Source organism: Canis lupus, chromosome 3, assembly GCF_011100685.1.
Source record: "Canis lupus familiaris isolate Mischka breed German Shepherd chromosome 3, alternate assembly UU_Cfam_GSD_1.0, whole genome shotgun sequence".
In the NCBI taxonomy this organism is placed as follows: domain Eukaryota; kingdom Metazoa; phylum Chordata; class Mammalia; order Carnivora; family Canidae; genus Canis; species Canis lupus.
Window position 1 is genome coordinate 26,897,439 of NC_049224.1, and position 143,694 is coordinate 27,041,132.

A 143,694-nucleotide genomic window follows, 5' to 3' on the forward strand; every position below is an offset into this window, starting at 1 on the left:
CAGGTCCCAGCCAAAAAGAAAAAATTGGTGTCTGTGTCCTACTTCAGTTTACTGTGGTTCAGATCACACATCCTCATTTCAGATTTCATACTTCGGCTGGTGGGCCAGAAATGAATATGCCTTTGCTTCTTCAGAAAATGTAGACAGGTTATGGAAGAGAACCCCACTGCTTTAAAAAATAAAACAAAATTTAAGAATGTGTAATTTTTCTTTCAACTTGTAGGAATGTCATAGGGAAAAATACAAAAAGAAAATATTCAAAGTGATTGATGTCAGTTCAGTAAATGCATACTTTTAACAGTAAATGCATACTTGAAAAAATCTTAAAGCAGTCGCTTCTAAATTTTTTGAGAGTTTCAGGGTCATTAATTTTCTTAATTGGGTATTTTCCTCTTACACATTAAAGAGAGAAACAAAAATGAAGTAGTTTTTAAATATTTTCTTACCATCTTTTCTTACGCATTTAAAATTCTATTTTCGAATCTTAAACATTCTTCTCTAATCACATCTAAGATGTGATTACAAATAAATAAGCTGCATTGTCTTTCTGTGAAGCCTCAGGAAGATCCTTCCACTTTTCCATCCTTCACAGAACAATGTAAACATCTTTCAAGTGAAAGCCTCAATGAATGCCTTTTCTTGATTTTCAAGAAACTAGCTAGTTTCACAGGCAGTTAGTTAGCACTCTGTGGCTCTTTTAAAACCAATCACCTCCTAAGAGGCTAACTTCAAAGGAAGCATCATATGGAGGGGATTTAAGAGAAACCAATAGGAAGAATCTCTTTAAATACGTATTAAAAAGATAATACGACACAAGGTGCTTTTTAAAAATTATTATTTTGTTTTTAAGTAATGTCTACACCCAACATGGGGCTCACATGTCACAAAATTTACAACTTTGAGATCAAGAGTTGTATGCTCCACTGGCTGAGCAGGCCAGAAGCCCCCAGAGTGCTCTTGTGTGAAGAAGTGGGCTCACCTCTTGTTTCTTCCCCTCAGGAGATTAATTAGAATGGATTAACCAGGAAACCTGAAAAGGTTGCCTTGCTCTCTCTTTTGTCTCCCTCTGCCTTCTCCCTCTCCTCCACTTCAAGCCTCTGTTTACTTGAAATCAGGATATGGAAAGTTTTTGGATTGAGTTTTAAAACCAAAGAAGTCAGAATAATTTTCCTTGGTATGCAGAACAGAAATGAACTGTTTTCAGCCATTTTTTTTGAAAGTTCATAATAAAGTTGAATAGTGACTGCAATGTTTGATTTGCCTGGTTTACACACATTTTTATTTCTAAGAGAAGAAAATGGAGACTTAAAAAAATTTCCTCTGCCCTTCAAGGTCCTTTTAGCCGGACTAAGAATCAAATTGACATGAGACAGATTAACAGGAAAAAATCGAATTTAGTTTCTTAAGTACTATGTAGTTTCCTAACCGGGAATCCACAGAGACAGGACATTCCCTACTGGTGGAGTGTGAGGCTCATCCTGAGCTAAGGAGAGGGTGAGGGCCCTGAGGACAGGAAGGGGAGGAAGATTACTAGCCAGAAGGTGAGAGGAGATTTTTGGAAAACAAGGGTTGCCCTGTTATGGAGACTGTTCCTTTGATACAGAGATCTCTGTTAACAGCTCTCTTCCTGGTACAAGCTCTCTTTTCCAATGTAAATTAGGCAGTGGAAGGGGAGGTGAAGAGCTTTTCCTGAGTCTGGAGGGTTTTGATTGCTTTTAACGAAAAAAAAAAAATCTTCAGGCCAAATGGTCCATCTTGGGGCAGTGTCCTTGGCCCCTACACATGGTATGTCAGAGGTGGGTGCAGAAATATGCAAACATATATAATATATATACATGTTAATAATATATAAATTATATATGTTTTCTCTCCACTGATATTAAGTCTAGGCTATTACCCTGAGGATTTAGAAAAATTTAATTTGTTCCCAGAAGGGTTGAGCAACGCTGAAAGATCCATTGAACAATCCTCTACGCTCTTCATTAATTTGGAATTTGGGTTCCTTCTTGGGATGCTAAAGGGAGTATTTCCCTTCGTATTATCTATACTCAAAGGACTCATCAAGCAAATTAATAATGTAAAATGGGTTACTGGGAGAAGCTTTAAAATACTGAGGCAAATACCATTTGGTGAAGAATCATTAGCTTTCCATACTGACAAAATAACTGATGACAAATACAAAAGATTTCTTCAGTTCTCTAAAGCACCTAACCAAAGAATCCTGACCAGACAACATATCTTTAAATTATTTAGTCATTACTTGAATTTGGAAAAACAAGAATATATTTTTTAAAAAATCCTTTCAGGGGCACCTGGGTGGTTCAATCGGTTAAGCGGCTGCTCAGGTCCTGATCTCAGGGTTTTGGGGTCAAGCCCTGCCCAGCGGGAGTCTGTTTCTCCCTCTCCCCCACCCCCTCACGCTCTCTTTATTGCTCTTGTTCACTCTCTCTTTCAAACAAACAAAGTCTTAAAAAAGAAAAGAAAATATGAAGGTAAATAGGCGAAAACTGCTAACCTAATTGAAAGTGGTTGCCTCTGGAGAGGAGGGCTGAAAGATAGGGTGAAGCGAAGGGAGATGCTATTTTTCATTTGATGTTTTGTCATATTTCTGACATTTAAAAAAAACATTGTGCACATGTTAATTTAACAGGGGTCAAGGAGCCTGAAATTTCCAGGAGTGGGGTGAGGGTACCACAGGGCTCTGATTCGTTTTTTGCTTGGGGTACTGAATTTGTAGCTCTTTGTTTCTAAATGAATACTTTGTTATTTATTGTAATTGAAATTAATACAACTTCCACTGCTACTTTGAGGTCCCTAGAGAGTTTATAAGTGAAGATTAGAGAAATTTCTTCTTTTATATTCAAAAACTAACTGAATGTACCACTAGTGTTTTTTTTTGTTTTCTGTTTTTTTTTCAAAGTTGAAAAAGCTTTAGGGAATCAGAACAATGGATTTTATTTGCTTTTAAACCATTATTGAAGTGGACATTAAATGTATAATGAAATTTTGTGGGTGTCTATGACTAGTGTTTTTCTTTAATAATATGCGTATACCACTGTTGTTTTCAGTTCAGGAATGGTGTTTTAAAAACTCAACATTGACTTCTACTTTCTAAAAAAGGAAAGACCCCAAAAAAGCACTTCAAATTCAGGAGGAGTAAAAAGTAAACTATAAACTGGTTATTTATGTCATATATACATATATAATTATATTGCATAAAAGGAGCTAGTTAATTTAGGAAAATTTTTGTGGGGGAAATATTTCACATGGTCCGCCAAGAGCCAGTCTCATTAAGGCAGGGCTATTACTGCTTGTTCCCGAAAAATCCAAATCAAAAGAGATGGACTGTAAATGTATCTACATGTTAGGAACACCATGTACAACTGTCTTCCTTGAAAAGGTCTTCAAAGCGCTTAAAATGAAGGTCCCACTGTTTTCTGTGATGTGTTCTGACATCACCCTTATTCTTGTTACCTGACCACAGATGCAAAGGATGCTACCCACCAGACCTTAAATAGCGACTGCACAACCTCAGAACAAGGAAGGTGGTATGCTCTACACAAGGCCACATTCTTGTGAGTCTCCCAGTAGGGAGATGGGGGAACCAACTTGCATAGATCATTTCTTAATATTCTTTAAACTCCTTCATTAATACCAGCCAGGGCTGCTACTTGGTCAGGACTTAAGAAGGCCAGGCCCTGTTCGGCATGGTCTGTCAGGGTGAGTTTATCTAATCCTTGCAAAGTGAGTCCTGTTTTGCAGATGATGACACTGAGACCAAGAGGCGGTCCAGCCAGCTCTTGGTAGAGTTAAAACTTTCAACTTCCTGGCTCTGGAAGCTCAGGCTTCCACTCTGCTTTTCCATACCTTGGGGCAGTGCTGACAAATCCCTGGGTTATTAATTCTTGCCTTAACTCTCTGGGAGGCTGGCATGGATTTAGTCACCGAACCCTCCCATGCTGGCATCGATTTGGCAAAATGAGCACAGTATTTAGAGTCAGGAGGCCTGATCTTTTTACAGTTGACTCTATCCCCGTGGTCCCCTGGTGAGAATTCTCTGCCTTCTTGAGCCTCAGTTTCTCTAACTGGATAGGAGGCCTGGATCCCAGACAGCTCAGACATATGTAACTGTCACACCTTCCCTTTCCCAGGAGCTGGTTGGCTCTTCCCAGCTGGACAGAAACTCTAGGTGTCCAACTAATCTCCCCAGGTGAGAAATGGGACCAAAGTGACCTCGGCTTTGGATGAGTCACAGGCCATCAAGGAGCAGGGTGCTGCCCTAGTCTGCTGTGTATGCTGTTGCAAAACTTTTTTGTTTTACTATTATTTCCAGATTTCAGTCAACTCTCATTGCACTCCACGGCTCTGAGTAGGGCCTGCGCCATGACTTTTCTTCCTATAAACTCTGGCATTTGAGATACTAGGAGATCCTGAGCAGCTCATAAAACACTCAGGACCAGTTCCCATTCGACTGCCTTCCCCCCTCCAGCTTCTCGTCTGCGCAGCAACACCCTCCGCGGCCAAAGGCTGTGTCTTGGAGGCGAGTTCAGCTTGGGGCAAGCCTGGCATCAAGTGCAAGGGGGTCAGACAGGGGACTGCCTGTCCCAGGGTTGCTTCTGCAGTTTTGCTGCGAAGCTTTGGGCAAGTTGTTGAGCGTGTCTGGGCTTCCGTGGCCTCACTTCTAAAATGGGTACTTTAAAGTTCTAATTTGAAGGGCTTGGCGCTAAGTTCTTACTAACAAACGCCTTGAAGTGGCCGCGAGGAGAGCAGATCTGGGTAGGGAGAACAGGGGGCGCTACCCTCTGCACGTCCTCTAGCGATTGTGGGGCCCCCTTTAAAGTGAGGCCCAGCCGTTTAGCGCCTGCCTTTGGCCCAGGGCGCGATCCTGGAGACCCGGGATCGAATCCCACGTCGGGCTCCCGGTGCATGGAGCCTGCTTCTCCCTCGGCCTATGTCTCTGCCTCTCTCTCTCTCTCTGTGACTATCATAAATAAAAAATAAATAAATAAAGTGAGGTCGGGGTGGAAGGCAGCAAGGCCGCGCCTGGAAGACAGATCAGCTTCCAGGGAAGCGCTGCAAGGGCGCTCGCGAGGCCCCCCGAGGGCAGAGGGAAGCAGGGCGGAACAGCCCGGTGCCCGGGTCCCAGGGAGCCGAGGAGGGAGGTGAGGCGCCCCGTGCAGCTCTAGGCTCCCTGCAGCAGGCATCCAGCCGGTGCATCGGGCCGCGGGCGCCGGGGGCCGCGAGCGGGCGCGGTAGCACGGGAACGCGGGCCCCGCCCTCCGGTAAGTGAGCGCAGCCGCCGCGCCGCCTGACGCCAGCGGAAGGGCGGGCCCCGCGCGAGCCTGCTCGGCCGCCGGCGCCCGGGAGGGGGCGGGGCCTGCGGCGCCGCGGCCGGGCGGGGCGGGGCCTGCGGCGCGAGGGGCGGGGCCTGCGGCTCGAGGGGGCGGGGCTCGAGGGGCGGGGCGGGGCGGGCGGGGCGGGGCGGGGCTTGGCGGCGGTTGTTTGCTCCCAGGCGGCGGTGCCTGGCTTTCCAACCCGGCTGCTCGGCGTGGAGGAGCGGGCTGCTCCAGAAAGGGGAGATCGCGGCTGGAGGTGGCGCGAGGGCCGGAGGGCAGCGGGCCGCGGGCGAGGACGCCGGTGGTCGTCGGCCGCCGCGATGTCAGCGCGGTGCTGCGCGGGCCAGGTGAGCGCGGGGCCGGGCGCCCAGCACCGCCGGCTCCCCCGCGTGCGCACCCCGCATCCTTGGCTCCGAGGGGCCGGGCGTGGGTGCCGCGGCTGCCGCTGCGCCGTCTGCGTGGCTGCCTCGGGCCGGAGCGCGGCGCGCAGCCGTCGGGGGAGCCCGGTGCCCTGGCTGGGAGGGACGGGCGGCTGGAAAGCGCCGAGGAGACCCCGGGGTCCTCGGTCCGGTCCTCGGGGTTCGCCTAGGGCGGGGCAGGCGGGGCTCGGGCTCGGGCTCGGGCTCGGGCTCCCCAGGCTGCCGGGGGGTCTCGCCGGGGCGCTGAGCTCCGTGGTCCACCCGGCTCTGCCTCCCCGACGAGCCCGGAAAAGGACGTGCGTGCGGGCCGCGTCTCCTCTGTCGTGCGGCGGACGACACTCGGGTCCTCTGGCGCAGGCAGCTGCGCTGGGCGTCGTGCAGCCCCGAGTGTCGGCGCTGGGCCTGCGGGAGCGCCTCGAAACCCGGGTCGCGCGCCACGGGGGCGCCGGCGGGCGGGGGAGCCAGCCCCGCTTCCTGCGCTCGCGCTCGGAGCCTTCCGTCCCTCGCCTCGGCTCCGCGGGCGGCGGACGGCGAATACCTTGAACCGCGTCTGTCTCCTTGGGATGGGCGCCTCCTACTGGCCAGTAGCGCATCCGGGCGGAATTACTGGGCTTTAACTCTTTAGTGCTGATTAAGCAGAGTAAGCGACGAAAGGTAAAGCCTTCCCGACGTGGAGCCCCCTCCTCCCTATCCTCCCCACTCTGTACAGCGTCTCTTTTCCCTTTCTCTTTTTGTTTTTGCTTTTTTTTTTTCTTTTTGAAGATTTTATTTATTTGAGAGCGAGCACGGCGGGGTTAGGGGCAGCGAGGGGGAGGGCGTGCAGGCTCCCCGTCGGCGAGCCGTGGGGCTGCACCGGGGCTCTAAGTTCATGACCTGAGCCGACGCGGAGCGCGGACGCTTAAGGCTCTGAGGCACCCAGTGCCCCTCTCTGCACAGCATTTCCGTACATAATTTTAATGGTGTGTTTTTTTTCCCCAGTAACTCTCCCTCGGGAGCAGTCAGGTACTGGGATGTGCCTGGTTTCTAATGCGTTCAGTCTTGCGGCAATCGAGGCCGGTCCCTGCGTGATGCGGGGGGTTAAACTCTGAGAGTCTCTAACCCGCCGATTGTGTTGGCAGATAATCCGCCCCCCTTCCAGCGGCTGTGTGAAGTTCTCCTGGTTTTTGAGGTCTAATACTGTACTTGGCTTGCGTTCACGTTGACCTTTTCATACACGAGGAAATTGAAGTTTTTGTGAGTTTTTTTTTTTTTTTAATTCGCAAGTGGTCTCCATGTCCAACCCGAGGTTCAAACTCACTACCCCGAGACCGAGAGTCGCGTGCTCCACCGACTGAGCCAGCCCCTGAAAATTGAGGTTTTTAACTTGAGGTGTAATGACTTGCATTAAGTCAGGCAAGGAGGGAGAGAGGATGCTTACCACTTTACCAGGGCTTTTGGTACTAAGATGGACTAGAAAGGCTGTTTTCCGAATGTTCCCGATCTCAAAGCTTTGCAGATCTTTCATTGTTGTTTGAGATGCTTTCCAATTTGGTGCAGCACTTCCCATTATTTAGTAATTATAGATATTTAGGGGCATCTGCCCTCCCCTAGTCCCTTGAGGCCTTCTGTGACTCCAAGCAGCTAATTTAGGGCTTTGAAAATGATTACCGGTACTCAAGTGGTCTTGTAAAAGAATTATTGGTATGGTTGATATTTTGGCAGGATTTAATGACTTGTTTCTAAAATCCCCCTCTCAGGACTTTGGAAAGAACCAAATCCTGGCCATTCATCACAGGAAAGTTAACTTCTCCTTTCTCTGGGCTGCTTGAGGGAACACTGTGGTGGGTCTCAATGCAGTGAGGGGGTGATGACACTATGACGTCTTTCGGATGGGGCTACTAAGAAGTGTGTGCTAAAAACAACTCATAGCACCATCAGAAGCTAAGTCTGACAGTCCCTTTATTTAAACAATTTTAAAAAATTGGTAAGTAATTTTTCTATGCAACCAATCCTTTTTGTTTAATTTGAGCACCCATGAACTGTTTTATTCCCAGCATTTCTGAAATCAAATGTGTGGGTCCCCGCCCCCACGCCAACCAATTTCCCCAAGACACTAACTGGATTTACAATTCAATTCGATTATGACGCCACCTGGATTTACTATCCCACAGGTTAAGGGCTTAGTTGGATACAACTGCCTCTCGCCACACACTTCAGATGCCAGTCACTTCAGATGAAGTCTCATGGACTTCCCATACTGAAGGAAAACCAAATCTCTATTTCTGGTGTCACGATATCACAACCCCTACTATGTGCCAGGAGCTAGAGATAGGGCAATGAGCCGGACAGACATCATCTCTTTCCTCAGTGGTCCGTCCAATTGTGCTTGTGTTCACAAGCATGTAAACAGTGAACTAGTACTGTAACAAGACCTGGTAGCAGAGTGGCTTTGGGTGGGTTGCCGCGGAAGCCTGTCTGAGAAGATGCTCCTGGAATCGAGACTGGAAATGATCAGGAAGGAGAGGCATGTCAAGGCATGTCCATGTCAAGGTCTGGGTAAGGAGCCTTGCAGGGTTTTTGAGGAACAGAAGGGGGTCCAGGGTAGCCGGAGTGTCATCAGTGGAGCAGATGAGGCAGAGGCAGGCGGGTCCAGAGGTGGCCAGAGACGGACTGACAGCCACGGGTGGAGTTGGGGCTTTGTGCCTGTTCCAGGGCAAGCTGTGGTTTGCTCCACACTTAGATCACTTTGGGAGCTGTGAAGACTCCACCGTCTCCGGGACTAGCGGAGGTAGGGAGAGCAGTCAGAGCTGTTCATTGAGTGGAATATTTTTTAACTGCCTCCTGTATGTGCAAGCAGGCTGTAGCAGTCAACAAAGATGCCCCCTGATGGAGCTTAACGCTTGGCCATCCGCTGTTGCTGTAGTGTGAGGAGGAGAGCATGTTTTACCTTAATGTAGGCTGTAGTGGTGTTCACAGTGGGAGGTTGTTGGCTTCTGGGGTAATTTTAGAGGTGAATTGGACTTTTGTGTGGATTGGAAGTGGGGTGTGGGAATGAGCGCTATGGCGGATTTGTCCCCAGCAACTGGATTGCTGATGGTGCCATTTACTAGGTGAGATGGGAGGCTTGAAGGGAGGAGGACATTTGGGAAATTAGTTTTCTTTAGGCTTTGTTACATTTGAGATGCCTATTATAAATTACATGCGTATGGAAAGTCACCAGTTGGATGTTTAAATGGGGAGAAACTTAGGGGTACCTGGCTGGCTCAGTTGGTAGGGCATGCGACTTTTGATCTCAGGATTGAGTTCCAACCCCACGTTGAATGTAGAGATTACTTAGAAATAAAATCTGAAGAAAGTTGGGAGAAGTTTTAGGTTGGAGATAGAACTTTTTGGAACTTGAAGGACCATCAGGAGCAGTGTATAACCTAGAAAATAGCTCTGGACTCAGGTCTGGGTTTGAATTGGTAAATCTGGACGAGGGCTGGTGTGAATGTGCACATGTTACCTACCCTCTGTTAACCTCAGTTTTCCTTGACTGTAGAATGGGTGTGATAATACCTCCTGGGATTATTGTAAGGGTTATATGCGATCTAGACACACAGTCTCTAAGTACATAGTTTAGCACAGAGTAAGGAACCCCAAACTCTTAGTTTGTTACTAGCCAATACCCACCTGCACCTGGATAGTTCCCAGGTCATCTTATTTTTGCACCGACTCTGAAACACACTTAGATTTCACTTACGCTGTTGCTAATGGATGCTAATGGAAGGAGAGATTACAGGGGAGAGTGGTCACTCCACACTGTGCCGGGGCAGGTCCCTGAGGACTGGATGATGAGTAGAGCTGCCTTGCTCTCCTGGGAACGTACGACTTATTTAGGGGGGCAGTGTGGGGAAAGCTAGCTACAGAAAATGATAATACATACTGTCAGAAGTGAAATAAGATGTGTAATTGAAAAATCTAGACAGTGCTCACAGGGCAATTTGAGAATAAAGCTCGGCAGGGTTCACTCCAGGCAAGTATAGGCATTAATGATGGTAGTAACGATAGCTGAGGTGTATGTCATGCCCACGATGGGCTGCCTGTTTCTACCTGCATTAGAGCATACATTTTTCCACAACAACCTTAAGGGGTGATTAATGTTCTAATTGGCTTCCTTTTGCAGGGCAGACAACTGAGTACAGAGAAATAAATGAACTTGACTGATACTCCATGGTGGTGGAGCCAGGCCTCGATGCTGGTCCACCTGACTCAGGTTGGGCCTTTTAACTACCAGGCTGCCATTCCTTATTATTCTTATTATGTAGAAGTAATGAATACCTGTTGCTCATTATTGTTGCGTATGATGGGCCTCAGGCAGTTTTGAATACACAGCTGTTTTGATAGATACTGGTAGTTGCCAGTGGTTGTGGGTGGATAAGGTTTAGCCTTTTCCAGACCAAATTCTGCCGCACATGCTGACATTTATTGGCCAGGCGGGTACATAGCAGTCAGGCAGCCTGATCTGGGGCTTCATGATGTTCCGGCTCTTTGCTCTTCTTGGTGCACTGACATGGAGCTTGCGTACTCACCCGAGGCAGAGGCAGCAGTGATCTAGTATGCAGGACCCTCACCCAGGCGGCCAGACCAGCAAGACCACGTGGGTGGATCACAGCCACGGGGCCATTCCTGGGATGCAGATTCACTATCCAGTGGTGGTTGGGCCAGTTCGTTTAAGAGCAAGAGTGCCCCGGCCAAGGTATTTCCAGCCAGTTCATAATAATTACTGTTTCCCCCAATGAAAGCCCGTTTGTAATGTCTGTCCTGTTAACAAAGTCATGACCACCACCCAGAACTAGCTGTGGTCAGAGACATACAGCTAGATGGTTTTTTTTTTTTTTAATATGATAGTCACACAGAGAGAGAGAGAGAGGCAGAGACATAGGCAGAGGGAGAAGCAGGCTCCATGCACCAGGAGCCCAACGTGGGACTCGATCCGAGGTCTCCAGGATCGCGCCCTGGGCCAAAGGCAGACGCTAAACCACTGTGCCACCCAGGGATCCCCACAGCTAGATGTTGAAGCAGTGAAAACATTTTATTTTCTGTAACTACTGACACTAGGGGAAGAGCTGAGCTCTGTTCTCTTTTGCAGGTAGTTTTTTTTTTTTTTTTAATTCTATTTATTTATCCATGAGAGATGCAGAGGGAGAAGCAGGCTCCATGCAGGAAGCCCGATGCGGGACTCGATCCAGGGACTCCAGGATCACACCCTGGGCCTAAGGCCTCCAGTGCTTAACCGCTGAGCTACCCAGGGGTCCCTGCAGGGAGTTTTAAAGGGGGAATGAGGGAGTAGGGAGGAGTGAGTGGGGCCCAGTCGAGTTAGGGAAGGGAAAGTTACGGGAGGTGGTTAGTAGACTTGGGATTAGGCCCCTGTGTCTGCTAGTTGGCAAGTTAGGATTGTCCTTCCACTGACCTGGGGAGACAGGCCCTGTCCTTCCTGATAATTACATTTCCAAGGAATGGCTTTTGGGTCCTTGAGAAAGACGCTCCAGAGTTGTAGGAAATACATACACATCTCAAAGGGACAGGAAGGATTCACAATTGTAAGCTCTCTTTGGTAAGAAAGGAAGGCCAGGGCCTATCTCAGGTGTTGGCTAGGACAGTTAATTTCTTTTGACTGCCCAGAGCTTTTCTAGATGAGAACTGAAGGGCAAAAGGCAGCTGGGCCATCCTCGAGATGCAGCCTTAGGTTGCCAGAAGCCCTGTTAGAGCTTGGTCAGATCTGTCCTGTAGGAGTTTGTGCAGAGTTGCTTTGTGTTGAGATTTCTTGGAGTTTTCACCATTATTTAAGCTGGTTAACAAAATCTGGGTTCATTGGAGTTAGAGGTGACCAAAGTCCATACAGGAGACCTAGAGTGTGGCCTCTGAGGAAGTGTTAGCTGGAATGGGTGTTCCTCATCAGGGCATCTGAAGTCCATGAAGACTTCTACAAAAAGTAAATAAGCTCAAGAAGCATTACCTTGGTAATGATCTTCCCCTTGCTTTGAGAGTTCTCTCCAAACGTGCACTTAGACCTGCCTAACCCCTAGTACTTGGTCATCTGATGGACAGGAATGGTTTCCTGGTTACTGTGTGTATGGGCTTCCTCTCTCCCCCTAGACAGAGCGTGTACTATTACCTCGCTGAACCCCCTATTGAGTACTTTTGGTTACAAAACTCTCTCTCCCTACAGCTCATTGTTTATAGTGATTGGAAATGTTAGGTCCTCATTGTATCACGTGATGCTTCCACCCTTGGAAGGGATCCAGGCGCAAAAGTTCATTTTATCCATGACTGGTGTGGTTTTTTTTTTTTTTTTTTTTTTTTTAACTTATTGGGTGTATTTGTGAAACACAGGGGGGAAAAACATCACACCAGAGAACCATATTTTGATATTTTAAAGTCCAGTCACCCATACTTAGTATATATGATTTTACTTTGTAAAATTCGATTATACTGTAGTGCTGTGGAATTATTGGGTGATCCTCCTCTTTTTGTGGAATTATTGGGTGATCAAGGGAGTGTTTTTTTTTTTTTTTTAAAGTAATCTCTTCTCCCAAAGTGGGGCTCAAATTCACAACCCTGAGGTCAAGAATTGCAGGTTCTACCGACTGAGCCAGCCAGGTGCCCCCTTGGTCAGGGAAGTTGTGTTTTTTGTTTTAAGATTTTTAAAAATTTATTTATTCATGAAAGACACAGAGAGAGGCAGAGGAAGAAGCAGCTCCCTGCAGAGAGCCCCATGTGGGACTCCATCTCTGGGCCAGGATCACACCCTGAGCCGAAGACAGACGCTCAACCACCCAGGCGTCCTGGTCAGGGAAGTTTTTAACAGACACAAATCACTCATTTGTAGCCATTAATATTTTCTGGGTTAACGTTCAGGTGTAAGTATTCTTTTACTTTCAAACATGATGAATTCTCCAGAGGTATTAAATAAAGTTAAACGAGTGGAAGTTAGTTAATAAGCATGTGTGTTAATAGGCTTGTGTTTCTATTTCTAAAAGACCAAAAATAGCAAAGAAAATCTGAATTATGCCCCCTTTTAATGCCGTCATTGACAGTATATTTCAGTCATTTCCAACATTTTCTTTGAGCTTTTTTTTGCCTTTATTTCTACAGATACTACCTCTCTCGATGGTGTTTGAGTCTGTTTCCCTGCTATATGAAGGTGCCCATCTCTGTTTCAGTTACATTAAGTGTGACTCCTGTCTTCTCACTAGGGTCAGCACTTTTATTTTTCTGTTCATTTTTGTAAAATGTAGGCAGAATGAGGTAAAGTGCCACCTGGTTGGCGTCCCACACTGACAAGGTGCTGACTGCCTAAGGTCGAACCGGTAGCTTATATCTTCACTGCTGAGCTCATACAGAAAGAGTGTTCGGAGATGTGCAGTTAGGCAAGCTTAGGTTGTTGGGGAGGGGTTGGGGGGTGGCCTGTTACCTGTCTTAAAGCAGGGAAGAGGGTTGCCCAGGAGCTCAGCAGTTGAGCGTCTGCCTTTGGCCCAGGGCATGATCCTGGGGTCCTGGGATCGAGTCCCATGTCTGGCTCCCTGCATGGGGCCTGCTTCTCCCTCTGCCTCTCTCTCTCTCTCTCTCTCTCTGTGTCTCTCATGAATAAATAAATGTTAAAAAAAAATAAACAGTAAAGAGGGTGAAGGTGGCCATGTTGGTTGGAGAGTTAGGGTGAGGGGTGTTCACTCAGCCTTGTTTTCTTGGGCTGCTTTATAACTGATGTGGGCGAGCTGACAAGTAGCTTTGGGCTATGTGGGATGCCTTGGCTGGGAGAGCCAAGAGGGCCGACCTGTGGGGAGTGGAAGCAGTCTCACTGTCTCCACTAGAGAGACAATCTCTTCCCAGTGCTTGATTCGGCCCGGTTTTCTGTATAAATAACACCTCTAGGTTTCCCACAGCTTATTCAAGATCTGGGACTGAGTCAAGTATGAGACTTGGCAGCTTATCTTCCAGTGTCCCAGGTGTTTTCATGTGAGCTGCAAGGGTAGAGCAGGGAGGATGGCATTGTCCACTTACATTTCAGTTCACCTATGATAATTTGACATCAGAAAGGAGGACTTGGGTGCCTGGTGGCTCTGTCGGTTAAGCATCCAACTTTTTTTTTTTTTTTTTTAAGATTTTATTCATTTATTCATGAGAGACACACACAGAGGCAGAGACACAGGCAGAGGGAGAAGCAGGCTCCCTATGGGGAGCCTGATTGGGACTCGATCCCCTTACCCGGGATCAAGCCTTGAGCCCAAGGCAGATGCTCACCGCTGAGCCACCCAGGTGCCCCTAAGCATCCAACTCTTGATCTCAGCTCAGGTCTTGATCTCAGGGTTGTGAATGTGAATTCCACACTGGGTGTGGAGCCTACCAAAAAAAAGTCATCATGTAAGGTGGCATGTCTGCAGCATTAACCACTGGACACAGTTACATTTTAGCTTTTGAATTGTTCTCAATACCTGTATAGCTATAACAATTGTTAAAAAAATTCAACTAAATTCTCAAGATCTAATTGGCTTTATTAATTGATTCATGAATCCAGCAGCATCCCATCTAGCACGCAGAGGAATGGTTTTTAAAGGTAAGGAGGGGGATCCCTGGGTGGCGCAGTGGTTTGGCGCCTGCCTTTGGCCCAGGGTGCGATCCTGGAGACCCAGGATCGAATCCCACTTCGGGCTCCCGGTGCATGGAGCCTGCTTCTCCCTCTGCCTGTGTCTCTGCCTCTCTCTCTCTCTCTCTCTCTGTGACTATCATAAATAAATTTAAAAAAAAATTAAAGGTAAGGAGGGGTGGGAAAGGAATGGTTTTTAACGGTAGAGAAGGATGGGAAAAAATTACTAGCAAAGAATTCATTGTTTTAGGCAAGGTCACCCTCTTAAGGGGAGGAGGATGGCTGTATCAGTAAATTTCCTAGTGCTGATCAGGATAGTCCCGGGTCAATTGGTTAAAGGTTACATTTTTGGAGGGTTGAAATTGAAGTTAAGTTAGGTATTAGGTCTTTGTTTACTAATTTGGGATCTTCACTTAAGTGACACCATTTGGAGCTTGTGGTTTTCTTTTTAGCACTGCTAATAAGACCTTGTGTTCTGTGTGAGTCAAGCAGCGTTGTCAGTGAAGTTTCATTACATTTTGTGGTTGGGGTTGAGATTGGAGCCTGACAACATTAATCAAGTTACTAATCTGAACCGCTGTGATTATCTTTGATAATCTTTGTTGATCAGGTTTTCCAAGTAGTCGAAAGTGAACCTTTGCAAGATTTCTGAACATAACATGGAAGTCAGCATAGCGTGTATAAGGAAATTCAAATAGTGGATTGATTTGATTACATAAAACATCTGTTTGAATTTTAAAGGAAACAGGATTTTACTTTGGCTTTTCTTCTGTAGTTTGCCTTCTGAGATTAAAATTGAGCTGATGTTTAAGGAAAGCAGCTGTTATGGAAAAAGAGTGGGTTTTTATCACAGAGTAAGTTTTGAAACAACTTGCAGGTTTGAAGTAGGGTTGCAGTTTACAGTGATTTAAACAGCATTTCCCTCCTCATGAAAACTGTCTAGTCAAAACAAAAGTAAGAAAAACACATGCACACAACCCTTAAATCTTTTATGCAGCGATAACTAGGAGAGTTGGAAAATCAGACTTCTGTTTAAGTATCATTTTTATAAACTGGCCAACTACACTTTGAAACAAAGCCCACAAGGTTTTCATAGGATTTATTTTCCAGTTTTTTGTCCTTAAATTATATCTCAGTAATTTCACAGAGGACTGAGTCCCCTAATGCTCTAATCCTTAGTGTGTGGTTCACCAAAAAAAGGGGAAGAATTCAGTCTTTTGTTGTTGACTCCATGCTCATTGAACTCCTCCAGTGGTGTTCTCAGAAACAATGGCAGTATTTTGTAACCATAGTAATGAAAATGTTCTCTGTAATAGGATTCTTTATCAGTATGAATTTTCTTCTGCTTTGGTAGCATTATTCCTGCTAAATAACAAAAGATTTAACCAAGTAAATTTTAAAGACCTAATTGGCTTTACTAATCGATTCATGAATTGGGCAGCATTCCAACTAGTAAGTAGAAGGGAGCTTCAAAGGTCTACAGAAAAGGAAGGGTTTTCTCACCCCCCCCCCTTTTTAATGTTTATTTATTAGAGAGAGAGAGAGAAAACACAGGGGGTAGGAGCAGAGAGAGAGTCTCAAGGAGACTCCACTTTGAGTGTGGAGCCCAATCTCATGTCCCTGAGACCAGGACCTGAGTGGAAACCAAAGTCAGACCCCAACCAAATGCACACCCAGACACCCCAAAAAAGGGTTTTCAGAAGAGGGAGAGGAGGAAAAGGAAATTATTGGCACAGAATCCATTGTTTTAGGCAAGGTTGCCTTCCTAAGGGGAACGGAAGGGAGAGGGGTCTATCATAGTATGGACCAGGAAATTCCATGTTGACTGGCTGAAAGTTCCATTTTCAGGGGTTGAAACTGCAGTTTGGTTAACCTAAGTGACACCATTTTGGGCCTGTGGTTTTCTTTTTAAAATTCCTAGGAATACTGGTGGCGACTTTGCTGTTTGGGGGAAAAAAAAAAAAAAAAAAAAAAAAGCTTACAACCCCCAAAGCAATATGTCAATTGATAAATACTCACTGGGTATCGAGCATATTATTAGTCCAAGGTGATAACTAGGCTTACTTTCATGCTTGGGAGCAACTATTGAATTGATGCTGGATATTCTTAGGATAACATCTCTCCTGGGGCAGAACTTCCACAAAGACCTGAACTGAGGTTTATGTATCTCAGCTTTGGACCTTTTATGCCTGTGAAAGGGGAGGAAACATCAAGTTCATCAGGGGCAACACTTCCCTAGGAGTAAATGAACCAACCCAGAGGTGCACCCGGGGTACTAGGTCCTCAGAAATGGACTCTTGTGGTTTCTGTGCAGCCCTGCGGTCACACAGTTTTTCCTAGGACAGAATTCTTACCATTTTTCAGCTTCTCAGAGGAATTTTAAGACCTCAAAAAGTCCCAGTGCAGAATGATAATGGAAAGACCAACAATGGAGACAGCTCCATTTAAAAGGCAGATATTCCGGGTGGGGGTAAGGGGGACTCCCAGCTGGCTCAGTCTCCTCATGAAGAGCCTCCGACTCTTCATCTCTGGGTTGTAAATTCAAGCCCCGCGTAGGGTGTAGAGATTACTTAAAATCTCTAAAACCAAACACAAAACATTAAAAGGCAGACACATTCCTGTAGCAAACCTAGAAAGAAAATGCAGTGATGGAGGGCACAGCCTTCTAATGGAGAGGGAAGAGTGTGGGGGTTTGGGGTGGGAGAGGTTTTGGCTTTGTCAGATGACACCCTACAGCCTAGAAGTTCGGAAGGGGGAATCCCAAGATTCCTGGGGGGGAGGGGGGAGTTTGACAGCCTTAGTTTGCAGGGAGCAGAAGCTATGGTGCTGTGGGTTAGAGAGTGTTGGGGAGCTAAGGAACTGAAGCCAGAGAGGGGAGGTCGGTGACTAGTAGGAGATGTGGGGTTTCAGCGGTGAAACCAATGTGGTTTGGGGGTAGTGAAAAAACAAAATTCAGCTGAATAAAATTAAAGATCTAATTAGCCTTATTAAACGATTCACAAATACGGGGCACCTGGCTGGCTCAGGTGGCGGAGCATTTGACTCTTGATTTCGGATTGTGGGTCCAAGCCCCACTTTGGATGTAGAGATTATTTAAAAATAAAATTTTGAAAGCCCCCAATTCATGAATCGAGCAGCATCTCATCTAGCAAGTAGAAAGGAGCTTCAAGAAGTTTTAGGAAATGGGAGGTTTTTAAATGGAAGGAGAGTGGGGCAAGGAAGTTATTAGCCAAAAGGCGGGGGGGGGGGGACACACCTGGGTGGCTCAGTGGTTGAGCGTCTGCCTTTGGCTCAGGTTGTGATCCTGGGTCCTAGGATCGAGCCAGCCCTGCGTTGGGCTCCTTGCGGGAAGCCTGCTTCTCCCTCTGCCTGTGTTTCTGCCTCTCTCTCTCTCTCTCTCTCTCATCTCTCATGAATAAATAAATCTTTTTTTTTTTTTTTAAAGATTTTATTTATTCATTCATGGTAGACATAGAGAGAGAGAGAGAGGCAGAGACACAGGCAGAGGGAGAAGCAGGCTCCATGCAGGGAGCCCGATGTGGGACTCGATCCCTGGACTCCAGGATCACGCCCTGGGCCAAAGGCAGGTGCCAAACCGCTGAGCCACCCAGGGATCCCTAAATAAATCTTAAAGAAAAAAAAAAGGGATTGTTTCAGGCAAGGTCACTTTCCCTTAGTGGGAAGAACAAGTCTTTTTTTTTTTTTTTTTCCAAGGAGTCTTAACATATAGGTTTTTTCATCTTCCTTTGCAGGGGGTGGAGAGGGCCCATGTGACACATGACCTCAGTGGTGCTGACTGCAAAGTTCTTGATGGTTAAGACTGTGTTTCTTGAGGGAGATGGAAGGTGAGGAGAACTACATTTCAGGGAGAAAGTAGAGCTGCAATTAAGTTAGGCATTAAGCCCTGGGTTGCTTGCTTGGCCTGGCATCCATGACTCCCTTGTGGGCCTGTGGTTGATTTTAGAGAGGGATCTGAACAGGTTGCCCTTGTGAAGGAGGAGTAGGTTCCAACCTGAACCAACCTGGGGCTGGCCCTTGGTATGCATGGTGAAGAGGCTTGGACACCTTCTGTGTCCAGATTGCAGGATGCTGAAGCTCATTTACTCTACATTCTGTAAGCTGCCGAAATTTAGTCTCGCAGTTGCCTCCGTCCCCTTGATTTTTCTCTTCCTCCTCCTTTAACCCCTTTCCCCCATGTTTTTCTGTTTATATTTGTTTGATCCTTTGGGATTTTATTCTTTGGAAAATCCTGGAGTCTGGCTCTGGAAAGATCAGATTTTGCCGTTGTGGTGATTTTTGAAGTAGATCGTGGAATCAGAGAAACTTTTGCAAGAGACTTCAAAAGGCCTCCCTTTTAATTCTGCATGTGAAGCTTAGCTGTCTTTTTTTAAATGTCCCCTCTCAGTATACATCTGAACCCCTCTGGTGTTGGAGACTCACAGCCATTACCAATTCTTAAATTTTCTGAGCCTTGGTTTCTTTGTTCATCAAATGAAGGAATTTCTGTCTTGCTTCCCTTATATAATTGTTGAAAAAGACCATATGAGAAGACAGCCTTGACTCTGTCCTCTGTAAAGTGGTGATGCAGGGGTGTCATTTATAATGCAAGAAACTAAGACCCCTCGTGGTATTTTAAGCAGAAGGGGATTTAAGGTGGGGAAATTAGTTGTTTAAAAAATAAAACTAGAGGAGCAAGAATCAGGGACCATCCTTTGAACTCTTAGATTTGAGAACATAGTACCATAGCTGTAATCCAGAAGTCTGGAAGCTGAAGCTGTTGTTGTTACCACCATGACTGCTTCTTGACACCCCGAAGCTGATGGCTTTAACACAGGACCTCCAAGTCTAGCTGATGCAACTCCCTGCCCTGTCCCAGGACCTTGCTTGGCAGCAGACATCACAGCAGGAGGGCGGCCCCCATTTTGTTTTCCTTCCAATTATGAGTGTTGCCAGTTGTCAGGTTCCTAAGAGTAAAGGAGTCTGAGTAATGTGGCTTTCCTTTCTAGGTTCTTCAGTACTGGAAGACCCGTAAAAGAAGGTAGGAATGGAGGCTGAGTGAGGCTCTTCATGTGGAGTACATGGCATGAGGAACTAGTATGATAAACTCTAGTCTTGTGAGCACGGTACTTCCCACTCATTGTGGTTTGACCAAAAAGCAAACGGCAACCTTGGAAGTAAGACCAGAGTGTTGAGGGGGCTGACTTAGAGGTGGGAGGGTGGAAATGTGTATTGTATAAACTGGTTTTTCTCCCTCTACTCCCTTCATTGCATGACCATTTCTTTCATACCACCAGAAGGTTGATCCTTCTACTATAGTATAGTTTAATCTTGTCATCCCATGCTTGATTTTTCCAATCCATTGGGGTTAGTGCAGTGGGTTTTCTAAATGCAAATCCTTTGTAGAAATCTGTTACTTAGAATATATAATCTTCATATGACTAACAGTTAATCATGTTGTCTTAATCATTGCTGATACTAGCACTTTGTATTCTTTTTTTAATGACTTCGTCTAGGAGTTTAAACTTGTCAAAGAGGCTTACCTGAGCGGCTCAGTTGGTTAAGCATCCCACTCTTGATTTTGGCTCAGGTCTTGAACTCAGAGTTGTGAGATCCAGTCCTGTGTTAGGCTCTACGCTGGGCATCGAGCCTGCTTGAGGTTCTCTCTCTGTCTCCCTCTCTAAAAAAAAAAAAAAACAAAAACCAACCAAACAAAAAACACCTTGTGAAACAGATAATTTTGTTCATTGTCAGTTGTTTTTTATTTTATTGATTGCTGCTTTTTATCTCTGTCTTAATAGTTACCTTGAGTTTAATCTGCTGTTTCATTGATTTTTTTTCTTTAAAGATTTTATTTATTCATGAGCAACACAGAAAGAGAGAAGAGGGAGAGACACAGGCAGAGGGAGAAGCAGGCTCCATGCAGGGAGCCCGATAGGGAGCTTGATCCTGGGACTCCAGGTTCACACCCTGGGCTGAAGGCAGGCGCTAAACCACGGAGCCACCCAGGCTGTCCCTGATTATTTTTTAAGGTAAAAGCTTAGACCATTATTTTAAAGATCTCATTTTTCATGAAAATAAGTATTTAAAGCCATAATTTACATCCCACATATTTTGATGTTGTATTTTTGTTATTTTGTTTAAAGTATTTTTTAATGAATTTTAATGATACATTTTTTTTAAAGATTTTATTTATTTATTCATGAGACACACACAGAGAGAAGCAGAGACACAGGCAGAGGGAGAAGCAGGCTCCATGCAGGGAACCTGATGTGGGACTTGATCCCGGGACTCCAGGATCATGCCCTGGGCTGAAGGCAGGCGCTAAACCGCTGAGCCACTCAGGGATCCCTGTTTAAAGTATTTTCTAACGTCTCTTATGACTTATTCTTTGGCCTATGAGTTATTTAGAAGTGTGTTATTTTCCAAATATTTGAGGATATTTCAGGGTATTTTTGCTATTGATTTCAAATTTACTCTTGTGTGATCGAAGAACATATTCTGTACATCTTAATTCCTTTTAAAGCTATTGTTTTATGGCCAAGAATATGATATATCTTGGTGACTATTCTATGTGCCCTTGAAAAGAACACATATTCTACAGTTATTGGGTATAGTGTTCAAGTTAATTGCTAGTGTTGGTCAAATCTCCTTTATTTTTTAGTGGCAGCGGTGGTGGTCGTAGTAATCCTCTAATTTTATTAGTCACCAGGAGAAGGGTATTTTCCAATATGATTATGTTTTTGTCTCTCCCATTAGTTTTGTAATTTTTTGGTTTAATACATTTTGAAGCTATATTAGGTGTAAAAAAATTTGGGTTGTTATGTTCCTTTAATGAATTGCTCCTTTATTTTTTAAAAATTTATTTAATTATTTTAGAGAGAGAGTGCACATGTGCATGTGAGGGGAGAGGCAGGGGGAGAGAAAACATCTCAAGCAGACTCCTCACTCATCGAGAAGCTGGACATGGGCTCAATCCCGGGATCCTGAGAGCATGACCTGACCAGAAATCAAGAGTCAGATGCTTAACTGACTGAGCCGCCTAGGGCCCCTGAATGGCTCCTTTAATAAATGATCTCTTGTATCTCTGGTAATGCTCTGTATCTTTAAGTTTTTGTCTGATGGCCATTCCACCCTTCTAACTTACAGTGTGTGTGTGTGTGTGTGTGTGTGTGTGTTTAAAGTAAGCTCTGTGATCAATATGGGGCTTGAATTCATGACCCAGAGATCAAGAGTTGCATGCTCTACTGACTTAAGTCAGCCAAATGTCTCATCAACCCATTTGTATTTTATATTTAAGAGTGTGTCTCTTATAAACTATATGTAGTTGGGACTTACTTTTTGATCAGCCTGACAATCTTTGCCTTTTAATTGGATGTTTAGATCATTTACATTTAATGTAATTATTCATGCTTGATATTAAGGCTAAGTAAGGCCATTTTCATTTCTCCTTCTTTGTTTTTTTTATTTTTTTTTGAGGGGGGAATATTGAATATTTCAAGCATTCTATCCTCTTCTGAATTGCCTTTTTATTTCTTCTAATGTTGTTGTAAGGATTCCAGTATTGTAGCATCTTGAAGAAGGGATATGAGTCAGAATTTCCCCATTAGTGATGGAAACTCTTATAAGTGGGTCAATTTACTAGATGCTTACTGATTATTTATAGCAAATTAATTGAGTAACATTCATGAAATTTTAAAACTATATTTTCTGCTTTATAAAAATAACACAGTTATAGAAAATCTGGGAAATACAGGAAAGTTTAAAGAAGAAAGTGAATAATGTTTATAATCCCAGAGAGAACAACCTTGTTAGTGGTTTATTTTATTTAATATTAAAATACAATAAATTTGACTGTACTTTATGTACTATTTTATATCCTAACTTATCACATGATACTGTGAACATTTTCACATATCCTAGGAATTCTTTTTGCATATTGTAGGAATTCTTAAAAAAAATTGTAATCACTGTATCACATTTAATTGATCATATCAACGTATATTTCATTATTTTCCTTTTATTAGAACATTTAGTCTTTTCTTTCTTTCTAAGGTTTTATCTTTTTAAGTGATCTCTACACCCAGTATGGGGTTTAAATTTAGAACCCCGAGATCAAGAGTCACATGCTGTACAAACTGAGCCAGCCAGTTCCCCCTAGTGTATTATTTAAAAACAACAACAACAAAAGAACCCCAAACTAGTATAAATAATAGTTTTTCTCTATGCTCATTCCTCTTTAGGTTAGATATTGGAACACAATGTGAATATACATTCTTGAAAACCACACTATGCAAAATTGCACAATAAAAATCACAGGTCTTAAGGGAAAAATGAGGTTGGGGCATAGCATTTAAAACTTTGTCAGTGACACACTTAAAAAGAAAAAGGAAACTAGTTAAAGTTGATACTACAATTTTACAAATGTTTAATGGTTAAGAAACACATAAATACTGTGAAAAGTTTGGCACTTGATTTGAAAAACATTGAAATTTGCTTGTGGAAATGGGAAATGGGTATTGGAAGAGTTGCAGCTTGTGAGTAACTGTGAAGTCACAGAAGGAAGGTTCTCTGAAATTGGATGGAAAGGTGTAATACCATGTATGTTTTAGAAGCTCATAAGTGCTGGTTCAGTTAAAGTGTGTGCATTCATGTATTCCTATGCAGCTCAGTAGAGCTGATTTTAGTTGTCGGCCTTCAGTGGGTGTCTCTCACAGACAAAATTACACATCCTGCTATGTTCAGATTGTTCCCTACTGTGCCAGGGGAGAAAAAAGTTTTCTTTGACCGTCCTAGCATCTCTGGTTGACACAGACAGATTAACAGGAGAAAACCATGCATATTTATTTAATATAAATTATATGTGACTTGGGAGCCCTCATAATGAAATGAAGATGTAAAGAAATGATGAAACATATTTGCTTTTTTTTTTCTTTTTAAAGGATTTTATTTATTCATTCATGAGAGACACAAAGACAGAGGTAGAGACACAGGCAGAGGGAGAAGCAGGCTCCATGCAGGGAGCCTGATGTGGGACTTGATCCCGGGACCCCAGGATCATGCCCTGGGCCGATGGCAGACACTCCACCGCTGAGCCACCCAGGCGTCTTGACATACTTGCTTTTATATTAGGTTGAAGAAAGAGGGGCAGTTGTATGGAAAAGTGATTTAACTATATGGGGAGACTTACTAGAAAGATAAGAATTATTTTAATATGGTCTATCTATATAGGATTCTCTCCATCTCAGCTTCTGGTCTTTCTAAGTATGTCATCTTCTTGATACAGGGTGGGCACCTTTCTTTTTTTTTTTTATTTAAAGATTTTCTTTACTTATGAGAGAGAGAGAGAGAGAGAGAGAGGCAGAGACACAGGCAGAGGGAGAATCAGGCTCCATGCAGGGAACCTGACATGGGACTGGATCCCGGGTCTCCAGGATCATGCCCTGGGCCAAAGGCAGCGCTAAACTGCCTGAGCCACCTGGGCTGCCCGGAGGGCACCTTTCCTAAGGGAATTTATCTCTTTTTTTTCAGGAAGAGAAAGGAAGGCCAGAGTGCCCTTCTTGTACCTGTTGTTTCTCAAGTGCCTTTAACTCAAAATGCTCAATATGCCAAAGTGTCATATATTAGGGTGACATGCTCTAAACTCTTTATTTTTAAAAGATTTTATTTATTCATAAGAGACACAGAGAGAGGCAGAGACATAGGTAGAGGGAGAAGCAGGCCCCCTGCAGGTCAAGAAAAAGAGGTCAAGAAAAAGCTATGGAGTTGTTAAGTGAGGTGAAGCATTTGGAAGGATTGGTGTGAGCAAGTGTGGCCTAAGCCTGATGTGGGACTCCATCCCAGGAGCCCGGGATCACGACCCGAGCCAAAGGCAGACACTCAACCACTGAGCCACCTAGGTGTCCCTGAATTCTTTTAATATCAACGCTCAGTTGGTTGAGCGTCGGACTCTTGGTTTCAGCTGAGGTCGTGATCTCAGGGTTGTGGGGTCAAGTCCTGTGTCAGGCTCTGCGCTTAGTGCGGAATCTGCGTCAGATTCTTTCTCTCTCTCCCTGCTCAGTCTCATGCTCTCTGTCTCTCTCTCAAGTAAATAAATCTTTGAAAAAATGATACCAATCCTGTTGGAACAAATTTATGTTTTTCTTTTTTAAAGATATATTTATTTCTTTGAGGAAGAGAAAGAGAAAGCGAAGGAGAGTACAAGAGCAGGCACTGGGAGAAGCAGACTCTGGGCTTGATCCTGGGATGCAGAGATCATGACCTCAGCCGAAGGCAGTTGCTTAACCTACTGAGCCACCCAGGCGCCCCAAGTTAGTGTTTTCAAAGCAAGTATAGCAGAACTGACTATAGGATGAATAGCTCAGAAGCCTTGGATGTTGGAGACCTTCTTCGTTAAGGCTGCCCAACCATTTCACACTCCTGTTAGCTGCGTGAGGGAGGAGCTGGCTCCCCTGCCTCCTTTTGGACCAACTCCCAAAAAGTTGGTGCTGGAGGTGGCTGCGAGGTTCTTCTGCTTCTCCAAGTACTCAGTTTTCTTGTACTATAATAAGCAAAGAACTCCAGAGACTTCCTCTCTTTGAAAGCAGCTCTCCTTAATTTTGGGGAGCTCTGGTTTAGTTCTTCCTGTGGGCCTCCCAAGGCTGAAATGACCTGCCAGCTAGGATCTTGGAGAGGGAGGCATTTTTTTTTAAGATTTTATTTATTTATTCGTGAGAAACACAGAATGTGAGAGGCAGAGACACAGGCAGAGGGAAAAGCAGGCTCCATGCAAAGAGCCTGATGTGGGACTCGATTGCCGGACTCTAGGAACACGCCCTGAGCCAAAGGCAGACGCTCAACTGCTGAGCCACCCAGGTGTCCCGGCAGTTGGTTTTTGTAGTAGTCAGAAGAGACAGGCAGTGTGGAAGGTGGACATGGACTATGACTGCTGGGCCATAAGAGGACCACAGTTGGGTTGATCCTGCTGGTTATGGGAATCCCCAATATTCACTCAAACCATAAACTGCAAATTGGGACATTCTGACAAAGGGGAATTGGGCATTTGGGTATGAGAAATTTCAGTTGGAAGCCAAAATATTTGGAACTTCTAGGACACTCAGTTTTTAAGGATAATGGTCAGGCAGTTTGAAATGAGAACCATCTTGGGAAGTCCTTGATTGGCGGCAAGCCACCTAAAGTCTCACTCTTGGTCGTGGGTTACTATTTTTGGATGGCTTATGGCCTATGAGAATCTGGAAAGTCATAGGTGACCTCTGGAGATAGCAGGATCCCTAAGGGAGCGACATGCCCACCCTCTCTTGTTATTGAAGAGGAGGTAGGCCTCCAGAGCTCAGGGCCTTCCAAGACAAACACCAAATCGGCACGGTTGCTGCCACCTTGCTCCCAGGCCTTTGCCATGCTCAGTGCCCAGTACACAGTTCACACTTAAATGACAAGAGAGGGAATAGGTGGATTTTTTTTTTTTTTTGAGCCATCTGGTGTCTTTGCAGAGCAACAAAGAGCTCATGACTATAGATTTTAAGCATCTTATGGTGGGTGCCCCATATTGGTTTTTTGTACCATGTTTTGCTGTAATAAAACCAGTATACACCTTTGTCCTCTCTTTTCTTAAACCCCCAAACAATTGTTTAACATTTTCCCCCGGAAAGGTTTGCCCTGTGGATTATAGGATTTAACAGCAGTTTTTTTTTTTATTTTTTAGTAATAAATTTATTTTTTATTGGTGTTCAATTTGCCAACATACAGAATAACACCCAGTGCTCATCCCGTCAAGTGCCCCCCCTCAGTGCCCGCCACCCAGGCACCTCCAACCCCCACCCTCCTCCCCTTCCACCACCCCTAGTTTGTTTCCCAGAGTTAGGAGTCTTCCATGTTCTGTCTCCCTTTCTTAACAGCAATTTTTAAGAGTGTGCTTTCCTACCGAGTGATGTCATTTGTGAAAGTTGCAGGTTGGTATTAGGCCATTTAGAGAGAGCTGGTTAACCGATGAGCTGCTCTGTGCAAAATATGATGCCTAGCAGTAGCTTCTGGTTGCAGGCTTTGGAAAGCATGAAGCAGTAAATTATTTCCTTATGATGGGGGGAGGAGAGAGCCATGAGGGTTGTCACGGGATTGCATTTTCTTGGAAGCAAGAGGTCCAGCAGAGCTGAGTCTCTGCTTTCTTTTTACTGTTGTGGTGTGGCAGAAAGAAAGCAGGGCTTGGAGTGCTGGAGAAGAAGGCTAATTAATGCTCATTCCATTTGCCCTCAATATGGAGAGTCTGAGAGTGTTCCCAGATTATTTGGGGGATGCGCCTTCCTCTCTTCCAGTCGGTAATAATTCTTCCATTCCCTCTTCCTAATGTTTGTAAGACTTTGAGAATAAAAAAATTAGTACTGTATATAAAGCCCAGAGCTCCTGATCACAAAATAGATATATAGAATATATATAGATATGTAGAATGATCTATTCTATAAGGCTCTTATTAGAAGAGGTCGAGGAAAAGCTATGGACTTGTTAAGTGAGCTGAAGCACTTAGAAGGATTGGTGTGAGCAAGTGTGGCCTTAAGCAGTGCTGTTGGTGTTCTGGGTGCCATGACTCTTTTCTCTTGGGAACTATTGCGCAGAGCTGGTGTAAAGCATGCTTGATAAACCCCAGATGTTAGTAGCACTCACCAGCCTTTGTGAAAACACTGCCTCCACCTTCATGACCTGTGACCTGCAAAACCCCAGGGAGATGGGATGCTGCCCACAAAAGAACCACACTGAGTGCTTTGGGCTTGAGATTTTTTTTGTTTTCTTTTAAGATTTTGTTTATTCATGAAAGACACACACAGAGAGAGGCAGAGACACAGGCAGAGGGAGAAGCAGGCTCCATGCAGGGAGCCCGACGTGGGACTCAATCCCGGGACTCCAGGATCATGCCCTGGGCCGAAGGCAGGCGCTCAACCGCTGAGCCACCCAGGGATCCCGGGCTTCAGAATTTTTAGTACAGTTTAGAGTTCTTAGAAAACAGACTGAATCCTGCTTCCAGTGTGGCACAGCTATAGAGATGAAAAAGGACACAAGCAAGTGGATGATTCTACAGTACCACCTCGATGTACATGAGATACAATAAAGACTGGACATAATGATGCAGGCTGTGCTTTGGATGTGGTTTACGTTAAATGTTGCTCAGATATATTAAGATATAGTGCTTTAGGTAAACCAGTTAAATGAACTTATGTTTGATAGGAAAAGGAAAAGCATACTTTATAGTGAGAGAATTCATTTAGATCTATTTCTGGTGTGCATTTGAGGCTGTTTTGTTGATAGTCCAGAGGTGGTATAGCTTGATAGGTAAGAGCCAATTCTGATGATGGACAGCTTGAATTTAGATGTAGTCTCTGCCCCTTACCAGTGGTGTACCTTTCCTCTGCCCTTTAATTTACTTACCTGTAATATGGGGTAATCACTAGTAACTTTGTAAGATTTTCTTTTTTATTTTATTTTATTTTATTTTATTTTATTTTATTTTATTTTATTTATTATTTATTTAAGTCACAGACAGAGAGAGAGAGAGGCAGAGACACAGGTAGAGGGAGAAGCAGGCTCCATGCACCGGGAGCCCGATGTAGGGATTCGATCCCGGGTCTCCAGGATCGCGCCCTGGGCCAAAGGCAGGCGCCAAACCGCTGCGCCACCCAGGGATCCCTAAGATTTTCACTTCGAACAGTAGCTGGCTAAAAATCTGAGTTCATAAATGTTCCCTGTTATGGGGTAGGACTGGCACTCTTTGTTGGAATAAGAGTACTGAAATTTTAAGTTGTAAATAAGCTTCTTTTGAGGTTTGATCCATGCTCTTTACATCAGAATAAATAATGTGTGACTCTAATATTTAACTGTATTAAATGGGTTAAAAGAGGTCCATAAAAATATTAAGAGGAAATATTAGTGAACCTTTAAAATGATAATCTTGGAATGGCTATGGTTTTTCTGTTTGTGATGAAAGATACTTAAAAGAAATTGATGAATTTGACTGTAATAAAAATGAGGAACTTGTCCAGAGCAAAATATAAACAAAGTCAGACACGATGGATACACAGTGATTCATAGGATAAAGATCTATTTTCCCTAGTGTACCAAGTTTTTTTCCCCCCTAAAGATTTTGTTTATTCATGAGACACACACACACACACACACACACACACAGAGAGAGAGAGAGAGAGAGAGAGAGAGAGAGAGAGGCAGAGACACAGGCAGAGGGAGAAGCAGGCTGCATGCAGGGAGCCTGATGCAGGACTCGATCCCAGGACTCCAGGATCACACCCTGGGCTGAAGGCAGATGCTCAACCACTGAACCACCCAGTGTCCCCCAAAAGAGGTTTTTTTTTTTTAAGATTTTATTTATTTATTCATGGGAGACACAGAGAGGCAGAGAGAGAGGCAGAGACACAGGCAGAGGGAGAAGCAGGCTCCATGCAGGGAGCCCGATGTGGGACTCAACCCCTGGACTCCAGGATCACGCCCTGGGCCAAAGGCAGGTGCCAAACCTCTGAGCCACCCAGGGATCCCCCCCAAAAGAGTTTTTATAAATCAGTGGAAAAGACACACAATAGAAAAATGGACAAAGGTTAGAGATAGATACTTTGGGGAAAAACACACAATTTGCCAGTAAATATGTGAGAAGATGCTCAGTCTTACTCATAATTTAAAAATACAGTTAAAAACGGAGATTTTTTTTTTTTTCCACTAATCAGATTGGCAGTTAAGAAGTATAATACCCAGGGGCGCCTGGGTGGCTCAGGTGGTTAAGTATCTGCCTTTGGCTCAGGTCAAATCTCAGGCTCCTGGGATTGAGCTCTGTATAGGACTCCCTGCTAAGGGGGAGTCTGCTCCTCCCTCTCCCTCTGCCCCTCCTCCCTGCTCATGCTCTCTCTTTCTCTCTTTCTCTCTCTCAAAAAAAAGGTATAATACCCAGAGTTGACAAGGTGATAGAAAAACCAACCTTTGTGGGTTCATGTTTATTCACTTCTGAAGGAATAAATTCTTCTGTTTTTTGTGTTGGAAGTAGTTATGAAACATCTTAATTCAACATTGGTAGTGAAAACTAACTTAAAAGTTTATTAGTCTTCCATACAATGGAATATTAGGTTGCGACTAAAAATGTGACAAATTTGTGCAGAGAGGGAGAGATGTCCAAGATGTGCTGTTAAATAGGGATTAAAGGAAAGTATGTATATGATGAACCCAATGTATATGGTTTTTACAAGGAATAGGCACATGAGTATGTATGTCAGGGCCTGTAAGTGCGTACAGATTTCTGACAGTTTTTGAGATGTATTGTCTTATATAGAAACTGTCATATCTAGAAGACTATATACTATCATAGAGGATATATATGGAAACTGTCAACAGTGGTTACTGCATTGGAGTAAGAATAGGAGGTTAGGAGGTAGGGGATAATGTAGGGAGCATTTGTTTCTCATTTGACATCTTGCTGTGTTGTTTGAATTTATCATGGACATGTGTTGGTTACTTTAAAAATTTTCAATCTTAGGTTTTAGCAAACCTACATGTGTGAATTTCAACATGTATAATTGCATTTTCTGGCATTATTTTCGTTCTTGACCCTACTGCTGCTCAAGGAGATGGTGGTGGCGGTATGTGTGTTATATATTTAGGATATAGGTTTAGACATAATAGACTTAACCCATTTTTGCATGAAGACAGGAAACTCATGATTAATTTGACTGCACAACTGCTACTGGTATGTGGTATATCTGTATTATTTGTAATTTACGTATGTAAATATCGATTTTTCATAACTGAAGTGTACTGAGGTGAACAGAACTGGGGAAAAAAAAGAATATGCCACCCATATTCTTTTTTGGAGGGTGCCAAGATTATAGTTAAACTGTCAAATCAGTTTTTGTAAGTGTCTCCAGCTGGCTGTGGATTATTAGGAGACATGTGAAAGGGTTGCTTTGGCCTAAGTAAGACAAGAAAATTGTTGGAGAAATGGGAGCTCTGGTACCAAGATTCAACCATTGCCAGTGTGCAGTCTCTTAAGAAAACCAAATGTGGAAAGATCCATGAAACGTTTTATGTAAACTTTACAAAGCTTTTTATAGCTGACCAATAACTTAGACACATGAAGCAATTTCAGCCTCTAAGTGCTAGAAATTTGTCCTTGGGGACACTTGATTCCTGTTCAAATTAACAGGTGTTCAAAAAACCTCGTAATTTTCTTTTCGTTCTTAAAGTGGAGTTGGAGAAATGCCTAAGCTTTTACTTTTGTTGAGGAGGAATAGCCAGCTTTAAAAAAAAAAAAAAAAATCATGATTTGAAGTTTTTCCTTTTTTTTTTTTTACACTTCCCCATTTCTTTAAAAAAGTTTTAATTAAAGAAATTCTTTATAAAAATTAAAAGCGTTTAATGAGATACAGTTCACGTACCATACAGCTTACCCATTTAAACTGTATGATTCAGGGGATCCCTGGATGGCTCAGTGGTTTAGCGCCGCCTCTGGCCCAGGGTGTGATCTTGGGGTCCGAGGATTGAGTCCCACGTCAGGCTCCCTGCATGGAGCCTGCTTCTCCCTCTGCCTGGGTCTCTGCCTCTCTCTCTCTCTCTCTCTCTCTGTGTCTCTCATGAATAAATAAATAAAATCTTAAAAAAAAAAAAGAAAAAAATAAACTGTATGATTCAGTGGTTTTCAGTATATTCCCAGAGTTGTGCAGCCATGACTACTAAGTTTAGGACATTTTGTCGCCTTCCATGGGTGTGAGCAGCCGTTCCCACTTTCTTCCCAAACTGCTTCAGAGCCCTGGCAACTGCTCACTCACTTGCTGGCTCTGGATTTACCTCTTCTCCATGTTTCATATGAATAGAACCACACAGTATGTGGTCTTCTCACGGGCTTCTCTCACTGAGCATGTGTTCAGGGTTCATCCACGTTATAGTGTGTACCAGTATTTCGTTTTTTAAATGGAATATCCTGCATCTTACTCATCTATGTGTTGATGGTTGTTTGGGGTTGGTTCTACATTTTGCCTTTTAATAATGCCTTTATCACCATCTGTGTACAAGTTTTTATGTGCCCATGTTTTCATTTCTCTTCAGTACATCTAGGAGTGGAACTACTGGATCAATCATATGGTAACTGTGTTTAACATTTTGAGGAACTGCCAAATCTTTTTCCAAAGAGCCTGCTACATCTTAACTGTTCCACCAGCACTGTATGAGGGCTCTAGATTTCTTCACATCCTCACTGACTCTCATTTTCTTCCTCCTCCTCCTCCTCCTCTTCTTCTTCTTCTTCTTCTTCTTCTTTTCTTCTTCTTTTCTTCTTCTTTTTTTTTTTTTTTAAGATTTTACTTATTTATTCATGAGAGACACAGAGAGAGAGAGGCTGAGACACAGGCCAAGGGAGAAGCAGGCCCCATGTAGGACCCAGGAATCCCGCCCTGAGCTGAACGTGGATGTTCAACCGTTGAGCCACCCAGGCATCCCCTCACCAACTCTCATTTTTTTTTTTTTTTTAATAGCCATCCTACTGGATGTGAAGTGGCATCTCATTTTGGTTTTGATTTATATTTTCCTTTTTTTTCTTTCTTTATTTATTTATGATAGTCACACACACACACACAGGCAGAGACACAGGCAGAGGGAGAAGCAGGCTCCATGCACCGGGAACCCGACGTGGGATTCGATCCCGGGTCTCCAGGATCGCTCCCTGGGCCAAAGGCAGGCGCCAAACTGCTGTGCCACCCAGGGATCCCTTGATTTATATTTTCCTAATGGCTGATGATGTTGAACATCTTTTCAAGTGCTTATTAACCATTTCTGTATCTTCTCTGGAGACTGTTCAGATCCTTTGTCCATTTCTTAGATTTTATTTATTTGAGAGAGAGAGCAAGAGCAAGCTTAGACGAGCAGGGGGAAGGGCAGAGGGAGAGGGGGAGAGAGGGGAGAGAGGGAGAGAATCTTAAGCAGACTCCCCTCTAAGTGCAGAGCACAACGCAGGACTCTATCTCATGACCCTGAGACCTGAGCCCAAATCAAGAGTCAGTGCTTAACCAGCTGTGCCATCCAGGTGCCCCTATTACTGCATTTCATATATTCTGGATATTACCTCCTTATAAGATAGGTGATTTGCAGATATTTTCTCTTATTCTGTGAGTTATCTTTTCACTTTCTTGATGGTATCGTTTGGAACATAAAAGCTTTTAATCTTGATGTAGTTCACTTGATTTTTTCTTTTGTTGGCTTGTGCTTTTGGTTTTGTAGTTGAGAAATTTTTGCCTAATCCAAGATGATGAAGATTTAGTGCTATGTTTTCTTTTAACAGTTTCATAGTTTTTGCTTATACATTTAGCTCTTTGATCCATTTTGAGTTAATTTTTGTGTATGGCATAAAAAAGGGGTCCAACTTCATTCTTTTGCATTTGGATATCCAGTTCCAACACCATTTTTTGAAAATACCGTTCTTTCTCCATTGAATTATCTTGGCCCACTTGTCAAAAATTAATTGGACCATAAATACTAGGGTGTATTTCTGGGCTCTTGTTCTTAATTTCTAAAAATTGACTGTGTATTGGTTGAATTATTCATTAGAAATATAGACACAATGGGACAGACATTCAGTGAGCTGGAAATTGCAGCTTGATGACTGGTCACTAGTCATTCTTAGGCGGTTGACACATCTCTGTGTGATCATGAGATTAAATATTACAGTGGTTTAATTATAAGTAGCCCAGGGCTGTGGTAGATGTTAGAGGCATGAGAAATGATTTTGTTTGTACGGATCACAAAATATAAATGCTGTAGCAGTGGGAAGTGGAGCCATCCATATACCCTTGGTAGTGGAATTGTCAGGACTAACGTGCACTTACTTGCCATATGGAGTAGTAGCTGGTTCTTTATTTAATATTTTCATTTATCAGGTAATAAGGTAATTGGAAAACGAATTTTGATTCAGTTTTCCAAAGTTATTTTTTTTTAAATGCTATTTCCTTTTTCCTTTTCATCTTTATTTATTTATTTATTTTTAAGTAATCTCTACACCCAATGTGAGATTCAAAGTCATGACTCAGATCAAGAATTGCAGGCTCCACTGACTGAGCCAGCCAGGCATCCCCCCCCTTCCCCGCCCCCCCCTTTTAAATCTTTTCTGTATTGGCTTGGTGGGGTGGTTAATAGGGCTGACTTTTTTTTTTTAGTTGAAGAATGCTGCCTTTGAAGTCACACCTGGGTTTGGCTCTTATCCTTGCCCCTGATGAGTTGTGACCTTGGGTGACTTATTTTCTCGAGCCCAAGTGCATCATTGCTATCGTGAAGAGAATAATAAAAGTAACTGCCTCACGGGTTGGCAGAAATTGCCCAAATGTACTGGAGTCCATCATGGTGCTTGCAGGTAGTGCTGCATAAATGGTTGTGGTTGCCTTTGTTGTTGTACTTTTTTTTTTTTTTTTTTTTAAGATTTACGTATTTGTAGAGAAAGCAAGAGGGACCAAGGGGGGAGGGTCAGAAGGAGAGTAGACAATCCCAAGCAGATTTCCCTGCTGATCACGGAGCATCACGCAGGGCTCGATCCCATGACCCTGAGATCATGACCTAAGCTGAAACCAAGAATTGGATACTTAACCAGCTGTGCCATCCAGGTGCCCCAGTTGTTATAATTTTTTGGATAGTTATAACCCACCACTGGGTTATATATATGTAACTGGGTTAGGTATGTATATACCCCCTCCCATCCTTCCCCTCCCCACCCCCACCCCAACCTCCACCTCCAAGCCCTCTTTGGGAAAATTTGGCAAACAGAAATACAAAGGGGAATAGCTTTTTGGTCAGATGTGAGGTTCAAGTGATGGGACTAAGGGGGTATAAGCTGCAAGTTCCTGGAGCCGATTAAGCTGCCAGGAGGAAGAGAGCCCTTGGGAGTTTCCTTGAGTTTCCCCCAATGGAAGCAAGCTGGCAACCAGATGAAGTCTCCCAGGCATCACCTTTCAGGTGGAGTTTGAGGAAATGAAGTGATAGCTGCTTTGGAGTAACTAGGTTCACATCGTGGTCCCTGTGAGTCTCCAAGCTTCTTCCTTTTTTTTTTTTTTTTTTAAGATTTTATTTATTCATGAGAGACAGAGAGAGAGAGAGAGAGAGAGAGAGAGAGAGAGAGGCAGAGACACAGGCAGAGGGAGAAGCAGGCTCCATGCAAGGAGCCTGATGTGGGACTTGATCCCGGGGCCCCAGGATCACACCCTTGGCCGAAGGCGGCACTAAACCGCTGCGCCACTGGGACTGCCCCAAGCTTCTTCCTTTTGAGGGCACTAAGAATAGTACTGGTCACTAATGCTGTAAGTGCTTTCAGTACCTTTTCCATCCTGATAATCCCATGATGTGGGAACGAACTACTAATATTTTTATCTCATAAATGAGCAACCAAGGCACAGAGTAGGCAGTAACCTCGTATTGAATAGAATGGACATTTAACACAAGCTACTGTAGGACACTGATTTATATGCCAGGCCCGTGCTAATAAACCAGCACTGTACATGGCTGATCTCCTGTAATCCTTACAGATGTTCGTCATCATGACTTTGATAGGGGAACTGTGTTGCTTCCCTGGCTGCGATCCCTATTTACATTAAGGAGCAAGTTTCTGTTACTTGCTTGCTTTCACTCTTTTATAGTGTTGACCTAAATTATGCATGTTTAATGTAAGGGAGTTCAAATTCTTGTTACTCTTAATAATTTTCAATTATTTGATAGCTTTGAAATTGGTCACAAAACCATTTTCTTATATACAGCCTGAAAAGGGATGATTCTAAGATGTTATATAGCAAAAATTTGCTTATATGTATGTAAAGTATTCAGGTGGCAAATATCTATATATGTATGGGATCTATGATCTTGGAAGATGGTATTTTAAGGGTAGAGAATTTTGTGAAGAACTTACCACTAAATGTGCTGTATAATTTTTGTTTTCTGTCTTTTGCTTTTGTATCTTCTTGTAATAATAGTTAACTTTGAAGAATTTGGAATGATTTTTTTATGTATCTTAGAAAGCGTGGGAGGAATTCTAATATTAGCGGTGGGAAAAACGAACCAAGGGACATTTTTGAAATGGATATTTTGTGCAGAATCATAATGAATGAAATGAACAACTTTAAAATTTTTTACTTAATATAATGGTAGACAGAAGGTAGCTAATGGTACAAGGAGATTTGGGTTATGGGTAGGATTTTAGATTTGCTACAGGAACCAAACTTTATTTTATGCTTAGTGTCTACATTAACTGGAGCCCCAAATAATTGCTAAAAACTTCTAAACATTCCCTCTCTCTCTCTGTAGACAGTAATATTATCATGTGTGTATATTACTAGCTCTTGACACTTGCCCCATTTTAGAGATGTTACTGTAGAAGTCTGGGTCAGTTTAGGCTCAAGCTGACTGAGTTCACATCTCAGGACCCCAGGAAAGTTACTTCCCTTTTATCCACCTCATCTTTCTCATGTGTGAAAAAATGGAAGTGATCTCCTTTTTCTCTATGTCTTGTGTTAAATAATGAAAATTCAACCAAGTAAGTTTTGGAGATTTGGCTTTATTCAATTCATGAATCTGGCAGCGTTGTGCACATGGAGCAAGTGGAGGGCAGCTCCAGAGGGCTATAGAAAAGGAAAGGTTTTTAAAGGTGGGCAGGGGAGCAGGAAATTACTAGCAGAGAATCCATTGTTTTAGGCAAGGTCGCCCTCCTAAGGGGAGTGGAAGGGGCCTATCAGTAAGCTTCCTAGTGCTTATTAGGAAATTCCATGTTGACTGGTTAAAGGATACATTTTTTGGGAATTGACACAGTAGTTAGTTTAGGTATTAAGTCTTGGTTTACTGACTTGGGCTGTTAACCTAAGTGAGCCATTTAGGCCTGTGATTTTCTTTTTAACACTTCTTATTTTGTCTTTCCAGCACTTTTTCAGAGTCAGTATAGCTTATGCAATTTTTTTCTGATTATAAAAGTAGTACATTTTCATACCAAAAAATTCAATAACACTTTCTCATTTGTGAAAGAATGGCAAAAATACCAATGAAAAAATGGTATAATGAGTATTTACCTCGCAGAGTTGTGAGAAGGCAATGACTCTATGCCAAGAATTTAGGACCCTGCCTGGCACCTAGAAAATACACAATGTAGTTTTTTGTTACTCAAAAAGTTAAGTGTTACTACCACTGCCAGAACTTAATAGAATGAACAATGCCCTTCAGAAAGACTCTGGGCTGCCCAAGACTGTAGCTGTGTTCTCCCAGCAAGCCTTTGGAATGGTGCTGTCAGTGGGAGTGGGGTGAGGCAGTTGTAGGACCTGTGGCTCCTCGGACTGCCTCGAGCTGGCCCTGTACCTGCTTTACAGGGTCTTGATTTTATGTATCTCTGTGGGGGCAGGTGGAGGAAGCTTCAAAACTGTGTTATCAAAAACAGTTTTGGGAATCCTGATGGTCTTTGCAATCAGAAGGTCAGGTTTCCTCATATATAAAATGGGGATCGCATTACTTATATCGCATGGCTCTTTTGAAGATGAAATGAAAAGAATGTCACAGATACAGAGGAAGTTAAGAAATGGTAGGTGACTATTATTTATAATGAGTACTGGGTAGAAGGATCCTCCTGGTTGCCTAAGACACTCTCATCTTTAATTATCAGTGTTTTGATAGCAGCACAGCATATAATTCTCTGCCTTCTTAAATTGTGCTTCTTAAACTTGCTGCAAAGTTTGGCACTTGGAAGTAGTGCTGGGGTGCTGGGGGTTTGTCCTTCTCGGATTCACACACACACACATACATGAGCACGCTGGTACATCCGATGGCATGGTACGCCTGCACATAGAATAACCCTGCACTCTCAAGGCAGGATTGAAGTATCAAGGTTACCTCAACTGTCTTTTCTAGTGTGAGCAGTCTCCACTCTCTACCCTTATCTGTGCACGGTGCCATGTAAGAAAGATCAAGAATGAGTCCGAAAGTAATGTGACTTATCCAGGCTTTACATTTAATTCCATAATGGGAATAATGCTGTTCTTGCTGTCCATCAGGAGTGGTCGCCAGGATAGAATAGGAAGTTGGTGAAGGCACAATCCAAGTGTTACTGATGGAAATGTGAGAATAGAAGAGTGTGGCCTCATGGGGAGATTACAAGCCTCAGCAAAGGGTTCAGCCCTTGTGAGTGAATGAAGTTAGGGTACAGGCCCCTGGAAGATAGGACTCACACAGTTCTGATCCATGATGGCCCTGCCATTATAATCTTTACAATGGAAAGACAAGCCAGCAGCTGGCTGGCTCAGCTGGTGGAGCACATGATTCTTGATCTCAAGGTTGTGAGTGCATGCCCCACGTCGGGCACAGAGCTTACTTTAAAAAATAAGTAAAAACAAAAACAAAAAACGACCAAATAAATAAATAGTAAATAAAATGGAAAGAGAAAAATTTAAGAAGAAAGTGCCCCCTTTTAGATGGTTTCTCTATTTTAGATGGAAATATTTTTACATTTGACTTTGGTCCATGCCAGATATTTGGCGCTGATAAAAAATAAACAGGCAAAATGAAGCACAGCCTCTCCTGTGAGTGCCCCTGGATGACCTCAGCTAGAAGTGACATCTCCCTCTTGGAGGTGGCACCGTTTCTTTTAGCTCTCTGCCTGCCAGTTGGGTAAGAGTGCTATATCTCCTTGTAGATAGTGAGCTTCCAAAATATTCAACAGATATTTATGGAGCACCTGCTTTGTTGCAGGCACCAGGCTAGGCACTGGAGAGGTAGCTTAGAACAAGATGGGGAGTCTTTGCTTTAATGGAATACAGACGCTAGTGCAAGGGACAGATTTTAAATATATCCTTCCCAAGAGACCTAATTCCAGTGAGATGAGTTTTATGAGGTTAAGACAGTTATAAAAGCAACTTAATCCAGGCAGTAGTATTAAGCAGGTCAGGAAGCAGTTTGGGGGAAACAGTTAGCAGTGGGGCTGCCATATAAGGTTGCACAGTTTGTGTACTGCACAAAGGTAACCAACTGAGAGCGAAGGTAAGAGCTGGGATGCTGTCCCTGTTGGCTTGCTCATGCTGTGCCTTTTTCTTTTTCTTTTTCTTTTCTTTTTTTTTTGCTGTGCCTTTTTCTAATTTGCAGAAAGGCATAGTGTAGACTACCAAGGAACAGTGTTTAGTTCCTCATACCCCTCTCCCCCGCCCCAAAGTATTACACTGATAATTAAACATTATAAAATGGTGGAAAGAAACAGACTTAGAAGGCATCCACCTGAGACAGAAATCCTAGTTCTTTCATTTACTAGGTATGTCTTCATTTGATCAACTTTCTCACCTGTAATAGAGATGGAGAACAACTTAGGGTCATAATGAACATTAAATTCTGTAATGTATGTAAAGAATCGAGTAATGTATATGATGCACATAGTAGTTACTCAATAAATTATGTTTGTACAAACTTGTCAGTTCTGTTATCATTTCTACTGCCTATTTTGGCCTGTTTTATCTATATTTTCCCAATTTCTTCCTTGTCTTCTTTGGGAAGGCTGGATATTGCCTAGAATATCTGTGCACCAAGTCGTCGTCGTCTTCTTTTTTTTGCACCAAGCTTTCTTACTTTCTGGTTGGTGAATGGGAAGTTATATCATCAAAAGTTAAGTCTTCAGGTTTCCATTTATGCCTGACAACTACTTTTTGTTTTGTTTTTCTTGCTTTGAAATGCTTTATTTCAGGACATTTTTGGATGCTTAAGGGTAACCAGGAAAATTTAGTCTGTCAAATGATTTTTATTTATTTATTCATGAGAGACACAGAGAGAGAGACAGAGACATAGGCAGAGGATGAAGCAGGCTCCTCGCAGGGAGTACAATGCGGGACTCGATCCTGGACTAGGGATCACGACCTGAACTGAAGGCAGACGCTCCACTGCTGGGCCGCCTAGGCGTCCCAATGTCAAATGAGTTTTAATTCAATTAGAACATTGACTCTCAAACTTGTTCTTGGAGTGGGATATCCTTTGTAAAGCATGGTGTTCCTTACTGAGTACCATGAGAAAGTTAGCGATATGACCTAGATAAGTTTTGACAGCAGAATGTGATTATTATATATGTCTTATAAAATTCCAATGTGATGGTTCATGAAAAAGCAAATATCACCTTTTGATTCCTGGTTTTCCATTAATATTTGTGATGTCTTCTCTCTGTTTGCCACCTGCCTACATAAGTGGGGGTAGGTGACGTTTCCCTAGGGCTTCCCTTCTCACTGTCACCAACAAGTCCGAGTCCAGAAAGATTTCTCGGCTGCTTGCTACCTCGTTGCCGTCTTCCCGACCCCAGCCTCCTCCATGCTGTCTGATTCTTCTGTCTTCACGAGGGTGGGTGTGCCCACTTCAGAGGCACCATTCACCAGCCGTGCCCAACCCCAACCTGTCCTGCCTTGTGGGGCTCCCTGAACACCAGGGCCTTGGATTGCCCTGGGGAAGGAAGGAGGGGTGAGACTGATCCAGAAATCTTCCAAAGAGCCCTCTCTTTGGTCCGTCATCCACTCTACCCAGCAGACTCGAGAAATTCTAGGTTTGATTGAATAAATAACAGTAATTAAGGTCCATTTCCTGAACTACCCATCCCTGGAGCCTGTTTACCTTGCAGCCCAATAACCGTTCATCTGATGTGTGTGTTAGCTTAGTCCATTTGTTTGATTTTGATGCTGGGATATGGTTCTTCATTGTCTAGGACTGATAGAAGAGCTCTGTCTTTATAGTTTTAAAAAAGCCAGGGAGCACCACTCCCAAGATGAGTAACTTATTTCATTAAGAGAATGTCCCAGGGGAAACCTCTCTTTTAGACTCCTTTCTCCCCACCTCCCTCTTGCTCACAAAACCAGTGCCCTTATGAGTAGAAAATAAAGTAAAGGTTGGGGTCCCCTATGTAAGAATGTTTGCATTTCTGTTGGTCTTTGATAGAAAAAATATGATTCATAGGTTCCTTCAATTGGCCCTGGTTCCTTCTGAAAATGTATTTTAAGAACATCAGGAGGAAGTTTCTCAAGTTGTTGGTTGGCTGCGGGTTGGGGAGGGGGGAGTTGCCTGCGATGACCGTTGCCTGCTAGTTGGTACCATCAAGGCAGCCGTACTTGAATAAGAGCATCCTCATAAATGCTGTCCAGGCCTTGGTGCAGCTGGCTTTGTCAAGAAGACCAGGTTCAGAGGAGTGTGGAGGGTGATGATGATGAGGTCCTCTGGGGGAAGCACACCTGTCCGTTCCTTCCTCTTGAAGCTGCAAGTGGGAGAAGGAGATAAATTTCGAAGAAGAAAGGAGAGCAGAGCTGATACGGCTTCCTAAAGTTTTAACGGCCCGACGGATGGAGAAATGAAGCGTGAGAAAGTTCTTTCAGCCTTGGATACTTGGATCTGAAGGAAAGAGTGCGGCTGTCCCTTCAGCTCCTCAGAAGAGCTGTTAAGCCAGGACCTCTCATGGGGCCACCAGGCTCTCCTCCTGAGGGTGGACTCAGCCAGCCACACTGATCTGTGGGAGGGATGGGAGTTTTCCAGTGAGAAGTGAGGCGTTCAAGCCCATGGGGGCCTTTGCCCTGCTCCCCCTTCCCGCTCGGGCCGAGGGCGACAGCCGTCCAGGTAGGCCCGAGTCTTCCAGACCCCAAGCCCCACACCTCACGTTTCTCTCTCCGGTGTATGTGTTCCTGTATTTCGTGAAAAGAGGTTCAAGAAGTCACCCTGTATGGGGCTATTAGTGAATCCCAAAGAATAGGATCCAGCGAAATCCTGCCTGCTGGCAAACCCAAGGTAGGGGGTATGTGCAAGCTTTTCCTTGCCCAGCGCTGGTGGAGCAAGACTTAGCTGGACTGACCCACGGGGAAGCATCTGGCCCACGCAGATACCTGCGTCACCTGGGTGGTGGCTCCTCTGGGCGGCCTGCGGAGAGAGACTGGCCAGCACCTGGCCTGCACGCGGGTTGTGTGTGGGATTAGGGGTGCTGGGGAGGGCTTGCCTGCTCTGCTTCTCAGACCTGGGGTGGTTGGGGTAGGGAGATACAGCGGGGGACTGCCTGCCGCTGTCCCACAGCATTCAGTTTTGTGACCATTGTGGGCCAGCCTCTCCTTTTTAAAAAAATGACTATTTATTTATTTTTATTTTTAAAGATTTTATTTATTTATTCATGAGAGACACACACACTGAGAGAGAGAGAGGGGGGGGGGTGGGGGGCAGAGACACAGGCAGAAGGAGAAGCAGGCTCCATGCAGGGAGCCCGATGTGGGACTCGATCTCGGGTCTCCAGGCTCACACCCTGGGCTGAAGGCGGTGCTAAACCCTGCTGAGCCACCCGGGCTACCTCCAGCCTTTCATTTTAACGCTGTTGTGATGGAAACCTTTCAAAAATGTACAAGATGCTTAGAACACAGCCCGCTTACTGTGGGCAGTGGTGGCATTTAGATTTATTTATGGAGACTTCATTTAGCTGCTTTGAGTATCTGTTCGTCTTTGGGGCATCTGTTAGTTTTTTGTTTTTTGTGTTTTTTTTTAGATTTTATTTATTCATGAGAGACACACAGAGAGAGGCAGAGACACAGGCAGAGGGAGAAGCAGGCTTCCTGTGGGGAGCCTGGTGTGGGACTCGATCCCGCCACCCCGGGATCATGACCGGAGCCGAAGGCAGCTGCTCAACCACTGAGCCCCCACCGGTGTCCCTGGGTATCTGTTAGTCTGTTACTATAGATACAGAGGTGTGGAACCCAGAGGGTGACTTACCTAGCCTGTCCCTGCTCCAGATTTGCCTAGTTGTGTCACGCCGTGGGTCTTCCTGGTCCACTGATGCTTGTCACTGAAATTGTCCATGAGCCACATCATCTAACATTTTTAAATTAAATTAAATTAATTAATTAATTAATTTATTTATTTATTTAATTTGTGATAGTCACAGAGAGAGAGAGAGGCAGAGACACAGGCAGAGGGAGAAGCAGGCTCCATGCACCGGGAGCCCGACGTGGGATTCGATCCCGGGTCTCCAGGATCACGCCCTGGGCCAAAGGCAGGCGCCAAACCGCTGCGCCACCCAGGGATCCCAATCTAACATTTTTTTTAAAAGATTTTATTTATTCATGAGAGAGAGAGAGAGAGAGAGGCAGAGGCAGAGACATGGGCAGAGGGAGAAGCAGGCTCCATTCAGGGAGCCCGACATGGGACTCGATCTCGAGTCCCCAGGATCACACCCTGGGCCGAAGGCGGCACTAAACCACTGAGCCACCCGGGCTGCCCCTCACCTAACGTTTCTGGGCCACAGATTTCATGGCAGGAGCACGAGATGACTGGCCTCTCCAGGGGCTTCCCAGCTCAGCGCAGGTTGGACTTTCGGGGATGCTGAGTTCGACATGAGCCCCTGGAGTGCAGGCTCCAGGGGGGCAGCAGCTCCTCGCTCAGCTCAGGTCGCCAGCAGGCATTCGGTTAGTTTGTTGTGTGAACCTGGAAGCACTTTGGTCGTATTACGGTGGGATCCGTGTGTCTTCTACGTTGGGGTTGCCCGTAGGCTTTGTCCGACGGGGAGAGAAGCGTGCTGGCCGTCCCCCACCCCCGGGCCGGTGGGCCCACCCGAGCTCTGAGGTGGTCGCCGCAGCAGCGAGCTCTCTGTGTCCTCTGTCCTGGGGCTGGCCTGCTCCGCTTGGCTCTGCGGCCTCCTGCCAGCCCAGGGAAGCTCTCCGCCGCTTGGCGAGGTTTGGGGACCTGCCTGGCAGAGAGCACCCCTTGCAGGGGCTTTGGCAGGCTTTTCCATGGCAGTGTGACGTCCGTGAGACAATTGGGCAAATTCTGGGCTTTAGGTTCCATGAACTGCTTGTTGATAAGTAGAACATGCAGGATTTCTCTCCTGTTATTTTGATGAGAAGGTTTAAAACTTCTAAAAATGAGCACTTTTCTTCCCACCCTACGCCTTTCCATTTCAAACTTCAAGATTTCATTTTCTTCCACCCTGCCCCCCCAACTCTTCTCTCTTAGCCGGGTTTGCCTGTGCAGGTCCTGGAGGCCAGTGCACGTCCTGGAGGCCAGTGCAGGTCCTGGAGGCCAGTGCACGTCCTGGAGGCCTGTGCAGGTCCTGGAGGCCTGTGCAGGTCCTGGAGGCCAGTGGATGTCCTGGAGGCCAGTGCACGTCCTGGAGGCCAGTGCAGGTCCTGGAGGCCAATGCACGTCCTGGAGGCCAGTGCAGGTCCTGGAGGCCAGTGCACGTCCTGGAGGCCAGTGCAGGTCCTGGAGGCCAGTGCAGGTCCTGGTGGCTTCCGCCTCCTTGTGTGTTCCTTAATGGAAACAAAGTACAAAGATAGCCTTTGGCAGGTGGAAAGTGCTTGTGCATACAGGGAGGAGCTTTTCCCCCAGGTTGCCAGAATGCTCTCCTGGGTTTAGATCTCAGGAGTTTTATTTCTAAAAACGTTTTCCGTCAACAGATGGATTTATCAGCCATGTTAAAGTAGGAAATGAAAACATTGCTATGAATGAGGTTTTAATCATTTTGTCCCATTGCCTCCCATCCTTACCTCTTTCCATATGACCTGAAGGACCAAGGACAGTGGGCATCTAGGGAGGCCTGAGAGGACCGGTGATGTGTAGATGATGGGAACAGCTGGCCCCTCCCTCCCTCCCTCCCTTCCCTCCCTTTCTTCCCTTTCTTTCTTCCCTTTCTTTCTTCCCTTTTTTCCTTTCCTTTCCTTTCCTTTCCTTTCCTTTCCTTTCCTTTCCTTTCCTTTCCTTTCCTTTCCTTTCCTTTCCTTTCCTTAGCACCCTGTGCCAGCTTCCGTGTGAAGAACTTTATCTGAATTATTTCATTTAATCCTCATAAGGGCCCTGTGAAGTAGGTGTTTTTATTCCTATTTTAAGAATGAGGACATTAATACCTAAAGAGGTAAAGAATTGGTCCAAGTCCACATCTAGGCAGTGTTCAAGCTTGGGTGTGAGCCCAAGCGGGCTGACCCCCTCGCTCTCTCTCTTACCCCCTCACGCAGGCAACAGAAGGGGGGAGGGACAGGAAGGGTGCTCCTGACATCTAGAGGGTAGAGGCCCAGGATGCTGCTAACCATCCTCCAGTGCACAGGTCAGCACCCCTCCCAGCAGAGACTTCCACACTGAAGGTTCTAGTGCTGAGTTTGACAAACTGCTCTACGCTACCTACCTCCTGGGAATGTTTGTTTCCTGTTGAACGGCCACAGAGTTAACCTTCTAATCTTAAACCTAATGGACTCTCTCCACCGACCTACTAAAATATATCAGGTGGTATTTTTAGTTTTACTTAAAATTTTTTTTAAAAGATTTTAATTTGAGTTAGAGATAGAGAGAGAGAGAACAAGAACACAAGCTGGGAGGGGGGCACAGGGAGAGGGAGAAGCAGGCTGTCCATGAGCAGGGAGCCCAATGCAGGGCTTGATCCCAGGACCCCAGGATCATGACCTGGGTTGAAGGCAGATGCTTAACCAGCTGAGCCACCCAGGCACCCCGATGAGGCCAAGATTGACACTTGCACCTGCCTCTCCATGTGGGTGTACGTATGCACATCTTATAGGACTGCGGGAGCACTGAGGAGGGCCCCACCGCCTGCGAGCTGCAGGAGCTGCAGCAGGCTGTGCCCACGAGTGTGGTATTTTTTAAAAGAGACAGAAGTGGAGGTGCTCGGGTCGTGATCCCTGGGTCCTGGAATGGAGCCCTGCATTGACTGGGCTTCCTGCCCCGTGGGGAGCCTGCTTTTTCCTCTCCCTGTGCCAGCTGCTTCTCCTGCTTGTGCTCTTTCTCTCTGTCAAACAAATAAATAAAATCTTAAAACAAAAAATCTAGAGGTGGAGGCTGGTGTGATGGAATGAGTCAAAGACTCCAACTGCTAAGGATAGAGAACTCAATCGACTTTTTTGTGGGGGGGGAGGGGTATTGCTGAAAGCAACCCTAACCTGGTAAGAAAGAGTCTGAGCAAGGAGAAGAGTTTGGGCCGGGCCCGTGGTAACCGAGCAGCTGGCGCTGGCTGCCTGTGTGTGTCACAGCCCGCCTGTGTCACATTTGGTCCCGAAAAGTCCCTGGGTGCCCAGGGCCACTTACGGAAGGACAGTGACCCCTGACAGTGCTTGGAAGCACCGTTGAGGGCGGAAGCCAGCATATTCTAGTGTGTTGAAACCTGCGTGAGAAACTACCTGTCAGAAACGCCTTCCTGGCAAATGCCCAGAATCTGGTTGCCACGGTTGTGGGAACGGTTGTGAGAACCTTGGAGCTCTAAGGGAGTGTCTGAACTCGAAAGGAAACCTTAAGAATTTTAGATGAAGGAAATACAAGAGCTCATTTCTGGGTTAGGCAAATGCATAGCTTCTTGTTCAGCGCCTTGAACCTTTAAGTAGCTCTTTAATTTTTCCTCATCTTTTCTTTTTCTCTTTCTTTTCTTTTCTTTTCTTTTCTTTTCTTTCTTTTCTTTCTTTCTTTTCTTTCTTTCTTTCTTTTCTTTCTTTTCTCTTTCTTTCTTTCTTTCTTTCTTTCTTTCTTTCTTTTTTCTTTCTTTTCTTTCATTCCTCTTTTGCTTCAAATTCTACCAAGTAGAGGTTTGTTTATACCCCTTGAACACTAAAAAATATTACAAGGGTTAAGGAATTTTCTTTCTCTCTCTCTCTTTTTTTTTTACTGTGGTTAAAAAAAATAGAAATTTACCATCTTAACCAATTTTAAAGATGCAGTCCTATGGGAATTTCCTGTGTTTTTTGTTTTTGTTTTTTAAGATTTTATTTATTCATGAGAGAGACAGAGAGAGGCAGAGACATAGGCAGAGGGAGAAGCAGGCTCCTGGGAGCCCCGATGTGGGACTCGATCGTGGGTCTCCAGGATCATGCCCTGGGCCGAAGGCATATGCTCATGCTGAGCCACCCATGCGTCCCGAATTTTCTGTTTTTATTCCTCCGTTTCAGAGATAGTTCACTCTGGCTGTTTTCTCCCAGTCACATTACTAGAGTAGATTTCTTTTTTTTTTTTTTAATTTTTTTTAAATTTATGATAGTCACACAATGAGAGAGAGAGAGAGGCAGAGACATAGGCAGAGGGAGAAGCAGGCTCCATGCACCAGAAGCCCGACGCGGGATTCGATCCCGGGTCTCCAGGATCACGCCCTGGGCCAAAGGCAGGTGCTAAACCGCTGCGCCACCCAGGGATCCCCAGATTTCATTTTTTAAAAAAAGATTTTATTTATTTATTCATGATAGACATAGAGAGGCAGAGACACAGGCAGAGGGAGAAGCAGGCTCCATGCAGGGAACCTGACGCGGGACTCGACCCTGGGTCTCCAGGATCACACCCCCGGCCAAAGGCAGGCGCTAAACTGCTGAGCCACCCAGGGATCCCACTAGAGTAGATTTCATTTACTCACTGGTTGATTCAATTAACAGATATTTGAATGCTTACCACCTTTGAGATAAAACAGAAATATTGTTTTGTTTTCTTCCAAAATGGAAAGTTGGGGGATCCCTGGGTGGCTCAGCAGTTTCGCGCCTGCCTTTGGCCCAGGGCACGACCCTGGAGTCACAGGATCGAGTCCCATGTCGGGCTTCCGGCATGGAGCCTGCTTCTCCCTCTCCTCTGCCTATGTCTCTGCCTCTCTCTCTCTATGTCTATCATAAATAAATAAATAAAAATAAATTTAAAAAAAAGAAGAAAAACAAAATGGAAAGTTGTTTTCATGTTTTTCTAATTAGAAGCTATGTGCTTATTGCCAAGAGTTTAGAAAATATAAAAGCATAATTATTCCTAACCCTGCAAGTTTATTAATTACCATTGTCAAGTTGCTGTATCCTTCAGATTGTTTTTTATTATTGTTATTGCTGTTCTATGTCTTATTACATTGTTGTTACCTCAAATGCTGTCCTCCTCTATACTGTTGTGTTAACTATTTTCAGCAGTAAAGTTTTCTGTATCATCTGTATAGTCAATGGGGGGGGGGTGCATTGTATTCAATGATGTGAGCGTACCATAATTTTCAGTGGTTAGTACTCTTTCATTGATTATCCAGGTTTCCTTTCTCCTAAACAGCATGTGGATGGTCATTCTTTTTTTTTTTTTTTTAATTTACGATAGTCACAGAGAGAGAGAGAGAGAGGCAGAGACACAGGCAGAGGGAGAAGCAGACTCCATGCACCGGGAGCCCAACGTGGGATTCGATCCCGGGTCTCCAGGATCGTGCCCTGGGCCAAAGGCAGGCGCCAAACCGCTGCGCCACCCAGGGATCCCTGGATGGTCATTCTTGGGCATATCTTTGTCTTCTTGCTTAGGTAGAAAAAGATGTCTTGTTTTTATTGCTACATTACTAGGAATTAACACCGTGCATAGTAGGTTTGTTGTATAATAAATACTAGTTGAATGAATGAATGGCCTGGTAATTTCCATAGCACTAGGAACAGGGCTGTTAATGCGGAATAGGACTTGGTGGTGATGTAGGGTCTTGGCGATTGGGGTGGTTGGGCTACTTGGGACAGGGCTGTGTTTAGAAGAGGTCATCGAGATCGCTGAGGCCAGGCACTGGCTGGGAGAGAGAAAAGGGCGTGGAGAAGGAGATGCCTCCTTCAGATACTTGTTGAGTGCTTACTGTACACCCAAGGTCAGGCAGGAAAATGTGCTTCCTCTCTTGCTGTCTCCTTCGCACGCAGCCCATTTCCCTTTTGCAGGCAACCAAGGTTTTAGGCCGGTGTCGTCTGTCTTGCTCACCCCCTCTAGGCCAGCAGTAAGCAGGGCAGAAGGGCCAAGAGCCAACCAGATTGAAATTCTGGCTCTACCACTCATCAGGCTTCTGACCCTTAAGTTCCCAAATGTCTCTGAGCCTCTGTCTCAGCTCTGTTAACTTTGGGGTGATAAAGTGGCTAATCCTAATAGTTGTGCCTTGCAGAGACTGAGATTAATAAGCGGTAGCTATTGTTAGCTAGTACTGTGGATTAAATAGGCTTTAATAAGTTGCCCTTTATTCTTTTGCATGAGAGAAATCCACCATATGCCCCAATCAGTTTACTAACACGTGTGTAAGTATGTGTTGAGTTTCCCACCACACGATCATTTTGTGCGTTAGGGACTACCTGCCACCTGTATGTGTTGTTTGTGAAATAGGCCTTTATTGAGCAGAGGGAGTTGTGTTCTTGTCCTCCTTGTTTTCAGGCCTCCTCGTCTCCTTGCACAGCTCCCAGTCAAGGACAGCATGAGGCACTGTGATGGTGAGGGTTGCTATTTACCCTCACCTCTGCCTCCTGGTAGTAAAAAAAGGTCTGTACAATCTTGATGGGAGGCCATTTATGAGCTTGGAGCCAGAATGAGCTGCAAAATGTAGGTTGTGAGCTTTAGGGTTTAAATAAATACTGCTTGTCAAAGTAGAATCCATTGTTCATTACCTCTCTGCTGACCCCCAGTAATTCATAAGTAATCCTAAAACCTCAAAGGAGGGGGAAACTAAGTGGGCTGTGACATTCATGCGTAGTATTATATGTCACTGAAAGATGTGGAAGTCTAAATATAGTTAAAGGTTAGAGAACTATTTACTTGGATAAAAAAATTTTGAACCCAGTTTTATGCTTTAACGTTTTGCTTCTATTTCTTTGATAATAGAAACCCTGCAGCATGCCCAGGAACCTGGGTTCTGCTTTTAACAGCTTCAACAACTTCAGTATTTGAGGAGCTTCCCTATTGCTGTCCCTTCTCCCCTCCCTTTATTAAAATAGGGACGATATTGGGACACCTGGGTGGCTCAGTGGTTGAGCATCTGCCTTTGGCTCAGGTCGTGGTCCTGGGATCGAGTCCCACATCGGGCTCCCCGCATGGACAGCCTGCTTCTCCCTCTGCCTATGTCTCTGTGTCTCTCATGAATAAATAAATAAATAAAATCTTAAAAATAGAGGACAATATTATAACTTTTGTAGTTAATAGAAGTCTGTTATGTCTTCCCTCAGTTCTGCTAGGGCTCCTCTGTTTCCAAGTTGGGAAAAACAACTGAATGAAGGGTGGTGTCAGATTTGATAATTTCCTTCCTTCTGCAATTTGGACTTAACTTATACACATTAAAGCCAACTTGGCTATCCAGAACTCTTGAGGAATAAATCTTTTTGAATGAGTGTTTTCTGCATTGCTGAGGGATTTACATGCCCCCAAACTAAAGCGCTGAAAGTAAAAATAGTGGCTGTCTTTGGGATGGTTCTTGTGGCAGAAGTGTCCTTGTTCGCCTTCCTAAGTGGAACGAAGGGAATGTGATGGATAAGTTATCACCATGCCGCGTGTGAGCTGGACCACGAGAGCAGAGGCCAGAAGCAAGTGATGCTCACCTTACTTGTGGAGTGCTTGAACAGGGCTTTGAGTTGCTCCACTTTTTAGTTCTTGCTTCTCTTTATGACTGGTTTTTCTCTTTCTTTGAGGTTAACTCTGTGTGCTTGCCTCTTGCAGTTCATTTTTCAACATCTAAGTATTTATGGATGGTTGGGGACAACCTCTCGTAGGGATGACAAGAATGTAGCACGAGTGGCACTGTGCCTTTGGCAGGTGGTACTCATTTTTTCTGAGGAGACATTCAGCCTTAGGACGCACCTCATATAGCATTCCAGGCCAACACTGCTGATGGATTGTGTGATGTGAGATGAAACCTATTTCCTATTGTCTGTTGTCTCCAAGTCTCCTTCGATTTTCAAGTGAGGAAAACCAAGACCCAGAGAGGAAAAATGACTTAGGCAAAGTCACACAGAGTTAGATCCCAGGTCTTCTGGTTCTTGGGCCAGAGAACTTTCAGCAGTTTTTCCCTCCTAGCAGCTCTGGGCTTAAGCAAGCCCCTTGTAACTGTGATAATAAGACTTGAGGGAGGGAGGGGCAGCTGGGTGGCTCAGTGGTTGAGTGTCTGCCTTTGGATCAGGTCGTGATCCCGGAATCCTGGGATCGAGTCCCACATCAGGCTTCCCCGCAGGGAGCCTGCTTCTCCGTCTGCCTGTGTCTCTGCCTCTCTCTGTGTCTCTCATGAATAAATAAAAATAAAATCTTTAAAAAAAAAAGACTTGAGGAGGGAGAGAGGGACTGTCATAAGCAAGATACATGTTATTTGTGTGTGTGCCAGTTCTATGACATCTATTTGGCTTTCTTCCTGATCCTTTGCTTTCTAATTGATGGTGTTGCCAGCTGGGAATTCCAAGTAATAAAGGAACTGTGCTTTTTAATTTGACAGACGGAAGTTAAAACCAGCCCTAGCTCATGTCCTCACATGCCTAAGGTCAGTCCTTGGAAGAACTATCAATGCCCAAAGCCAGGGTGGGGGAGGGGAGACAGATATTTGTTTATTTGTTGCTGTGTGTGTGTGTGTGTGTGTGTGTGTGTCCTTAGAAGAAAAGCTGAGCAGGCTCAGCTCCCGGTAGCAGCAAGTAGCTGGCTTATCCTTCCATTTTGACTCTGCCTAGCAAGGACAAAGTCCCTTCTATTTTGAAAAGCCCTTGCTATTCATACTGTTCCCTTTTTCTTTTCTTTTCTTTTTTTTTTTTTAAGATTTTATTTTTAAGCAATCTTTACACCCAACATGGGGCTCGAACTCACACCCCAAGATCTAGAGTCGCACTCTCCACCCACTGAATCTGCCACGTGTTCCCATACAATTGCTATTTGAATGAAGTTAGATAAAGGGTATAAAGGGCTCTTTGAAGACTTTTCTCTTTGGCTATGTTTGGGGAGGGAAGGTTCTTCAGAAAGGAAAAAAAAAATCACAGAATTCAATACCACATTTGCATGTGCTCCTGTAATCTTCAAACTTAGTTTTCTTAAGCAATTTTCTTTTCTTTCTTTAATCGTGATAGTGATACGAGAATAGGATAAGAACCCAAGCAGCGGAGTGCAGTGAGAGCTCCACGTCATCTTGCCCTCCCATACCTAGACCCACTCTACAGATGGCGTCAGTGGTCACTTTGGGCACATGCACATTAGTGCCCTCACCCCCCATGGCCCGCCATGGCTATAAAATACCAGGGCATGCCAGCTGTGTTTGCTGGCGCTGTCATAAAAAGGTACCACAGCCAGAGGGGCTTAAACAACAGAGATTTCAGTTCTCACAGTGCTGGAGTCTGGAATTCTGAGGTCAAGGAGTTAGCAGGTTGGTCTCTTTTGAGGCCTCTCTCTTTGGCTTCAGAATGGTGGTCTTCTCCACTATCTTCACACGGTCTTCTTTCTGTGCCTTTGTCCTGACCTCCTCTTCTTACAAGGACACTAGTCAAGTTGGATTAGTGCCCACTCCAATGACCTTCTTTAACTTTAATTACCTCTTTAAGAACCCTATTTCCAATTATGGCCACATTCTGAGGTAGTGGGGGTAAAAAGTTGAACGTATGATTTTTGAGGCATAGGGAAGGGAGAAGAGAGCACAATTCAGTCTACAACACCGACTTACTCTTTTTAACTATACCGTTTTGTCTAGCTAGCCAGTTAGTCATTTTTCCAGTCCCCATGTAGCTGGAGAAAAAGACTGTTTTCATGCTTATAATGAACAACCTTAAACTAAATCTCTGTACCCTTTTGCAAGTATATTAGCAGAATGAATTTATAGAAGAATTGTTGGCATTATCCTCCAAAGAAATTTCTTGGGTCTCTCTTGAGTGTATAATCATCTCTTGTGGAAAAGGAGAGTATGCAGATTCTACAAATTAAAGCTCTTTAAAAAAATTTTTTTTGTTTATTTATTTGAGAGAAAGAGATAGAGCATGAGCGAGGGGCAGGGAAAGGGAGCCAGGAGGCTCTCCACTGAGCAGTGAGCCTGGCACAGGGCTCCATCCCAGGTCCATGGCATCAGGACTTGAGCCAAAGGCAGATGCCAAACCGACTGAGTCACCCAGGTGCCCGCAAATTAAAGCTCCTAATGTGTTTCATAATGTAATGTTGATATGAGAGATTCAGAGTGTATCATATGAAAGAAAGGATCAGTATGAGTGACATGCTCAAATAAACCTGTAAGTGGCAGGGGCTGGGTATGAGTGCATTTTATTCCAAATTAAGCTCTTCCTGAAAGAAGTGGTAAGTCAGTAGGGCTATGAGATTTTCTAGATGATAGCATAACACTGCTTTTAAAAGTGCTATTTTGAATATATACTTGGTATATATGTCAATGTCTAGGTTAAGACAGTGCACTTGTATTGTTGGTTATTGGCATAGTTTGAGTTGACAGGTAACTCTTCGGCTAGTAGAGAATGGCTGTTGGGTTCTAGTATTAGGTGTGGATATATATGCACACACGCCTGTATATATACACACACACAGATACACACACTTATACATGTGCATGTATATTTTTAAAATACCACAGTACGATATAGGGTGAAAGTAAAAAGTAAGGAAAGGTTGAAAAGTTAAATCCATACAATGATACATGACTTTAACGATAAGCTTATTCTGAGAAGCCCTATGATTTTGTTCTCACATTTTCCGTAATCACACTCCTTCTGTTACTATTTGCCTTTAAATAATAACAAATAATAATAAATAACATAATTTATATAAATATATAATAAAAATAAAAAATATAAAATCTGTTTATTTTTCCCCTCTGTGCAGATAGTTTAAATGTTGATTGTGCTATGGGAATGTTCTATCATGGGGAACATTTACTGTTTAAAAATATTTCTTTTCCCAAATAGAATAAATCTTTTATTGGATTTGAGTTTGCAATACAGTAAGACTGGTTATTTAAAGCCATAGAACTAAAAAAATTAGCAGCCAGCAAAGGAGAACGTTGGGCAAGAATTTGGGAGGTGAGGAGGAGGAAGGCAAGGGTCCAGAGAAGAGCTCGCTGTGTGAGTGGAAGGAGAGAGAGAGTGTGTGTGGGGGGATTTGGATCTATGGGTGGAAAGGGGTCAGTCAAGTTGGGGATTGAGATTGTGTGAGTGGGTTATAAAGGAAGGTGACCTCTCAGAGCCACACACACCAGCAGTGGTAGGTTCTCACTTGTGTCATCTGTTAGCCCAGCCCAAACAGACTGGCTTATCTTACAAAGAACCAGTCTAACCTTATGAGGCCAGAAGAGTCTTTTGAGGAAGACAGTTTGAAACCTGAACATAAGATGGAAAGAGTGCATTAGCAAACCTGTGAGGTGATGAAATAGTACACAAAGTGCTCAAACAATGGTGTTACAGGATACGGGACAGAGAACCAGTTCTGAACTCAAGCTCGGCTGCTTTAAAAATCAATACTTGGGAGACAAGTGATGGTCAGAAAGGAAAGGTTGCTTTATTCAGGAAGCTGGCAGCCTGGGACTATGGTGGACTGACGTCCCAAAGATCATCTTCCCTGTCCAGACAAAGCCAGAAGGTTTTATTTATTATTATTATTTTTTAAAGATTTTATTTATTTATTCATGAGAGACACACACAGAGAGAGGCAGAGACACAGAGAGAGAGGCAGAGACACAGGCAGAGGGAGAAGCAGGCTCCATGCAGGGAGCCCAACGTGGGACTCTATCCCCAGTCTCCGGAATCCAGCCCTGGGCTGAAGGCGGCGCTAAACCGCTGAGCCATCCAGGGATCCCCCGCCAAAAGGTTTTAAAGGGGAAGGGTGGGACATTGGGGGCTGGAGGTGGTCTCCCTGCAAGGGAAGGTGGTGCCCAGGTGGATAGTCATGGACATGACCTTGAACAAACTTGGTGGCATCAGCAGCAGCTGTGCTCCAGTGTGGGCAGGACTCCTCTCCTGGGGAAGTCTGGTCCTTCCCTCCTCAAGGCTGGTGGTCTGCAGATCTCAAGGATAGTAGGTTAGTTTATCTATAGGCCAAGGGACTTAGGTCAGCAAGCAAGGAGTGCATAAGCTTGAGACCTATTGGAGTGGTCTTACAATGAGTTTCCCGATGTAAATGAAGGAAGATGTGAAAACGTGGTTGTGATTATAGCCTTGTTGTCTTATACCTATATACTTGTGATATCGATTTAGTTATTTGCAGGTTATGGTGATCTCTTTTGTAAGATTCCCGGTTTGCTTAAGAGAAATCCTTTCTTAACACCAAGTGTGTTAAATTAGGTCACCTGTGAGACGACAGCACAGGCATAAATATTGTTACTACTCCAATTTTGTAAATAAGGAAACTGAGTCGTAAAAGGGTAAATAACTTGATCACGGTATACAGCTAGTAGGGAGCAGAGCCAGGCACCAAACCCACGCAGGCTGACTTTGAGCCCAAACTTTGTTTGTTTACTTATTTATATGTTACCTTTTTTAAATATTTTATTTATTCATGAGAGACAGAGAGAGAGAGAGAGAGAGAGGCAGAGACACAGGCAGGGGAGAAGCAGGCTCCATGCAGGGAGCCCGAGGTGGGACCCCAGGATCATGCCCTGGGCTGAAGGTGGCGTTAAACCGCTGCGCCACCTGGGCTGCCCAACTCTGTTCTTTTTAAAGATTGACTGACTGATTGATTGATTGATTTGAGACAGAGAGAGAGAGAGAGGGTAGAGAGGCAGGGGGAGAGAGAATCTCAAGTGGACACTGAACTAAGTGTGGAGCCTGATCTGGGGCTGGATCTCATGACTGGGAGACCATGACCTGAGTCAAAACCAAGAGGCTTAACCCACTGAGCCACCGAGGCGCCCCTTGAGCCTGAACTTTTAATAACACTGCCCCCATTGCCCTATGCTTTCCTGAAGACTGAGTTGTTTTGGGGGCAGTGAAAATACTCTGTATGATATTATGGTGATGGATATATATCATATATATATTTGTTCAAACCCATTGAATATATGACACCGAGAGCGAACCCTTAGGTAACCTGTAGACTTTGGGTGATGATGATGTGCCATCATCGTCCTTGGTAAAAAAGTACCATTTTTGTGAGTGGTATTGCTAATGGGGAGACTATGCATGTGTGGCAGTAGGGGTATATGGCAAATCTCTTTGTCTTCCTCTCAATTTTATTGTAAACCTAAGTGTGGTCTAAAAAACATAGCCTTTACAAAGACAAAAAATTAGCACAGTCTCACCCTTGAAAACCTAATCCCTATTTTATATAATATTCCCAAATTATGTCTAGTTGCATTGACCAGTGAATCTCAGTCAAAGATGGGGGGAAAAAAGATCTCATTTCCCCAAAGGAAAGGTGCGTGCGTTGCTACTGATACAACAGGATCTCTCAGCTCCTCGGTGCCCAGGCCTGCTCATGAGCCTAAAAGCTTACCCGTAGGGGCACGAAGCTCTGGTACACAATGCCTGGGTAAGAGGCACCTATTTCTTTGGAGCTTCACGTTACACACTCGCATTCCTGCCTGCAAAGGGAGATGCATACCAGCACACCTCACCCTCCCCATCCAGCACGTCCCTAGGTGTTTATACAGTTCATTCTCTGCCTCATGGATTTTTGGCAAGGCCCTTTCTTGGGCCTAGCTTGTTTTCTCACATTCTTCCCACCTCACTTCATCCTTTTTCTGGTTCTTGGCTGCTTCTACTCCCTAGCTGATCTCAGAAAACTTTGATCTCAGAGTAATGATTACAGTCCTGCGGGCGAGCCTTACACAGAAACGGTTGGGCATCTCCCCAGCCACATGCCTGCCTTTTACTGAAGACAATGTCAGAGCAATTCTGGTGAACACTCTGTGCACCCCCGCCACCATTCCTGTGTGTTCTGTGGGCAGGTGGCTCGGAAAACCACAGCCCGGAGCCGTGGGGGGGGGGGGGGCTGCAGAGGTCTGGCGTTCATGGGTCTGTAAACGAGGGGCTCTAACAGGATGTTTGTGCTCCTTCCCTAGCTGGCCTGCTGCTGTGGTTCCGCTGGCTGCTCCCTCTGCTGCGGCTGCTGCCCCAAGATCCGACAGTCCCGGAGCACCCGCTTCATGTATGCGCTCTACTTCATCCTCGTCGTTCTTATCTGCTGCGTCATGATGTCAAAGACCGTGGCTAATGAGATGAAAGAGCGTGTAAGTCTGCCTCTTTCCAGCTCTTCCCATTTCCCACGGTTGATGGGGAGGTGGTGTGGGAAACCTTCAGTTAAGGGGATGGAGCCCAGCTGCCCTGGTGTGGTTTGGGGTATCCTTGTTTTCTCTGAACCTTCCTGAAGCCTCCTTGGTGCTTTGCTGCCAAGCAGGGGGAGCCATTTAAGGTCTGGAACTTTAGTACAGATACAGTCCAGTGCTTTTGGTGTACTGTGTGTTTTGTCATAGCCTTGTTTTTAGCTGTTCCTCCTTGGATGTACAGTCTTGCCTTGTAGACTTCTGGACTTCCCCCTGTTGTGGCTGCCACGGTCTCAAGTAGCAGTTGTTATAAACTCAGTTTGGTGACATGTCATTTGTAGGTTGGGTGTCTCCAAGGGTGAGAGATGGATTTCTAGCCACGTCTTAGGCAGCGCCTACAGAGATGGGCCTGGTTATGTGATGCTGATGAAGACACCTAGGACCTTATCCTGGACTTTCCCCATAGAAGGCCTTTTCATCAGCCAGGTGATGGGGGACATTTGGGGTTTTTTTGAGGGAGCCCCCCAAAAAACATTTCCCCTCCTAGGTTCTAAACAAATTGAACAAAAAAGACTATGGAGTCAGCAGATAGATGCCAGCCGTCCTCTTTACGCTTCATAAAGCTGATGTGAGACAGTGTGGCTTGGATCTGCAGAGAAATGGGCTTCCCACTATCAGACCCCAAAATGAGTTAGACTTTTCCCCTGGGAGACCCCACTCAAGCACCAGTCTCACTGGGCTGGGCCAGACTTCCCCTATAGAGGTAGGCAGTTTACCAGGAAGAGCAGCAGGCATGTTACAGCTCTTGTCCAAGGAAAGAGGGACAGGAAAGTCTAGCTGTCCAAACCCAGTTTTCCTGGGGCCCAGCAAAATGAGGATGGGAAGGAGGCCAGGAGCAGAGCTCTAATGGAGCCCGTCCACAGTGGAGGTGGCATCAGTAGGAACAGTTTCCGAGCAAGTGTCTGTTCTTCCAACCTTACGCTGATTCTACAGACTCTCTTAAGTACACTCTCAAGTGCTTCAAAACAACCAGTTCCTTAAAAGCACTTGATATATTCTTATCTGTTAGGCCCTTTGAAGTCTCCTGTTCGGTAATGCTTTTATAATTGTGGATGTATGGTCTGGAATATAGTGGGGCTACTGTCAAAGCTTTTAAAATTGTGATTCTTGGGCAGTCTGGGTGGCTGTGTGGTTTAATGCTACCTTCAGCTCAGGGCGTAATCCTTGAGACCTGGGATCGAGTCCCACGTCGGGCTCCCTGCATGGAGCCTGCTTCTCCCTCTGCCTGTGCCTCTGCCCCTCTCTCTCTCTCTCTCTCTGTGTGTGTGTCTCTCATGAATAAATTAATAAAATTTAAAATAAAATAAAATAAAATAAAATTGTGATTCTCCTCTGACTGCTTTAAACATTGGCTCTTTCCTCAGTAAGACACTGCTGTGGGAGCTCCGGGGCAATCAAACTTGTGAAAGATGGAGCTTACCATGCAGAAGACAGGGTGCAAAGTCTTCTGAGGTATAAAACAAGGTAGAAATTACTAAGTGCCAAATGAGCGGATGCATGAAGTGCTTTGGAAATTTGGAGGCAGGGAGACCCAGAGCTAAGGCTGCCACACCAGGCTTCACTCCATGGTGGTGGTAATTAGCACCAGTTCTCTTCATTATACCATGGTTTGATCTTGTATGTTTGTAGCAGGAAGTTTGAGAGGAGGAATACTGAGAGGACATTTAATCTCCCATTTAGTATCTTGGTTTTTCAGGTAACCTCATGTTCTCTTTCTAAATGCAGCAAGCATTGGTTTGAGTATCCACCGTGGTTGTGGCCGGACCTCTGAGCATGTATCAGATGTCTCTGGTGCAATTCCAGCCCATAAGAGGTTTTCAGGGTAGGTAGAATTAAGCCTAGATCCAAGAAACAAAACCCAAGACTACAAATATGTAGTGGCTAACCCATCAGAAACATTGTTACTCAAGGGAGGGTTCATTTGGGAGCCCTAGGTAAACCTTTTAGGATATGACTTTAATAGTAGTAATTCCAACATTCAGTTGCCATCCAGATAACCTGCCCCTTGAAACAGTCCTTGACAAGTTCAGCCAGTGTCTGTGATTTCTAAGTCTTCATAGAACATTTAAGAAACAGAAGATGTTGAGTGGTGTCACTAAGGGTCACTTCATGGAAGTGACTTGTGTAATGACGATGACTATTTTAATTGCTAATATTTATTGGGTGAAACCATGTGCCAGGTTTTATTCTGAGCATCTTACCTGAATCCTCTCAGTTCATCACTGCTGCACTCAGCCGAGCAGTAGGTGCTGTCATTATTCCTGCCTTACAGATGAGGAGGCTGAGGCACTGAAGCATTGAAGCACCTTGAGCGGTCTCCAGCTCTAAGTGGTCCAGTTGGGATTTGCACCCAGGCTGACTGTGTTCTTAGTGCCTGGGCTGTGTACTGCGTAGGTCGACAGGAGGTAAAAAAAAACAAGGACCAGGCGCGTGTAGAAGGACAGAGATGAGATATATGTAGGTAAAAAGACTTTGCAGGAATTCTGGTGCTAACGCTAGGCATTTGGCTGTGGTCTGATGGCAAGTTGGAAGCCATGCCATTATCAATTCTTGAGCAAGAGTGTGTCCTTATAGAAACAGGTGTTTAGGGAGGTGAGCCCAGGAGTGGTTTGTGTGTACAGTGTGATTTGAGGTCTGAGCAGGGGGTGGGGGATTGAGCAGGGAGGAGAGAGGGGCAACTCTGACTCCTCACATTGGCTCTTGTAAGTGTTTCTATGCCTGTCTTTTGAATGTACGCATTTAAAAATGGTTTGGCTGGACTTTCTGCATAAAGAATGAGGTCCCTGTGGGCGAAACCAATCCTTTTCCATTTTTAAGGCCTCATAGGGTGCAGGCCAGCTGGTCACAAAGTCATCTTGTTTGCAGCCTATAGAATGGAGGCTGACCTCACCCTCAGGCGATGCTCGAGGGTGGTGTTGAAAGATCCCCTTGTGGGGACACACTCTGGGCTTCTGCTGCAGTCCTCGCCCCCACTTTGTTGGACGGGGAAATGTCTGAGGCTGTGATGGGAAGAGGAGAAAGTGGGTGTGCTGGTAACTGCCCCGATGGGAGCATCTAATTGCCTCCCACCCAGCATTCTCACATTTGTATTCAGAGGACGGGGCTCCGTCCAGTGCCACATGGGTCTTTGGTGCGTGGGTTAAGAACACAAGGGCAGCCCTTTTTTTCAGTTACTTTCAGTTTTTGCCTTGTTTTCAAAACGTGGCCTATGTTTAAATGTGAGCAGGAGGAAACTGCAGGGATCTGCAGAGCCAAACTTCATCCCGCCTCCTTTCTCTAGGGAAACTCCTTATTCCCATGAGAACTTTGGCTCAGAGCAAACTGTGCCAGTGCTGGTGGTGTGGGGTGGGATGCCTGTCTGCTCCTGGAGCACGGTTCCCATCCTGAAATGTAGGAGCCATTTTATGGCAGGTCATTCATGTCATTAAGCTTGTAATTCATGCAGGTGTAGTCTTTTTTTTTTTTTTTTTTTTCTTTTTTAAGATTTATTTATGTACTTGAGAGAGAGAGAGAGAAAAATAAAAAGTCCCCAGGAGAATTCCCTCCACTGCTGAGTGTGATGGGGGCTTGATCTCATGACCCCAAGATCATGACCTGAGCCAAAGTCAAGAGTTGGAGGCTGATGAACCACATAGGCACCCTAAGCAGGTATAGTTTTGATGTGGTTTTGGAATGTTGGTGAGATCTGGAGCCGACGGCCAAGAAAGAATTCTTCAGACCTCTTTGGTGCAAAAAGGCGGTTTTATTAAAGCCCAGGAACAGAAGCCCTGGGTAGGAAGAGCTGCTACAGCAAGATTGTGGAGAGTAGCTGATTACATACTTGGGAAGTGGGGGAGGTAAGGACCAAAGGAGGTGACCAAAAGGACTTTCATATGGTAAAGAAGACTCTCAGGATGCTGGAGGCATGGCTATTGTCAAGGTTATTTTTCCTTCTAGTAAGGCATTTAAAAAAAATTTAAAAATAAAATAAAAATAAAAAACACATTAAAAAAAGACTTTATTTATTCATGAGATAGAGAGGCAGACACACAGGCAGAGGGAGAAGCAGGCTCTATACAGGGAGCCTGATGCGAAACTTGATCCAGGGACCAGGGATCAGACTGGAGCCAAAAGCAGACGCTCAACCACTGAGCCATCCAGGTGTCCCTGGTAAGTCTTTTTTTTTTTTTTTTTTTTTAAAGGATTTTATTTATTTGAGAGAGAATAAGAGAGAGAGAGAGAGAGGGAGCTTGAGTGTACAAACTGGGGGAGGGGCAGAGGGAGAAGCAGGATCAGCAGACTCCTTGCTGAGCAGGGAGCCCAACCTGGGGCTCTGTCCTAGGACCTTGGGATCATGACCTGAGCTGAAGACAGACACCCAACGTACCGAGCCACCCAGGCGCCCTCTGGGAGGCCTTAAGACCGCTGGAGTTTCTGCAGGAATGCTGTATCCCGCCTGCCTCAAGTATTTGTCAATGGGCTGCAGGTTATAAGGAATTTTTATTTATTTACATTCCCTTCTACCTTTGTTTCCCACATCAGTGTAGAAGGCAGGGTGATGTTAGGGCTCCAGGAAATGGAGTCTACCAGCTTCTGAAGGTTAGGCTTTAGGTTAAGAATGCTTTTTGCCTTGTAAATCACTAAGACATTGTAAACTGCTAGAGACTCAGGTCCTGCCAGACTTTGATCTGTATCATTTACCTGTTTGTTTGCCTTCCTCTTAGCTTTAGGGCAGCCGGAGCCCCGGAGCCCAAGGAATGCCACACGTAGCCCACCTGGGGAGGGGCGCGGAGGGGGGGGGGCGGTGTCAGCTTGTGCTTTGTCCTCGACTTACCTTCTGCTCCCTCATCAGTCTTGAGATATCTGATGCCTAGGGGACTAAACATTCATTTCAGAAGATAGGATGGCCAGAAAAACTCCCCAAACCCCAGAGTGAGCTCAGGGTGCCAGGCCACCGTAGGAAGAGCCTAAACTGTCCCTGACCTGAAACGTCTTGGATCCATTTACTTCCCTCCCATCCCACACTGTTCCCGGCTGCTCTGATTCATTGAGGTGGGTGGTAGGTTAGTGGCTGACCTGGCTAAATCTTTGCATTTTATTTTCCTCAGAACCCAGACACATGCTCCACGTCGTGGAAGACTGGTTTTTGTATTGTTACATGTTTTAAATTTAAATTTTGAAGAATTATTTCTTGTATTGAGAGGAGTGGCTATAAAGGTCTTTGTTTTTGACCACAGCCTTTTTTTTTTTTGTTCCTTCATTTGTCTTATTTATTTAATGAATTTTTAATGTTTTAATTAATTTAATTGATTAAAGTAAACTCTATACCCAACACGGGGCTCAAACTCAGGACCCCAAGATCAGGAGTCGCGTGTCTTCCGGCTGAGTCAAACAGGCGTGTCCCTTCATTTGCTCTAGAAGACATTTGTTTCTTCTTACCTGGTCTCTTTGGCAAATATGTTTTACTTTATACAGTATTTTCTCCTCCTGGATTTAGGTCTGTTTTCCTGTGGGTAAGTGAGAATGCAGGAACTGCGGTCCTGGGATTGGCTGTTCTTGTCCTGGATGCAGAGAGCTTGGTGGTTATTTTCAGCCCCTGCTGGTAATGCTGCAGGCAGAGCAGGCTTTAAAGGAATCGTGAACAAGGTCTGTAAGATGTGGACATGAGCAGGACTCGGCTGCAGTGCTTGCAGTGTGTTAAACGCAGTTCTTAAATTCCTTCTCTCCCAGGACTTGCTCAGCCAGCCTAACGTTAGAATCCCGGCCCCAGCGGCAGCCAGTGCCGCACCCAGAGGTTGCAGGGGAAGCCCAGGACGTGTGCATTGTCCTACAGGCTCTTGTTGGGCCACTGGTTTTTATTATTATTAAAGTTTAAACTTGGCGCCTCTAGGAGGGGCGAGCATGCTGTAGCTCCTCATGAGTCCCATCGCAGGATGTTTACCGACACCGTGTCTCACACATTTACCTTTACTTCTTGCCCCCTGAAGAAAGGCATTTGGACTTGCCACTCCTGAAATAGCTTAAACTCTCTGAGTTCACAAATTTCTGACAAAACTATACATTTGAAAATGGACACCAGGCTTCTCTCACCCCACCTGTTACAGTGAGCAATAGGGAGGTTGCTGAGTGGCATGTGCTAGAGTCTGTGCAAATCTATGCATGTAGTCCCAGGATCCAAGAAGCCCTTCTCTACTAGTCTACCCCTTGCTCACTGGAATCAGGCATTTTTATCCAAGTAACTATTTAGAAATTGTCTTGATCGCTTTGCTCCACTCCACTCAGTTTCAGAACTAATGTGGGGTGGAGGTAGGACATTGAACCAGGTCTCGCCTTCTCCAAGTAACATTCATCACCCCACCTCTACCCCCACTTTTATTTATGTATTTTTAAAAGATTTATGAGAGAGAGAGAGAGAGAGGTGGGGAGGGCCAGAGGGAAAGCAAGAGAGAGAGTTTTTAGTAGACTCCCTGCTGAACTCCAGCCAAGTGGTGGTAGTGGTGGTGGTGGTGGGGTCATGTCCTGAGCTGAAATCAAGAGTTGGGACACTCAAGTGACTGAGCCACCCAGGTGCCCCCCCGCTTCACTTTTAAAATTGTAAGTATGTACCGTAATCACAATTTCTACATTTCTTGTGAAGTCCAAAATTCACCAGGGGACAGGAAAGGAGACCAGTATTAAGGCTGCTGACTGTGGATTTCGACCCTTTGAACAAAGGTACAAGATAGGCTTAAAGAATTTTTCTCTATCTATTCAGAAAATCTAGCCTCTCACAACACATTCCCTAGAGGTGTGATATATAAATTTTTGGATATGTATTTCTCAATAATTTTCACTGTTCATTATTGTCTTCATCAGGAGGAGAAAGGAGGAGTTGTGGTAGTGGGAAATTCATGTGTATTACCAGCATCAGTACAAGATTATGTGGACATAGATGAAAGGGAAATAGTTGACTTGTAGCCAGTCTGGTGCCAAGGCCACACCCAAATCTTGTAGTATCCCCAGCACCCGGAACAAAGTGATCATCTCCGCCTTGCCTGAGCCTGAACCGCTGCCTCCTGCCCTTCTCATTCGCTTCCCTTCTCCTTTCTCCTGGGCAGCTCATTCGCTTCCAGCTTTGCTTATTTCCATAGGTCCATCTGCTCGTCAGGGCATGCTTTTCTCTGGACACTGCTCCGTCCGTACCCTGGTGATGCCTTTCCTCTCTTTTTGCTAGATTCGGTGCTGACCACATACTTTCCCCAGACACATCATAAAAGTATTGATTCCACTGTGCATCCCAGTCGGTTCTGATTTACCTCCACCAGGCTCCTTGATGTCACATTCCAGTTGTGTTCTTTGGATTTGAATTGTTCCTGAATGTCCCCAGCTTTACACGTTCCCTTCCCTTTGACTTCTTTCTCCAGATAAGCAAATCCCATGGGTGACTGCTTGCTACATGTATTTTTCCCAGATGATACCCTGTTTCCAAATTCTGGGGTCACTGCAGTGTATAGAGATGAACACAGGACCTACTTTCCTTAGCAACACCTTAAGATTTCAAAAGGCTCTTCGTAAGTACACTGTTCAGTCAGTTTGTTGACATTTAACACTTTGGTGGTTCCTAGTGTTGACAGCTTTGATCCAGCAAGTTTGAGGCTCTGAAGCTTGGTGGATGGGCTACCTTACTTTTGTAGTAATACGAGGAACGGGAAGGCATCAGAGTCTGTGTTATTTGTGGGAAAGCCCTCCCTGTGCTAGTCACAGGGGATTAAAGAAAAGAAGTAAAACAAAGTTTCTAGTTATAGGATCTAGTTAAACAGGTAAGAAATGGGGCAGCCCCGATGGGCGCAACCCTGCAGCCCGGGGTGTGATCCTCCGAGACCCGGGATCGAGTCCCACATCGGGCTCCCTGCAAGGAGCTTGCTTCTGCCTCTCTCTCTCTCTCTCTCTCTCTCTGTCTCTATGAATAAATAAGTAAAATCTTTAAAAAATATAAACAGATACGAAATGGAAAAAAGATGCAGTTTACATTTATGATGTGTTCTGCCCTTTGAGGAGACAGCAAATACCTTATGGTGTGAAGGACTTTGCACTATTTTTTGCCTTATTTCCAAAAGAAATAATGATCTCTTTTAGAGAGTATGATTTAAATAGAAGGTTAGAAGGGTTTTTGGAATTTTTTTTCCCAAAGATTTTATTTTTTAAAGATTTCATTTATTTATTAGTGTGTGTGCATGGGAGAGAGCAAGCCTGGGGGCAGGCAGCGAGGGAGATGCAGAGGGAGACAAGCAGACTCTGTGCTGAGCTCAGAGCCCGATGTGGGGCTAGATCCCACAAACCTGAGATCCAGTTAACCAGTTAAGCCACCCAGGCGCTCTCCAGTATGGTATTGTTCAGTGATCTCTGTGTCCAGTGTGGGGCTCGAACCTACAACTCCAAGATCAAGGTCAAGTGGCCCAAGCCAGCTAGATGCCCGAAAGGTTAGAAGTTTTAATAGTGGGAGTACCTTAAGTCAGAATCCTAACTAAACTTAGCCTCATTTGACAGGTGAGAGGGTGGGGCCCTGGGAAGTGGCTCGCCCAAGGCTGGGACCCCAAGAAGCGCTGAGATTAGAACCCCAGGAGTGCTGGCCTCCTGGCTGCCTGGCCAGTGCCTTTCCTGCCTGCACCACTGGCTTTGGTGTCCCTTGGATATTTAAAGAAGTGTAACAGGGAAGTTCAGCCTTAGCAAACTTATCCTTCCTCCTGAATGCTAATCTTTCTTCTGGAGCCAGTGGTGAAAGGAGAAGTATTCGTTCTGGAAACAGCACCATCTCGGCCTGTAGCAGCTTTCTTAGTTTGTCTTCCCCACCTGCTGCTTCCCTGTGGTAAGGACCAGGAGCTGGGCTTGAGGGATGACTTTTGGTCTGAAGTAGAAAATAGGAACATCCACATATCTAGTCTTTGATGGCTTTGCATATAAAATAGAAACTGCCTTCAAGTTGTGTTTGGTGTAATTATATTTTAAAAGTAAACAAGTGTCAGCAATGAAGAAGATATTCCACCTTGATCCACAACATGGAGTAGTTTGTCCCAGCGCAGAATGGCAGGCCTTCACGCTGAAGCTGGAAAGTCCGGCTCTTGTTTTGATTTTGATGTTTACCAGTTGAATGTTAAGAAAACTGTGTATCTGAAACCTGGTGTCAGGTGTTCTTATGGAGCATTGAAGCTCTGTAGAGCGGAACTCCCCATTCTTAGCTGGCATTTTGCGTTTTTGTGTTAGAACAAGTGTCAGATTAGCAAAAATAAATAAGTAAATAAAATAAAGTAAGTAAATAGATAAATACATAAAATTGCTGACCTGACTAGTTCTTTGATTCTGGAGTATTTGTTGTATCCAGCAGGGCTACATGTTGTATCCGTGTTTTCCAGAAGTTCTCTTTCTAAACTGTTGTGTTTGTATGTGTCCAATGTATCAGTGAGTATGTTTCTGAGGTTAAAGGTGGGTTTGGGCCATCGAATCTTAAGTCCTTTATAGGACTGTGGGGAGTTGGCGGTGAGGTTCCACTTCATAGTGCTCTGGGTCCCCTCCCTTCCAAGTGGGAGTGACTTTGGGGGAATATGTTTTCACACAGTTTTATCTTTAGTCTAAATTCCATCCAGACCTAACACCGTGTGGGAGAAAACAGAGAGTCCCTGCAACCCTCCCGGCCCTCGCTCTTCCCTTTGCTCAGGCCTCCCCCTTCTGCACACAAGTGAATTCCAGGGGAAAATGATGGTGGGAAATAGTTCTGTGCTACAAGCAGCGATTTGAACTAATGGATACCCTGCTGAGAGTCTTTTTTTTGAATCTGAACCAAGGGCAGAGAAGTTTGATCCTTGTCCAGTAATAATGAGCTTGCCGGGAGCCAGAGAACAAGAAACAATAGTTATTGTCTTTGGACGGGAGGATCCATTACCCTAGAAACTTTTGGGGAGCATCAGGTGTTAAAGAGGATCTCTGTTTCAGGATGGATCTGGCTGTGGGAAGGGGAGAGTGATAGATTGTGAGAACTGAAGTTTCTCTAATCCCTTTTTCTGTCATCTTGCAAAAGCATCTCTTCATCCACTGTCTGCCGACAAGACCCTGGAGCTCTCTGCAGATAAATAGAACAGACAAGAGCTTCCAGTTGGAAATGAACAGCTCTGTCATTATAAAAATGGGCCCAAGGGAGCAGACAAATACCACAACACCAAACTCAGGAGTTGGTAGCCTCAAAACGCCGGGAGCAGGAAACATAAATATTGTGAATAGTTGGGTCTCTCGATGCTCTTCAGCATTTAAAGGGGTGATTGTCTGACTTGATTAAACTGTAACTTGAGTTTGTGCTTTAAAAAGTCTTTAATGTCAAATGATTCCTTCCTTCCTCCTGTCTTTCCTTCTTTGTTGTGGGAGAGCCAAGCACTGTGCGAGACACAGGGGACATAAGTGTGAGCAGAACAGTTGTCCTTACAGAACCAGACCCCAGGTGGGGGGAAAGAGAGAGGGGTTTGGTAATCATATGCGGAAGGAGCCCCTTGATGTTAGGCTGCGTGTATGTATGGTCGGGGGCAGGTTTGAAAGCTAAGTACATGCACTCCATTAGTGACTTGGAGACAGTGCTGTCAGCTTAGCCATCATTTCTGTTGACCTTCGGGGTCACGTTAGGGCTGAGGAATGTTTTCCCTGTGTCCTTGTCTGGAGACAGGGTGGCTGAGGTGAGGTAGGAGGATTGAAAGGGAATGGAGTGTGTGGCCCTCTAATACAGTCTTGAGCTTAATCACTAGGGGGTCAGGCATTTTGGGGGTGTGGTTTTTAAATTTCAGTGAGACTGTTTCAACAGTCTTAAAAATAAGTCTCAAATTATCTTTTGAAATGCCAGCTTTCATCAGAGTGGGTTTTATTTTTGGTTGCACAGGGTGTGTTTGCATAACAGATGTGAGGACTTTTTTCTGTTAGAGCTATTGAGGGCTTCTGGCCTGCAGAAAGGAGCACTGTGACTCCCAGGCATGTCCTCCTCCATGTCCTCCACCCTGCAGAGAAATTAAAATGCTTAATTTGCTGCTCTAAAAATGACATATGGGAGATGTACAATTGGATTCATGTAAAGCACAAGTTCCATTTTGGGACAGCAGTGCCTTAGAGGAGGGCAAAGAGCCTCCATGGAAGTGAGAAGGCAGGACAGAGTTCTGGGACACTCAGAAGGCACTGCAAATGGACCTCTCTGCTTCTCCTTTGGCTTTTGGTCTGGAGAGGAAGTCCTCACCATTTGTCATTTGCCTTTGAGATGTTAATTTATATTCAGCAGTTGTACACAATTCCCCAGCTGTCCTTCCTGGTAGTCTAGGCTGGTGAACTTTTCCTGTAGAGAGCCAGCTAGAAAACATTCTCTGGTCTGGGGGCTGGGTGGTGTCTAGCAACTACTCCAGCCCTGCCATTGTAGGGAAAAAGCAACCAAAACAATGTGCCAACAGATGGATGTAGCCGTGTTCCAATAAAACTTTATTTTCATGAATTGAAGCTTGCTGGGTTTGACCCACAGGCTGTGAGTGTTTAATTCTTGTGTTAGATCTCCAGTGGCCCTATACATATCATATGCAGCTAATCTCTCCTCCCCCTGGGGGAGAACTTCAGTGGCTTCAACATTGCATTGAGGGCACCAGAGTCCTTGCTTACGTTGTAGATCATGGGGATGTGTCAACCACATGCTAGGTCGATGAGATAAGAATAGTGTAGCAATAAATTTAGTGTGACACATTTAACACTGTATCTGTCTTATTCTGCATGGCCTTTTGAAATGAATGGTAAATTATTCACAAATAAAAATAATTTGTATTCTTTTTATGTAGCCAAACCCAAGCATCTTGGGGATCAGGAAAAAGTGTGGATGGAGAAAGTGAGTGTGAGGATACTTAGGTTCCCCTGCTGCTAAGGACTCCCCATTCCTTCCCATTCCAAGTCCAATAGATGGTAAAATGGGAAAGATACTGGGCCAGAAACCTAAATGTCTTCCCTGTCCCGGTCCTCAGCACAAGGACTGGGGACTAGGGCCTCCCAGGAACTTGAAGTTATACGTGTGGTAGAGTCTAGTCTTCTGGGGGATATTAGATTCTCATGTCCCACCTGAGGCAAAAATCACAAAGAGTCAAAATTAACCATGAAAATGCTTGGAATATCCACAAAGTAGAGCACACATGGTTCTGTGTATAAAGCATCTCACTGGAACGTTAGCTTCTTGTCAGCTTGGATTTTTTTAAGATCATTTTATTCACTGCTTGTATCTCCATATTCTAGAACAATACTTGGACATAGTGGATGTGAATGAGTGAGTGAATGACTAACTCTGTACCATAATGTATATTTAACCATATAATGTAACGTATAGTATGGAAAAAAGATTTCACATGCAAACTCTAGTTTTACTGGGTTTAAAAAGTTATAGAAGACAGTCATGCACACAGTTGAATTTGTGTATAATACAGCATCACCATATTCCAAGTCTATTCACAAAGCAGATTTGGGACTCACTTAGGCCATAAACATGTCTTCCATCTGGTAAGTGATCTGAATAGAAAGTTTTGCCTATTGAGATGTTTAGTCCTCTTGTTATAGAAACCTCAGCACCTCTGTGTTCACAAATGCTTCTTCACTGGCCTTGTTTCTCTCTGGGCAGTACAGAGTCCTCCATCAGACCCTGTGTTCGGTGGGAGGGGTGGGGGGGATAGTAAGCCAGCTAAAACAAAGTGTAGCCCTCCGTAGTGAGGCTCCCCAGTGTCTCTGGGGCTAGATGTAGATTTTTTTCTTGGACTCAGAGGGTCCCATTCCCACCCTACACCCCTTACAGTGCTTGTGGGCAAAGAACCTCAAGAAAGAGCATTGAGATGCTGACCCTGAGGGGGCCAGTGGAGGATTTCCTGGCTCCGATGCATGTGTTTGGTAGCTCTCCTGACACTTTTCCTTCCTTTCTTCTACTCTCCCTATTACTCCAACCCTGGAATTCTCAAAAATCGTCCTTGGGGAGAGTTTGGCAATATTATTATTAAAATGTAAAACATTCTAACTTTATGATCCAAAATTACCTCCTTGGTATCTGTCCTTGATGTTTTACATGTGTACACAGAGAGATGCACAATAGGGAAAATATCCATTATGCATTATTTATGAAATAATTATGAAAAATCAGAAACAACCTAAATGTCTACCATTTGGGTAGCAGAAGCTAAATTATGGCTGGTACGGACATGAAACAGTCTGCAAGACACAGTGAGTGTAGAGCGGTGCAGCAAAATGTCTAGAAGGGTATGCACGCAGCTGTGACTATGGGAAGCAGTCAAGTTAAAGTTGGGTAATAATGGTCAAGAGGATTGTATTTTCTCTATATCTTATATTTATTTAGTTATTTTGAGAGAGAGAGTGTGCACATGCTTGAGCGTGTGGAGGGTGGGGCAGCAGAAGGAGAAGGAATCTGGAACAGGCTCACGCCCAGCGTGGAGCCCAACGTGGGACTCGATCTCACAATCCTGACACCGTGACCTGAGCTGAAATCAAGATTGGCTGCTTAACTGACTGAGCCACCCAGGCGCCCCTTGTATTTTCTCTATCTTTATGGTAGTTTACATTTTCCTTGGCAACAAGAATATGATTATGTATTGCTGCGTAATCACAAATCTGTAAAATTTAGAAACAATCCTCATACTCCTGCGTTTGCCATTAAGTTTTTTGAAAACATGGGCAAAGGACCCACTAGGTTCACTTCCCTGGCCAGCTCCTCAGCCATCTGCATTCTGGCTTCTGCTTCCACTGGCTTTAGAGAATATTCTGATTCAGCGTCCCAGATGACTGTCGGCTGCCAAACTCAGGGTGACTGACTGCTCAGCCCTCACCACATTGGCACTGTTTGACACTGCTGACCACGCTCTGCTTCTTGAAAGCCTCTCCTTCCAATTCTCTTCAGCTCTGCACCCTTTCAGTTTCTTTCTTGAGTGTTTTCCTTCTTCCCGGCCCCTGAATATGTGTACTCCCCAGGGTTCTGGGCTGTGTCCACCTGCAGCTCCCTCCGCTCCTTCACCCATTCCTCTCCAGGGGAATTTACTTACTGCCTTCGAATGCCTCCTTTGCCATTCCTGCTGGTCTACTAAACCTTTATCTCTAGTCAGCTGTCTTCTGGAGTACCACACCCTTGCTTAGATACCTGCTCACACTTGCCCTTGATACAGGCACCTCCAGTGCAATTTGTTTTTAAGTGAAGTGTTGCCCCACCACTTTGAAACTGCTCTTTTTTCTGATTCCTGTTCCCCGCTGGTCTGCCATTGGATCAGCTATCAAGCTAGAAACCTGGGTTCCTATACCTGTGTTCCTCTGCCTTAATTCATAGGCTTACGCCAAATCACCATGTAGGACCTACCCATTCCATGGCCCCTGTTCCCCAAATGCTATTGTCTCATTGAAGAGTGTTGTAAGTTTTCACTGGGATTAAATTTTTTCTTATTCAAGACTGGTTACTGGTATGGTTTAGTTGGTACATCCCACAATGTAACATCATTGCAAAATGATGTTACACCTAATTCTCTTACAGAGATTGACATTAGTTTGATATTAGTTGATCTTTGTTCCCCTCCCCCCGCTTTTAAAAGAGTTTATTTATTCATGAGAGACACACAGAGAGAGGGAGAAGCAGGCTCCAGGCGGGGAGCCCGATGCGGGACTCGATCCCAGGACTCCAGGATCACGCCCTGGGCCAAAGGCAGACACTCAACCACTGAGCCACCTGGGTGCCCGCTTTGTTCCCGTCCTTTGGAAGATCTGTTCATTCCATCATAATTAGTCCTCTGGAAGTTGTCTTGTTTGGGTTGAAATCTTTGTGTTTACAGTTTGATCACAGTTTTTTTTTTTTTTTTTTTTTTTTGTCTAATCAAATTTGTGTATGTTCGATCCTGATGAAATGCTTGTGGTGAAGGAGCTGTGAGCACTAAGGCTAGTCTCTGTCTCATGCTTCTGATATTTTGCAGAGTTACCCTTTGGGGTCATTGAGTTCCTGATTTCAGAGATGGCAGGATCAGATAAAGCTAGACTGTGTAAGTTTAGTTCCTCTTGTGGCTTTTTAATAATGACAAATGTAGATTTGCCTCTTAAAAATATTTAGAGATTCACACAAAAGAGAAGCGGGTTGTTGGCCCTGACTTTAATTTGCCTCCCTCATCCCCCAAAGGCCCTCAAAGATAACCACCGGTCAAGGAACAAGCCTAGAGGTGGTCCTCCCAGCCTAGAGGTGGTCCTCCCAGCCTAGAGGGGGCCCTCCCAGCCTAGAGGGGGCCCTCCCAGCCTAGAGGGGTCTTCCCAGCCTAGAGGGAGTCTTCCCAGCCTAGAGAGGGTCCCTGGGAGGATGGAAGCTGATTGCAGCATTCCCTGTTTCACAGCGCCTATCCGTTGGTCGGTAGCAGACAACATCACTGGTATGGACCTGGAATTATTCCACAGAGAAAAACAAATACACTCAGAAGTATGAAGGTTAGTGGAATACCAGAAAGAGGAGAGGCAGACAGAAAGAGGCTCTGGTTCTGATATTCATTTTCAAATAAGGGATATTAAATAGAACTTGCAGATCCAGTTCTTCTGGTTCTCATGCTGTTAACTCACGCCAGCCTGCCCAAAGCTTTCATGGCACCTTGGATTCAGGCAGCGTTCTGATATAATGGAAGAATCCTTAGCTTTGCTAATATACCATTTTCTCATCTCTTCCAAACAACACTTTCATACTGGAGGGACCCCACTCTCATCTTTCTCCTCTCCGTTTCTGTAAGAACCCTTCCAAAGTCTGTACTCCCAGGAAAAATTATGTGGATTTTCTTCTAATTTCCATCTCTTTGAGCTTAGTACTTACTTAGTGCTTGTGTTGATGTTTTTGAAAATATCTTCCCTGATTTGGGAGTTCAGGTATCTTTTGAGTGTCTTTCTTTGAAAGACAGATGAATAAATGCTGTGTTTTGGAGCTCAGTTCTTATGTAAATATGCCAGGGATGGAGGCACCTTGTTGGAAGTTACCTTGTGTCTTGCTCTATGAGTCCTTGGCAAAATGAATAGAGCACCTATGGGATTCTAAGATGCTTATTTCCCCGTTTTTAAATCAGAATGCAGGAACCCATAGTCGTTCCTGTAATGTGCAGATTCCCTCCCGCAAAAGTTCTTTTTGTAAAATAGTACCTTAGAATTTAGGGAAATTCACTGTGGGGTTTTGTTTTGTTTTGTTAAGTAGGCTTCATGCTCCTTTCGGTACAGGGCTTGAACTCTGAGATTGCGAATCACATGCCCTATGGACTGAGCCAGCCTGGCACCCCTGGAAGTTTACTTAATGGCTATCACGGATTAGGGACTATGGCAAGCACTTTACAAGGATTGACTGAATTAATTCTTGGGACATTGTGGTAAGGTGGATGGCAATATTATTTTTTGTACAGATCGGGAAATTGAGGCTCAGAGAGAGTGTGGACTTGGCTCAAGCGAGTAGTGCAGTTAGGGTTGGAAGTCCACTGAGTCCTTGTTTATTCTTACTGATAATGTTATGGCTTTGAGTCGGGCTGCCTTGAAGGTTGAAAAGAAACCTCTTGCACGGGTCCCTAAAGAACCAACATAGGCGTACTGTCCTTGGATGCCCAGAACCAGCCTTAAAAGAGGCAACACTCTGAGCAGGCCTGTCGCCTTCACCCCACAGTGTGGAGTCTGTGTAATGTGTGTTTTTTTTTCCTAAAACTGGGATGGAGCTTGGGGCAGCAAATATTTAACCAGAGCAAATTTCCCTTGGTAAATTCTGTTGGTTTTTTCAATATAGAGGCTCTTTGCCTAAAAATACTCACCACTTACTGAGGACTAAATGACTAAGTCACCCACAGAGCATAAGGCAGGTCTTAGTACATGGAACACTGGGGGTTGTTTGGCTACTTCTATTTTGGATGAAATAGTCAATGCCACATACTCATTCGATGAGCCTAAGAACCTCTGGGAGTAAACATGGGAGGGTTTTTTTTCGGGGGGCGGGGGTTGTGATAGAATGGGAGTTTAGGTCCTTCTGGCATTGGCATTCTCCTTGAGATGGAGCTGAATAGGTTGTGGGGAGGGGGTGGGGGGAGAAGAGACTGCTGGTAAAAGATGGGCTGGTGGAGATGAAAGGAGTACTGACATGCATGTATTAAACTGAGGGGAGGGGGATGTCAGGAATTAGTTTGACTGAGTAGATGAGAGAAAGGAAGGAAGAAAAGAGTTCAATGAATATATTTATTTAAATTTATTTATTTATTTATTTATTTATTTATTTATTTATTTATTTATTTATTTATTTATTTATGAGAGGCAGAGACACAGGCAAAGGGCGAAGCAGACTCCCCACCCAGGAGGACCTTAGGACCACCAGGGGTGGAAGGCAGACACTTAACCAATTGAACCACCCAGGGGTCCCGCTTTTACAGGTTTAAAGCAATATTACCTATTTGTTACAATACTAAGTAATATGGATATAGCTTTTGTTTCTTACTAGAGGCTCTGCAACATTCACTTTGTGTAGGATCTCCCATTATGTTGATATTTGAATAATTTATTATTTATTTTTTTAAAGATTTATTTATGTATTAGAGTGCATGGGCAGGCAGGGGGAGGGGCAGAAGGAGAGGGAGACAGGCAGACTCCCTGCTGAGTGGGGAGCCTGAGATCATGACCTAAGCTGAAACCAAGAGTCAGATGCTTAACTAACTGAGCGTCCCAGGCACCTCTATCATTTATTTGTGAAAAAAAATTTTTAATCGAATTTTAATTTTAATTCCAGTTAGTTAAGATACAGCATTACATTAGTTTCAGGAATACAATATAGTGACTCAACAGTTCCAGACATCACCCAGCACTCATTTCATGACAGGTGCACTCTTTAACCCCATCACCTGTTTAACCCAACGTTCACCCCTCTCCCTGCTGGTAGCCATCATTTTGTTCTTATAGTTAAGAGTCTGTTTCTCAGTTGATCTCTCTCCATTTTTCCCCTTTGCTTATTTGTTTTGTTTTTTAAAATTCACATATGGGTGAAGTCCTATGGTATTTGTCTTTCTCTGACTGAGTTATTTCACTTAGCATTACACTCTGTAGCTCCCTCCATGTTCTTGCAAATGGCAGGATTTCTTTCTTTTTTACGGAAAAATAATATTCCATTATATGTATATGTATGTGTATGTATATACCTATGTGTGTGTATACACATATATAGCATATCTATGTTTATATGTATTTACACCACCTCTTCTTTATCCATTCATCTATTGATGGACACTTGGGCTGCCTCCGTAATTTGGCTGTAGTAAACAATGCTGCAATAAACATAGAGGTGCATGTATCCCTTTGAATTAGTGTTTTTGTATTCTTTGGGTAAACACCCAGTAGTGTGATTACTAGATCATAGGGTAGCTCTTATTTTTAACTTTATGAGGAACCTGCATACTGTTTTCCAGAGTGGCTGCTTGAATTCCCACCGTCAGTGTACAAAGGTTCCCCTTTCTCCACGTCCTCACCAACGTGTTGTTTCTTGTGTTGTTGATTTTAGCCATTCTGAGAGGTGTGAGGTGATATCTCATTATAGCTTCCATATGGTCCTATGACCTCCACCCACAGAATTTCTGGCCTCCTTGCCATTGCTTTACATTCTTCATCCATTACGACTATTAAACCAGTGGCCTTTCAACTTACCCTCCTACCTGAAACTGGTCACCTTTCCAGTATGTCCTCTACTTTGTAGCTTAAAATGTTGTTTTCTCACCTATAGGGTGGGGACCAGACTTCATAGCATAAAGTACATCTGGCCCTTCCCAAAGAGACCCTGACTTTTTTTGAGTTTTATCTTGTGCCAGATAATGCTTTTTTTTAAGCATAAGTATGTCTCATGCAATATTTTGTGTATCTCCCAAATATTGTACAGGGTGTTGTTAGAAGGTAGAAGAGGAACAGTAAAGTATCCCCCAAACTAAGAAAGCAATTCTGAGAGTAGAAAATGAAGCAGGTGACTCCATACAATTTACAGTTTTATTCAAGGTACCTTACTGACTGTGGGGATGAGGCAGGAATGGGAGGGCACATCTGGCAGAGGATGATCCACAGCAGCTGCACAGTTATTCTCTGCAGAGTCCAGGCTTTAGTCCAGATTTTACAGAATGAGGGGACACACAGAAGGGCACTGTAGTGAGATCAGAAAGTTTGCATACACCTAATTGACAGCTAACCTTTAATTAGATCTTGTGGCACCACTTGTGCCTCAGGAAGACGAAAAACCATGTTGTATTTAACAGATTCATGGGAGGCCAAAACAAGCCTCCCCACCCCTCCCCCCATCCTAGGCTTGGCAGACATTTATAAAGTATGTATATTAATCTCCAAGGGATCCCAAGACAAATCACCCAGTGAACACAAACTAAATGGAGGGCCAGAGATGGAGTCATTACTGTCAGCACCCCTGCAGACATACTAAACAATTAGTCATTATTAACTCAAAATTTAAATTTAACTACATAGTTTGTAGTTTATCTGGCAGTCCTACATGTCTGCTACTTTGTTTTGTAGCCTGTTAAAAAATACAGTAGTGTCTCTGTGTATTTACATCTTGATGGGATCTAAAAAAATTTGCAATTCTAAAAACTTCCTGACTACAAAATATTTGACATTTCTTTATGAAATCTTTAGTATCTATCTGTTCACAGACAAGGAGCTGTACTAATTGGGTCACAACAACAATGCGTTTTTGCCTGAGGCACTAACTTGAATGTTTCCATGTTGTTTTGGAAAAACATATTTCCGATTCTGGTGTAGTAATGACTGTGGACCTTTTCTGAGTGGTAGGAATCCTCATTCAGGAAAATGAACTCCAGTTAAATTTCGTCTTCTTTTTGCTTATGGAAATCTGAATAGCCTCAGTTACTATTGTTTCTTTAAGATCTTTTCTGGAGATAAAACTAAATTGCCATGCTTCAATTTTACTTCCAGCTTTGTGTCATTTTTTTTCTTTCTACAATGTTTTTTGTCTTGTGAGTAACAGTTACAGTGTAATTTTTCAACTTCTGTTTTGTTCTGAATAATGTTCAACTTTAGTGTTGATAAGAAGCAAGTTTTTTTTTTTTTCTTTTAAGATTATTTATTTATTTATTCATGAGAGACAGAGGCAGAGACACACAGGCAGAGGGAGAAGCAGGCTCCATGCAGGGAGCCTGATGTGGGACTCGATCCTAGGTTTCCAGGATCATGCCCTGGGCAGAAGGCAGGTGCCAAACCGCTGAGCCACCCAGGGATCCCCAGGTTTTTTTTTTTAAACCACTGACTAAATATTATAGGTTTTACATTGAAACCTTCTATTCCAGTTTAACTAGAATAAATGATTGTCAACCTTTATCAGAAGATTAAGACTCTTAAAGAATGCCAGTGAATAAAAAGAAAGCCCAATTAATATCCAATTCACAGAGAAAAATATAGATAGCCATACATTTAATAGAAGATGTGAACCTGACTCATAATGAGGAAGATGGACATTGAAATAGGATAGTGTTTTTTATTGTTGGGAAGGAAAATTTTCCTCTACCCTTCAAGAATCTTCTGGCTGGTCTAAAAATTAAATTGACAGGAGACAGATTAATCGGGAAAAGTCAAACTTGATTTCTTGCTTTCATGGAATCCGATACATGATCTCATAAGCATGAGATCCTGAAGATAGGCAAAATAAGGTATAAATGTCATCCTGAACTAAGGAGAACTGGGCAGGGGCCTGAGACTTCAATAAGAAGGAAAACAATTCCCAGGAAGATGAAGAGGAGTATGTGTTTGGTAAACAAATGTTTACTGGGCCACTGTTGAAACCTCTCTCTGGGACAGAGAGAGGAATTTTCAAACCGTTTACTCAGTTCTTCTTGTCTACCACACTGAGTTCATAGTATGCTGGACTTCTCTGTGGCGGTAGCTTTTTTCCTGGAGCTGGTCCTCTATTAAATTCATTCTGGCCCCCTCTCCCCGCCTTTCCCCCCCTCATCTAAATTTTGTTGAGGCAATTAACAGGGAAGGTCAAAGTTTTTTTGAGTCTTCTGGAACTCAGTTTTCAGTTCAAAATAATTCACATGCCAAAGTGGCATATCTTGGGGCCATTTGTTCTGAACTTTTACGTTAACTTTAAGTGAGATGCTTAGGCTGGGAATGTGAGCAGTCCCAGATATTACTGATGAGGTATAAATTGTTGCAGTCTTTGAAAGCATGGTTTGACTTTACCTCTTGAAACTTTAAATTTTTTTTTTAATTTTTTAATTTATTTATGATAGGCACACAGTGAGGGAGAGAGAGGCAGAGACACAGGCAGAGGGAGAAGCAGGCTCCATGCACCGGGAGCCTGACGTGGGATCCGATCCCGGGTCTCCAGGATCGCGCCCTGGGCCAAAGGCAGGCGCTAAACCGCTGCGCCACCCAGGGATCCCCTACCTCTTGAAACTTTAAAATTTGATTCCATTTTTAAGTCAGGAGTCTATTCTATATATTTAATGACATGTTTACAATGAGGCATGCATAACAGAGTTTACTGAGTCAGTGTTTATAATAGCAAAAACAAATAACAGGAAACAAAAAATCAATTCTGGTCTACTAAAAAATATAAATAATGGTTAAAAAGTGGGCCAGGATTTTATGTATGATTAATAGGGAAAGATCTCCACAGCTTATTGTTAATTGGGAAAGCACATATTGTAGAACAGTACATATAATCTTTTCTTTAATAAAGTTGGTTTTATACATACTATATATGTGATGCCATACCAGTGTATGTATGTATGTAAGTTGGTATGTTGTGGATAAGTATGGGATGGGGACATACACATGTAAATTAATAAAACTACCCACCAAATTCTTATTTATTTATTTATTTTAAAGATTTATTGGGGGATCCCTGGGTGGCCCAGCGGTTTGGCGTCTGCCTTTGGCCCAGGGTGCGATCCTGGAGTCCTGGGGTCAAGTCCCACGTCGGGCTCCCGGCATGGAGCCTGCTTCTCTCTCTACCTGCGTCTCTGTCTCTCTCTCTCTCTCTCTCTCTGTCTATCATGAATAAATAAATAAAATCTTTTAAAAAATAAAGATTTATTTATTTATTCATGAGAATCAGAGAGACAGAGAAAAAGGGGGAGTGGCAGAGACACAGGCAGAGGCAGAAGCAGGCTCCTTGCAGCCCGATATAGGACTCAATCTTGGATCCCAGGATCATGTCCTGAGCTAAAGACAGATGCTCAACCGCTGAGCCACCCAGGCATCCCTACCCACCAAATTCTTAACTTTCAAGGGAGAGGATTTGATATTTTGGGGTGGGAGTGAAGGAAATCTTTCACCTTTTATTCTATATATGCATTTCAGGAAAAATATATCCATGTATTACAAGTACAATTTTTTAAAATTCTGATGCTAGATTGCAGAATTCATTTAGGATAAGTAAAGGTGACCTGGGAGGTTACAGCACTGTATCTTTAAAAAATGGTTTAGAGAAAATTAAGAAAAAGTCTTTGGAAGAAGGACTTTTATCTCAGTCTGTTTCTCTTTGCACAAGGTGCATTTTCACCTTGGATTTTGACCTGTAGGCCGAAGGAACACTTCATGACAGCCCTTCTTTACCCGGCTTTATGTTTCTTTTTTAGAAGTTTATTTATTTATTTTTAAAGTAATCTCTACACCCAACCTGGGGCTTGAACCCACAGCGCCTAAATAAAAAATCACAAGCTCTTCTGACTGAGCCAACCAGGCTCCCCTCTCTTGATCCAGTTTTAACAGATGACTTTTTTTCTCTCTTTGCTCAGATTCCTTTTTACGAGGATATTTGTAAAGGCATTAAAGCTGGTGACACGTGTGAGAAGCTGGTGGGATATTCTGCTGTGTATAGAGTCTGTTTCGGAATGGCCTGTTTCTTCTTCATCTTCTGCCTCCTGACCTTGAATATCAGCAGCAGCAAAGGTTGTAGAGCCCATATTCACAACGGGTAGGTCTTGGGTTTTCGGGGGTGAGGGGGTGGGGGGTAATTGGCTGTTTCCTGGTGTGTAGAACACCGTTCCTCAACCTCCTGGACCCATCCAACCGTCCAACTGTCCAACTGCTCTTCCCCTAGTTGAGATTGTTGATGCCGATTTTAGGGGAGGTGGGACCTGTCACCCTCAGTGGCCTAAGAACCAGAATCTAAGTGTTTGTGACACTTAGTACCACAGTGAGAGCTGCAGCGGAGATGAGAGTTTTTATTTCTTGTACTGAGACCTGTCCCTACATCATCTCTACCTCGGCAACCAAGTGGTGTTTTGCACAGAGGCCACGCTGAGTTGGTCTAATTATGGGAAAAGGCAGTCTCCAGTCACTTAATTACTTCCCCTCGATTTGGAAGGAACAGTACCCAGGGCAGAAACATGGACTGCCTGCCGTGCTTACCTTCTAAGAGGTCTTTTGTCCTGCCATGAATATCATTTAAATACATTTCCTCTCTCTCTCTCTCTCTCTTTTTTTTTCTTTTTTCTAGCTTTTGGTTCTTTAAACTTCTGCTGCTGGGGGCCATGTGCTCAGGAGCTTTCTTCATTCCAGACCAGGAGACCTTTCTGAATGGTACAAATTGGGTATTTGGGGTACCTATTTATTTTGTTCTTACCCATTTTGGAAAATCGTTCCAAACTGTAGTCCAGGATGCCTTTGATATTTTGAATTAGTGGTTTTCTTGTATGTGTGTGTTTTTAAATTGCCACCTTACCTGCCCCATCCACGTCATCCACCCTCTCCTCTCCCTCTCGCAGCCCCCCCCACCCCCCAAGTCCTTCTCCCTCTCTCTCTGGCTGGGTGTTACTCTGCAGCCTAGAGAGCTCAAATGATAATTTTCAGGTTATTGACCTGCAGGGAAAATGGGGCACTTAAAATTTGTTTGAAAACCACTTTAGCATGTCAGCATGACACCATCAGCCACATTTGAATAGGCCCATAGAGGCCTTGTTCTGTCTGACTGAGCACTGCCCAGGAAGCCTGCCTCTGCCCGGCACCGGCTCCTTAGTGACTTCAAATCTCCTGCAGCTATAGCAGGATGGGAGAGGCTTCCTCTAGCCTTATTTCTAAACTTACCTTACATGAAACTGTATAGCATTGAATTGTTTCTTACAGAATTTACCAAAATTGATTTAATTTGAAGCCTTGACTTATACCTGAAACAGGGGCCTTTCTTCATAGAACCTGGGAGGAAGAAAAAAGCCTAAATTTCAGTGGTTCAAAACCTTGTTTAACCCAAACGAATTCATTTTTCTAATTGACATTCACACTGTGCTGGTCCATAAGGAACAGCCCACAGTCCTTCAAATGGTGACTAGAGGGAAGCCTGGGTGGCTCAGTGGTTAAGCATCTGCCTTAGGTTCAGGGTATGATCCCGGAGTCCCAGGATTGAGTCCCGCATCGGGCTCCCTCTGCCTGTGTCTCTGCCTCTCTCTGTGTCTCTCATGAATAAATAAATAAAATCTTAAAAATTTTTAGGGTCATGCTAGGTTTTGTTTTCTTTTTTAAAAAATATTTTTATTTACTTGAGAGAGAGAGAGCACATGCACAAGAGTGGGATGGAGAGGGGCAGAGGGAGAGGGAGAAGCAGACTCCCTGCCAGGGGCTCGATCCCAGGACCCTGAGCTGAAGGCAGAGGCTTAACCGACAGAGCTACCCAGGCGCCCCTAGGGCCATACTAGTTTTATGTACTCCTTAAGGAAGTTATATCTAAGTCTTGTTTTTTCCTAAAATGCTGTTACTAGTTTTCTGTTCCCCACGGATATATTTTTACATATTAAAATGATAGATTTAGAATGGGAAGGGGCCTAGCAGTTCTCTAGTAGAGCGTCGTCATTTTTATAGACAGGCTGTAACCCAGAGGAGTGACATGGCTCAGTCGAGGTTAGGGCTTCCTCATCTCAGAGAAGTGGACCTGAGTCCTCAGCCCCTAATCTGAACTGCATCTCCCTACTAGCCTCTGGTGGCTCCCTAGGCAATAAAATTTGAACCCTTTTTTCCTCACAATATGTGTTTTTACTTTTAAATTGTGGGTCATTGTTGATTTTATGGATGGCTGCATCTGTTAGGATATCTGGCAGTTGCAGTCTGGAGGATAAGCCTAGGCGTTCCAGAGCCACATTACTTGTGCTCACACCCCAGCTGCACCCTTTGCTGGCTGCGGGACTTTGTCGATTTACATAGACTCTGAAGTTTTCTCATCTGTAAAGTGGGTATAATAGTAGCACCCACCTTATGGGATTGCCTGGAAATTAAATGTGTTGCAGGTACAGTAAGAACAGAGTAAAGATGAACCGTAGTCATTATTCTCCTTTGAGCTCAACACAGGAACAATCCCCTCATCTCCTTTCGGGTGGTCTTCTTTTATAGCCTGGCGTTACGTGGGAGCCATTGGAGGCTTCATCTTTATAGGCATCCAGCTCATCCTGCTCGTGGAGTTTGCACATAAGTGGAACAAGAACTGGTATGTACATTTTTGGAAAGTTTCCAAGTGAACTCACCTGTTGCTCAGAGAAACTACCTGTGGTACAGTGTTGCTAGAGGCTCTGCTCCGAGATGTGGCGGCAGGGATCAGCAGCCTGCTCCTGCCTGAGACAGTTTGCCAGCACTTTCCCCTTCACTCGTGCTCTTCGAACCTTCCCATTCACTTCTTTCCTATGCTGTTTTTCTCTCCTTTCTACTTTTCCTTCTTTTTTGCTTTTGGTTTTTTTGCTTTTTGACTTTTTCCCATGCTCTCTCATTTGAGTTCTGAGTCAGGTGCTGTTGTGATTTAGTCAGACTCTGATCCATTGCTGGCACTTTCTCAGCCCTGGCTCCCTGGTTGTGATGGTTGGTGCCTGAAAACTTGGGCAGGCTTTATTGTAGGCTTCTATCCTTAGAAGATTTAAAAAAAAAAAAAAAAAAAAAAAAAAAAAAGGTACTTTGGAGCTGAAAATACACTTTCTGCAAAAAATATGTGTTGGAATAGTTAAATTTTTTTGGTTCCTTCTCAACTTGCCTAAAAGCTTAAGGACCCCTTCAATAGGAAGATCTGTTGTGCTACCTTAGAGAGCCATCCTGAATTTAGAAATGGAGTCTTTTCTAAGTGCCTTGAACATGGAATTCACATCCTAGGATAAATGGGAAATGCCAAACGATTAATAGCTAATTTTATTTCTTGCTGAGCCACATCAAGGAAAGGGCAGCTAGATGAAGGTCAGCCCCTTGGGTATTAAGGCCAGGTGGCTTTGTGACTCCAGGCAAGGCACTTTGCTGCTTGCTGTCTTTATTTATAAAATATGAATGAAGGGGGGTGCCTGGGTGGCTCAGTCAGTTAAGCATCTGACTTTGACTCAGGTCATGATCTCGGGGTCCTGAGATCGAGTACTTGCACATCAGGTTCCCTACTCAGTGGGGAGTCTGCTGCTGCTTCTCCCCCTGCCCTGCAACCCACATGCCCTCCCCCCTAGCTCATGCTCTCCCTCTCTCTCTCTCTCAAGTAAAATCTTTTAAAAAAATATGAATGAAAATACCCATTGCACCTCATAAAACTTTTGTTATTTTGTAGACTTTATATGTACATGTTATTTTATTCTGTTTTGGAAAAAATCAGAAAGTGGAGTATGAATTTGAAATTTATTTTTTATCTTGGACAAAACAAAATGTATGGTCCAAATTCTTTGAAATACTTTTCATTTTGATTATATCCCTCAGCTTGGTAGTTGTAGTAGTTTCGTTTTGGTTTTGGTTCTCTAGAGAACAAATTAAGAGGTGAAAGGCTAGTGTTAACATTTTATGATTTGGTAAATATCAAAGTAAGTACCCAAATATTTAAAGTCAGTATTTAAAATGTTTGCAGCACATTGACTGGTCACATAGTAGCTACAGAAATTTGTCTAATAAAAAAATCATCCTATATTTTTCCTAAAATTTTTGCATATCTACTTGGAAATAGGGAACTTTAAAAATAATAACATTTTCGACACAGAGTGCCTGATTGGCCCATTAAGTACTATGTTCTCTTGAGAATACTTGTGCTTCTCCAACTCTGACTTGACTGTTTTGATTGATTCTGAAGCCATTTTCTGGGACTAATTATTGATGCCAAGTTTTAACAGGCATTTTGGAAGAATTTGGCTGCTGTAAAAACCTTCCAGAAACCACTCAATAAGAATGGCTTAAGAGCTTTGCAACAAATGATGTTGCTGTGTGTCAGCATTGAGGCTAATATCCCAACAAAATCCATTTTGTCAACATAATTCATAGTTGATTTGTCTGCCTAAATTTAGGATTAAGCTAGAAAGCTCACTAATAATGTATTTTAAGGTAAATTAATCTAATTTACTTTTTTTTTTGTATATGTTTTAACGGAACAAGTCTAGAAAATATAATACATCACTGTTAATGGAACAACCAAAATATTTTTTCTTTTTTCTTTCTTTTTTTTTTTTTTAAGATTTTATTGTACAAAAGCACAAGCAGGGGGAGAGGCAGAAGCAGAGGCTCCCCGCAGGGAACTCAATGTGGGACTCGATCCCAGGACCCCAGGATCATGACCTGAACTGAAGGCAGCTGCTTAACTACTGAGCCATCTAGGCACCCCTGTTTTGTCTTTTCTTTTTTTGTTTTGTCTTTTAAATGAACATCCTGAGAAGAAGATCCCAGAGGCCGTGGGAAAGAGGCCATGAACCCAGAAACCAGGAGACTGGATATTTATACCCTTGCCCCTTTAGTTCACTGTTTCTCCTTAGGTGTATTACTTGGCCTCTCTGGCCTCAGTTTTCATACCTGCAAATGTTTTACGGTTGCATTATATGTTTAATTATATGTTTTTTTCCTTCTACCTCCAAATTTTGTGATTTGAAGTGACGACTCTTTATCAAAATGAAATAGCAAAGAGTAGAAGGTACATTCAAGTGCTTCTAACAAAGGCCCATCTTGTAAATGTGCTAGATTTGTAATTTCCATCGTGGTTGGGTTTTACTTCAGAGTCCAAGAAGCCAGCTGACTCTCCCAACCTGGTCCCAGCTTGCTACTCTGTGGGTGCACCTGCCCCCTTGTCTGATCCTTTTCTGATGTCCTTCTAAGTACTTCTTCCCATTTAGCATTTATTCACAATTTCTGGAAGTCTTAACTGTGTGCCAATGTGGTACACACTGAGAGTATAAAGATACATAAGTTGTGGCACTTAATTTGGGATGTGTGCAAAAACAAGTTGTCATCAAGGAGGATGTCACAAATCTGGAGCAACAAGAATAGCAGCCATGCTGCTACCATTGCTGCACAAAGTTGTGTTTTAACAGTTGACAGTCTTCGTAGCAGTATTCATTAAGCACATATTATTTGCCAGGCATTTAACAATAGGAGAAGAGTGGTGAACACAGTGATGTCCTGCCCTGTGGAGCTTACCTTCTGTTGGGGACAGTGGGGGGCATAGATGGATAATCAGTTTATGATCAAGCAAATAAGTAACAGGTTCAATGGTGAAAAGAAATGGAGGAAAAGAAAGCAGGGTGTGGGCTGTGGGGAGAGCAGGGCAGGGAATGGCTTCATGATCATGTACGAAGGAGACAACCACAACCAGAAGGAAGAGGGAGAGCCTAAGGCAGGACTTCACTGGGCCCATGCCGGGCTTCTTCAGGGGCACACGGGCCTCCATGTGCTGCACCCCACTGGTGAGGAATGGGCACCAGAGGTGAGATGGGAGATGGCGCTGGATCAGATCACGGTGGGCTTCTGGGGCCCTAGTGGGAGATGGAAGGCCATCAGCAGAGTTTGAAAGAAGAAGAACATGATACAATTTATATTTTAATTCCAGAAAAGATTAGAGGGGATCAGAGTTGAGTTACAGGTAAGGAGGCTTGTGGGAAAAAATCCAGGTGAGAGATGACTGTAGCTTGGACGATGGTAGCAGCAGTTAGGTTCTGGTATATTCCAAAGTTGGAACTTGTTGACTTTGCTGATGGTGATGAGGATGTGGTGGGGAAGGAGGGAGCCAGGAGAGAGAGATTGCAGTTAGGAGTTGTTTTTTGTGAAAAAAAAATTCCCTTTCTTGGGGTGTCTGGGTGGCTCAGTTGGTTAAGCATCTGACTTGTGGTTTCAGCCACGAGTCGTGAGTTCGTGAGTCACGAACTTAGGGTCGTGAGTTTGGGCTGGATGCAGCGCATGGAGTCTGCTTCGAATTCACTCTCCCTCTTCTCCCCCTGCTTGCTCACGAGCTCTCTTTCTCTAAAATTAAAAATTTTTTTCCCTCCTCCTCCACAAAAGGGAAGAATAGAACTGCCATCTTCTGAGCTTGGGAAGATGAAGAAAAGCAGGAGTAGAGGGTGGATATGCAGATATTGGGAAGTCATTGTGCTCCCTTGTGTCAAACAGTTGGATAATAAGAGTCTGGAATGGAAGGGAGAGGTTAGGGTTAGAACTTTGACTTTGGGAGTACAGGCATACATTAACTGTAAGAAAATCCTCCAGGTTGTGATCTCAGGGTCGTGGGATTGAGCCCCACCTTGGGCTCTGCGCTCTCCCCACCCCCACCCCCCAGAGTCTTGTCCCTCTCCCTCTGCTCCTCCCCTGCTCAGCCTGTCCAGTGCTCTTTCTCTCTGTCTCTCAAAAACAAATAAATAGAATCTTAAACATACAAACAAAAGAAAGCCCTTCATATGCTAACAACAGCCCAAAAGACCATTGGAGAAACCATCACCCCCCACCCACACAGTGGTCAGCTGTGTTTGCCTTTTCCACCGCGCATTCTGTTTCTCTGTCATCGATTACCATTTGGCTTTCAGATTTTTCCCCCCTTCCTCAAGTCTCCTTTTCTGTCATTTCCTTTGTGTGGCTTTTATGTTGGACTAATTCCGTGGTCATTGAGCGCCTGGCTTGGTTTCAGGAATACGATGGTCATTATCATTGCTGTCTTTCCTCCCTGTTTGTCTCTGGCTGCAGTAACTTTTTCATAATTAAAATATTTTAGCTGAGTTGCCTGAATACTTTCCAGTTTTGGGAAAACATTAAGCAAGTTGTGAAGATTTGTTAGAATGTGGTTACAATGGGGCAGTTTCATCATAAGGCAGGTGACAGTGATTCATTTTGTGCTCCCTGTTGTTTTGTCCTCTTTGTTCGGTGGTTTTGAGCACTCTTTTTGTTGTTGTTGTTGCTCTGAACAATTTCTTAGATTATTAGGCCACCACTTACTTCTCCCATCCCTTTATTAATATTTAAGCTAGAAAGCAAATTAGTCTCTTCTTTAAATTTCTTACTGTAAATCCCATTACAATTTTTACTCATTTCCCAGCTGGTTGTGTTCCTTCCAGCCCTCCCTTAATCCTACGTCATCCGTGGCACTGTTTGGAGGAGCAGTACACCGTAGACCCTCCTTGCAGCAGAGGGGTGAAGGGGCTGAGGTCAGCCAGGCTTCCTGTGCATGCAGTTCGTTTGCCCCTTCTCTCCCTGAGCAGCAGCACTGGCTTTGGCACCGGTAGCAGGAGGTGGTGGCACGTCCAGGCTCTGAGTTGAGAGGGAAAACGTGACGAGAACTCCATCTAAGAGCCACTTTTTTTTTCTTTTAAGATTTTATGTATTTATTCACGAGAGACAGAGAGAGACAGAGACACAGACAGAGGGAGAGGCCGTCAGGAGCCCCATGCGGGACTCGATCCCCAGACTTGGGATCACGACCTGAGCCGAAGGCAGACGCTCAACCACCGAGCCCCCCGGGCGCCTCTAAGAGCCACTTTTTTTTTAAGACTTGCCAAAACCTACCAAGTCTTGGCACAACCTTGCCAAGTCTGTGGATGTGCATTTTAGTTGATGAAGAAACATTTAAAAATAGAATGTTTTAGGGACACCTGGGTGGCTCAGCAGTTGAGCATCTGCCTTTGGCTCAGAGTGTGATCTTGGGTTCCTGGGGCCCCAGGATCGAGTCCCACATCGGGTTCCCCCCAGGGAGCCTGCTTCTCCCTCTGCCTGTGTCTCTGCCTCTCTCCGTCTCTCTCATGAATAAATAAAGAAAATCTTAAAAAATATATATATAGAATTTTTTTAGTGTTTAATAAACATTCTAACCCTGAACCAAAGTTGTTTTGCATTTTTACATGTACCTTCTAGCTTTGATAGAGCCTGATGGTGGTAAAAGGATAGATCTTCTGGACCCCTGGGTTTATAAGGGCTTTGGGCCTGAGAGCACTGCAAAGCCTGAGGGATGATGAATGTCGTCAGAGGGTGCGGGCTTCGTTGACCTGTCTTCTGTCTCCCTCTTATCCACCTCTGGAGAAACAGGACTGCAGGCACGGCTAGCAACAAGCTGTGGTACGCGGCGCTGGCCCTGGTGACACTCATCATGTACTCCATTGCCACCGGAGGCTTGATTTTGATGGCGGTGTTTTACACACAGAAGGATGGCTGCCTGGAAAACAAAATTCTCCTGGGGCTGAACGGAGGCCTGTGTCTGCTCATTTCAGTGGTAGCCATCTCGCCCTGCGTCCAAAATCGTAAGCACAGTATTTTTCCACTCCTCCTTATTTATACATTTTGTTTGTGTGTTAATTTGCACAAACCTAGTGTTTTTAAATTACAGTTATTCCTTAATTTACCATGGATGGGTCAGCCATAGGAAGGGCGGGACTACAGCCTCCTCCTCGTATCCCACACTTGGGCTGAATGTCAATAAATAGGAAGATAGAAGTTCATTATTACATAGTGAACTACAAGGAGCCTTTACATGGAAGATGCCCTGAGTGTGTATTAAGTTCTTCCCTATGATCTCTATGAATGAGAAGGCTCCAGAAGGAGCTCTTTCTGGGCTCATCTTTCACTCAAGGCCTTGAGTCAGAAATCAGGGACTGTGTGGTCTAGGAGTCAAGAAGCAGAAAATGTGACAACTGGTCCCACGTGCTAACCTTCCTCAGACCCAAGGCCCTTCTCAGCAAAGCCAACAGAAATCTATAAACCTTCCTGACTCAAGGTTGTTTCAAAGGCAAATGGAAGAGGGGCGCCTGGCTGGCTCAGTCAGTAGACCCTAGAACTCTTGATCTCAGGGTCATGAGTTAGAGCCCCATGTTGGGCACAGAGCTTACTTAAAAACCCGAAAAACCCACAAAGGCAAAGGGAAGAGATCATGGGATTTGGAAGTACTTTAGAAAGTACAGGCCTGAGTTGTCTTCTTTTTTTTTTTTTAAGATTTTATTTTATTTATTCATGAGAGACACACAGAGAGGAGAGAGAGAGAGAGGCAGAGACACAGGCAGAGGGAGAAGCAGGCTTCATGCAGGGAGTCCGATGTGGGACTCGATCCCGGGTCTCCTGGACTGGAGGCTGCGCTAAACCGCTGAGCCACTGGGGCTGCCCCCTGAATTGTCTTCTATAAACAACTTCTGATGTCTTAAGCCAGAATGCCATCTTTGGTTATAGAAAGAAATGTCTGTGATCTAATTTTCTTGAAGGTATCTTACTCTACAGGTGATGAAATGCAAATGGTATTCAGGTTTCTAATAGGAAAAGGAAAAGGTGGCCAATAATTTGTAGTCCCTCAAATCATTTCTAAAATGGTGATTTAAAAAGTGAACTAGTCTTGGGGCACCTGACTAGCTCCATCCTGACTGGAAAAACATGTGACTCTCAATCTCGAGGTCATGAGTTCAAGTCTCACATTGGGTATAGAGATTATTAAATTAAATTAATAAACTTAAAAGAAAAGTGACGTAGTATTGAATAATTTAAAGGTTTTCTGGTCCTAAAAATTTCAAATACCTTATTGAAATTGAGCGTTCTAATCTCCCAGTCTCTTTAACTGATCAGTTAAGAATTTCCTAAAACATACTAGTGTTCAGATTAAAATACCATTTGGGTTAAATCCTACTTTTTTAAAAAATTTTTATTTATTTATGATAGTCACAGAGAGAGAGAGAGAGAGAGAGAGAGGCAGAGACATAGGCAGAGGGAGAAGCAGGCTCCATGCACCTGGATCCCGACGTGGGATTCGATCCCGGGTCTCCAGGATCGCGCCCTGGGCCAAAGGCAGGCGCCAAACCGCTGCGCCACCCAGGGATCCCTAAATCCTACTTTTTAAAATAGTTTTAATATTTTGAAATATTTGGCTTAATGCCATTAGTTGCTAAGGTGAATTTTATTCCCATGCCAAAGAGCAACATTATAAAAGACTCTATTTCTATATTTTTATGGGTTAGTACAATGTAATAATTAGAACTTGAAACAAATTTAATCAGAGGGAAGTGATTAAATCCTTTCATGTATGCAGATGGTTGAAAATTCCACTAAAAAATGATAAATCCTTTTTCTCATATCCTGGTTACTCTCAATTATTAGTTTAATTTAAATATTATAACATACTGAAGCCCTTCTCTCAATGAACGCTGAGCCTCAGTTGCCTTCCTCGTCGACCTGGACTGGTATTCCCAAAGGTTTTTTGTTATTGTTATTTGTGTTTTTGTTGTTGTTTTGTTTTATTGACAGGTCAAACTTTTTTCCATTGTCGTGGACTTTGTCTGATGGCCTTGTAGAATCTGGAATCCATGCCCTATGAAGTCTCACTCACTTATCTCATAAGCTGTGTGGTCTCACAAATAATGATGGTGAATTTTCTTCTGAGGTCTTAAGATTTAAAAGCTAGTGTTATGAACCTCAGGAGGACTAGGCAATATGTTTAAATACAATTGTTATTAAAATACTGTGGTGGAGAACTCAGCAGAACACGGCATCTCTAAAATAACAAGTGTATCAGTTTTGTCCCCTTCACTGTCTTTTTAGTGTTTTTTGGAAGACACATTGACTTCTTGTTTCCTTTAAAGATAGGAGTCCAAGTTTGAGGAATGTCATTTGGGGATGGGGACCTTTTTTTTTTTCTTGAGAAAAGCAAAAACTTAATAGTTATACAAAAATAAACCTGTTTATGAACATGCTGAAAATATTAAGGGTGTCATGTAGGATAATGAAAAACTGTCCTATACAACTTCAAAAATGCAGGAATCATTAGGGACTAGGATAACACAATCCCCGGTGAGGAGACGTGCCCCTCCCTTCCATCCCCACCCCCATTTAATAAAGACATTTAAAAGTTCACAGATACCAGAAACAATGACCAGTGGGCAGGTTCACAAAACAAACTCTCTAGGCCTTCCATCAACCAGTAGGGTGACTCTTAAAATATACAGTTCAGGTAAACCACAGGGGAAAATTTCTACATTGATCTGTGATATTCAGTCCATCTCAAATATCTTTTTACTACCTGGTTTTACCTACTAGCTGAAGCCATTTTTATTTCTCTGGTATTTCCCTCATCTAAACTCTTGTATTACTCTGGATGTACACAGTAGCACTTTATATGTTAAAAGATGTTAGTCTTATGTTCTAACTTGAATTAAGTTGCTCAACTATGGTATACTCCTTGGGTTATTTTTTTACTAGGCCTAGTATAGAAGCAAGTATATAATTTTTACTGATTAATGTTACTTGAACTAGTTTGCTAACAAGAGTAGCAAACTTATTTGCTATTTGGCTTTCTTATTTTTGAAACTTAAAGCGTTATGTTAAAACCTGTCCCTTTCATTTTCCAGGACAGCCACATTCCGGGTTACTACAGTCAGGGCTCATCAGCTGCTATGTGACCTATCTCACTTTCTCGGCTCTGTCCAGCAAGCCTGTAGAAGTAGGTAAGCCAGCTTCTTAGGAGAAGTGTGCTTGTGGTATGAATATTTTCATTGTGGAGGAAGGACTATGACTCTACTGTGCTGCTGTTGAGAATGTCAAAGATGTGATAAATTGAAATAGATGATCTAGATTTTTCGCTAAATAAAGTCCTTAATGTGGGATACCAAAATGAAAATTTCTTCTTCTGAGTCTTCCCACTATGTAACAAAAACAGGAGCAATCATGGGCTGTTGAGTTTGCTTTGGGGCCTAATCTGCATTTTCCTGCTCTGCATTTTCAAGAAACATTACTGTTTTGCTTATTTTATGTTGTCTTTTTTATTGGTTATTAATTTACATTTCTTCAGGTGGTCATCTCTTTGTAAGACAGAGTGGGAAGAGCGTGGGCGTGGGAAGCAGGAGACTGGATTTGAACCCAGCTCTTATCATTTGTTGACTGTGTGACCTTGAATTACTCATCTTAAATAATCTTTATGTATAGAGACAACAGAACATGCATGAGCTTGGAAGTTAGACCGCTGGGGTTTATAGCCTGGTTCTACCACTTTAGTAACTAAAAGTAGAAGGTTATTTACCTCTCTCTGCCTAGATAGCTTGTCTTTAAAATAAAATATGCTATCTTTTCTCTAGAATGAAAAATTGAAGTTAGTTTTCCTTTTTTAATTTAATTTAATTTTTATTTTTATTTATTTATTTTTTAAGATTTTATTTATCTATGAGAGATACAGAGACAGAGGCAGAGGGAGAAGCAGGCTCCATGCAGGGATCCTGATGTGGGACTCAATCCTGGGACCCCAGGATCATGCCCTGGGCCAAAGGCGGCGCTAAACCGCTGAGCCACTGGGGCTGCCCTGCTTTCCTTTTTTTAAATGTAGAAAGTAAATGCAAAGATAATTTTGAAAGTTTTATATACATGTACTCTGTACGAGTCTTGTCTTTAGAGCTATTTATAGTGCAAAGTGATACAGTTGTAGGTCTTAAGTACAGTCTATCCTGGATTTAATTTTTTTTTTTTAATTTTTTTAATAGTTCTATCTTGAGTAAGTTTATTTAAGTCGTTTCTTTAAGACTTTCATTTATGACTTAATTTTTGGTTTTAACATGAGGTTTTTGGTTAGAGTATTTTTCTCTTAAATGGCAGGTATCACTTAAAAACAGAAAACTTACTTTTAATTTCAGGTGGTACTACTTAAATAGAAAAGTTCATATTTTGGTCAGTTAAAAAAAACTTTTCATTGGCCTAAGAATAAAGATTCCTTATACCACCACACACACAGTTATTTTTGATGTCACAAATGTGAGTCTAGCTGCTAATACATAGAGTGTGTATGTTTGTAAAATGGTTTGTTTGTTTGTTTATTTAGAGAGGGGGAAAAGGGGAGAGGGAGAAAGAGAAGGAGAGGGAGAGAGAGTATCCCAAGCAGGCTCCTGCCCCATGTGGAGCTCGGTATAGGGCTTGATCTCACAATCTGAAGATCATGACCTGAGGTGAAAATCAAGAGTTGGGTGTTTAACCAACTGAGCCACCCAGATACCTTGACTCTCAAAATTTTTAAGAAATCCAGGAAACATTAGAATATTCCCAGGTCACATGCTATTTAAAAAAATTTTTTTTAAAGATTTTATTTCTTTATACATGAGAGACACAGAGAGAGAGGCAGAGTCACAGGCAGAGGGAGAAGCAGGCTCCATGCAGGGAGCCTGACGTGAGACTCGATCCCGGGTCTCCAGGATCACACCCTGGGCTGCAGGCGGCGTTAAATCGCCGAGCCACCGGGGCTGCCCTAAACTTTTTTTTTTTATAAGAGATTTTATTTTTAAGTAATCTCTACACCCAACATGGAGCTTGAACTCGTAACACTGAGATCAAGAGTTGCACGCTCCTCTGAGTCAGTCAGGTGCCCCAGGATGTGTTTGTGTTTAGCACTTGTTTTTATTTTTATTTTTTCTTAAAGTAGGCTCCACGCCCAATGTGGGGCTTGAACTCATGATCCTGAGATCAAGAGTCACATGTTCTACTGACTGAGCCAGCCAGGTGACCCACATACACTATTTTTTACCCCACCTTTGCACAGATAATTTTATTCTCTCCTGTGGGTGTCAGCAGTGTTCATAGACTATAATTTGAAACACTGAGAAAGCACATACGTGAGTGAATATTGTCACATTTCTTTACATCATGATTAACTATTAGCCAGTTATGTCTATTAAATACAGTGAGCAAAAAATGACGTTTATACTGTTCCCTTGAAAACAAGGCTCTTGCGCACAATAGTAACAAATGAAATTAATGCATACCACGGTATTCTTGAGGAGAACTTCTCTTTAAATAAACTCTTGTTTATTTTTTTTAAAGCACTGTAGATTTAGCACATTTACAAACCTGATCAATAAAAAGAAACAAGATATGTGTGTGTGTGTGTGTGTGTGTGTGTGTGTATTTATATTTATATATTTAAAGGAAATGTAGAGGGGCGCCTGGCTGGCTCAGTTGGTAGAGCATACAACTCTTGATCTCAGGGTTGTGAATTTAAGCCCTGTGCTGGGTACAGAGATTACTTAAAAATGAAATCTTAAAAAAGAGAAAAAAAGAAAGAAAATGTAGAGAAGGGGACCATGATGGGAGACCTTTCCTGGAAAAGGAGGTAAGAAGTAAGCAAAGGATGATAGAATCATGACCATCCTATTACTGACTTCGTGTGGCTTTTGACCAGGTGGCTGTTGCGCAGCTAATACGTATTTGGTTCTGAATAGCTTCTACACGCTTCCAGAGAGGATCAACATGGTGGGAACTCAAGAATGTTTACATGCCACTTCTGTTCAGAGTTTGCTAAGTCAACTGAAAAATGGATCTAGTTTTACTTCTTACTGTTTGAATAGTACTGAAAAGAGCAAGACTGTCACTACATCAGGACACAGAGGAACCCTTTGGCGCTCAGCTGGAATCTGAGGGTCTTGTTCTAGGAGGCTGCCTAGGTGGGAGGGGGTGCTTTGAAATTGCAACACTCTAGTCTGAGTCGAACGAGACTGTGGAGTAGAAGTTTCCAGCAATAAGCCTTCGCTCTTCTAAGCTACCCACATTTTCCCAGAGTGAATGTGTCTGTGAACTACAACAGGCTTTTCTAATTAACTTTGATTACGTTGTTTTTTCCTCGCAAGCTCTGGATGAGCATGGGAAGAATGTTACAATCTGTGTGCCAGACTTTGGTCAGGACCTGTACAGAGATGAAAACTTGGTTACTGGACTGGGTACCACTCTCTTGTTCGTGTGCATCTTGTATTCATGGTAAGTCTTAGACACTTGAGGCCATCTTTGCAAACTCTAAAAGCACGGAGAAGAATTTAAGTGAGCTTTAGCAACTGCGAGGCTGCAAAACAAATCCCATCCGAGGATGAGGGAAAATAGCTTGAAGTAAAAAGTTTGCATTACAGTGTGGAACCTCAGTGTTTGGGCTTCATTTTCCTTACTTCTATTTATATGGGTAAATATAATAGATATAGAGTACGTTGCAACCCTTGAGAAAACGGTTGAATATTAGTTGTTAAAGTATTATTGGAGGGCCAGGGAGTACAAAGCAGGGAAGAAATGGTATGTGCCAGAAGGTTTTGGCAGCTTTCTAATCCAAGGGAAATACCATTTGTTCTGCTGATGGAAAAGAGTACAAAGCTCTACATACATGGTCATTTTGTGCTTGGCCCAAGAAAGACAGGAAACGTCTCTTTTCTTTTATGCTGAAACCCACAGCGCCATTAAAGCAGGCGGTGTTTCACATGCTCGTGGTGGGTTTGTGCCACCTTGACGTAGAATGTTCAAAAGATGGCCCCGGGGAGGAACGTAACCCATAGAAACAGCTTAGTTCCTGATGCTGAGTACATAATTCACTGATAATTAGGCTTCCCTTTGGCAGTGATCTTCTCATGTGTGGGGTTTACTTCTGTGTTTTATGTTTTGTTACGTTTCAACATATAAAAATTTCATCCTGTCGAAGACGCACTGTCGTCTTCCTCTGGCTGAAACTGAGGAATCCTGGTGGTGCTACCTTATATAAGTAAAATGTCTTTGTGTACACACGTGGGTGTTTTCTCTTACAGCTCTAAAACTCCCTACTGTTAGAAAGGAACCTGAAGGCAGACATTTTGGAGACACAGGAACTGAATTTTTAGAATACTTGTTCAGTCACGTGGTAGGCCATGAAACGCTTGCTCGTGTTGCAGGTGGCTGTTCCAGTGAAGATTCTATCACACTGATTCTCCTCCTGTCCCTGGCCTAGCCACAGATTCTGCTTGTAGCAGAAAGGCCCACGGTGACCATGTCTGGCCTTTCATTTTTATTGATTCCATAGTTGTTTGCTGTGTACCTGCTGTATCCAAAGCGGTGGTGGTTGGGATTCGGGCCCGAGTCAGTGAATGCTGATGTAAAACCACCCAAATTTCGAATGCTGATTCTCACCTCTTTTTCTGAGTAAGCTTTTTCTTCCTGAGTCTGTTTTTATTGGGCTTTGGGGGAGAAATGGCAGCAGCACGGCTAATTTCATCATTTATCCCTCAGGTTTTTTTCTGTATTGGCATGTCATAAATATTGGCAAATTATGTGAGTAGAAAGTACATGACTAAATTGTAACGATAGGATATTCCCATTTAAAAATAAAATATGGGGGTGCCTGGGTAGTTCAGTTGGTAAAGCATCTGCCTTCAGCTCCAATCGTGGTGATCTCGGGGTCCCCCTCTGCCCCTCCTCATGCTCATGCTCATATTCTCTCTCTAATAAATAAATAAAATCTTTAAAAAACATGACAAAAATAAAATATAGTTGTGTTTACATATATAGAAAAAAAATCACCATACCTGTAATAGTGGTGTTTATAGGGATAACTTTTTTCTGTTGTGTTTGTTTATAGTAAGGTCGCATTTCTCCTGTGTTTGTATTACTAAAAAAAAAAAACAAAAAAAAAAACTATAAAGATATATGACAGAATAAAATTGTGTTTTTTTGCAGATTGCTGAATGCCTAATCACACATGTGTTTGCTGCTTAGGTAAAATAGGGCTTAGATTTGCTATAAATCCGTTAATGGAAAGATGGCAACAATTCTACTTAGCGTTGATAGAACTGCCACATGGTATTATTTTGCAGCGTGGGATTTTCACCCTGTCAAGATTTTCCCTGCTACTCTGGAGTGAGAGTTAATAAATAAAACCTCACCTCTTTTGGAATTTAGAGGCTCCCCAGTGGAGGCTGATATAACTGGTTTGATATTTGCAAAAGATAATAATTTTCAGAGCTGACCACAACTATTTAAAATCTGTGTAAATGGCAAAGCAAACGTTACTGAATATTGGTAATTAAACTGCAATCAGTGGTGCCTGATGGAAAGAGGAGGCGGAAAGCAGCATCCACGCAAGGGGGGCCCTGGAGTAAACCAGGTGGCCCCGGGAGCTTGCGTGATACAGGACATCAGTGAAGTGCCAGGCTGGAGGGCTGGGAGATAAGTGCTGTAATGATGTGCTGCAGCGCCAGGAGGAGTCAGCTTTCAGGACCTGGTAACCAAACGTCTTGGAGCTCCCAGGGAAGGGAGTTCAGGCCCAGTAGGGCCTGGAGATAAGGGATGCTACTGGGAGGAGGAGGCATCTCAGTTAGGTTTTCAAACCTTGACTTCCTAGGGGTGGTGTTTCTTGCCAGACTCAAGGTTGAAAGGCTGGAAGATGTCATAAAAAGAGGCTACATTGAGTGGAAACTGTCATTTAAAAATGACTACAGGGCTATCTAGAATCCCTTTTTTAAAAAAGATTTTATTTATCCCCGAGAGACACAGAGAGAGAGGCAGAGACACAGGCAAGGGGAGAAGCAGGCTCCATGCAGGGAGCCCGATGCGGGACTTGATCCCAGGGCCCCAGGATCACCACCTGAGCTGAAAGCAGCTGCTCAACCACTGAGCCACCCAGGTGTCCCCCTCCCCCTGTTTGAGGTTTAATTAAAGTGAGCATGAGTGGGGGAGGGCGGCAGAGGGAGAGGGAGAAGCAGTCTCCCTGATGAGCAGGGAGTCCCATACCAGGACCCTGGGATCATGACTTGACCCATAGGTAGATGCTTATTAACCCACTGAGCCGTCTGGGCACCCATCCTTTTTTTTTTTTTTTTTTTTTTTAAAAGATTTTATTTATTTATTCATGAGAGAGAGAGACAGAGAGGCAGAGACCCAGGCAAAGGGAGAAGCAGGTTCCATGTAGGGAGCCTGACATGGGACTTGATCCCAGGTCTCCAGGATCAAACCCCGGGCTGAAGGCTGTGCTAAACTGCTGAGTCACCCAGGCATCTCTACCCCTCCCCCCATCCTTTTTTTAAAAGGTTTTATTTTTAAGTAATCTCTACACCCAGTATGGGGCTCAAACTCACGTCCCCCAGATAAAGAGTTGCATGCTCTCCTGACTGATCAGCTGAGTGCCTCAGGAATATCTAGAGTCCCTTGGTAGGAAGCCTCAAGATGCACAGTATGAGCTTCACACATTTTCACTGTAAGTCCCAAGATTGCTTGGGATTGGGGTTAATTTTTTGGTAAGGTACTAGAAGGCTGATTGCACTACCTCCTCACCTAACCAGGAGCCAACTGGCCCTACCCTCCCTGCCCCAACACATACTTGTTTAGGGTGCCCTCATGCTGGCCTCTACACTCAGTTTCTTGTTCTCTGTCCCAGGTCCTACGTCTGGGGCACTCACTCTGAGTATGTTTTGTTTTTGCTGTCGTAGTTTGAAGGAAGGGCTCAAACGTAACCTTTCCAACTGAGGCTCCTCTTTCTCCAGATGCCCCTTCTGTTGTACTCAGGCATTATTGCTGTGAAGAAGTGTCACAAGTTGGACCCCATGCATAGGTTCCCCACTGGCTCTTTGTATGGGTCCATCCCTCCTGAGACTCCCTAAAGCCTGGTCTTTGGATAGGCCCACCCTCTGACACCCCTTTAGCCGCAGCCTCCACAAACTATTCCTTAATTCCCTCCTTGGTCTCTAGATTTTGGCTGAAATTGTTATTTTGTTGGCTTCAAATCCAAACTGTCTAGTGAGGCAGGATCCTGGAGTTAATCAGCTTAAGTTCCCTTGTCATATATAAAAGGGAAACTGAGAGGCAGAGAGCCTGTTTTTGTGATTCCCCCTGCCCCCAATCTCAAGAACCCTCTCCTTGGGCTTTCCTTGCTAGAGTACTGGGAGAGGCAGGTTCATAATCATTTTTCCCCCTGGGATTGTTGGGAGTAAGGTCCTTCGGTGTGGTACAAGGATAAGCTGGATGACTTGCCTCATTATTAGGAAGTATTTGTGCTATAAAATGGTCCTGGCTATTTTGGTTTTAACTGTGCTTATGAGGAAAATATTATTTAAATGATTAGGAACTTGGGTATAAAATTGGAAAACCTAAGAATCTTTATTAAATGTCAAATAACTTGCTAATTTGAAATGAAATATTCATGGAATAGGGCAGACCGTGTGGAAATAAGTACAAGGCTGGTAGCCAGAAAACTTTTAAACTGGGAGTTGGGAGTTGGCAAATCAAGGTATCTGGGGTTTTTTTGTGTCTTCTTTGCTACCTTTTTTTGAGAAAGGAGGACAAGTTAAAGTAAATGGAGGAGTATACAAGCTTTGGGAGTCCGGCCACTCCCTCACCTATCAGCTAGAAGTTTTCATGGCTCTGCTTTGAAGGGTGTGTCAAGGCCTCCCCCCAGTTCATACGACTGTGGTCTCCCTTGGGAGCTATGAGTCACAAGTTACACTGTGCTTGGAAGCATAATTGAACTTCACACAAAGGGTGGGAATAGTCATGAGATCTCCCAAGGGCCCTGGGAGGGAGCAGAATCAGTCTCCAACAGGAATGTCTGTACGTGTTCCCTAGAGATTTTCTTTGATCTAGGGGAGTTTGGCCAGTTCCCAAAGCAGCTGAAGCAGGTGTGGAGGGCCACCTGCATTTTGAATCATTCTGCCAATATGGAAGAAGCCCTGGGCATGGCAGTGATGGAGGGGAAGCATTTTTTTGTTTGTCACAGTAACAAGCCACTGCCGGCTTCTTTGGAGCGGGGAGTAGAGATAGTAAACAGGCTATGACTTGTCTATACGGTGACGTCCCAACCAAATGCCATCAGTCTTCCTTCCTTGCCCTACAAGAAGCAGTGGGTGAAAGTTGCTTGCACTTTAGCTCTGGAAAGCACTCTAGTTCTGCGTAATCCAGGAATTGTTGAGCAACATGTCTTGCACTCACCAAACAGATGAGTCTGAGTAATAGAATGTGGACAAGAAGAATTTCCTAGGCTTTTAAGGAGTCTGGAAAAACAATGTTTCCTTGGTAATTCCAAGAAGAGTATTTTGTGGGCAAAGGCCATGACCGAATTATAACCATATTTGATAGTAGCATGTACTTCTAGAAGTCCTCTTTCATTAATGATGAACTGAATACAAAAATATATGTATTTTTAAATTAAATCCAATTAATTAACATATAGTGTATTATTAGTTTTAGAGGTAGAGTTCAGTGATTCATCAGCTGCATGTAACACCCAGTGCTCATTACATCCCGTGCCCCCCTCAATGCCCATCTCCCAACCCCCTCCCCCTCCATCAATCCTCAGTTTCCTGTGATTAAGAGTCTTTTATGGTTTGTCTCCCTTTCTGATTTCATCGCGTTTTATTTTTCCCTCCCTTTCCCTATGATCCTGTCTTGTTTGTTAAATTCCACAAATGAGTGAGATCATATAATTATCTTTTTCTGATTGACTTACTTTGCTTAGCATATTACCCTCTAGCTCCGCCCTCATAGTTGCAAATGGCAAGATCCCATTCTTTTTGATGGCTGAGTAATTGAATACACGTGTTTAGAAATAAGAACAAAAGCTTCCCCATTTCATGCTCTGATGATGGAAGTAAAGTGGCAGTGGCCAGAATCAAAAGTTTTTTTCTTGAAACCATTTTATTCCAAAGAATTTACAAAAGTGCAGTATTTATTCTAACTCTTTTAAATAAGGAATATCATCTTTCAGGTAAAAAATGCAGATAATTGATCTCTAGAAGTTACACTTTCCTCCACAGATACGATACAGCATATTTTATTTTATTTTAAAGATTTTATTTGTTCATGAGAGACACACAGAGAGGCAGAGACACAGGCAGAGGGAGAAGCAGGCTCCCTGCAGGGAGCCCGATGTGGGACCCCATCCCAGGACCCCAGGATCCTGCCCCGAGCCCTCCAGGCATCCCAGTACAGCATATTAAATCATAATTCACATGCAGAAAATACAGCATGCACTTACATGGAGGAGCAAAGTGTATGTGTTTGGGAAGTAGCTCTAAAATTCCTCTGATGGGGCTCCAAGTCAGGAAGCGAGGGTGCTTGGGCCTCAGTCAGCATCCATCTGTTCAGAGCAGAAATGAAAGTGATGCTATTGGCCTGGAGTGGCCCACAAAAGAAGCAGTGCACTTGGATCCCAGAGGACCTTTTTGTGAGGAAGGCTTTTTATTGTTTATTTGCATTTTATTGATCTCTCCTCCTCCAGAAAGAGGATGAGAATAAGTGGAGAAGGCTGTGTCGCCTCATGGGGTTTTTTTGGTTGAAATGAGTCTGCTAATTCCTGCTTCTCCAGTGGCCACACCCCCGCCTCCAGGCTGGCACTTAGGATGCTAGAGGCTGGGGATTGTCCTCTTTTTCACTGAGTGCCCCAGGGCTTAGAACAGGGCCTTGACACATGGCAGGCCTTCAGTAAATATTTGCTAAATGAATTTATAGGGTTAGCTGGAACCCTGAGTATTGTATATATTTGTTTGCTTAAAATGTCCCCCTTTTTCCCCCTAGAGGAAATACCTTTTTTACCCCCCTGTAAGCCAGATTTGATAATATTTTACCTCTCTGGATATAAGGAGAATGGTGGGAAGAATTTTTTTTTTTTTTTCTAATCACACTGACAGCTACTCTTGAATTTCCAAACAGAAAACTTTGTTCTGCCAAAAGCTGATAACCATAGTAAATAATTGTGACCTTTGTTTTTCATGTCCTTTTTTTTTTTTAAATGCTGTCTCTGGGTTCTTCTGTTGGTTTTGATTCCATCTAAGTGAGACTCCTCAAAAGTTGGGGAAAGATAAAAGGGAAATCAGAAAATCCTTTCGGCCTGGTGTTTGAGGGAGGAGAGGTAAAAACCAAGATAATAGGACCAAACATATCTTACTTCTTTATCAACAAACTTCTCTTTGCTTAAAATGATCTAATGCAATCCACAGAAAAAGACAACTATAGAATTGGTCAATTTTGGAATTAAGTGGGATATTGACAGACTACTTTTAAGGAGCCAGAACTGGAGTGAGCCTCCCATTAGAGCACTGGCTAAGCGTCCCAGCCTTTCCTTTGATAGGATGTAACGTGTGTGTTTATTCCTTAGCTTGACATCGACGACAAGGTCAAGTTCTGATGCTCTGCAAGGGCGATACGCAGCTCCAGAACTGGAAGTAAGTTCATTTCCTTCTCTTACCCTGCTTCATCTCTGAAGACCTATTTCTATTTCAGGAAGGCTCTTTATGTGTGTTGCATCTTTATGGAGCTGCATTCCATGATCCCGTTTTTCTCCTCAGGAAAAGAATACATTTTTTGTGCAGAAAAAAACAATGTCCCAAGTATCTACAAGATACGATGGGATTAAAATGAATCTTTGCTTTTCCTCCAACAACATTAGCCTCTAGTGTGGCTGCCCATCTTCCACCAGAGGCCTGGGTAGCTTTGTCAGGCTGCTGACTGCTCTTTTCTTCTGTCATAATGGAATGTGTGTGTGTGTGTGTGGGGGGGGTGTTTTAACTTCTAGTCCATTCTTCTGTGTCCTTCATGTATAGCATGACCATGAGATTATGTGTAATCGGTGCATTGCAGAAGGAAAAGGATGGACAAGGAAGGAACAAGCATCTGCTCCGTGCCACACCACTGAGCATTGTCTATATATTAGCTTGCTTGCTTGCTTATTTAGAAATTATTTATTTATTTGAGAGAGAGCAGAGTGAGGGAGAGAGCATGAGCACGGGTAAGGGGCAGAGGGAGAAGCAGACTCCCCGCTAAGCAGGGACTCCCAGACGTGGGACTCGATCCCAGGACACTGATCATGACCTGAGCTGGAGGCAGATGCTTAACCAACTAAGCCACCCAGGCGCCCCTACACATTAGCTTATCTAAGTGCATCAGTACCATCAGGTGGGTACTTCACTGGGTGAAGAATTGGGAACAGGAGGTGTTCAGAGAATCAGAGTGGTAAGCAGATGCCTATCGGTCAGCAGGATGTCTGTGATTTCCTTACTTGTGCAAGTCTTCTGCTGGGGCCCTCGGTGGGACATCCACTGAGGTCAGGCAAGGTCTAATCACATGGAGGCAGCCAGGAAAAGACTGAGCCCTGACCCCAAGAACGGAAGGAACAGGAGATTCCAGTGATGACTGAGACTTAGAGCACTTGCCACATGCCAGGCACTGTTCAAAGCACTATTTTTGTGATTTCGTTGCATCCTCATAAAAACCCAGTAAGGGTTTTATCTCTGTTTTACAGAGGAGGGAGACAGAAAAGTTAGTGATGCTTCTGATTTGCTGGCATGTGGACTGTGCACTCTGGCTCCAGAGTCCGTGTGGCCCGAGTGCTGCTGCCCGAGAGCTGAGCTGCTGGCTCCTGGCCCTGCTGTGCACCCGGCCTGGCCCCCGGCCCCAGGCCCCATCCTCCAGCTCTCCCTGTGTCTGTCCAGATATGGGCACCCTTCTCTGCAGCTGGGTCTCTGGGCATGGCCTTTCCTGCACCTGAGCTGGAGATGGTGACAGCTATGAAGGGTTGTCAGTCTGCCAGCAGCATTCAACAGCTCTTTCTGTCACTTAAAAAAGGAGAAAGCTCTGCTGAGGCTGAATAGGTTTACTGCCTCGCACACAGAAGAGGGGCTCTAGAAGGCAGGCGTTTGTTCTCCCCACGGCGGGTAGCCACCTGCTGAGGCCGTGTGCCATGGCTTCAATATCCCTATTGTGTCGAGTGCAGGCTCAAAGAACAGCAAGTCTCTAAGTTAGATTTGAGAGGATGTTTTCCTTCTCATTCTAAGGAAAATGTCCCAGTGTTTCCTTCTGAACTGGAGAGCATGTAAAACGGAAGTTGGTTTGCTCTCCTTGCATCAGGTTTCACAGGCTATACCTTTGAAAGAATTAGTAGTTTCTTATGCTAAGTTAGGCTTTAGAGGAACAAGGACCCCAGGATACGGTGTCTTGAGCCCACTGAATGGTTAGTGAGTCTTGGACTGTGTCATTTGGTCCAAGATCTGTCAAGGCCATTCCCTGTGTTACCAGTTTCCCTGATGTAGTAGGCAGACGGGCGTGGCCTTGAGGTGTGCAAGTGGGATGAAGGCTTGAGCTCCTCTATCCTTGTCCCCGGTTCTGTGTACTTTCTGCTAAAAATACTGTCAGCCAGAAAGTGCCAAGGACCCAGTACTCCGCAGCTGGTCTTGCTACGTGTAATGTTTCTTACTCTGTTGACCAGAGCCCTTCTGGAGTCATGCATTAATTTTTCATAATCCAATTTTTATTAGTTGTTTTTTTTTAAAGATTTATTTATTTATTATTCATTCATTCATTCATTCATTCATGAGAGGCACACAGAGAGAGGCAGAGACACAGGCAGAGGGAGAAGCAGGCTCCCTGCGGGGAGTCTGATGTGGGACTCGATCCCAGGACCTCAGGGGTCATGACCTGATCCAAAGGCAGATGCTCAACCGCTGAGCCACCCAGGCGTCCCTAGTTAATTGTTTTGAGTAGATCAGGAACATGGTACAGAATTAAAAACTGCCAAAGACTCTTCAGAGGAAAGGATCCCATCCATCTATCCCAGACCCCGCCACCCCTGCCTCCATAGAGGCAGACAGTTCGGCAGCCTGATGTTATAGGAAATGTAGGTGGGCTGCCTGCTTCCAGAGCCCTTAGCTTTACCGTTTCTGATTCTGCTAGCTCCACTGTCTCCTAGACATCACATGCTACCTATTGCTGCTTGTGAATCGTGGACCTTGGAGTTTCCATCCTGCGTGTTTTTTAAAAGGTTTTATTTATTTGACAGAGAGAGAGAGAGGGAGCACAGCAGGGGGAGTGGCAGGGAGAGGGAGAAGGAGGCTCCCCGTGGAGCAGGGAGCCTGATGCAGAACTCGATCCCTGGACCCTGAGCCCAAGGCAGATGCCTAACCCACTGAGCCACCCAGGTGCCTCCTCCTCCCCCAACTCCTGTATTTATGTTCCAGCTCTGTCACTAAACTAGCACTTCAGGCCAGTTATTTATCCTGCCTGCCCTCAGCTTTCTCAATTGCAAAGAGGATGATAATCCAGCAAGTAGAGCAAGTCATCACCCAGAATGAGTTAGTGAGAGTGAGGACCCATCTCATTCCCCTTTTGTAATCAGGTTGTGTTTTCCAGAAGCAGCTGCCAAGGCAGAGTTGACTTGCGTGGTATCTATTAGGGAGAACACAGGTGGAGGGGAAGGAGGCAACTCTGGCCTGAGAGTGAAGTTGAAGGGTACCCTAGGCTGGGCGAAGCCTCTATGGGTCCTTTCGGTGCTCCAGAGCTGTATGACCCATCAGAGCTGTCGCCAAGGGTCAAAGGCTGCGCCTTCATCCCTCTGCCATGAGCAGTCCTTCAGTGTGGGTGGCCCAGGAAGGCTTGCTGTCCGGCAGGGCACAGTGTTTGGGAGGGAAAGGCTGGGGGCCGCTCTCCGCATTCCAAGTAGCACCTTGAAGGGGATCTCGGCGGCCCACGTCCCTGTCGCAGCAGAGCACTTGGAAGGACAGATGCTTAGTGAAATCCTTTGGACCAGATAAGATGAGCGCAGTTCAGAGCCCTGCCTACAGTCACACGGCAAGGCTTGGCATGTCACATGGGTGGCCACTGGGGCTTGACTGACGTGGAGGTAGAAAAGCCACCTGACGTTGTTGGGTTTGCTCTTCCAGGTAGCCCGGTGTTGTTTTTGCTTCGGCCCGGATGGAGAGGGTAAGTAGAGAACTTGAATGGTAAGAGGAAATTTTTATTCCAAAGGTGGTTTATTGTTGACCTCCTTTTCACGCTCTTCCTGAATGATTGCTGGGTTTTATCTGTTCGTGTTGGCGCTCTGGCTGGCAAGAATCAGTTTCTGTTTTGGCCTATATGTAAGTCGAATTATACAGTGAGATTTAGAGAAGGACAAAGTACAGTTTTCAAAAGAATGAAAATTTAGAAAATTTCTTGCAACTTTCTTTTCTTGGATTGGAGCGTCCAGGGGCTTGAGAACTTTTGGCATGCTCGCTCACTTCCCTCTGAGCTTACCCTAGGTTTTCTGTGTATAAGGGCTCTCTTCTGCTCTGTTCAAAGAATGTGATGTTACATAATTCATCCTGTTGAGGACATTTCTGTGGTTGGGTGGGGGTTTTATGCTGAGAGTGTAGATGAAGTTGTCCGAGAGTACAAATGGCTTTGGACATCTTTTCTACTCAACAGCTCCTGGGATTGTAATGAGTGAGTGTGGCTTTGCTAAAGTGGCAGGCGTGCATATGTTCACTCACAGGGCTTGTGTTCACTTTGTGCTTCACAGACACTGAGGAGCAGCAGAATGTGAAGGAAGGACCGCGGGTCATTTATGATGAGAAGAGAGGCACCGTCTATAGCTATTCCTATTTCCACTTTGTGTTCTTTTTGGCTTCCCTCTATGTGATGATGACCGTCACCAGCTGGTTCAAGTGAGTGGCTCATTGTCTTAGACATTTTAGAGGGGATAGTCTTTAGAAAATCAAATTAAGTCCTATTCTTTAAGTGCTGAGACCCACTGGGTCGCAGATCCCATCTCCTGGAGTCAGTGAAACTCTTCTCCAAGTCCTGCTATGCTCACCTACACAGAAACAGTCCTGGGGTCTCAACAGTCTGTGGGCATGCTTTTAACCCTGGGACTTGGTAGTGCTCACTTGCTTAATGCAACTTTAATAAAATGAAAGGTTGGGAGTGGGAGGTGGGGTGCTGGCTGGCTCAGTCAGTAGGGTATACGACCCTTGACCTTGGGTTAATTTGAACTCCTCGTTGGGTGGAAAATTTTTACTTTAAAAATAAAGTCTTCTGGGAAACAAACAAAGGGTTGAGGAAGGGGAGGAGGGTGGTGGGTTGGGGTAACTGGGTAATGGGCACTGAGGAGGGCACTTGATGGGATGAGCACTGGGTGTTCTATTTGTTGGCAAATTGAATTTAAATAAAACATTTTTTAAATAAAATCTTGGAAAAAAATAAAAAGGTTAACTGCTTATGGGCGGTCTTGAGGAACATAGTATAAGTAATGGAGGGAGAACTTGGAATTCTTAAGCAGTCACCTGCTTTTAAGAGAAAATACCTTTTTTTCTATTTTGCATTTTGTTTGCCTTTTTATTTTACACTTTTATTACAAAAGTTTGTTTTATACTTTTATTACAAAAGTTTAAGGTTTTGTTTATTTGAGAAAGAGAGAGAGAACACGAGCTGGTGGGGAAGGGGCAGAAGGAGAAACAGACTCCCCGCTGAGCAGGGAGCCCTATGCGGGGCTCATTCCCAGGATCCAGGGATCCCAGGATCATGACCCGAGCTGAAGACAAATGCTTAAATGGCTGAGCCACCCAGGCACCCCTGAAACATCTTTTTTAAAAATACTAATGTGGCAATAGGGGTAAGTAGCCCCCCGCCCCCACCCCAAGCCCCACAGCCGGTGCTAATGTGGTATGTAAAACTCCGAATACACACAGGATAGACATTTAGGCTCACTGTGCTTTGTTTTATCCATTCATGCAGCAACTATCTGAGGGGCTCCTGTATGCCTCACTGCTGTAAGTGGCAGGCTTATAATCTAATGGAGGAGACAGACCATGATCCAAATAAAATACCCTGTGGCAGATTGCACTATTGGGGAGAAAGATGAGGAAGAGGAATGCAGAGTACCAGGTGGGGTTTGGAGATGGTGGAGATAGCAGAAGGCTTCACTGGGGAGATTTTTCCAGAATATGATTTTTCCCTTCTTCTAAGGGAGAAGAGAGGAGGGAGCTTCTAATGTATCCATAATGGTTCTAATGCTTTGATGATTCCTGGAAAGTTTTGGTGTGGAAAACTTATAGGATGGAGGGAGCCATAATTAATAAGGCAGAAAATAACAGATGCTGTCGAGAATGTGGGAAAAATTAGAACCCTTTACAAAACCTCCTGCTAGGATTGTAAAATGGTGCAACCACTTTGGAAAAACATTTTGGCAATTCCTCAAAATGTTAAGCCACAGTTGTAGTATGATCTGGCTGTTCTAATCCTGGGTAAATACCCAACAGGGGCAAAAGTATGTCCACACACAAGCTTCTACACACATTCATAGCAGCATCACTTACAACAGCCAAAAAATAGAAACCACCCAAATGTCTATTAGCTGATGAATGGATAAACAAAATGTGCTGTCTCCATGCAATGGAATATTACTCAGCAATAAAAAGGAATCAAGTATTGGGCCATGCAACAACATGGCCTTAAAAACCTAAATAAACCTTAAAAACCAGTCATACGAGGCCACATGATTCCATTCCTATGGAATGCCTAGAATAGGCAAATCCACAGAGATAGAAAGTAGATTAGTGGATGCCAGGCTCTGGGAGGAAGTGGGCAAATGGCGTGAGCTGTATCTGAATCGAGCTGTTGGGAAAAAACAAAACCAAGAGAGGCTGGAGGGGACGGGAGCCAGGGAGACGCCTGCTGGAGGGGACCTTCTCCCCGCCTGTTCTCTTCCTGCTCTGACACAGTTGGGTCTCGTTTCCACAGCTATGAAAGTGCCAACATTGAAACCTTCTTCAGTGGAAGCTGGTCCATCTTCTGGGTCAAGATGGCGTCCTGCTGGATGTGTGTGCTGTTGTACCTGGGGACCCTGGTCGCTCCCCTCTGCTGTCCCTCTCGGCAGTTCTCCGTGTGACGGGGATCCGAAGCAGGCCTGCAGCCTGGAAGTGATGTCCTTTGAGCAAGTGTCCCAGGGGTCCGAGCAGGGACTGGTGCTTTGTGAAAAGCTGTCATCCTCTGGCTGGTTTGAGTGGGTCTGAAAAAGGCTTTCAGGGGGGAAAAAAATCACCTGATTAGCTTTTGAATTCGGAAAATCAAAAAGAAATAACCATGTTAACCCAAAAGAATTGAGAATTTTCAACCAAGCGGATCCTGAATGATGATATAGTTTGTGTTGTTGTATCTTAGCCCTAAAAACTGGAATAGAAATTAACTAGTATTTACCTCCTGTATGTTTTCACCAAAACAGAGTTTGAGGCATGACAGGGATAAATCTTACCTTGTCATTCTTATCCTTCAAATAGAAAAACTTGCCAAAATCTTGAGCCCTCAGCCCGGGGCGGAATGCAGACCCCTCTCACACACCTCGGCCAGGAGCCTCATCCCCAGCGGGCTCTGCAGATGGCACTTGTCCTGCAGGCTCCTTGCTCATTTGGTATATTTATAGGGTACAAGAGGAAGCACCTGCTTTTAACTCCACCCTTGTGCTGTTTCCTCCTGGCCCCCACATGTTTCCCTTTGGAGCTGTGATGCTGGGAATCATAGCTTCACTCTTCTGTCCTGGCCCTTCCAGAGGTTCTCCTCATCCTTCCCAGGCTCGAACATCTTTGCTATAATGTGAAAAAGCACAATTTACCATCACTACCATGTGGTCCCCCATTGTATTATTACTGCCCGATCCGAGTTACTGCAATAATTGTGACTCCTTTTGTGGTGTTATTCATGTGATTATAGAACAGTATTCATGTTGTCTTTGCCTGAGCGACAGAGGGCTATAGTTCTTCCTTGTTTGTGCTATTAATATTAATAACACTCTAGGACCTTACCCAAAAAGTCGCTTCTTCACGGAAGCCTGCTGCACCCTTCTTTTAGTTATAAAAGTCAGCCGGCGTCTCTACCACCTTGAGGCCTTTGAAATTGTAAAAGCAAAAGGGCTCTTGTTTCCCGGATCTGGAGTGTGGCCACAGCGTTCATATCCACGGTGGTGTGCTGGAGTGGATCGGCCGGGGGAGGAGCCCAGGCAGCACTTCACCCTGGGCTGACCAGATAAGGCCTATCGTACAAGTTGTAGAAGTGGCCAGATATACTTAGAAGAAACGGTGGGGGTGGGGGGGAGGGTATTTAATTAAGCCATAAACAACATCCATGGAGATTTCCAAGAGTATGTACTTGTAATAGGCATAAGAGATTTGTCTTGAGGCGGCTGCCCAAGAGATGACTGTGTTCAGTGGTGACGTGTCCTCGGTCAGTGAAGAGTTTTCTCGGTGGAAAGTCTGTTAGAGACCCCAGTTGAGACCTGCTGGGGATGCTCCTTTGAGTGTCTCCTGCAGGGTAGAAAGGGTCCTTTGGAGCTCGCTGGCACAGGGGTCTGTGTGTGTCCTACTGAGCTGGGCAGCACTGGCTTCCCATGTGCCAAAATGCTGGTGTAGGGAATTAGTCAAATTCTTCATTTCTACTCCTTTGCCCCCCTCCCGGGAAAATAAGCAGGGAAATAAATTCTGGGGACATATTACTCTAGAATCTTGCCTTATTTATAATGTTTGAGCTTCTGTTTCTAAAGGCACTCGTGTATGGGCGAGAGCCTTGTTTTGTAACCTTTATTCAATTTCTTTTTTGAGGCCAAGAAGCTCTGAGCTTGGTGGTTGAAAGGTCCTCTGGTGTCACACAATGGATAGCCACCACGCGCGGCCCCTGTTAAGCCAGTGGGACTGGGAACTCTGTGGGTCGGGGACAGAAGCTGCCTCAGTGGCTGTGCAGTGACGCAGGGCTCTGGGTAAGCTGGGATGGGCTTCAGGAAAGACCATGAGAAGAGTAGATCGAGAGCTGGGCTGCTGGCTTCCTAGTGTTTTTTTCCTGCTAGGCTCTGGCTGGTCTGGGCAGCCAGCTCTGTGACTTTAGAAGTGGCCCCCAGGGCAGGTCACACAGGCCAGCTGACAAGGCTCCTGTTCCTTGGCTGGCCTCTGTTGGCGGGCTTCCCCTGCAGAAAGCAGCTCAGGGAAACGGAAAGGAAAGGACGTTCATTGCCAGTGACAGGGCCCTCGGAGCTTCTCTTCGGCTGGCCCAGCCGGCAGCTTAAAATTTGGTTTGTGTCCCAAAGTTCTTCTTGAAGTTTAGTCTGACTCAAGAGGAAGAGTTGCGGTCACTCTGATTTTTATTCTTAACTGAGAATTTAAGAAAGTTTATCTGAATGACGAGGGAGAGGTGAATATACTCTAACAACTGAGGGCATAGAAAGAAGTTGACTCTAATGATTATTAATTGTAATGAACAATTCTCAGGTGATGAGTCCATGTTTGTGGGTTTAAAGAACCTACATTCTTGTGCTATTGTGATTTAATAAACTGGAAAAATTGTGCCAATTGCTTTGAGTTGCTGTAATGATGGTGTTCATTTGATAAATTCACTGATCTCTTTTTAAAATAATTTTGCTTCCTACAACTTTTTGTACATGATTTTGAAAAAGTACATTCCCAGTAGCTGCTGGTCAGACTCCTTTAGCAACGCAAGTGCAAGAAGTTTTTAAAGAACTCTATGTGTATGTTTCTTCTGTGCTATTCCTTCAGTGTGGGAATGTTTTCCCTTCTTGTTTTCATGAATAAAAACACTAAGTGGGGGAAGGGATTCTTCTGGGAATGTTGCTGTAGACCTAGATGTGTCATCTGACTAGAAATTTGTCTGTCAAAAACTTTCGGAAACCCGAATTTGTCCTTACTGGGTTGAGTTTTTGTGATACTGGTTGGTTGGGTTTGCTTTTGTCCTCTTGGCTTCTTGGGAAATGGCTTGAAAGAATTGTTCCCCAGAGGTGTTGGGGGTTCTTTCCTGGAGTAGATGGACTGTGTGCATGTGGGCTGTTGGAAGGTGGGGTTACTAGAGATTTGGGGTTCTGGTGCCTATCAGGACTAGCCAATGGTTGGGTCCCCACACCTCATTTTCTTTTTTTTTTTTTTTTTTTTTTTTTTTTTTTTTTTTTTTTTTTTTTTTTTTTTTTTTATTGGTGTTCAATTTACTAACATACAGAATAACACCCAGTGCCCGTCACCCATTCACTCCCACCCCCCGCCCTCCTCCCCTTCTACCACCCCTAGTTCGTTTCCCAGAGTTAGCAGTCTTTACGTTCTGTCTCCCTTTCTGATATTTCCCACACATTTCTTCTCCCTTCCCTTATTTTCCCTTTCACTATTATTTATATTCCCCAAATGAATGAGAACATATAATGTTTGTCCTTCTCCGACTGACTTACTTCACTCAGCATAATACCCTCCAGTTCCATCCACGTTGAAGCAAATGGTGGGTATTTGTCATTTCTAATAGCTGAGTAATATTCCATTGTATACATAAACCACATCTTCTTTATCCATTCATCTTTCGTTGGACACCGAGGCTCCTTCCACAGTTTGGCTATAGTGGCCATTGCTGCTAGAAACATCGGGGTGCAGGTGTCCCGGCGTTTCATTGCATTTGTATCTTTGGGGTAAATCCCCAACAGTGCAATTGCTGGGTCGTAGGGCAGGTCTATTTTTAACTGTTTGAGGAACCTCCACACAGTTTTCCAGAGTGGCTGCACCAGTTCACATTCCCACCAACAGTGTAAGAGGGTTCCCTTTTCTCCGCATCCTCTCCAACATTTGTTGTTTCCTGCCTTGTTAATTTTCCCCATTCTCACTGGTGTGAGGTGGTATCTCATTGTAGTTTTGATTTGTATTTCCCTGATGGCAAGTGATGCAGAGCATTTTCTCATATGCATGTTGGCCATGTCTATGTCTTCCTCTGTGAGATTTCTGTTCATGTCTTTTGCCCATTTCATGATTGGATTGTTTGCTTCTTTGGTGTTGAGTTTAATAAGTTCTTTATAGATCTTGGAAACTAGCCCTTTATCTGATATGTCATTTGCAAATATCTTCTCCCATTCTGTAGGTTGTCTTTGAGTTTTGTTGACTGTATCCTTTGCTGTGCAAAAGCTTCTTATCTTGATGAAGTCCCAATAGTTCATTTTTGCTTTTGTTTCTTTTGCCTTTGTGGATGTATCTTGCAAGAAGTTACTATACCACACCTCATTTTCTATTTCCAGTTCCTCAGAGGATCCTTCATTCCGGATGACCTTTGTGTAGTGCTAATCCGCACCCCCACCCCATATCATCCCCCTCTGCCTATTTAAGATTGTATACTTATTTAATTTTAGCCAGAAGTTTATCATCATTGGTGCTTCATGTAACCCTGCAAAGGGAATTCCAGAGTCTGTGTTTAAGTCGCCTTGGCTTTATTCTCCTTTGACTGCCTTTCTAAGTAGCATTTCATTTTGGTGTACATTTGTGTTCTATTCCTCTTGGAAATGAGAGCAGTTTTAACCTGTAACTAAGAAGGATGTGACCTTGGGCTAAGACCCTGCCTGTCTGGAGAGATCCCTGGGTCCTCCTTAATCAGGGACAGTGCAGTAGTCACTGAGCTCGTGGAATTCTTTGTAGGATACTCTCCTAATCGAAGTAATAACTCCCTCTGCTTTGTTCTTAAGGCCACCGTGTTTCCCGCCATCTTTAAGATGCGTGTAAAGCCTTACACACTCAGCCAGTGCTGCATTTCCGGCCGAGCTGGGCTCTCTCATGCTGGACCTGCCTTCCAGAGCTAGAGAGCCACTTATACACATCCTTCAAACTAATGCTGGTCGCTCTAAGGATTGTTATCTTTTTAAGATTTTCTTCCTCAGTAAATCACTTACAGAGGCATTCATTTTGAAAGGGGGAAATACTTGGCTTTTGCCAAAGAAGGTATTTTGTTTCTGTTTAAGCAAAATGCCTTCGGAAGAACTTAACTGGGTAAGGTAGATAAAAAATGCGTATGTCCACATCCACTTCTGTAGGAGTTTAATCATAGTTATGTGAGTAAAATGATGAACAACTCTTTAAGGTAATCCTCTGGGTGAAGGATCCTGGGAAATTCTCTCAGGTAAAGAAAGTTTGCAACAGATGTATAATATATGTCTTGAGAGTTATTTATGAGAAATTTAAGAGGATTGTTTTGCTTTTCTATATTAAAGATTTAAGGTTTTTTTTTTTTTTAACTTTGCAAAAAAACACAAATTCTACAAAAGTTTTATAATTGTAACATTGTTAATTCTTAGAACTTTTTCGAAACAATTACCTGTAGCCAAATTATGTGGTTATGTTTTGCTCTGCTAGGATTTGAAATGTAATATGTGTGGTAAATTTACTGTTTGAAATTTATAATAGTCTTGGATATGGTTAGAGTTTTGGTAACTTTTTAAAAAATTGTTCCTTCTTCTAGTCACAAAGGCAACTGTGGGTTTATATTTGTTTTTTGAATGCTAATTTTTCTATGAAGCGTCTGAAGTTGACCAGTCTTTTCCTATGTAGAAAACTCAAAACTTGTTAACTCTGTACTTTAATAAAATTTAAAATGGAAAACTCCGTTGCTGCTGTTGTTGCTGCTGCTGTTTTCATTTTTTGGGGTTTTTTTTTTTTTTTTTGTAATTTAAAGTCCTCCTGGTAGTGTTTTCCGAAGATTGGTTGCCTTCAGATGTTAATCATTTTTCTCTCAAGCTCATAAAATCTTTTCTGATACTTGAGAATGAAAATATAAACATGAAAACTCAACTCTTGTTTCCTTCACCTCTGGAAGCTTCTGTGAACTGCTTCCTTTTTCTGATTCTTCGACTGGTGTTACACTATCTTAAATATGAGAAATAGAGTAGGTCTCTAAGGAAAGTAGTAGAAGTCTTCCAAAGATTTGGCTTTCCTAGACCTTTTGTATTTTCCTTGAAAATGTAGGTTTGAGTGGGATGGCATTGTGTCATTAGACCAATTTGGGAAGAATGGACATTATAACATTAAGTCCTCTGATCTAGGGTTATTTTTCATTCATGTTGGTTTTTAAAATTTTCTTTAGTAGCCTGGTATAGTATTTCTACTTTTATTAAAATATCTTTGTGTGAAATTTAATCTTGATTCTTCTAGTCCTTTTATTATTAAATATCCAGTTTCCTGAATGTTTAAATTATGCATAGCACATAATGTAAAATTGACATCTTAGCCATTTCAAAGAGTACGGTCAGTGGTGTTAAGGAAACTCCTGCTGTTGTGCAACCAAGCTGCAGAGCTCTGCTCATCTTGCAAAGCTGAAGCTCTGTACCCATTAGACTGCAACTTCCTACCAGCCTCCGAACACCACTATTCTACTTTCTGTCTCTGTGAGTTTATCATTTGCTTCGTTTTGACCCTTTTGCTTCTTCCCACATAGATGCTGATCCTGTTCAGGTCTTCTGGCTCACTTGTACTTTGGGGTTCACAACCCACTTTTTGTTGCAATGTTGTCCATGTGGTTTTGGTTGTGCTAATTATTCTGCTTTTATGGGGGGAATTCAGGAATATCTAAAATCTCTGCTTCTGTCATTGCCATCATTTCTTCCATTCACTCTTGAATTGAACCCATTGCACCGTGGCTTTACACACACCTTTTCCCTGAAACTGCTTTTTCAAGTCATTGATAACCTCCGCGTTGCAGAATCTGTTGTTCTCATCTTATTTGGTTTATCAGAAGCACTTGAAAGTATTAACTAAATTACCTTCTTCACATTTCACTGGTATTTATACACATCCCATGTTTTGAAAGGAATTGTCTGGTATAGTTTTCTTGTCCCTGTTCCCATTGTACTTAAGATCAGAAAAGGCAGATAACTTCTCAGTTCCCAAGCCTCTGCACTCACAGATCCACACCTAAGGAACCACCCCTGGGAGCATTGTCTACAAGTGGACATGACTCCATTCTTAACTCAGCACCACTTTCTGGATCATCCTTTCATCTTCCATAAGGCCTGATTTGCAGCTAAATAGTTTGCTCAGGCTGCTTCTAGCCCATAATGACTGGGAGTCAGTGACTTTAGTTAGAATGAAACTGTCTCAATGTAAACTGGTGCTGCTTTTATTGAGTTCTTTTAAAAACATTGTATTCTGTGTGACTCTTAATGGGATTCACTAGGTCAGATAAAAACTATCTCCATTAATCTTTTCCAGATATACCTTCTCTACTTTCAGCTGCAGGTCCGAGTGCTGTGTGAAAATACTCCTATTCCTGCAGAAGCCTTTTGTGTAGCCAGGAGGATGTGAGAATCACTCCCTTAAATCTTTCTGAGGTCTTAGCAGAGAGGGCTTTACCTTGACCCCACATTTTACTAGTGGCATCTGAGAAATGATAAGTAGCTAATAAAATAGTGCTGTTGAAAATATTTCATTGAATGTGTTCAGATGTGTTGTTAAATGAAAAATAATTTAGAGAACTGTTACAGTGCAACCCAAGTCCTGTGTGTATCTGAACTGTTAAAGAAGAAAATTATCCTGACACTCGTTAAAACAGCAAGGAAGATTTTATTCGGGACTTTTGCCATTAGAGTTTTACAGCAGGACAGAGATCAGGCTGTTAAAAACGACTGTAGGTCTAGAATGGAGTTGTTCATGCTAGGCTCCACGTCACCAAACAGACACGTAATTTTGGTTCTCTCTCCCAGAAATCCTACACCAGTTAATCAGGAATCATGAGCCAGTTCATCAGGAGTCCCCTTATGAGCAGTAGTTAGGTAATCTGCCTCACTGATGCCCGCCATCCCCGAAGGAAAATGATCTTATAATAACCAATCCATGTCTTTACCTAGTATAACTTCCTTGTGCCCCCTCCCTTCTGTCTCTTTCCGATTTCCAATTTTGTACGGCTCCTTGGAGCTCCTTTCTGTCTGCTAGATTGGATACTGCTTGATTTGAATCCATTTTTTAAAAAAACTCAAATTTTTAAATATGCCTCAGTTTACCTTTTAATAGACTGAACTCTGAATACACCAAGGACAAGTGGGGTTGTAGAGGCAAAAAGCAGAGGGAGGGGGTCAGTGGATGGACATTGTAAGAGGAGAGATCAAGGGTAGGAGGATTCTTGCTAAACTGACCTAACCAGATTCTTGCTACAGGCAGCCGGGGATTTATACATCAAAGGTGAATGATGACGAATATGAACAGATACCAAGGGTGGGAGGATTCTTGCTAAGACTGGGCTCTGCGGGCCTGGCAAGGACAGGATGGACACAGACAGTCCAGGCCTACTCAAGAAGAGAGCCCAAAAGAGCCAGACTACAGTTTGGTCAGACAGGAGAGAGACTTTGTCAGAACTTGTGCACAAGCCTGCACATCCAGAAAATGTACCCATATGCTCATCTCCTCATAGCATCACCCTTCTGGAAATTTGGGCTTGGAACTGTAGATACAGCTGTAGAGTGGCTGCTGTCTTAAACCGAGGAGGTGAGAAACTTTTTTACAGATTTATTTATTTTGAGAGAGAGAGTTGGTGGGTGAGAGGGAGAGAGAATGTCAAGCAGACTCCTCGATGATTGCAGACCTGCTTGACCTCACGACTGTAAGATCATGACTTGAGCCAAAACCAAGAGGCAGACACCTAACTGAGTCATTCAGGCGTCCCAAGGGGGTAGGAAACTTAAAAAGATGTTTTTAGTGACTCTTGTAGGTATTATGGACACTGGGAAGAAGCCAGCTTGCAGGAGAGCTACAGGATTGAAGCAGACCTGCAGAGATGCGGTTATGAAAGAGAAGGGGGAGGCAGAGAGAGAGAGAGAGACAATGGGCTTCTGCATGTCCTATGGTGTCCAGTCCCCAGCTCTAATCCATTCTGGAATTCCAGTTTAATACGATAATGGTAGTTCATGTTTCTGGAGCCCTTGATGTGTGCCTGGTGTAATCATCAGAAAGATCCCATGGCCCTCTTCTTTCTTTTTTTAAAATATGTACTATTTATTTATTATTTTTTTAAAGACTTTATTTATTCATGAAAGACAGAGAGAGAGGCAGACACAGGCAGAGGGAGAAGCAGGCTCCACGCAGGGAGCCCGATATGGGACTCAATCCCGGGACTCCAGGCTCATGCCCTGGGCTGAAGGTGGCGCTAAACCACTGAGCCACCTGGGCTGCCCCCAATCTACCTTTTCAGGTCAATTTTTTCTCTTCATATGTAGAGCTTTCTCTTGGTGAGGATTTGCATATGAGTTATCCACTGGGCCTCAGTGTCTTAAACAACTGAGTTTTTGTTCAGTTTCTCAAGGACTTTACACCACAGGCCACTGTGAATTTCTGGCTCTTCCTTTGTGGCCCTCAGAGGCTACTTTGTAGATCCATCTTCTATATATTCTAGGCAGAAGACCAGGATAGGGCTCAGGGCTCCCTGGAGAGAAGCACATTGCATAGTTTAGGGCAAGAAATATGAGGGTCTAGAATATTCTGTTACTGCCAATAAACAATACTTACAAAGACTCTGATGACAAAGTAAGTTATATCTAGTAATGAATTTTATCTAGAAATAAGTTCTGTAATCATAATAGTATGTAGTGTATTTTTCTGCTTTTTAGGGTGAAAAGGTGAATAAGGAGATTAATTTGACTTATAAGTCTAATTATTAATAATTATATAACTAACAATATATAATTAATAATTATAATTAATTATATTAATATAATTAATAATAAGTCAATTCATAAGAAGATACAGATAATTATGTTTGAAGTCACTGTTTAAATGTTTAAGTTACAATTTATTAAATTTATATGGTTAAACTTTTTAGATTTAGTGTGTTTTAAATGTTTAGAAAGAGTCCATAGAAATGTGAACCTATGTTTTTGGGATTTTGAAGGACTTGAAAAAAATGAAATATATTAGATGATAATTTGAATTTTCTAAAACTTAATTTTAAAAATTTGATAAACATTTGGGTATACTTTATATCAAATTTATAAGCCTAATCGGTCAGTTAGGCTTATACATTTATTAATCTAAACAAAATAAAATTAGATAATAAAATATGAACACAAAGCCCATCAATTTGTAAACAAAATTACATGAGTTTAAAGGCTTAGAAATTCAGTTTTAAAATACATTATTTAAATATATAAAATGTAAGTTGAAACTCAACTTACTTATTTCAGTGCCTGAAAGTTCTCTTTCAGACAAAAACTCAGATGACACTTTGAGTGTATCAGTCAGTGTAGGGCTAAGTTCCCCTGTGGTAACAAACAACTCCAAAAGTCTCTCTCAGTGATTTGCAGTGACTACAGTTCTGTTCTCATTCATATTTCATGTCAGCCATGGGCTGTCTGTAGTTCCGTTTAGTTCTGGTCGCTCTGGGAGCCAGGTTGATGCAGCAGCCTCTATTTGGGACTTTGCTGATGAAGGGTAGCAGAACATGTCACACCCAGATATGCCAGTTTGCATAAGGATTATTTTGAACTGAAGGTAATTGAGAAGAAACAAGAAAAGCTCTGCTTTCTCCCTATTTGCCTGAAAGCAGGGCATAAATACACAGCTATCGCCCATCTTCTCTGTACGAGAAAGGAGAAATGTTAATCCCTGGAGACAACTTTGGACCCTTAGCAATAGAGGAGGCACTGACTTAAATCTGTATAAAAAACCTTACTCTTGTTTTTCATGCTCTTTCTGGTTACCTGTGGGAATAGGTCTCCCCTACACACACACCCCCATCCACTTTTCTTTCTTGTATCTTTAGATGAAGATGTTATTTAAGCCTGAGATGTAACCTGTTTCTGAGAGTTACTTATTTTATCCTGGGCATCTTCCATGTATACACAAGGTATATAGAATGATGAGTAGCAGACATGTCACTTGGACATATTATTATTTGAGCTGTAGGTACTTAAAAAAAAAAAAAAAAAAAAGCAAAGCAGGGAGAAGCTTTCTCTGAACTCCCTTTGTCTGCCTAAAGACAGACCCTCCAAAGGGAACTTGGTTATTATAAATCCCCTCCCTGGGATTTTCACCAACTAGAGAGGATTGATTTTTATCACAGGAGAGACTAGAAGAGGAACTCTCCCAAACCATCATACCTCCCATCCATTCTCCTAAGGGCCCATTCAACTTTCCTAAAACTCATTTACTTTCCCCTAAGAAGCCTACATCCCACCCCGCACACATCTTTTCCTATTAAGATGGTATTTAAGCCTGAATTCTAAGCTGCCTCAGGGAGTTACTCATTTTCCCCTGTGTATCTCCCATGATACACATATTGATAAACTTTTGTTTGTTTTTCTCTTGCTAATCTATCATTAATACAGGAGTCTAAGCCAAGAACTCAGGGGTAGAGTGAAAATTCTTTTTCCTTTCCTATGACACATCAACAAACTTCTGTTTGTTCCGTTTTTCTCTTTTTAATCTCTTTGCTATAGGGACTCCAGTCTAGAACCTAGAAGGGTAGAGGGAAATTATTTTTTCTCCCCTACACTGGTCTCATGGAAGAAAGAGAGAAGATGGCATAACCACATGGTGATTCCTAAGTCTTCTGTTTGGAGGTGGTGCACATTTCTGTTACCACCACATTGCTCAAAGCAAGTCCTAAGGTCACTCTTAAGGTCAACAGGGTGGGAATATATAATCCTCTCACACTGGGGGCCACACAAGTCACACACTCAGAGCTGATGCAATGAGTGTTACTTCTCCCAAGGGTGGGGTAGCAAAGATTTAGAATAATAATACAATATATTATAATAGAGGAATAAGGAGATTTTTTAAAGTTTCTTAAAATTTCCTTTTTTTCCTATCACCTATGTTGTCAGTATGTCCTAATTTATAGAATTGATTGCCTCTGAGTGTTAGAATTATGACTTTAATATTTCTTCTTTGGAAATTTCTACAATGAACATAGCCAAATAATGTGGCCAGATTAAACATTTTAAATTAAAGTTTTTAATTAAAATTTTATTTAGTAGCTAGATTAAAATGTATGAATTTTATTTGGACAGAAAGGCAGTGGATAATTTGTTGTTTTTAATACAGAAAGGGTGGTATGTGTACAACTGTTTTAGAAAGATGTGTCACAACATTGAAGGAAAAAATGTACATTGGAGAGCTTATGTTTTAGGTACATCTCTATTCAACCTGTCAGCATAATAAGAACATGACTATGAAATGGAATGTGTTTGTTAAATAAATAAATCAGTAAATGATGAATGTTGGTTAGTTAGTGGGGAGAGCATAGTCTCATGATGGCTTACAGACATCTTGTATTACAAGATACATTCTTTTGTGGTTATCTGGCTGATGTCATGAAAATCTGACTTTTGCCACCAGGGAAGATTATATTTCTCCTTGGCAGGAAATTTCATATTTAATACAGTTTGGATCTTACTGTATAACATCACAGCAGAACTTTTGTGCTTAATTGACTCTTCATTTGCTTCTGATTTTATAGCCAGTACTGATTTTACTGATGAACTAGCTTTTTATAATCCAAATTGGATCTCTGCCTAGTTGGTCGTTTTTGTTCCAGTTTTACTTAAGAGTTGAGAAATCAAATTTTCAGTTCTCCTCCCACCCCCACCAATTCGACTCTGCATTATATTTTACTGAATTTTCACAACAATGACCTTGAAGTGTTCTCTTCCTCTTTGTCCTGTGGAGTCAAGAAAATCCAGAAGACCATGTCGACAGGTAACCCATAAGCTCCTCCTTGCTCAAGTAGTCTCTGAACTGAACCAACTTTAGACTAGGTTTGCAGGAATGATCATGACCCAGCCTTGTGAGTCTGCTGAATGAATGCTGATAGAATCAATCTCTCCTTTTTCCCCTCTATTTCAAGTAATAGCTTTTTATGTATCCTTCTCTCCCCACCCCACCTACTGTGTGGCCTTTTCTTGACCCATCCAATGACATCTCTGGAATCACTTTGCTCTTCTCCATCTCTAAGGCTGCTGTCTTAGTTCACCTTGGCCACCCCAAGAGTATTACAACTGCCCACCTCCGTCTTTCCATCTTTGGATATTCCCAATGCATTAGAAGCCATGGTGACATTTCAAGAAGGTAACTCAAGTTACCTAGGTCATCCCTGTGTAGGAAGCCCATTGCCATCATCATTGCTTATCGTTTCCAGGTCCTTTCAGATCTAATCTCTGTCCCCGATTCTAGTCTATCTCCCAGTACTCTCACCCCAATACCTCATGTCAACCTTTCTCTACTACTTTTTGGTTTCCCCAGATGCTCTTCCTTGGCGATGAAAGTTGCTGCTGCCTGGAACACTCTTCCCTTATTTCTACCAATCTCACTAATTTTCAAGATTCCTTTCAGGTATTATGTTCTTTAGGAAGCATTCCTTGACAACCTCCTCAGCCCCACCCTTGATCTGATTTGAGTTTTAAAGTAAGTATATATATATAAAAAAAAGTAAGTATAATATTTTTTACAGTATTATAATTTTCCATTTATGTGGTGGTATTGCCCTCTCCAAGAGGACAGAGATGATGATTTTTTCATCATTGTGTACCAAGTACCTAGCATAATGCTGGGAGGTGCAGTTGCTGTTTGTTAAGTGAATGGATGGGTGAATGGCTTCACAAGGAAATATGACTCTATCACGTCGGTGAGTGATCCTGAGGTAGTGGGAGACACAGAGTCTAGCACCTTATAACTGCTATCTCACCAGGCTATTAGAATTGGGGTGAACACTTTTGCCTTGTCTGCTGCTCTACATTTTCTCTAGGAATTTTGCCCTCCCCAACCCTTCCTTCCAATGGTTGTCACCTTCACAAATATGACTGCCCACAGCCACTCACCACTTGAGTTAGGGGGCTGGGAACTCTGTTGGTGAGTTATTCTAGAATGGCATTTGACCTAAGGTAGTCCAGTTTGTGTCTCTTCCCCTGGAATTTGGAAGCAGGATAGGGGAGTGGCAAGGAGGGAGAATTGTCTCTCTGCCAAAGGCCAGATAATCACCATTAAACACAGGCCATGTCCACAGTCACATTTTTTTTGTCATGTGGACTAGAGAGTAAGCCTATTTTCCGTAAGACAAGATAAAGATATCTGAGGCAAGATACAAGATAGGAAGAGAGCTCTGGTCACTTTCCCAGATTCTGGTTCTAGGATCTTCCTGTGGCCACATGCTTTCCTGTCCTTGAGGTTCCACAAAACACTTCTGTAGCCTCCTTATGTAAAATTTCCCTTTTATTATTGGAATTAGTATGAATAATTTACATCACTAAAAACACCTAATATGTTGTTACTTTATCTTAGAGCCCTAAATCTATTTGAAAAATAATTGTGGTGGAAATAGATGAAGACCATCTAGGTGAGAACAGGCAAAGGCTATCCAGAGCTTGCTACATAGCAGGGAACTCAGCTACCATCAGGTGAGGACACTGGGCTTTGAAATCATTTTGCTCAACTTTATTTTTCTTTCCTGACAGCAATGCCACATCTAAGTTTTGTATCCAGGGGCTGGTGAAGCGGGGAGTGGATTGTCTCCACTCATAAAGCTGCAACTAACATCCAGACTCTGTTCTCATCAGATTACAAGTACCATAGGGCAAGAAGCTCCTGAGTATACAACCAAGCACTAGGAACTGCACAAGTGAAAAGCTAAAAGGGTACTTGGATATCAACTATCTAGCTCCTTCTCTGCATTTAGAGAGTGTATTCTTTTTCTTTTGCTGCTATAACAAATTACCACAAATTTAGCAGCTTAAAACAACACAAATTAGTTCTGAAGGTCAGAAGTCTAAGTGGGCTTGGCTAAATTCTATGCTCAGGGTATCACAAAGTTGGGAATTGGATGTTGTCTAGACAGAGCTCTTATCTTCAGCTCTGCAAAGAATCTTCTTTCAAGTAATTGGTAGAATCCAATTCTTTGTGGCTGTAGACCTGAAGGACTGTTTCCTTACTGGCTGCCAGCCACTAGCTGCCCCCAGGCCCTTCTCACACAGCCCTCCATCTTCAAAGCAGCAAAGGCACCTGGATCCTTCTCACAGTTGAATCTCTCTGCCTTCCCCTTCTTCTTTTTTTTAATTTCTTTTTTAAAGATTTATTTTACTTTTTTTTTTTTAGAGATTTTATTTGTTTATTCATGAGAGACACAGAAGCAGAGGCATAGGCAGAGGGAGAAGCAGGCTCCCTGCTGGGAGCCCTACGCAGGACTCGATCCCAGGACCCCAGGATCATGCCCTGAGCTGAAGGCAGATGCTCAACCACTGAGCCACCCAGGTGCCCCTAAAGATTTATTTTAGAAAGCACAGGGGAAGGGAGAAGGGCAGAGGGAGAAAGTCTCAAGCAGACTCTGTGTTGAGTGAGAGCCTGGCATGGGGCTCTATCTCATGACCCTGAGATCATGACCTGAGCCGAACCCAAAAGTCGGACACTTAACTGACATCGCCATCCAGGCATCCTCTTTGTTTTTTAAAGATTTGTTTATTTTAGAGATAGACCAGGGGGAAGGGGCAAAGGGAGAGAGAGAAACTTAAGCAGACTCTGCACTGAGCAGTGAGCCTGAGGCAGAGCTTGATCTCAAGACCCTGAGATCATGACCCTGAGATCAGGACTCGAGCAGAGTCCTAACCAATTGCACCACCCAGGTGCCCCTCCCTTTCTATCTTTTAAAGGGCTTATGTGATTGAATCAGTTGCATTGAAATAATCTCATCTTGAGGTCACTTGTCTTGGCCCTTTAATTACATCTGAAGAATTCCTTCACAAAGGTACTTTGTGTTTGGTTGATTGAATAACCAGTGGACAGGAATCTCCGAGCGGCCATCTTCAGAGTTCAGGCTACCACAGAGAGATCATGCTCTATCCTCTAAAGGTATTTTGAGTAGAATAAAACTCTTGCACCAGTTCTAGGTTATGTGTAGCTATTATTTGGAGGTGCAGAAAGAAGATGAACATTTCCTGGGCACTTGGTTTCAGCTCAGGTCATGATTTCAGGGCCATGAAATCAGGCCCCATATCACTCTCTGCGCTCAGTGTGGAGCCTCTTTGAGAGTCTTTCTCTCCCTCTCCCTCTGCCCCTCCCTCTCTGTTCGTGCACTGGCTCTCTCTCTCTGTCTCATAAATAAATAAATCCTTAAAAAGAAAAATAGATTCCAAAAGTATACAGGCTTAGTCCTCATTTGCAAAAAAAAATATGTGGCAGGTTTTCTTGTTTTGTTGGCTTTCCTCTGTCAGGTAGTTCAGAGACCCAGGCTCCTTCCCTAACTCTAGCTCCCGTCTTCCCTAGGGCCTGTCATCTACATCCAGTTGGTACAAGATGGAAAAAAACATGAAGGAGGTACGTCTCTTCCTTAAGTCTTTGTCTAGCACAAGCACATAACATCACCATTTCCTTGGTGAACACAGGTCACGTGGTCATACGAGACTATCAGGGGTGTTTGGAAATATAGTCTAGCTGTGTATCAGTGAAGACGGGGGAAGGAATTGGTGAACCAATTGGTGAACCAGTCTCTGCCTCAACCTATAGCTGGCATTCTATGTAATCATTTAAATAACACTGCAACCCTGGGAGGTATATAATTTCCACTTTACAGAACTGGAAGCTGAGATGCAGAGAAGTCAAGTAATTTGCCCAAGATCCACAGCTATTATGTGAAGGCCCTCAGTTTGGATCTCAATCCTGTTTGACTCCCAACTTCTTACTCTTTCTAGTCTAACATACGGGGTCTTAGAAAGTTTGGAGACTGAGCCCATGTCTATGGATGGGTTGGTTGGATTATAATTTCATTATCATGGCTGGTTTCCTCCAAGTGAATCAGAATTACCTAAGGCACTTGTGTGAAATGGTTAATTTTTATCTCTACAAATGCTTCATGCAGCCAGTCTAGGGGGAGCGGGTAGGAACCTGTATTAGCAAGCTCCCTGGGTCATTTGGATATGTCGTAATGTTTATAAAATATGCCAATGCAGCTGGCCGTTTTGGAATGGGGGAAATGATTAGGTGAATTCCCATTTGAGGTCTGGAAAAGTGCCACCCTGGGAAATGAGGCTCATGAATTCCAAGGCTTCTCCAGAGTAGCTTCCCCTAGTCCACTCCAAGGAATGAGGTCATTAGGGAGGGATTCCAGAGGACGGTAACAGGGCCAACTGAGTACAGTTTTGCCTGCCCTAGTGGCCCTATTCTCTGCCCAGGGCTCCTCTCCTGGGCCCTCTAGCATCCTCTTTCAGATCTCTGGAGAACTTGAACCCAACTTCCCTGTCACCTGCAGAAACTCATGGACTTGGGGAGGCTTGCTGTCTTCCCTGAGCATGGGATGCTTGCAGAGTTGTGTTACAGAGACCAGTGAAGGAAACAAGCAGGGCTGGCAGCTTAGTAGGATCAACCTACCATTTAGGCAAGCTGGCGTTTAGGGAGATCTTCTTACCGGCTGGCTTATTCAATTCTCACAAACGACCTTGAGCAATTGGCATTGTTGGCTCTTTTCCAAGAACTGAGGCTCAAAGATGTAAAGTCATTTCTTCAAAGTGATCTCATTAATTAGTGGTGGTGAAGTTGGTATTTGAGTCCTGCTCAGTGCGATTCTGAAGTCCATGTTCTTAGTTACCCTGAGTAGTGGGTGGAAAGGTGGCTCCCCTCAGATATGTCCACACTCTGATCCCCAGAAACTGTGCGTGTTACCTTTGCAGATGTGATGAAGTTAGGGAACTGGAGATGAGATGATCGTGGAGTATCCACATGAATGATGAGAGTCCTAATAGGAGACACCCAGAGCAGAAAACAAACACAGAAAGGGGCAGCCCAGGTGGCTCAGTGGTTTGGTGCCGCCTTCAGCCCAGGATGTGATCCTGGAGACCCGGGATCGAGTCCCGCCTTGGGCTCCCTGAATGGAGCCTGCTTCTCCCTCCGCCTGTGTCTCTGCCTCTCTCTCTCTCTCTCTCTCTCTCTCTCTGTCTCTCATGAATAAATAAATAAAATCTTAAAAATAAAAACAACACAGAAAGAAAAGTGGTGTGCCCCCTGGGCAGAGATTAGAGTGATGCAGCTACAAGCCAAGGAACGCCGAGCAATGCCAACAGTCACCACAAGCTGGAAGAGGCAAGGGGGGGATGCCCTAGAGCATGGAGCGAGTGTGACATCTTGATTTCAGACTTCTGGCTTCCAGAACTGTGAGAGAATAATTTTTGTGTTACGAGATACCAGTTTGTGGTAATGTTTCCCAGCGGCCACAGGAAACTAATACAGCCTGTTGGCTTTAAGCAAAAACAATAGTGAGCACTCAGGGCTGAGGGAATGTCCTGTGCTGACGGATTGGAAAAAAAAAAAAAAAGCCCTGAAAATCAGAGAAAGGGATTGCTGAAACCGAGGAGTTGGGGTGCCCAGTGTAATAATGAGTCAGCATCTGCCCCTTCCTCCCGATTGTGTCACACTTACGGCATCATCGTCATCACGCTCGGCATTTCTAATGTTGGTGAGTGCTTAATACCTGCTAGGCCCCAGGCACAGTGCTATCCTGGCACACCTCAGTTAACCCTCCCCAGCCCCCCGAAATGGTTCCCAGGGAGGTACTAGTATTAGCCTAGTGTACAAATGAGGAAACTGAGTCAGTTCCCAGCACCATTTTCTCTGGGAGTTATTTTTCTGGCACGTGTGTAGTCACTGCTGTTCTGGGCTCCACGCCAGAGCCAGGGGGGCTGGAGGTGGGGGCAGACGAAGCCTGGTCTCCGTGAGCCTGTGTCCTCCAGTGTGTCCTCGAGGCCAGGGCAGGTCTGACTCTGCGAAGGGCTGCTAATGAGTGAATGGGTTGGGTGGGCTGGGACGCCAGCTGGGCTCAGGCTGCTTCAGGGCCCCTGGAGGAGTGTGGGACACCCTCCTGGAGGTAAGCCAGCAGTTTCTGAGCTTCTGCCCACAGGGGAGGACTCCTGTCACAGCCCACCTCAGCCACAGGGCATGGACATAGGCCACGCAGGTCCCAGAGAAGGAAATGGGGAACATGCACTGGAGTTCTCTGTATGGTTCGTAGTGACCTGGACTGACTCGGCCGGTCCCACCCTGTTCAGTGAGAGGAGGGACACAAGGCTAGATTTTCATTTCTATTTCTTTTCCAGAAACTATCAATGTTCTAGGACTTAAGGCCCAGGTAAAATCGTCCCCAGTGCAAGAGGCAGTGGAAAGTCTCTGGCCCTGACTATAACAGGAAAGCCTGGTTTTAGAATTTGTAAAGGAGATTGAATTTAGCTTGCTTGTCCAGGGAGGGGAGAGACAAGATGGTGTGCCAGAGGGGCCAAGGGGAAGGGGCCTGACTGTACTGCTGCAGCCGGCAGGAGGCTTTCCACTCTGTCCCACACTGCCCTTAGCCCCAGGCTTCCCCAGCATGGGTTTTCCAGATGAGACCGGACTGTTGATTTCTTTTACATTTGTGGCTAATGACGCCTTCTAGCCATGTGACCAATCAAAGATTTCCTTCCTTTCTAGAATTTTCCCCATTGGTCAGCAGAGGCGGGAGTCTCACTGAAGGTTTGTTAAAGAGCCATAGCAGAGTTCTGGGTGGCCTTGCTTGCAGAGGGTAATTGCCTTTGACCTCTGTTTATAGTTTTTGTCATACTCTTACTTAGCGTTCAGAGGTTCAAATGGAATTGAAATTAGCAAAAATGTATCCTCTTTTATGTGGTAAACAGTAAACTCAGGAAATTCTCATTTATTTCCCCAAATTTGGTTGAGCGCCTACGGTTTGTCAAATTCTAGGAATATGAAAAGAAGAGTCCTGGCCTCAGGTGGTTCAGAGTCTGGGGAAACTATGGGGGGGGGGGGGCATTGAAAATCATGCTTTCGGGCGTGGGGAGGAAAAAAAAAAGAAAAGAAAAAAATCGTGCTTTCATTGACCCGGGGCAGCCGAGCGGGGATCCGTATACAGGCTACGCTTAAACCTCCAAGAGCGGAAGGACGTTTTTCAAAATGTTAAAACAGATTGTTTTCGAGTTGCAAAATTACAGGATTATTTCCTTCCTTATACTTTTCCACATTTTCTGCCGTTGCTGAAGTGAGTTGCACGATTTCGAGAATTAGGGGGTCGAAGGTGCCATTGGGGGCGACGGGCCCAGAGGAGCTGTGCCCGCGCGGACTTCAGGGCCCTCCTTTACGGACTAACTGCGCGGCGGATGGATGGAGAGCCGGCTCAGCGCCCCCGCCCCGTGCGCCCCGCTGCGCCCCGGGAGGGCCGCGCACCCTCCTCCAGACAGCCGGGGGGGCTGCACCCCTCTGCGCCCCGGGAGGGCCACGCACCCTCCTCCAGACAGCGGTGGGGGGTGGGGGTTGGTGGTGGAGGGCCGCGCACCCTCCTCCAGACAGCTGGGGGGGGGCTGCACTCCTCTGCGCCCCCGGGAGGGCCGCGCACCCTCCCCCAGACAGGTAGGGGGCTGCACCCCTCTGTGCCCCCGGGAGGGCCGCGCACCCTCCTCCAGACAGCGGTGGGGGGTGGGGGTTGGTGGTGGAGGGTCGCGCACCCTCCTCCAGACAGCTGGGGGGGCTGCACCCCCTGTGCCTCCAGGAGGGCCGCGCACCCTCCTCCAGACAGCCAGGGGGGCTGCACCCCTCTGTGCCCCGGGAGGGCCGCGCACCCCCCTCCAGACAGCGGTGGGGGGGTGGGGGTTGGTGGTGGAGGGCTGCGCACCCTCCCCCAGACAGCCGGGGGGGCTGCACCCCTCTGCGCCCCCGGGAGGGCCGCGCACCCTCCCCCAGACAGGTGGGGGGGCTGCACCCCTCTGTGCCCCCGGGAGGGCCGCGCACCCTCCCCCAGACAGGTGGGGGGGGCTGCACCCCTCTGTGCCCCCGGGAGGGCCGTACACCCTCCCCCAGACAGCCGGGGGTGCTGCATCCCTCTGCGCTCCCGGGAGGGCCGCGCACCCTCCCCCAGACAGGTGGGGGGGCTGCACCCCTCTGCGCCCCCAGGAGGGCCGCGCACCCTGCTCCAGACGGGGCGCACCCTCCCAGCAGCCGGCTGGCCCCGGGGTCCGCAGAAAGCCCTGGAGACTCCGGGTCCCCTGCGCCCGTTGGGCTCTGGCCCACCCTGACGGCAGCGCGAGCGTCCCCAGGCCACTGCAGGGCTCGGGGCTGCGCCCTCCCCCCAGGGACCGGACTGGCCCTCCCCGCAGGGGCTGGGTGCACCCCAGGGTGCCGCTGGGGGCAGAGGTTGCAGGCCGGCCCGGTCCCGGCAAGCTTCACCGGCAACGTGGGTGCCTAGGGCTGACCCCTCCCCGCCCCTCACGCCACCCCCGGAGCCGGGAAGGGAGCAGAAGGTATTCTTTTCATTTTCCAGACGGTTCTGGGGGTTGGCGGAGGGGGGCTGGCAGTTGCCAGCCCACCGAGGCCCTGGGTCCCGGGCCGGCTGCTCGGGGCCGCATGTGCAGGCTGTGTCCGGGCACCGTCGTCCCGATGTGCGGAGCGCCGCCTGCGGGCTGCTGGACCCTGTCGTCTCAGCCGAGACACTGGGGCTACTCCGAGGTAGAGACCCGAGCCACTGTGAGATTTGAGGGGTAGCAGTGGTTTCCGACCTGCCAGGGCGCCTGGGTGGCTCAGTCGGTTAGGTGTCCAGCTCTGACCTCAGCTCAGGTCTTGGCCCCAGGGTTGTCAGTTCAGGCCCCGTGTTGGGCCTCTGGCTAGGAGTGGGATGGACCTAAGGACCCCAAAAATGTCAGAATAGATGAAAATGTGACCATCTTTTAATATTTACATTTAAAAATTAGTGTTGAGGGGATCCCAGGGTGGCTCAGCGGTTTAGCGCCTGCCTTTGGCCCAGGGCCCGATCCTGGAGTCCAGGGATGGAGTCCGGCATCGGGCTCCTGGCATGGAGCCTGCTTCTCCCTCCTCCTGTGTCTCTGCCTCTCTCTCTCCCTGTCTCTCTCTCTCTCTCTCTCTCTCATGAATAAATAAATAAATAAATCTTAAAAAAAAGATAAAAAAATAAAAATTAGTGTTGAAAGACACACAAAGTGTGAATATTGGTTTAACATCATATTAGTTTGCTAGAGCTACATCAACAAAGTACCACGGACTTGGTGGCCTAAACAACAGAAATCGTCTCCCAGATCTGGAGGCTGGAAGTGTGACTCAAGCTTCCTGCTGGTTTGGCTTCTTTTCTCCTTGGCTCGTAGATTTCTGTGTGTTCCCCATGTCATCCCACGGTCTTCTCTGTGTGTCTTTGTCCACTATAAAGACACTGATCCTGTTGGATCAGGGCTTACCCTAATAACCTCATTCTAACTTAATTACTCCCTTAAAAACCCTATCTTCAAGTACAGTTGCATTCTGAAGTCCTGGGGGTTAGGAAATTCAATACTTGAATTTTTGGAAGACACAGCTTGGCTCATTAACAAACACATTTGGAAATAACATCAAAAGTAAAACAAAGCCATTTCATGAATGTAAGGTTCAGGCTCAGTGGCTCTCCTTCCTCTACCTCTATGTCCTGGACCCAAACAGGAGGTGGGGGGTTTCCTCTGTGTGTGTGTGTGTGTGTGTGTGTGTGTGTGTGTGTGTGTTGGAGATAGGGAAAAGGGTCCTCCCTTTTAGCCTACTCTGGCTGCTTGCTGCCTTCTGAACCAGTCGTCACTAGGGTCCTCATGTGGATCTCAGCAGATCTCCTCTTTGGTGGGAAAACCTGGGGACTTGGCTTTAGCCAATGTCTATGACTGGACACTGTCCTCAGGGGCCAGGATTCTGTTGTCCCCATGTGTGGGACATGCATAGAGAAGGCCTATGCAATGTGGTATCTTTTGGCTCTGAAGATGTTCCTATAGTTCCAAATCCTAGAATTTATTCAGTAATCACAAAGTGCAAGACCCCCCAGTGCCTGCCTATCTGTGCCTGGAAACCTGCCCCTTCAAATGGGGAAATTGCAAGTCTTTCATGTCATCCTTCCTCCCTGAAGCACCCGTTATGAATTGAATCATGTCCCCTAAGAAAGATAAGTTGGAGCCCTAACCTCCAGCACATCAGAATATGACCCTATTGGAAATAGGGTGTTTAACAGAGGTCACCAAGTTAAAGCAAGGTCATTGGGCCAGGTCCTGATCCAGTATGACTGGTATTTTGGTAAAAACAGGACATTTGGACACAGATGGGCACAGAGGGACAGCGATGTGAAGAGCCACAGGGAGAAGATGGCCATCAACAAGCCAAGGAGCAGGGCCTGGACAGATCCTTCCCTCCTGCCCCTCAGAAGGATCCTTGATTTCCAAGACCAATTCTCCGGAACGTCAAGATGGTAAATATCAGGTAGCCCCGGTGGCCCAGCGGTTTAGCGCTGCCTTCAGCCTGGGGTGTGATCCTGGAGACCTGGGATCAAGTCCCACATCGGGCTCCCTGCATGGAGCCTGCTTCTCCTTCCTATATGTCCTGTGCCCATGGAAACTTCTAGTCGCAGATGCTCTTGGTATAGTTGCTCTCATGCTGGTAAAGCACTGGAGGCCTTGTCTGTTACTGCTCAGGAAGCAGGGCCAGCTATCTGGGGGCTCTCAAGACCACCCAAGTTTCTGCTTTGTCTGGCTTCCCAGCCAGGGAAGAGTAGAGATGGTTGTTCCATATTCTGAGCAAAGCCCCCAGTATCCCCTGAGTGAGATGTGGGAAGAGGAAGGCTGGTGGTTGCCAGAGTTAGGGGGTAGGCAAAATCAGTGAGGGGGGGTGTCAAAAGATACATAATTCCAGTTATAAAATAAGTCCTGGGGACATTATGTGCACCATTGTGACTATAGTTAATAATATATGTTATGTATTTGAAAGTTGCTAAGAGAGTCAATCTTAAAAATTCTCATCACAAGAAAACATTTCAAACTGGTAATATATGGTAACTGACTTAGTATGGTGATCATTTTGCAACATACACAAATATCAAATCATTATGTTGTACACTTGAAATGAATGTTACATGTCAGTTTTAAAAAGTGACAGAGAAGGTCTGTTGGCCCTCCCTGGGTGACAGAGAATCCCTGGGTCTCCCTGAGCTAAGGTGCTGAGCCATATGCTCCTGGTGCATGGCTGTACTGAGTTGTCATGGCTGCTTAATGACCCACCTGCAATCCCCTTTGGGGTCCTGAGTGTGGTGGGACATCTAGGTCTCAGCACTGGATAGAGTCCCACGTGTGGGTAAAGGGGGCTTGCTCCATGGTCAGATGAACTTGGTCCAGATCCTGGCTTTTCTCATTAGTTGGGTAGACTTGCTTTTTAATTTCTTTCCTTTTTAATTTAATTTAAAAAAAATTTTTTAATTAAAAAAATTTAAAAGTAAGCTCCATGCTCAACATGGGGCTTGAACTCATGACACTCAGATCAAGAGTCTCATGGTCTACCGACTGAGCCAGCCAGATGCCCTGATGGTACTTTCTTCTTAACCTTGCTGGGCAGTAGTTCCCTCATCTGTAAAATGGGGATGTTAATACACACACACACACACACACACACACACACACACACATATAGCTGCTTTGTTGTAAGGCCTTCATGAGGGAGCCCAGGTGAAGCAACTGGCAGGTAGGACATACATGTGAAATCTTACCTATCTATGATGATACACAAAAGGTCTGCGGTGGGGGGTGGGGAGGGTGGATTTCACATTTGATAGGATTCCAGGATCCTATTTAAGGTGTTCTATCAGTAGTTAGAGAAGAATGTTTGCCTACTAGGAGTCAGCGTGTGTCCCTGAGCAGTGTGGCATTTGTAGTTTCTGGCCGTCCATCATTCCCCCTCATTTACAACAGCACCTGCTACTTTCCTGCCGGGGACCCTACTCCTGTGCGTAGTCATCCTTGAGGCAGCACCCTTGTCCTCTAGAACCCAAAGAGGCCAGATCCTCGCCTCCCTACCCAGCTGTGGGTGGAGCACTTGCCTTTGGCTTGGCCAGTGAAACTTTCTGTCCTGGAAGCTGTCTCTGATCTTTTCTGCAGGACTCCTGTTAGGTAGACACTGAGCCTTCTAGATTGGTCATCTTTTTCTCTTCCATTTTCTACCTCTTTATTTTGTTGCCTTGCCTGGATAGGTTTCCTTTTTATCCTTCACAGTTTCTGTTGATTTTGTTATTTTAGCTATTGTAATTCTCACTTGCAAGAGCTCTTTTCTGTTTTCTGATTATTCCTTTTCTTCCCTAGATGTAGCATTCTGTTCTTGTTTCATGGATGCATATTGACCTGGTCCTTTCAGGCAGCATAATAAAACACCATAGACTGGGAAGCTTCTGAGCAACAGAATTATCCCAGCACCATTTATAGGAGAGACTGTCTTTGCTCCATTGAGTGTTCTTGGCTCCCTTGTCAAATATTAGTTGACCGTATATGCTTAGGCTTATATTTTTGGCACTAGATTTTGTCCCTTGGTCTATGTGTCTGTTTTTATGCCAATACCACATTGTTTTGACATATATAACTGTATAGTACAGCTTGAAATCAGGAAGTGTGATTCCTCCTGCTTTGTTCTTCTTTTTCAGGATTTCTTTGGCTATTTGGGGTCTTCTTTGGTTTTATGTAAATTTTAGGAGTGTTGTTTTCTGCTTCTGTAAAACAATGCCATTGGAATCTTGATAGGGATTTGGCAGAAATTTTTAACCTGGGTGTTATGGGATGGGGTGGATGGACTCCTTGAAAATATATGCAAAATTTTGTGTCCGTATGCACATTACCAAGGAGAGGGTCCTTGGCTTGCATCATAATCTCACAGGGATCTGGGCCTAAAAAGGCTAGGTTATATGGTGAAAGATTTCTGCCCCCAATGAGAAAAAGGCAATACAAGAAGACTCTGGAGTGAGTCCTTGGTTTGAAATCTCATTCTGCCACTTGGCCACTCTGTCATCTTGAGCAAGCTCTTACCTTCTCTGTGCTGTGATATGGGATGATGAATAGCAGCTATTTCATGGGATGGTTGTGATGAAGTAAGTTCACACATAAAGCACTTTTAATAGTGCCTGGTGCATAGTAAAAGTCTATTATTAAAAACTGTTAGGATCCCTGGGTGGCTCAGCGGTTTAGTGCCTGCCTTCAGCCCGGGATGTGATCCTGGAGCCCCAGGATCAAGTCCCAGATCGGGCTCCCTGCATGGAGCCTGCTTATTCCTCTGCCTGTGTCTCTGCCTCTCTCTCTCTCTCTCTCTCTCTCTGTGTTTCTCATGAATAAATTAAAAAAAAAGAAAAACTTAATAATTAGAACCCTCCAACCACAGATAGGCGATGGCATATAGTAGTGGGTTCCCTGTTATTTGAAGTATTCATGAAATAGTTCGATGACAGCTGTTGAGGAGGCTTTTGAGAGGATCTTTTGATTGGAAGGGAAGTTAAATTAGGCACTCTTAAGTTTCTGTGAATTAATTTTCCCTTTGGGCAGGTGGCAAGGGCGAGACCAGCAGGCCTCAGTAAGCCAGCGGGCCTCCAGCAGGAGTGACAGCTGGGCTTGCTAAAATGGAAATGTATTTGTGAATAAGCAGGCTGTTTGAAGAGCATATTTCTGGCACGTTCTCCCGAGGATGCAGAATAGTTTGAAAGACCAAGTGCTTCTGCACCATTATTTGCAGAGAGTGTAGGGGTGGGGAAATCCTCCTTAGTGCCCAGAAAGATAATATAGTGGAGGATTAGGAATGGAGCTTTGTGGAGCAGAGGCTGCCCGCTTCCATTGCTTGTCTGATTAACAGATGTTTTATGAGCGCTTACTCAGGTCTGTAAGCTGGGAGTCATGTGGATGCTGTGGTGTGGATGGTGGGTAGGGTTAAAAAGACGAAGAGATCCAGTACCGTTATTCCTTCATTGTTCTAGTTTTCATTTCACTTACTGGTCTTCCGGGCTATTCATGGAGGGGCAGGAAGGCCCAGCCAAGTGGCTGAGGAATATGGATCTCTTTGGGATGGTTGGTTCAGAGAGAAGTTCTCTGTATGTATATGTGTGTTTGTGCTCATGAGCACAGGGTGTCCATGCAAGCCTCCCCGACCTGGATTAAGTATAATCTGAGTGGGTGCTCGCTTCGGCAGCACATATACTAAAAAAAAAGTATAATCTGAGTGGGCTAGTGCTGAGGGACATTTACTTCTCTTTGGTTTACCCAGAAGCCGACCCTGAGATAAGGATTCGAGTACAACTTGTTTATTTGGAGGTCAGGGAACCCTAGACGGGGAGGAGAGACAGAGGCAGGGGAATTAAGAGGCAATTGCCACTTAATTCCCCTGCTTTTCTAGCCTGCTGCTTGGAGAAGGAAGAAAAAAAAAGCCTGAGTTCCAGAGAATGCTCTGAAACAACTACAGGTGCTGGCAGTTAGACATCCGTGGGTGACCAGGGGTAAGAGAGATGGACAGGCCAGCAGACACGTCTGCCACAATGCTTTTTCGGGAGGAACACTGATGTAAGCAAGGCCTAGCGTGCTTTGAGAAGTAGGTTGAATCTCTATGAGCTCTTTCTCAAGCCCGACGTAGACCAGGGCCCCTGTATAGAGTTGTTGGGGCTGCGCGCTTCCTACAGGCAGCGGGCCATGAGGCACGGGCGAGGCTGAAACACAGCCCGGGCTCTGCTCTGTAGCCCACCTGAGGCAGGCACACCCAGGAAACCGGCTTTGAACTCTGCGGGAAGATGAAGGCATGACATCAGGTAAGGGAAGGAAGGTGGGGAGAAGGGAAGTAAGGGCCTCTGAAGTCCCAGGATGTGCCTGTCTTCCACTTTGGGTCTTCGCCAAGACAGGAAGTGGGGATGGCCTCCCTGGAGACCCTTGGGCTTTTGTTACATACGCTCTATTAGCCCCTCAGGACACTCAAACATGAGTGTCCTGAAGGGAAACCACCTTTCATACCTGACCGCTAACCTGGCCCCTCTAAGGCAACTCCCAGAGTAGGAAGGAGCATGACTCTGCAAGTCCCCAAACCTAGAACCCAGTCCCAGCTCTGTTCCTAACTAGCCATGTGACCCTGGCAAACCAGAGGTGACCAGGCCTCAGTTTCTCCAACTGTAAAATGAGGACGTTGGAAAAAAAAATAGTCCCTAATGACCATTCAGATATAAAACCTGGTGATTCGGGATCCCTGGGTGGCGCAGCAGGTTTGGCGCCTGCCTTTGGCCCAGGGCGCGATCCTGGAGACCTGGGATCGAATCCCACGTCGGGGTCCTGGTGCATGGGGCCTGCTTCTCCCTCTGCCTGTGTCTCTGCCTCTCTCTCTCTCTCTCTCTGTGACTATCATAAATAAATAAAAATTAAAAAAAAAACTGTTGATCTTTAAAAAAAAAAAACAAAAAAAAACCTGGTGATTCTATCATGTTGGATACCCTGACTATAAACAGCTGCCTATCTCGAATCTTTTTAGGGGTAATTAAATTCAACTGGGAGTAACAGAAAAGCTCCAAGTTCACAGATAAAAATGTCTCTCTCATTAAAAAAAAAAAAGTCCAGGGCAGCCTGGTGGCTCAGCAGTTTAGCACCACTTTCAGCGCAGGGTGTGATCCTGGAGACCCCGGATCAAGTCCCATGTGGGGCTCCCTGCATGGAGCCTGCTTCTCCCTCTGCCTGTGTCTCTGCCTCTCTGTCTCTCAGGAATAAATAAAAATCTTAAAAATAAATAAAGTCCAGATGTCGAAATTTTACTCCATAATGTCATGTCTGTCTTGTTCTCTCCTGTGACATTTCCATTCCCAAAGTTTCTCTTCAACCCAAGATCGTTTCTGGAGCCTGTATTCAGTTTAGGAGGAGGGAAAAGAGGAGGAAACATCAGCTATCTTTATTTTATGTATGTATGTATGTATGTATTTATTTATTTAAAAGATTTTATTTATTCATTCATGTCAGAGAGAGAGAGAGAAAGGCAGAGACACAGGCAGAGGGAGAAGCAGGCTCCACGCAGGGAGCCCAACATGGGACTAGATCCCGGGACCTGAGGACCAACATCAGCTATCTTTAAAGGAAGATTCCAGAAGATACTATGGTTTTTGTTTGTTTGTTTGTTTATTTATTTATATATTTTAAAGATTTTATTTATTCATGAGAGACACAGAGAACCAGAGATACAGGCAGAGGGAGAAGCAGGCTCCATACAGGGAACCTGATGTGGGACTCGATCCTGGGACTTCAGGATCATGCCCTGAGCCTAAGGCAGACACTCAACCACTGAGCCACTCAGGCATCCCTGTTTGTTTGTTTAAATGCTCTTGACCAGAACTTAGTCATATGTCCACACTCAACTACAAGGAAATCTGGAAGCTGTAGTCTTACTCTGGGCTTGGTGTTCTAGATGAAATTGTGGGCTCTGTGATGATGAAAGAAGGGTAGGGCAGAATTGAGAGGCAGTGCCCCTGCCTTAAATTTCTCCCGGTGCAGGACTAGCCAAATAAGCCACTCATGTGCTCCTTGTTGGCTACATGTGTCCATTCTCATGGTCTACATTTGGAGCCTGCTCCCTGGCTCTACAGGCAATTAGCCATTATTAGCCTCAGGGTTTGGGTCCTTATGTCCCTTTATGTCCTAATTAGTGACGCAGAACTAGCACTTTGTTTAGTCTTTGCACTTTATAGGCTCTGAGGCCTCTTTCAGCTTGCTGGATAGAGGTGATGATGTTCCAGGGGTGCCCACGACCACACTCAGGTTCAGTGACTTGCTAGGAATCAGCATACAGCTGAGCTCACGGTAGTGATTTATTACAGCAAAGGATACAAAGCAGAATCAGCAAAGGAAAAAGGTACATGGGGCAGAGTCTTGAGGAAACCAGGTGCGAGCTTCTATGATGGCTCTCCCAGAGGATGGGTTTCACTCCCAGCACCCCCTCTCCCCTTGTCAAAGAATTGCAACAATGTGTGCAGAAGGTCTACCAGGGAAGAGCCTAGAGACTCCACACCCAGATTTTCACTGGGGCCTGGACGCGTACACACGCTCTGCCTAGCGCATACCAAAGTTCCAGACTCCCCGAAGGAGAGCAGGTGCTTCAGGGTAAACCACAGTGTACAGCTCAGGCCCAGTGCGCCGTATTTCAGTTCGGCGAATGCCAAGGGCCCTCCTGAAATTCAAGTTCTCTGATGCCAGCTGAAGGCTGACTTTGCAAGTAGGCTTTTTTACAAATCTCAAGCCTGCTTTGTTAACTCTTTCCTGCACAACTGATGAACGTTTTAGGTTTTGGAGCTAGTGACACCGAGTTTGAATCCTGCCCCTGCCATTTATAAAGTAGGTGTCCTTTGCCAAGTCCTTACCATCCTATACCCCAATTTCTTTGGTTATAGACAGAAATTCCTTCCTTCTGCCCCTTTGTAGGGTTGTCAGGATTGGAGGTGATGTGTGCAAAGTGTCTGGAATGCTAAGCCAAGCTATTCCTGTTAATTTTTTCTCCTCCGTGTCTGTTGACAATCTGATGTTTTGGCCTGATGCTTGGGGCAGAGGACAGTGTTCTGGGGGCTAAATTAAGGTGAGGGTAGGAGTATGTTGAGGTCTTGTCTTTGTCCTGGAGAAAAAGTGGGGCCCACTCCCTACCTGCTTCTACCCTGGTTTCCATCTTAAGGGACTGCCATGAACTTTGGCATCCATGGACCCCCTTGCACACCTGAGTGCTGAGTTTGAATAATTGGGGAGAGGGAGAATATTGGGGTAGGGCTACTTATTTCCTTCTCCCTCGAGTTCTGCAGGATTGCTGCGCCCCTCTATCCCAGGCCATAAGTCTTGTCCACCAACTGTTATTGCACTCCTACCTTCTCCAGGAATGATGACTGTTCTTTCCACTTGCTCTAGGAAGGCTGGTGGGGAGGGGTGAGAGCAGCTCCCCACTCTTGCTTGGTGGGTGGAGGTGGAGGGGAACATGGGAAGAGATACTGCACTCTCTCCTTCGGTTTCCTGAGACCTTCTCCAACTTTCATAAATGGTCCCTTTATTAAAATCTTCTTAATTACCCAATTTGAATGTGCCATCTGTTTCTACTGGAGCCCTGCTGGGACTAGGAGTTAGGACTCCTGGATTAGAGCCCAGGCCTTGCCATTCAGTGGCTGTGGGAGTAGGGATAGGTCATCTAACAGGTGTCCTACATGGAAACACGCTCATGTTTTCCCTTACTATAGAATTTTTAAATTTATTTCAAGGTAACTGTAATAAAAATCCAAAGCTCTGGCCACACTATCTACATTCCTGTTCAAGAATCTTAGGGCTGTCTCCTCCACACACCCTCTTCCTTCAATCCTCTTCACTCATCAAGCTCTTACTTGGTCCCTAGAGGTGACACTCAGAGACCCTCAACTTAGAATGTCCAAGGCACTTTGAGAGGCCAGTAAAGGGTACAGAGAAGGGTTAGACTCCATCCCTCTGACACCTGTATCGTTGAATGTGGTTTGCTCATATATGTATATTTTTTTAGAGAGAGAGAGAGAGCATATGTGCGTGGCATGGGGGAGGGGAGGGGATGGGCCAAGGGAGAGGGAGAGAATCCCAAGCAGGCTTGGTGCCCAGTGTGGGCACCGTCACAGGGCTCAATCTTATGACCCAAAGATCATGACCTGAGCCGAAATCAAGAGTTGGGTGTCCAACCAGCTGAGCCACCCAAGCATCCCTCATTTGCTAATACTTTGCCGAGGATTCTTATATCTATGTTTATCAGGAATATTGGCCTGTGGTTTTCTTTTTTTGTAGTGTGTCGTCTGTCTAGTTTTGGTATCAGTAGTGCTGGCCTCATAGAATGTTTTTGGAAGCTTTCCTACCTCTTCAATTTTTTGAAACAGTTTGAGGAGAATAAATATTAACTCTTCTTTAAATATTTGGTATAATTTGCCACTTAGTTAATCCATCTGGTCCTGGACTTTTGTTCATTTGGCGGTTTTTGATTACCAATTCATTTTTGTTACTAGTAATCAGTCTGTTCAGATTTTCTATTTTTTCCCGATTCAGTTTTGGAAGATTATATGTTTCTAGGAATTTATTCATTTTTTTTCTAGATTGTCCAGTTTGTTGGTGTATAATTTTTGGTAGTAATCTCTTGTAATTCTTTGTACTTTCTAAAAAGATTTATTTATTTACTTGTGAGAGAGTATGAGCAGGGGGGAGGGGCAGCAAGAGAAAGAGAGAGAGGATCCTCAAGCTGCCTGCCTGCTGAGTGTGGAGCCTGATGTGGGATTTAGTCCCAGGACTGTGAGATCATGACCTGAGCTGAAATCAAGAGTTGGCCGTTCTACTGACTGAGCCACCCAGACACCCTAAATCCCCTCTATTTTTGTGGTGCCTGTTACCTTTCATTTCTGACTTTATTTGGGTCATTTCTCTTTTTCTTGATGAGTCTGGCTGAAGATTATCAATTCTGTTTATCTTTTCAAAGAACCAGCTTTTCGTTTCATTCAGCTTACCTGCCTTTTCTTTTTTCTTTTCTCTTCTCTTCTCTTTTTTCTTTTCTTTTCTTTTCTTTTCTTTTCTTTTCTTTTCTTTCTTTCTTTCTTTCTTTCTTTCTTTCTTTCTTTCTTTCTTTCTTTCTTCTTTCTTCTTTCTTCTTTCTTCCTATTTCATTTATTTCTGCTCTGATCTTTATTATTTCCTTCATTCTACTAATTTTGTGCTTTGTTCTTTTTCTAGTTCCTTTAGATGTAAGATCAGGTTGTTTGAGATTTTTCTTGTTTCTTGAGGTAGGCCTGTATCACTATAAATCTCCCCCTCAGAACTGCTTCTACTGCATCCCAAAGACTTTGTTTTGGATTGTTGTATATTATTTTTCACTTGTCTCCATGTATATTTGGATTTCCTCTTTGATTTCCTCACTGACCCATTGGTTATTTAGTAGCATGTTGTTTAGTCTTTATGTGTTTGTGTTCTTTACAGTTTTTTTAAAAAATAATTTCTAGTTTCATACTATTGTGGTCAGAAAAGATGCATGGTATGATTTCAATCTTCTTAAAATTATTGAGACCTGTTGTGTGGCCTAACATTGTGTTTTTTCCGTTTTTTTTTTTTTTTTTTCTTGTGATTTCTGGTTTCATAGTGTTATGGTTGGAAAAGATATTTGATGTGATTTCCTTCTAAAATTAATGAGACTTGTTTTGTGGCCTAATGTGTGATCTATGCTGGGGACTGTTCCATGTGCACTGGAAAGAAACTGTGCAGTTGATTTTGGATGGAATATTCTGTACATATCTCTTAAACCCATCTGGTCTAATGTGTCATTCAAAAACACTGTTGCTGGGAGAGGGGAGGAAGAAAAAATCCCCAGTTTCCTTATTGATTTTCTGCTTGGATGATCTATCCACTGATGAAGTGGGGTGTTAAGTACTAGTATTGTACTGCTACTGGTATGGTACTACTCTCAACTTCTCCCTTCATGTCGGTTAGTATTTGCTTTATATATTCAGGTACTCAATGTTGGGTACATAGTTATTAAAATTGTTATATCCTCTTGTTGGACTGATCCCATTGTCATTATGTAATGCCCTTCTTTGCTTCTTGTTACAGCCTTTGTTTGAGGGTCTATTTTGTCTGATACAGGTATTGCTACCCTGGCTCCCCTCCTCCCATTTGTGTGGGATCACTTTTCCATACCTTCACTTTTAGTTTGCATGTGTCTTTAGTCCTGAAGTCCGTCTCTTGTAGGCAGCATATAGATGGGTCTCAGGTTTTTTTTTTTTTTTTTTTATCCATCTCATTATGTCTTTTGATTGGAGCATTTAGACTATTTACAAATTAAAGGAATTATTGATAAGTACTTATTGCCATTTTATTACTTGTTTTTTGGTTACTTTTGTAGTTCTTCTGTTCCTCTCTTTCCTTATGGTTGATGACTTTTTTTTTTTTTTTTTTTTTGAGGCTTTCTTTCTCTTTATTTTCTGTGTGTCTATTAAGGGTTTTGGTTTGTGGTTACCATGAGGTTTGTACATAACATCCTATGTATATAGCATTCTATGTATAACTTGAGTTTGAACACATTCTAAAAGAACCTCACTGTCATTCATCTACATTTTATGTATTTGTTTTAATATTTTACATCTTTTTGTTTTTTAAGTCCTCTTAACTAATTTTTAAAAGACTATTTGAGAGAGCAAGAGAGTGAGTGGGAAGGAGAGGGAGAGAGAATCTAAAGCAGACTCCACGCTGAGTGCAGAGCCCAACATGGGGCTCGATCCCATGACCCTGAGATCATGACCTGAGCTGAAACCAAGAGTCTGATGCTTAACTGACTGAGCCATCCAGGCACCCCAATTTTTAGTTAATTGTGTAAATATTATTGATTTTACTACTTTTGTCTTTTAACCTTCATACTAGTTTTATAAATGGTTGCTGTACTACCTTTATTGTATGTTTGATTTTACTCATGAAATTATTTCCTTTTTTTTTTTAAGATTTTATTTTTAAGAAAGCTCTACACCCAGTGTGGGGCTTAAACTCATAACCCTGAGATCAAGAGTTACACACTCTATTGACTGAGCCTGCCAGGTGCCCTCGAAGATTTTCCTTTTTAAATTTTTTTCTAAGTATGGCCTTTTCTGTTCCATTTAAAGAAGGCTAGATTAGTGGTGATGAACTCTTTGATTTTGTTTGGGAATATTATTTTATACCTGAATAATATTCCTGTGGAAACTATTTATGCCATCCTCAATTCTGAATGCTTTTCTTGCTAAATAGAATATTCTTGGTTGTAAGTTGTTTTTTTTCCTTTCAACATTTTGAATATATCATGTCACTCCATTTTGGCCTGTAAAATTTCTGCTGAAAAATCACCTGATAGCCTTTTGGGGTTTTCTTTATGTATGACTAGTTGCTTCTCTCTTGCTGCTTTTAGAATTCTCTCTTTCATCTTTGACATTTTCATTATTATGTATATGATGTGGACCTCCTTGGGTTCATGATGTGGGACTCTCTGTCTTTCTTGAACCTGGATGTCTGTTTCCTTCCCCAGGTTAGGGATTTTTTCAGCTATTACTTTTCAAATAAGCTTTCTGCCCCCTTTTTTTCCTCTTCTCCTTCTGGGACCCTATAGTGCAATTGTGTGTTTGCTTGATGTTATTTATCTAAGAGATCCTGTACTCTATCCTCATTTTATTTTATTTTTGTTTGTTGTTGTTTTTAAGATTTTACTTACTTACTTACTTACTTACTTACTTACTTATTTATTTATTTATTTATTTATTTATTTATTTATTTATTTATTTATTTATAGTGCATGTGAATGGCAGGAGGAGCCAAGGAAGAGGGAGAGAGAAAATCTCAAGCAGACTCCACACTGAGTGTGGGGCCCAACACGAGGCTGGATCTCACAACTCTGAGATCATGACCTGACCTGAAATCAAGAGTCAGATGCTTAACCAACTGAGCCACCTAGGTGCTTCTTGTTTATTAAGTTTTAATTGTAATTCTAGTATAGTTAGTATACAATGTTATATTAGTTTCAGGTGTACAATATAAAAATTCAACAATTCCATATATCACCAGCATTCATGATGACAAGTACTCTTCTTAGTCCCCATCACCTATTTATCCCATCCTTTTACCCACCTCACCTCTGGTAACCATCAGTTTGTTCTCTGTAGTAAAGAGTCTGTTTGTTGGTTTGTCTTTTTTTTTTCCTTTGATCATTTGTTCTGTTTCTTAAATTCCACATATGTGTGAAATCATATGGTATTTGTTTGTGATTGACTTATTTCACTTAGCATTAGACTCTAGCTCTATCCATGTCATTGCAAATGATAAGATTTCATTCTTTTTTATACCTGAATAATATTCCTGTGTGCATGCATGTGTGTATGTGTGTGCATGTGTGCACATGCATGCATGAATGTATCCCTTTGAATTACTGTTTTTGTACTTTTGGGGGCAAATACCCTGTATTCCCATTGCTCGATTATAGAGTAGTTCTATTTTTTAATTTTTGAGGAAACTCCATACTCTTTTCCACAGTGGCTGTATCAGTTTGCATTCCTGCCAATAGTGCAGGAAGGTTCCTTTTTCTCCACATCCTTGCCAATACCTGTTGTTTCTTGAGTTTTTGATTT

General features: G+C 44.0%; 1 protein-coding gene and 1 long non-coding RNA gene across 3 annotated transcripts; one reads left to right on the forward strand and one right to left on the reverse strand.

Annotated features, from left to right (window-relative positions):
* Positions 1–5,502: 5,502 nt before the first annotated feature.
* Positions 5,503–108,137, forward strand: SERINC5 (serine incorporator 5). Of its 2 annotated transcripts, none has more exons than XM_038532459.1 (12): positions 5,503–5,683; positions 56,062–56,229; positions 79,113–79,291; positions 79,817–79,899; positions 81,697–81,790; positions 87,580–87,791; positions 90,873–90,968; positions 94,125–94,251; positions 101,369–101,435; positions 104,925–104,964; positions 105,542–105,686; positions 107,761–108,137. In XM_038532459.1, exons 1-12 carry the CDS (start codon positions 5,657–5,659, stop codon positions 107,906–107,908), a joined length of 1,386 nt encoding a protein of 461 aa, XP_038388387.1. In that variant the 5' UTR covers positions 5,503–5,656; the 3' UTR covers positions 107,909–108,137. The 2 variants fall into 2 exon arrangements, with proteins under 2 accessions (XP_038388387.1, XP_038388388.1); XM_038532460.1 differs by lacking the exon at positions 5,503–5,683 and adding an exon at positions 19,380–19,398.
* LOC111095161 lies at positions 15,473–16,851 on the reverse strand. Its single transcript, XR_005356820.1, has 3 exons — positions 16,715–16,851; positions 16,380–16,549; positions 15,473–15,725 (listed from the first exon to the last, which is right to left on the reverse strand). It is a non-coding gene; the product is annotated as an uncharacterized LOC111095161 (long non-coding RNA).
* Positions 108,138–143,694: the final 35,557 nt, after the last annotated feature.

Coding starts and splice junctions, on each gene's coding strand:
- SERINC5 (XM_038532459.1), top strand. CDS start 5,657: ATGTCAGCGCGGTGCTGCGCGGGCCAG. Junction 104,965..105,541: donor CTTCGGCCCGGATGGAGAGG/GTAAGTAGAGAA, acceptor TGTGCTTCACAG/ACACTGAGGAGCAGCAGAAT. Junction 105,687..107,760: donor ACCGTCACCAGCTGGTTCAA/GTGAGTGGCTCA, acceptor TCGTTTCCACAG/CTATGAAAGTGCCAACATTG.